General features: G+C 33.4%; 6 protein-coding genes, 2 long non-coding RNA genes, 3 other non-coding genes and 1 pseudogene across 11 annotated transcripts; 5 read left to right on the forward strand and 7 right to left on the reverse strand.

Moving 5' to 3' along the window:
• Positions 1 to 28376: 28376 nt before the first annotated feature.
• Positions 28377 to 28986, reverse strand: LOC105770691 (uncharacterized). The gene is made up of 2 exons (XR_001126290.2): positions 28875 to 28986; positions 28377 to 28592 (listed from the first exon to the last, which is right to left on the reverse strand). It is a non-coding gene; the product is annotated as an uncharacterized LOC105770691 (long non-coding RNA).
• A 17070-nt stretch (positions 28987 to 46056) lies between these two features.
• On the forward strand, positions 46057 to 49041 carry LOC105770416 (tRNA (guanine(26)-N(2))-dimethyltransferase). Its single transcript, XM_012591612.2, has 6 exons — positions 46057 to 46790; positions 47288 to 47488; positions 47569 to 47671; positions 47880 to 48080; positions 48171 to 48233; positions 48472 to 49041. The coding sequence occupies exons 1-6, from the start codon at positions 46174 to 46176 to the stop codon at positions 48574 to 48576; spliced, it is 1290 nt and encodes a 429-aa protein (XP_012447066.1). The 5' UTR covers positions 46057 to 46173; the 3' UTR covers positions 48577 to 49041.
• Positions 49042 to 49061: 20 nt separating this feature from the next.
• On the reverse strand, positions 49062 to 51245 carry LOC105770417 (40S ribosomal protein S26-3). Its single transcript, XM_012591613.2, has 5 exons — positions 51097 to 51245; positions 50899 to 50991; positions 50706 to 50790; positions 50483 to 50616; positions 49062 to 49373 (listed from the first exon to the last, which is right to left on the reverse strand). Exons 1-5 carry the CDS (start codon positions 51097 to 51099, stop codon positions 49302 to 49304), a joined length of 387 nt encoding a protein of 128 aa, XP_012447067.1. The 5' UTR covers positions 51100 to 51245; the 3' UTR covers positions 49062 to 49301.
• Positions 49887 to 49989, reverse strand: LOC128041493 (small nucleolar RNA snoR99). The gene has a single exon (XR_008196512.1). It is a non-coding gene; the product is annotated as a small nucleolar RNA snoR99 (small nucleolar RNA).
• On the reverse strand, positions 50157 to 50241 carry LOC128041494 (small nucleolar RNA snoR99). The gene has a single exon (XR_008196513.1). It is a non-coding gene; the product is annotated as a small nucleolar RNA snoR99 (small nucleolar RNA).
• Positions 51246 to 53194: 1949 nt separating the features above from the next.
• On the forward strand, positions 53195 to 53998 carry LOC128041183 (uncharacterized). The gene is made up of 3 exons (XR_008195845.1): positions 53195 to 53303; positions 53467 to 53518; positions 53601 to 53998. It is a non-coding gene; the product is annotated as an uncharacterized LOC128041183 (long non-coding RNA).
• An 8213-nt stretch (positions 53999 to 62211) lies between these two features.
• LOC105770420 (superoxide dismutase [Mn], mitochondrial) lies at positions 62212 to 65311 on the reverse strand. The gene is made up of 6 exons (XM_012591617.2): positions 64924 to 65311; positions 63873 to 63919; positions 63639 to 63764; positions 63471 to 63527; positions 63038 to 63115; positions 62212 to 62564 (listed from the first exon to the last, which is right to left on the reverse strand). Exons 1-6 carry the CDS (start codon positions 65213 to 65215, stop codon positions 62472 to 62474), a joined length of 693 nt encoding a protein of 230 aa, XP_012447071.1. The 5' UTR covers positions 65216 to 65311; the 3' UTR covers positions 62212 to 62471.
• A 2973-nt stretch (positions 65312 to 68284) lies between these two features.
• On the forward strand, positions 68285 to 74558 carry LOC105770418 (protein DETOXIFICATION 53). Its single transcript, XM_052630284.1, has 3 exons — positions 68285 to 68378; positions 69490 to 69665; positions 72959 to 74558. Exons 1-3 carry the CDS (start codon positions 68285 to 68287, stop codon positions 74345 to 74347), a joined length of 1659 nt encoding a protein of 552 aa, XP_052486244.1. The 3' UTR covers positions 74348 to 74558.
• Positions 74559 to 76661: 2103 nt separating this feature from the next.
• On the forward strand, positions 76662 to 81297 carry LOC128041011 (reticulon-like protein B16; annotated as a pseudogene).
• Positions 81298 to 99610: 18313 nt separating this feature from the next.
• LOC105770513 (expansin-A8) lies at positions 99611 to 100997 on the reverse strand. Its single transcript, XM_012591737.2, has 3 exons — positions 100772 to 100997; positions 100293 to 100605; positions 99611 to 100204 (listed from the first exon to the last, which is right to left on the reverse strand). The coding sequence occupies exons 1-3, from the start codon at positions 100911 to 100913 to the stop codon at positions 99901 to 99903; spliced, it is 759 nt and encodes a 252-aa protein (XP_012447191.1). The 5' UTR covers positions 100914 to 100997; the 3' UTR covers positions 99611 to 99900.
• Positions 100998 to 102886: 1889 nt separating this feature from the next.
• On the forward strand, positions 102887 to 102958 carry TRNAT-UGU (transfer RNA threonine (anticodon UGU)). Its single transcript has one exon. It is a non-coding gene; the product is annotated as a tRNA-Thr (tRNA).
• Positions 102959 to 108537: 5579 nt separating this feature from the next.
• Positions 108538 to 112734, reverse strand: LOC105770533 (transcription factor RF2b). The gene is made up of 4 exons (XM_012591777.2): positions 111974 to 112734; positions 110179 to 110311; positions 109740 to 109824; positions 108538 to 109367 (listed from the first exon to the last, which is right to left on the reverse strand). Exons 1-4 carry the CDS (start codon positions 112492 to 112494, stop codon positions 108991 to 108993), a joined length of 1116 nt encoding a protein of 371 aa, XP_012447231.1. The 5' UTR covers positions 112495 to 112734; the 3' UTR covers positions 108538 to 108990.
• Positions 112735 to 144179: the final 31445 nt, after the last annotated feature.

The raw sequence follows: 144179 nt of genomic DNA on the forward strand, positions 1-144179 counted from the left end.
AAAAGTGTCAATTTTGATCAGAAGGGATAACAAGGGCATGCCTAATCCTATGAGTTCAGATTCAATCAAAAAATATTTCAAAATAATAACAAAGAAAAAGAAAAAGAAAACAAAGAAAAAGAATAGGCCAAGGTGAAAATCCGCACAGGACGCCTTGAGACCAAAGGTGGATTTGAGTTGAAAACCCGGAAAGGGCGGCTCAAATATTGATCAGAATAGGGCATGAGGTGATCAAAGCAACTTAAATTTTGATCAGATTGGGGCATATGATGATATTGCTATACTTGAACCAATAGGAAAGGGTAGGCGACATCTTGGGGCATCGACAAAGTGCTGTAGATCTCCTAAACTCATGTCAAACTCAGAATGGTCTTCAGAAAGTTTGTACAGAGAAGCTCAAGCTGCGATATCTGGGGCACACAATTTTTATACTATTTATATTGAATTTGTTGTTCTTGGAATACTTCATTCCTTTCCAAGATACACATTCCCAATCAAATTCTTTGTTATCTTTCTTTACTATTTTTGATAATTTATTCCTTTCGAGCTATGCCCAGAACTAACTTTATTCTTATCCATTGTTATGACCTTTTTGTAAGCATGCTGCATTGGAATAATGATTAATAGACTAATAAAACTTTCACAATTGAGGTTTTGCATATTACTCTAGAAGTTTCTAAATAATACAGGAACCTGAAACAGGACTATTATTTAGAAAACACCAAGTTTAAAGGCTGGAAATCTGAGAAGGAAGAGTCTAAATTAAGACTTTCTCTTTGGATTTTGTTGTCAAAAACATTGATTGAACAACATAACAAGATGTCAGTTTGGTGACAAAGCCTAAATCAACAAGCAAGTAATGATCACCAGGCAATAGAAAGAGGTTACATCAGGGAAGAGAGCCTTTATTTGCGCATGAGCCTTTGGTACGACACCCTAGGAATGGTGTAAGAGACTAGAAAGATTTAGATCATGTATCCTTGAATTGTGATAGGAGAGGATTGAAGAAAAGCCATGTACTCTTGGGTTACAGTGGGAGAACGATGGTATGATTTTTTGCACCCCAATGGATTAAACTTGGAGGTTCACACTGGTGGGCAACCTGGCTAATGTTTCTTCAGAAAAGCCAGTCAAGAAAGAAGGCGTTGTAGCACGTCAGTCACAAAGCCTTAATAAACTTCGAGTAATGACAACCTAAGCGAGATCATTCTTGGAAAAATAAAATTTTGCATTCATGCAAACACCATTCACACATGTCTAGTTAGGAGCATTTGATGCATTTTGATCATGCCATCCTAATCATTAGGCATAATTGGGTTCATTATACAGGTCATGTTCCCCAGAGAACAGATTAGTGAAAATAGCAGATCTTACCTTCCTGCATCGATAACGAAGCAGATCGAAAACAAAGCCTTGCATTCATCGGTTGTAGTGGAGCAGGTTAAAGATAATAGATCTTGCCTTCCTGTATTGACAGCGAAGCAGATCGAATATGTCAGATTTTACCTCCCTGTGGTTACAGTGGAGTACATTAATTCTACTTCCCTGGACAACAGTGGAATAGATTGAATATTTCAGATCTTATCTCCCTAAGCAGTAGTGAAGATCGAAGATGGCAGATTTTACCTCCCCGTGGTTATAGTAGAGTACATTGAAGCCAGTAATTCTACTTCCCTGGACAACAGTGGAATAGATTGAAGATTTCAGATCTTATATCCCTAAGCAGTAGTGGAGCAAATCGAAGATGGTAAATTTTACCTCCTTGTGGTTATAGTGGAGTACATTGAAGCCAGTAATTCTACTTCCCTGGACAACAGTGGAATAGATTGAAGATTTCAGATCTTATCTCCCTAAGCAGTAGTGGAGCAGATCGAAGATGGCGGATTTTCCCTGGACAACAGTGGAATAGATTGAAGATTTCAAATCTTATCTCGCTAAGCAGTAGTGGAGCAGATCGAAGATGGCAGATTTTACCTCCCTGTGGTTATAGTGGAGTACATTGAAGCCAATAATTCTACTTTCCTAGTCAACAGTGGAATAGATTGAAGATTTAAGATCTTATCTCCCTAAGCAGTAGTGGAGCAGATCGAGGATGACGGATTTTACCTCCCTGTGGTTACAGTGGAGTACATTGAAGCCAGTAATTCTACTTCCCTGGGCAACAGAGGAATAGATTGAAGATTTCAGATCTTATCTCCCTAAGTAGTAGTGGAGTAGATCAAAGATGGTGGATTTTACCTCACTGTGGTTACAGTAGAGTTCATTGAAGCCAGTAAACCTATCTCTCTGGTCAGCAGTGGAATAGGTTGAAGATTGTAAGTCTTATCTCCCTGCAGTTGCAGTGGAGTGGATCGAAGCACTAATTCCTATACCTCTGAAGATGCAGTGGGTTGGAATGAAGCTACTTGAAGAATAGGAGCACCAAGGTCTAGCATGACTGAGCAAAATTGGTCATTTCAAAGTCTTTGCTCCGTTCCTGTTACACGACAACGAGCAAAGAGGGGCAGCTGTAATACCCAATTTTGCTCCTGGCCCATTAAAATAATAAAAATCAGAAAATAATAAAAGCTCAATGTCAGATAGTCCATTCATATAGTCCAATATAGATTACAAACCTAAAATATCAGGCCCAACTAAATTTAACCTAACCCAAATGCCTAAACCCTAGCCCACTAGCCCGAAACAAATCAGCAATAGCAATTTCCAGTGCCGCAAGCAGCCAAGCCTTCCATCCGCGCGTGCTGCACCACCGCGCGCGTGCACTACCTCCAAGCTTGTACCTGCACAGCAAAGATGGAAACAAACAGTATAGGCAGAATAGCAAGAAAATCGGAAAAATCAGCGAGCAAATGAGGCGTTTTAAATTAGAAGATTCTTACCTTTTTCTTTTTCCATAGTCTGCTATAAAGAGCAGACTCAAATCTGTAAAAATGGGGGGGGATCAAGATTTTTGAAAGAAAAGCAATAGAAAGAACAGTTTCTAAAGGTTTTTATTTGTCTTTTCGATTTCTTCTTTTTTCAACATTAGTTTGTTATACTTCTCGTTTGTAAAAGAGAAAATAAAGAAAAAGAAAAATACAGAGACAAAAATCAATAGAGAGCAAATCGATTGTTCGTTTTTTAAGGTGATCATTGGAGTTTTTTTTTTAGATTTTTCTTCTTTTTTTTTCTGATTTGGTTGTTATATTGCGAAAAATAAAAAAGAAAGGGATTGGCTTACCCTTGCCCTCGAGTCTGCAAAGAGGGGTTTAAAAACCAACTCGACGTGCCTCCAATGTGCCTCCGGTCACCGATCGCGGTGAACTCGCGACGAAAAGGTGGTGAAACGGTGGCGGCAGAAGCGGGGTATAAAAACCCTAGCAGACAGACAAAAATGGTTTTGTTTTGTTTTTTTTAAGCTGCAAATGACGTTTTTTTTTTGCAAAAATGGGGGCTTAAATAGGGACATCAAAACGGCGCCGTTTTACCCAGGCATGACCCGCGCGGTGACCCAACCCAGAGGGGAGGATCCGTACACTCTGGCTAAAGGGAAAATTTGCGCAATTAGTCCCTCCCTTTTTACAATGCACTTCAATTAAACCTGTTTTATTTTTTTAAAAGGGGCCGCACATTTTATTTTTGTTTCAATGTGATCCCTCGCTGCGCAGCGTTTTGGAAGGAGGGGATGATTTCCCTTTTGATTCTCTACTGATACCAGTGCATTCAATTTAGTCCTTTGGACTTTACTTATTTGCAGATTTGCCCCAGATTTTTTACTTGCAGCTCAATTTAATCCCTTTTTTTATATTTTTATTCTTAATAATGTAATTATTATTATTTTTATCTTTATAATTTTCATATGTGATTTTTTTATCTATATATACACGTATATTTATATCTATTCTTTTAACTTAAATTTTTAATATTTATATATATACATATATTTTTTAATGTAGATATTATTTTACATATATACATATTTTTTAATGAATGTTTTTTAATGAATGTTCTTTTATATATATATATATATATATATATATATAGTATGTATATTTATTTATTATTTATTTTCAAAATGTTTAATTACTTATTTATATTTTTAACACATGTGTTATAATATTTTCTTTATTTTCATAAAAGCATTATATATTTTGTTATAAATTCTATAGTCCAAATTTTATATGTAAACACATGCGTATGTCATTTAATTTCATGTATATATGTTGTATTTTTTTAGTTTTTTATTTATTTCCTCTTTTGTTTTATCGATTTTTGTCTTCATTTATATTTTAAAAGCACATCTTTTTCATTTTGCTCATTTATTTGATGCTTTGTATGTCATTGATTTATTTTTATTTATTTATTTATTAATCTATATTATTTCTATGCCATGGTTGTATTTATTATTGCATTTTACTCTTAATGTAGCATCACATCATTTTTTTTACACGATTTTAAGATTTTCCAAATTGAGATAACACTCGTATTTAGGATTTTCAAGGAAATTGAGCTCTAACGTATTGGGTTCCGATTTTCTTCGTTAAATCCAACGATCGAGAGTTGCTCATTAATCAAAAATAATAATAAAATGAAATGCTTGTTGTCGGGAATTTAATATGTTGTATCCTAACGTATTGGATGTGACGTATTGATTTCTCGAGACAAATTTTTTTTAAAAAAATAATAATAATAACAAAGGAAATATTCTAAGTTTAGGATTCTGAGGAATTGTGCCCTAACGTATTGGGCCGCGATTTCTTAAATCTTAAACAAATGAATATTCTTTTAAATTTTTTATTACACGAGTATTCTGGCCTAATTCATTATGGAGGAAATTAGAGTGTCGTGCCCTAACGCATTGGGTGTGGCCTTTTCTTTCTCTGAAATGATAAGGGTCTTAATACGTAACGTTTTTAAGTTTTTGCTAAGGATTATATTTTTTAAACTTTCGACATTAAGACATTAATTAATTAACTAGGTACCAATATTTGGGCGTAATGAGGGTGCTAATCCTTCCTCATACATAACCGACTCCTGGATCCGTTTTTCTAAAATTCGTAGACCAAAGTCGTTTTTAGGTGACCCAATCACACCTTAATAAAGATTGGTGGCGACTCCCAATTTTTTCAATTTTTATCGAAAACCAATTTTTGCTTTTTAAAAAAGGGTCGACAACTAAATTTTTTGTTTTTCAAAAAATGGTTTCGACACTAACAAAATAACTTTCAAATAATAAAATTACTAACAAGACTCTACATTCTATTTAAAAAGAAATAAACCAAAATACCTTATCATTCTTCTTGTTTTCCTTTCTTTTTTTTCTTCTCCCTATCTTCTTATTTCCGTTCTGCTAAATTTTGTGTATGTTCCTCTACTAAAATTTATGTCTGTGCTCATTTGATTTTCGGGAGTATATATAGGGAAAAAATAAGTAGTAGCTAGTCGTGCCTGTCAGATAGGCTCCACCATTGGCGCCTCCGAGATAGGCGCAACTAGTCACGCCTCGTATCTATACCCGGGTCATATACTGATTCGAGAAAAAAATTAATAATATTTTATTAAAAGAAAAAAATTAATATAAAAAATTCATTGGCGCCTGTCAAATAGGCGTGATTAAAAAAAAGAAAATTTTAATATAAAAACTTCATTGGCGCCTGTCAGATATGCGCCATTAAAAAACATACTATTTCGGTAATTAATTTATCTGACAACCTATTTCGGTATTTAATTTTTTAATTTATTTCGGTAAAAAACCCGTGAATATAACGTAGATTTTTCTTTTATATGTAGGTATATAAATTATTAGCATCTTAACCAAATGAAAAGAAAGAAGAAGCTTATTTTATCATTCTTGATTTCCACTTCTAGAAGTTTCAAGTAGTATTATTTTGGTGGTGTATGGCCTTCCGGAGCTTAATGGAATTCACAATAATATAAAATTCAAGCATTAAGAAACCCATAGTATATAAAACTTTTCAAGTAGGAAAATGAAATAAATGAGATAAATTTAAATCACTAGAGTTAAATAAAATAGTAAAAGTTTTTTCTATTTTAATTAGTGGTCGGGATTTAATTTTTATTATGAATATAAAATAATTTTAAAACTCATAATTAATATCTACTTTTTAATTGTAAAAATTTTAATTATTAAGCGTTTCGATAAATACATTGAAAAGTAAAAAATATATAAATTTGCATCAGATTTAATCTGCACCCAAAAAGGGAAAAAGTAACATTGACAAGTGTGTAACTCTAATTCCGTACTGTGACAGTAGAGTTGGATACATTGTGATATGATATGTACAACATTAATTATGACGGATTTGAAGCCGGTGAAGGAAGCTTTCCCGTTGGGAGTTAGACAGCTTTGGCCCTTTGGGGTAGCTTTAGACCTAAACAAGGGGATAGCCCAACTCCAATTTGTCCAATGTGCACCAAAATAGAGATCAAAATAATTGATCAATGGTGGCATTTATTGGTAGGTGAAGTGTAGTCTTCGATTTATCTTATTCTTTCATCTGTCAATGGAAATTATTTGTTAATAATAATGTAAAAGCAACCCTATACCAAGCGTGAAATAGACCTATTTATGGATCAGTTTATTCGTCTAAACTTGAAAGTTTGTTTAAAATTTGAGAGAGTTTGGATAAAAATAATAAACCTGAAAAATAGATTTGGACAAAATAAAATTAGGCTCGTTTAAAATATAGGTCGAATTCGGGTTGAACATTCAAGGCTTGAGTCTGGGCGGCCAGACCCGTTTTTAAATTTATAATATTTTATATTATGTTATTCTTATATATTATGTAATTTAAAACACATTAAAAAAATAAATCTAAACTAAATATATCATACTACTCTAATGTAAACATTAACTTAATATTAAGATGACTATATAAAAATTTTCAATAAATAAAAAATATAATAAAATTATTAAATATTAAATTAATATAATATATATATTTTTTTAAAAATTTAAAAGATAATATGGACAGGCCTAAAATGGGTTTGGGGTAGTCTTTTACAAATATGGGTAAGTTTGAGCAAAAATTTAAACTTATATTTCAGGTCAGGTCGAGCTTGACAAATATAAAGTATATTAATATCATGCTTAGGCCCAACTTGACCCGACACATGAGTACCTCTAGTGTGGAGCTATGAACATGGACTTAATTTTCCCTAAAATGAAATAGTTATATGCTATTAGTCATTGTACCTTAAAAGTTAAAAATTCAATTATCTCACTTTCTAGTTCTTGGTAAGTTTTATTAAAATTTGTTAATTTAACTTATTTGTTTTGTATCAGTAGCCTAATAAAATAGTGAATTAAATATATGGTTGATCTGTTTTGTGAAAACTAACAACAAATTTAATTGAGACGGAGTATGATTACCAACCATTGAAGAGTCAATATGATGACAAAATGCATTATATGAAATTGGTTTCACATATGAACAAAAACTTATCACTTTTCCCTATTACCATATAAACCTAAACAGTTGATGTCCAATTATTACTTCAAAGCTATAGTTGGAACTGTTTTTTTTTTTCTTGTACGTAAGCTGGAATTGACTGTTGCAACCCAAAAAGGGATGGCTCATATGCTTGCTGCCATCAAATTAATCTTCCCTACAAGCAATGCAACTTGTTTTAATATCAACCATCTTTGTTTAGATGAGGTAAAAACCAAGAGTTCCATTTTTGGTGCATGGAAGAAACACTAAACGTGATGTGGGGTGTAGATTACCAGTCAGCTGAAAACTGGAACAAGAAGTGAGCCTAACCCCACCCTGTCCCTGCCTATTACAGGCAACATCAAGCAGCCTGGAATTGTTGGTGTGGGACTCCAAACTTTGGCTCAAATATCTCAAACATCTGTGTGTTGTTTGGGCAAATTTGTAGGCATTTGGACAGTTGAAATTGCAGGATGAAAAGAAAATATGAACCCAAAATTAAAAGCATTGTCCAGATCTGAGCATCAAGCCCAAACTTCATTACAAGGAATTGGAAAATGGAAAGTTACCATCCATACGTGCATGTGTCATGGATCGCAAATCAAAACTTGTGATCATTACATACAGAATGTCTTATGGAGGTCAACTGATTGAATGAAGCTCATTTTACTTGAATTGATTCGATTTGTGAAATACATAGAGAAACTCATTTACTTGAAGTTTTGGTGGGCCAACAAAACAAGAATTACGAGGGCAATTATTGTAAATCCTAAGCGATAAATATGTATAGAGTTTAAATTTCTTACTCTCATTTTGTAGATATGCACAAATTTCAACCGTTGATGTTATTTGATCTGTATCATTGGATCTAAGAGAACTCAACTATAAATAAATGTCTTCCTCTTATTTGTAATCTCACTCAATTGTAAACCTTAAAAGTAATAGAATACTTTTGAGAGCATTTACTCAAACATTTGGTATGCGTTACTTTTCTTGTGGCTTTTCTATTTTTTTGTTATTCTTTTCTTTTTCGAGTTTATTTCGATATATTAGATAATTTCTACAAAAATTTCTCATTTTTTAAGAGTTAAGCTGACTTAGACAATTTTAAATCTAAAAAATTACTTAAAACCACACAAATTGCTAAAAAAAAAATCTTATCCGTGAGACATGAATAATCATAGCATTAGGAATATTTTCGTATCTTCTGCCTATAAAGAAAAATATGTTTTGAGAAGAAAGCTCAGTATGTTGTTTTCCAAGTTTGACATACATACATACATACATTGAACCTGCCGGATTAATTAAAAAATCCAGTGAGCCGTCCGGCAAAATTTTTTTATTGACACCGGCTAGACTTTCTTGAATAATTTTAAATATTAAATCATATTTAACTTGAATTTGGATCCCAAGCCTTTTTTCTTTTAACTAGGCAATTATTGATTCTTTCATTGTTTTTTACTAAAATGCTTTTTTTCCCTTAAAACATTAATTTATTTTAATATTTTATGATAAAAAATTACTAAGTAATATAAGTTGACTTGCATGCTTTTTATATAAAAATTTATATTGAAAGGTCAAAATTAGAATAATTAAAAGTAGTAAGAAAATAATTAATATGCTTCACTTAAGATACTTGGATTAGTGAAAATTTTGGTGCATTAAATATTAAATAAGAATAAAGATTTTGAAAATTAAATAAAATTGTGATTAAATGTGTTAATATTGTCTTAGAATATGTTGCTTTTGTAGTTAAATATATACTTTAATATATTGTATGATATTCATAATAATGCCTAAACTTCACTTTGAACTCAAACTATTTATATACTCTCTTTTTCTTTTTTTTCCTTTTGCCTCACTTTATTTAAATTATCTCTCGCCACTTAGTTCACTCTATCTTCTCATAATGATTTTAAAAATCGGTTATCACATGGAACCAATAAAAATGTGTCATGTGGCACATCCAACCAAATAGAATATACCACATGACAATAGGTTTAAAAAATTTTAAAAATATTTAAAAATTAAATATTTTAAAAAATACCTTGACTTTGACGGACAATTGAATAACATTAACCACCTTTTACCGGCATTGACCACCACTAGCCAATCGTTGACTGCTGTTTTCTTTTGATTTTTAAATATTTTCAAATTTTCATACTTTTTTAAATATATATTTACATTTTAAAATATTAATTTTTTTCTAAAATTTATATATTTTGATTTTTTAGTTTTTCAATTTTAAATTAAACTTTTCAGTTTCTAGACATTAGGCTTTTTATAAGTAAACTTTTCTATTTTTTTGAATTTTATTCATTTTTACAATTTTAGAATTTAGAATTTCTCGAAAAAACAATTACTACAAAATTTCTAGAATATACATTTTAAAATTTTGAAGGTTTTTTTTGAAAATTTCTTAAATTTAAATAATTTTTGTTTGTTTTTTATTTTTTAAATTTACATATTATTATGAATTTTTAAAATTGATATTTATATATTTTAGAATTTTAAAATTTTATTCTTAATTATTTATATATTATATGTTTTTTAAAATTTTTCAATCAATTTAATATAGATGATATTAAAAATAAAAGAAGATTGACCACGTGTTAGTTTTTCTCTTTTTTTTAACGTCGTGGACTAATTTGGGTAATGGAGAATAATTTAAATACCAAAGTGAGACGAAAAAAATTTAGGTACTAAAATGAAAAAACAAGTATAGTTCAAAGCCTAAACTGAGTATAAGCCCCATAATAAATATGAAAATGAATAGTTTCTATCTTTATTAAAATTTTATTTTATATATTTATATAAAATATAAAAATCCAATTTAATTTTCTCCATTAACTATCAATTATTTTTAATCAATATAATACATGTAGATACAAATTGTACATGTATAATTCAAGGGTCAAATGTAAAACCAATTATAATATTATTTTTAAAAATTTTGAATATTGGAAATAGTATTTTTAAATACCTAAAATGTTTATTTTATTGTAAAAATAGATATTACAATTTTTATAAAAATATAAATTTGTAAGTAACTAAATTAAAATGAAAATATAAATTTAAAAATAAAGTAGATTATTATTAAATGTTACAAATATTGGTAATAAATAATAAAACTCATATTATTTTAATATTAATAGTGGTTATGTGTCAAACAATTAGGATATCCACTTGTCATAGTTTTATACCTCCACGTAAGATTGTTTCCTTAAATGTTATGTACTAAAAATAATAAATTTTATAAATATTGATAATTAATAATAAAACCCATTCATTATTTTAATATTAATAGTGATAATGTGTCAAACGATTAGGGTATCCTTGTCACAATTTAAATCTCCACGTAGGATTATTTCTTTTAAGTATTGTGTGTCTTGTAATATATATGATACTAGGCATTTTCATAAATCTGCTAAATCAAAGCTTGACTAAATTTAAAACATTAATTTATATTAATGTTTAAATATTTTACAATTAAATTTAAAATAAAAATAAAATTTATTTAATTTAGGTCCAAGGCCCTTGTGGGCAAATAAATTATTTAATTTTATCATCCATTATTTTAGAAGAAAATAGTTGATGGGAGTCTATTATTAGTTAAAGTATTAAAATTTATTAAAATTAACTTTTAAAGTTTATGCCAATTTTAGTATATTTTCATTTCAATTTTATATTAGCGTAAAAAGATGTCAATAATTTTTAAAATTATAGAGATTAAATGTATAATAAAAATTATGAAAATCATTTTAAAAACTATATAAATCAATATGCACCACTTATAATATATATATTATATTTAATTATTGGAGATGGAAGACTTAAACACAGTCAATTTCATACGATTATAATTAAATATGATGATTAGTATTACTTGATTTCAACAATTTATGACACTTATCAAGTTTTTTATATTTTATATTATTAAATTACATTGTTACATTTAATATATATTGTAACAGTCTAATTTTAAGTGGTGTCGAAAACAGTGATTCGAGACCACTAAATTCGACAAGTGAGCTCATAAATTTTATTATATAGTGTTTATGAGTCGGTTGTGAATTTAGGAAGGCTTATGAATTAGTGAATTATGCTTCAGAAATATTTGTTAGATTAATTGGTTTTGAAAATGAGGTATCGAGACCTCGATTTTATAAACCGAGCTGTAAATATTTTTATAAATATTTACGAAGTGCCATTAATGTAGTATTAAAGTTTCGTTAGAAAATTTTATCATTTCGATAGTTAATTAATTAAAAATAACTAAATTGAAAAAGGTGCAAAACATGCTAAAGTGATTAAATAGCATAAATGGTAAACAAAGGAGGACTTAAGGAGAAATTATGCCTAAAATAAAGGCATGAGGCGGCATAAGCAGAAAAGAAAACAAAAATCATGTGATTAAAGGGAAAAATTGTAATTTTTTGTGAAATTAACTTAAATAATTTGAAATCTAAACATTTCTAGGCTATTCTTCTTCTAATTTTCACTCCAAAAACGTTATTGAAGGTCCTCTAAGCTGGTTTTTTTTTTTTTTGCATCATGTGATTTCAATTCTTGCTCTTTTCTTGTAATTTTATGTTTTTGAGACTTTTACAATTAGGTCCAACTATCTATTTCATTAGTTTTTGATATTATGGGTAATTTTGAAAGTTACCATTGATTAGTGCTGGATTTTTATGATGAATTAACATGGATTTGAAGTTTTAATTTTGTTATATGAAGATTTTATCAAGTAATTTCAATAGAAATTGATTTTAGGACCAAGTTGTGAAAAGATTAAATATTAGGGTTTGGTATTAAAGCCTGTTTATTAAGGGCTGTGTAATAGCTTATAATATTTAGATAAAGTGTTAATTGAGAAAAAATTATCTCATTTGATGAGTTAATTGGTGAGGGACTAAATTGAAAAAACTGTAAAAGTTGGGGTAATTGTGTAATTTCGAAATTTGAAGGTTATAAATTGTAAAGTGGACTGAAATTGAAATATATGCTAATGAATGCAAAATTTTACATTCTAGATCAAGAGCTCGTAGATCAACGAGAAAAAAGGAAATTAGCCGAGTAGTCTCTAAACTATTACCAATTTTACAATCCAACCCAGAAGTTCATATGGTTAAAATTTCATGATTATTTTTTAATTTAGGAATGATATAATATATTTATTCATATTTTTTGTTGAAATTAAGATTATTGTAAAAGTATGAAAATTGAATTGAATGTTTAAAACAAGTAGAACGCAGGATTAAGTACGATCGTTCTGTGGTAAAGAATGAATTTGACGGATAAGACAATGGTTGGACCATGGCAATGTTTAAATGTAAGACCATAACTAGGCTATGACATTTTAATGAAAAGACCATAACTGGGTTATGACACCTAGAACGTAAGACCATGGTTGGATTATGACAGTATAAATACATGTGTAAGACCATAGTTGGGCTATGACATTCTGATGATAAGACCATAATTGGGTTATGGCACTACAAATGTAAGACCATGGCAGGGCCATGGCAATGCATGTGTAAGACCATAATTGGACTATGGCACAAAAAGAACGATGTACTCATATCCGTAAGCTGTTCTTCGATTCAGTAAGAAATGCTAAGAGACTTATGTGATTGAATTGAAAGATTTATAAATTATTATTGATATTGATCTGAAGAAAGTGTGTTTATTGATTATATTGTATTTGAGAGGGAAACTGTATGGTTTATTTACAATTTAATTTATTATATTATATTAAGTTCGGTAAGATCAATGTTTAACCTATTGAACTTGCTAAGCTTCATTAAGCTTACTCGTGTTGTTTAATGTTCTTGTAGATTAATGTGTAGTCAGAAGATCGGATCAACACATCAAGCTACACTATCCAGTTTATTCCAGTAGTTTTTGCAATGTAAATGTATAGGGTTGGTTTGGCAATGAAATAGTTTGAATTGTGGTTGTGAATATTAAATGTTTGTATGCATGTAATTAGTAGTATAATTTTATAAATCAATGAAATGAGTTATATAGGTAGGTATAAGTAAATGAAATATTTGTGATGTTATGTCATGTTAAGAACATGTTTTAGCTTGTATTGATTGCTTGGTTGGGATATATTGGTATATGTGAATGTTGAGTACAGGTTAATGTCAAAATGGGTGAGAAAAGTGGCCTTAAAATGACCTATTTTTGTTCACACGGGTAGAGACACGGGCATGTGTCCCCTACTTCTAAGAAAATTTTTGAAATTTTGGGAAAAATTTCCTGAGTACCCGGTTTAGGCCCGATTTACTTCTAACGTGAATATTGGGCCTCGAAGGTCCATCTAAGGGACAATATGAGTGTTATATAATTGGTTCTTAATATGTGTAACAAAAGTTGAGAAATGTCCGTATTTAATTCATAAAGTTCTGTAATGCTCTGTAATCGTGTTCCGGTAACAAATAAGGGTTAGAAGTGTTATATTTATTGGTATCAGAGCTTCGGTTTAGTCGATTCTCGAAACGATAGTAATGTGTAAAGTGTCTAGAAATACATGCAATATAAATCTGTGTCAGTGTTATGTGTATGATCCGATCTAACTCTTGTTTTTCTTATAGATTGTAAAGATGTCAGATAAATCTGAACATGCTGAACATGATGAGGTCAATAGTAGAGTACAGACATCTGAGCACGAGACAAGTAGTACGTCCCAATTTTTCCGGTTCAAGAACAAGAACTTAAAATATGTTCTTTGGGTTTATGAATCAATGGTTTAATAAATTTTTCCAAGAAAGAAATCAGGCTCAACAACCTCCTCTCCCTACTGCACCGTCTGAAGTGCCTTCGATAACACCTCCACCTCCTCTAGTGATTGAATCCAGTAAACTACTCCGATAAAAAAACTTAGAAAATATGGGGCCGAATAATTTCGAGGTAGGTCAAATGATGATCCTATCAAAGTGGAGTACTAGCTTCAGAACACAATAAGAGTTTTTGAGGAATTAGCTTGTTCTTCTGAAGATTATCTAAGATGTACTGTGTCACTACTAAAAGAAGAAGCTTATAATTGGTGGATGACTATAGTGGCCGTGGTGCCGAAAGAGAAAATCACTTGGAAATTCTTCTAGAGTGAGTTTAAAAAGAAATATGTTGGCAAGAGATATTTTGATAAAAAGATAGAATTTCTTGATTTACAATAAGGAAATCGGTCAATAGCTGAATACAAGAGGGAATTTGTGTACCTTAGCAGATATGCCCGATAAATTGTACCAACCGAAGAAGAAATATGTATTCGGTTTGAGGAAGGACTAAATGATGAAATTAGAATGATAATTGGGGCATAGAAATACGAGAATTTGTCATTTTGTCAAATCGTGCTCAGAAATCGGAAGAGGTATATAATAGAAAAAGGCAGAGAGACAAAAGGAATAAATAATCTTACAAGAGAAGTTTCTCCAAGTAATTTCCAACAATTCCAGCTAAAAAGTCTAGAGATGATTTTAGTCGAGTCACTCCGATGCTGGAACGATCAAATAAGAATAAGGCGACTTAACAAGATTACGGGATGACTATTAGACCTACGACTAGTGTGGGTAGTGTGCAAAATGTTCCTAAGCCCAAATGTAAATATTGTGGGAAAAATCACTTCGGTGAATGTAAAGGCTAGGCAGGAACTTGTTATAAATGTGGAGCCATCGATCATTTTATTCGAGATTGCCCTTAGTTGCAAAGAGAGAAAGAAGAGCAAAAAGAGAAACAGATGGCCACTTCCCAAAGAAGTAAACATTCGAGCCGAAACAATGCTGCTGGGACTACTCGTTCAGGTATGAGAGATTCTACTGCCCGGTTAGAGGCCAGGGCACCTGCACGTACTTATGCTATCCAAGTGAGGGAGGAAGCTATGGCTCCAGACGTAATAGCTAGTACATTCTATCTTTTTGATACTATTGTGCATGCATTGATTGACCTTGGATCCACGCATTCTTATATTTGTACTGCATTAGTAAGAGAAAAGCAAATGCCTGTTGAGTTTACTGATTATGATATTCAAGTCACTAATCCATTAGGTCAAAGTGTGATAGTTAATTTAATGTGTCGAAATTGTGCACTGAAAGTAAAAGGCTATGAATTCCCTACTGATTTGATGTTGCTACCCTTTCGAGAATTTAATGTTATTTTGGAAATGAATTGGTAGACAAAGCATGATGCTGTAGTAAATTGTAAAGAAAAACGGATTGATCTGAAATGTCAGACAGGTGAAATGATTACTGTTGAGTTTGAGAATCCGAAGGAAATTGTAAGAATTATTTCAGCTTTTTCAGCTCAGAAACTAATGCGGAAAGGTAATGAGGCACTTTTAGCCTACATTCTTGATACCCGGGATTCTAAATCAAAGCTAGAACAGTTACCAGTTGTTAATGAGTTTGCTGATGTGTTTCTTGAGGAGTTGTCGGGTTTACCACCTGATCGTGAAGTTGAATTTGTAATTGATGTAATTCTAGGAACAGCACCGATATCGATAACACCATACCATATGGCACTAGCTGAGTTAAATGAGTTAAAGACACAATTGCAAGAGTTATTGGACAAAGGGTTCATCAGACCGAGTATGTCTCCTTGGGGTGCACCTGTCTTATTTGTGAAAAAAAATGGTTCTTTGAGACTGTGTATAGACTACAGACAGTTGAATAAGGTTACAATTAAAAAAAATATCCTTTGCCTCGTATTGACGATTTGTTTGACCAATTGAAAAGTGCTACAGTATTTTCGAAGTTAGAACTTAGATCCGGGTATTATCAGTTGAAGGTTAAAGAGTGTGATGTGTCGAAAACTACTTTCAGAACTCGGTATGGTCACTATGAGTTTCTGGTAATGCCATTTGGTTTAACCAATGCTCCTGCTACTTTCATAGATTTAATTAATCAGATTTTTCAACCTTATCTGGATAGATTTGTGGTTGTATTTATTGATGATATACTAATCTATTCCAAGAAAAAAACCAAGCATGCACAATACTTGAGAATTGTACTACAGACCTTGAGAGATAAACAGTTGTATGCAAAGTTCAGTAATTGTGAATTCTGGCTTCATAAGGTCGAATTTTTGGGTCATATTGTATCAGCCGAAGGGATTCGAGTGAACCCGAGTAAAGTATCTGCAGTGGTGAATTGGAAAAATCCAAATAATATAACAAAAGAGCGAAGTTTTTTGGGTTTAGCAGGATATTACCGCCGATTTGTCAAGAAATTTTCGACAATTACTTTACCGATGACTTGATTACGACAGAAATACGTAAAATATGTTTGGTCTGATGAGTGTCAACAGAGTTTTGATCAGTTGAAGAAAATGCTAACAGAAGCTTTGGTCTTGACTCAGCCAAAATCGGATGTAACGTATGTTGTTTACAGTGATGCGTCTTTAAATGGATTGGGCCGTATACTGATGCAGTCGGGAAAAGTAGTGGCCTATGCTTCTCAACAGTTAAAACCGCATGAGAAGAATTGTCCTACACATGATCTTGAGTTGGCTGCAATTGTGTTTTCTTTGAAAATTTAGAGAAACTAATACGACGAGAAATGTTATGTGTTTACGGATCACAAAAGTTTGAAATACTTGATGACTCAGAAAGAGTTGAATTTGAGACAAAAATGGTGGTTAGAGATACTAAAAGATTATGACCTGGTTATTGACTACCACCCGAGGAAGGCTAATGTGGTTGTAAATGCACTTAGTTGAAAGTCGTCATTGTTTGCACTTCGAGTGATGAGCGCTCAGTTGTCTCTTAATAAAGACGGTTCTGTATTAGCAGAATTGAGAATGAAACCTATGTTCCTTCAACGAATTCGGGAGTTGCAAGATAATGATCTAAAATTGGTGTTGAAACGACAAATGGTTCGGGACCAGTTTAGTTCAGAGTATACCATTGATGATAATGGTATGTTGCGTTATCGCAATAGAATTTATGTTCCGAATAATTCAGATTTGAAAAATGACATTCTTTCTGAAGCTCACAGTAGCATGTATTCCATTCATTCGGTTAGTACAAAAATGTATTGTGGTTTGAAAAGAATGTATTGGTGGCCAGGTATGAAACGGGAGATTTGTGAGTTTATGGCAAAGTGTTTGATTTGTCAACAAGTCAAAGCAGAACATCAGGTACCAACGGGTTTGTTACAACCTGTCATGATACCTGAGTGGAAATGGGAGCATGTCACAATGGATTTTTTTTTCTGGATTACCTGTGACTCCGAGAAAGAAAGATTCAATCTGGGTGATTGTTGATAGATTGACTAAATAGGCACATTTTATCCCAGTCAGAATAGACTTTTCGCTTGAGAAGTTAGCAGAATTGTATATATCAAAGATTGTGAAGTTACATGAGGTTTCCACATCCGTTATTTCAGATCGAGATCCGAGGTTTACATTGAGATTTTGGAGTAAATTGCAAGAAGCTCTAGGTACAAAGCTAAATTTTAGCACTGCGTTTCATCCTTAGACTGACGAGAAGTTAGAACTACTGATTCAAATTTTGGAAGACATGTTAAAGTGTTGTATACTCGAGTTTGGAGGTAACTGGGAAAGGTATTTATTGTTAGCTAAATTTGCATATAACAATAGTTATCAATTCGGTATAAAAATGGTACCATTTGAAGCTCTTTATGGAAGAAAATGTAAGACTCCGTTGAATTAGTTTGAATTGAGTGAATCCAAGCTAGTGGGAGTCGACTTAATCCGAAAAAATGATGATAAAGTTTGAATCATCTAGGACAGTTTGAAGGCTACTTCTGACCGTTAGAAATCATATGCAGACTTGAAAATAAGAGATATAGAATTTGCGATTGGTGATCGAATGTTTTTAAAAGTCTCTCATTGAAAGAAAGTACTACGATTCGGTAGGAAAAGGAAACTGAGTCCAAGATTTATTGGACCGTATGAAGTTATTGAAAGAATTGGCTCTGTAGCTTATAGATTAGCTTTGCCTCCAGAACTTGAAAAAATTCATAACGTGTTTCACATATCGATGTTGAGACAATATAGATCAAATCCTTCACATGTGATTTCTCATAGTGAAATTGAGCTACAACCGGATATGACGTAATCGGAAGAACCGATAACAATTTTGGCTTGAGGAGGCTACTTGGGAAACAGAAGAATCGATGAGATCACAGTATCCGAACTTATTCTCAGGTAACAAATTTCGAGGAAGAAATTTCCTAAAGGGGGAGAGTTTTAACAGCCCAATTTTCAGTGGTTCGAGACCACTAAATCTGATAAATGAGCTTGTAAAATTTATTATATAGTGTTTATGAGTCAATTGTGAATTTAGGAAGGCTTTATGAATTAGTGAATTATGCTTTAGAAATATTTGTTTGATTAATTGGTTTTGAAAACGAGGTATCAAGACCTCGGTTTTATAAACTGAGATGTAAATATTTTATAAATATTTACGGAGTGTCATTAAGGTATTATTAAAGTTTTGTTAAAAATTTTATCGTTTCGATAGTTAATTAATTAAAAATAACTAAATTGAAAAAGGTGCAAAACTTGCTAAAATGATTAAATAGCATAAATGGTAAACAAAGGAGGACTTAAGGAGAAATTATTCCTAAAATAAAGGCATGAGACGGCATAAGCAGAAAAGAAAACAAAAATCATGTGATTAATGGGCAAAATTGTAATTTTTGTGAAATTAACTTAAATAAATTGAATTCTAAACTTTTCTAGGCTATTCTTCTTCTAATTTTCACTCCAAAAACGTTATTGAAGGTCCTCTAAGCTGGTATTTTATATTTTTGCATCATGTGATTTCAATTCTTGCTCTTTTCTTGTAATTTTTATGTTTTTGAGACTTTTACAATTAGGTCCAACTATCTATTTCATTAGTTTTTATATTATGGGTAATTTTGAAAGTTACCATTGATTAGTGCTGGATTTTTATGATGAATTAACATGGATTTGAAGTTTTAATTTTGTTATATGAAGATTTTATCAATTAATTTCAATAGAAATTGATTTTAGGACCAAGTTGTGAAAAGATTAAATATTAGGGTTTGGTATTAAATCCTGTTTATTAAGGGTTGTGTAATAACTTATAATATTTAGATAAAGTGTTAATTGAGAAAAATTATCTCATTTGATGAGTTAATTGGTGAGGGACTAAATTGAAAAAATTGTAAAAGTTGGGGTAATTGTGTAATTTCGAATTTTAAAGGGTATAAATTGTAAAGTGGACTGAAATTGAAATATATGCTAATGAATGAAAAATTTTACATTCTAGATCAAGAGCTCGTAGATCAACGAGAAAAAGGGAAATTAGCCGAGTAGTCTCTAAACTATTACCAATTTTACAATCCAACCCAGAAGTTCATATGGTTAAACTTTCATGATTATTTGTTAATTTAGGAATGATATAATATATTTATTCATATTTTTTTGTTAAAAATTAAGATTATTGTAAAAGTATGAAAATTGAATTGAATGTTTAAAACGAGTAGAACACAGGATTGAGAACGATCGTTTCATGGCAAAAAATGAATTTGACAGATAAGATCATGGTTGGACCCTGGCAATGTTTAAATGTAAGACTATAGCTGGGCTATGACATTTTAATGAAAATACTATAACTGGGTTACGACACCTTAAACGTAAAACCATGGTTGGACGATGGCAGTATAAATACATGTGTAAGACCATAGGTGGGCTATGACATTCTGATGATAAGACCATAACTGGGTTATGGCACTACAAATGTAAGACCATGGCAGGGCCATGGCAATGCATGTGTAAGACCATAATTGGACTATGGCACAAAAAGAACGATGTACTCATATCCGCAAGTCGTTCTTCGGTTCAGTAAGAAATGGTAAGAGACTTATGTGATTGAATTGAAAGATTTATAAATTAATATTGATATTGATCTGAAGAAAGTGTGTTTATTGATTATATTGTATTTATTGATTATATTGTATTTGTTAGGGAAAAATGTATGATTTATTTATAATTTAATTTATTATATTATATTAAGTTCGGTGAGATCAATGTTTAACCTGTTGAACTTACTAAGCTTCATTAAGCTTACTCGTGTTGTTTAATGTTATTGTAAATTGACGTGTAGTCAGAAGATCAGATCAACACATCAAGCTACACTATCCAGTTTATTCCGGTAGTTTTTGCAATGTAAATTTTGGTTTATATGACATGTATAGGGTTGGTTTGACAATGAAATAGTTTGAATTGTGGTTGTGAATATTAAATGTTTGTATGCATGTAATTAATAGTATAATTTTATAAATCAATGAAATGAGTTAAATAGGTAGGTATAAGTAAATGAAATATTTGTGGTGTTATGTCATGTTGAGAACATATTTTAGCTTGTATTGATTGCTTGGTTGAGATATATTGGTATATGTGAATGTTAAGTACATGTTAATGTCAAAATGGGTGAGAAAAGTGGCCTTAAAATGACCTATTTTCGTTCACACGGGCAGGGACAAGGGCATGTGTCCCCTGCTTCTAAGAAAATTTTTGAAATTTTGGTAAAAATTTCCTGAGTACCCGGTTTAGTCCCGATTCACTTCTAAGGTGAATATTGGGCCTCGAAGGTTCATCTAAGGGGCAACATGAGTGTTATATAATTGGTTCTTAATATGTGTAACAAAAGTTGGGAAATGTTCGTATTTAATTCGTAAAGTTCGGTAATGTTCTGTAACCCTATTCTGGTAACGGATGAGGGTTAGGGGTGTTACATATATTATTAATCTTGAGCTTAATTATTGAGCTAAGTTTAAGATTAAGTACAAAATTTGATACATAAACTTAATTTAACTCAAATATCGATTATATCTTGAGCCGAACTCGAGCTTGAAAACAGATGTTCGTTGAAGCTTAACCCGAGCATTGAGTTTCGAAGTTCGAGTCAAACTCAAGTTTAATAGTATTCGAGCTTAGCTCGATTCAATTACACCCCTAATTGAAGGCACAACTCAAGACACTTTTTAATTTAATTAAACTCAATAAACTCTAATTTATCATTGTTTATTTTATAAAAAAAAAAGTTAAATCATTTACTTCAATCTATCAAAATTTAATCATCAACCTTTATAAAAATTAAAAAGTTAAATCAATTAATTAACACGGTTAAAGTTAATGTTAAATTGTTATCTTCAAAATTAACAATTGAATAATTTATATATAAAAATTAAAAATATAATAATACTAATTATTTTCCATCAAAATTTAAACTTATATCATTTATTTGTCTGACCAAAATTCCGCTCAAAACAAATGTCCACCTTGTATTACCAGTGTTTTTTTTTTTGAACTTTTATATTACCATTGTTTTACAGTACTGTTTTTAATACTTAATAAATTTTAAGTTGGTTTTGAGGAAAAACATAATATTCCAATTTTATAAAAAATTATTTTATCTCTTCACGGTTGCTTTTAGCCCTTAAATTTATATTATTTATCAAATTATCTAAAATGAATGAAAAGTTAACACTGTTAGTTAACTTTGCTAACGTTTATTCACGTGACAGTCCATATGTATGCCACATTGGCAACTAATTAATTTTTTTTAAAATTAAAAAATTATCTTAAAAATATATTAAAAATATATCTTTTAATAATTTTTATTTTTAATTTTTAAAAATTAAAAATTAATTAATTGTTGACATGACAATCCTCGTATATGCCACATCAACAAAGTTAACAAACGTTAACTTTTCCTTCCATTTTGGAGTAATTTGACAAACAATACAACTTCAAAGGCTAAAAAAGGTGAAAAATTAAATAAATGACTAAAATGATTTTTTTTTAATTGAAGGACCAAATTAGTCATTACGCAAAAAAAACCCCATTTTGTTTACCCATTTTTTATTAGTCCCTTTCATAATTTACAATAAATGTTGTAAATTTTTGAACAATCTCATTATAAGTTCTGACTATATTTGTTCTTTTTGACATAATATCTAGAACTACCCATAATCCTTCTGTAACAAGCAATCTCATGAAAGCTAACTTTAAACATATTATACATTTTTTTACATAAATTCAACTTAAACAAAGTTCATAAAGTTATCAACTTAGTTCATTTTTACTAAAATCTATGTGACAAGCCTATATACATGCCATATTATTAACAAAATGTAAAACCATACTCTTATCCAAGCCCTGTGATGTGATGAGACGAGTAAGTCTTGGACCATTTCTAGCTTCTCTTTTCAACTTCAACCTACGTGTTAAAAAAAACGCGTTAAGCTAAAATAGCTTAGTAAGTATTGCAAGAATTTAATTGGAAACCACATATCATATTACAATTTAATATGAGTTAAATATAAAATTGGTATCCAAACTTGTCAACTTCTCTCAAATTGGTACTTATGGTTCTTTTATCCCAGATTGGTACCCGATTTTTTTCTATCCACTATATTGATACCTGAGGCTAACGACACTAATTTTTTATGACATGACAACTTTGGCCAATCGCACACTGTCATGTGTCATGTGTCACCCTCTTTGACCCCTGGTGTGAAAAAAAAAGGATTAAAATTATTTTTCTAAGATTAATTAACATCATTTATTAAAATAAAATCAAAATCAAAATCCTTTAAATTCTTTTCCATCAGTTAGTGAAAAGTTTCCTTCTGAAGAAACCTTTCTAATTACCAAACATTTTCATCCTTCAACATCAAAAGCCATCTTTGATTCTTTATTTTATTCATATTGAATCTTTTCACTAGACGTTTCCATCCTTCAACATTTTGTAAAAACCCTTTCGATTATCAAACGTTTTCATCATCTCAGCCATATGAGAAACCCTTTTAATTATCCAGCCATTTGAAAAATTGTTCATAATCTCATTGAAAGAAGCCTTGCTTCATCATCGAATACTCAACCTTTCATCTCAGTGAAGTGGTATTCGAATCAAGATTACCCTAGCTTTATCATCGATTACTGGTATTTTACTCAGCCTTTTTGTGCTCAACTCTTGGCAATAACTCAGATATCTCCTCCATTAATCCCTAAAATACTAATCGATGAAACTAGAGTAATCTTGATTCAAATACTAATTCGCTAAAATGAAAAGTTGAGTAATTGATATCATAAAATGTAATATATCTTAAAAGAACATATTGATATCATATTAATGATTATTGTGTAAACATGATTCATTATTAAGCAGAATGGATATATGAATTATCAAGTTACACATGGTTGGTTAATTAATTAATTGGTGAGACTGGGTTCAACTTACATTATTTTAAATATCAATTCGTATGGTTCAGCATCAACAGGCTCACCACCCTACTTTTTCCATTAGTAAGCAGTTTTGTTGAAGTAATCTGCAGAATATACAAATGCGATTGCAGATAGAATGGGTAAACTAGTTGATAATGGTCACCATAGTCTGCTGGTTTTTGACCTGCCTGTCTGTCTCCTTTGGAAGTATCAGTCGTTTTGAGTAGACCAGTTTATGGCATTTTCCCCATTCAAATATATATAATATGGTCTGACATGAAAAGAAATACTAATAAAATAATTAAAATGACATAATAAATTAAAACATAAATACAACATACATAAAATATAAAAACTCAGCACTTTCCTCCCCACATGCCTCATCTCATGTGTTTTCTATTTCTTCAATAATAATGCCTTCCCTCAATTTGTCTTCTCTTAAGTGTGAAATTCATGTATCATATAATTGATTAAGAATTCATGCACAGCCACCTCATACATTCCCTTCTTTTAAGTGTGAAATTCATGTATCATATCACTTATTTTTATCATGTTTTTTATCCTTTGTTTTATGGTATTGATTCTGTCAAAGTAATACTTTTCAATCCAAATTGATTTTGGGAAAAGCTATTTTATGTGAAATTTTAAAATTGTTATAGGGATGGTAATCAAATTAATCATTCTATTATTAAATGGATCCATTTAGTCTTTGTCTTATTAACAAGAACCGAATAAGGTTAAAGTGGAACAGAGTTAATATTTACTATATAAAAAATATCATTTATTGTTTAATCGAGTTAATATATGTAAAGTATTTATGGTTTTAATCAATAATGGTGATAACAATTCTTAAAAATTTACACCGCATTTTAATCATAATAAATTATTTGGACTAACTAATGGCATTATAAGAATGAGATGTTAAATTATGTCAATATTGAAGTATAAAGATTCAAGTTCAAATTTGAGTGAAATATGGAGATCAAGATTGAAATTTAATTTTTCTAATCTAATCTCAAAAATTAAAGGGATTAAAGATGAAATTTGACCATAAACTATTCATGTAAAAGAAGAAAAAGAAAAGGAGAGCTTTCATGAAAGTTCTTCATTGTTGTATAAATCTGTAATCACGTATAGATGCTTAATTTGAAAAGGAAACACAACATTTTCGTTTAATAAAATGTTCATAAAACATATATGAAATATTTTACCTTAATTTATTTAGGAATGTGAATATTGATATAAATGAATATTAATTTAGAACTGCTCGTTTTTTGTACTTGTATATTAAATTAGGAATTCAACATTTCTAAAAGTCATCGATTAATTAGCTTGACTGACATTAGTATTGTTGTCAGTGCAAGAGTACATGGGTTCAAGTCTTCTATTTAAGGGTTGAGGGGGGATTATGAATAGTTTTAAGCATTGTATCAAAAAGTCAAATTTCTTTATTAAAAATATATGTCAAATAATCAAAATGAATAAGAAAAAATTTCTAAAGTCAAATTTCATTATTAAAAATATATGTCAAATAATCAAAATGATTAAGTATGTAATATTTTAATAAATGAATTATTACCCACAAGTGAGTCGGGATTGATGTCACTTATTTTTAAGATGTAATAAAATAATAATTAAATAAAACACTTGACATTTTCCTAAATTCACTTCTAAAATATTCTTTAATAAATTACTACTATTATAGTAAAAAAAAGAAAGAGTTTAACCATTTCTTATTAGAGTTGATGATTTTCAATTTTGAATCGTTCACATCACTCAAAATAAAAGAATTATTAAACAAACATTAGCGATTAGTTCGTAATCGAACAAAGTATGAAATCATTAAATTTGATGAGGTGTCGGGTTATAATTTATTTTTAAAAGATAGTATCATATTATTTAAAATTTAAAATTTTACAGATTTACAAGAAAACCTTGCTATTGTATATATATTAAATTATTTAAAAATATTTGAAAATTATATTTTATAATATTAAATATCACTTGAATTAAATGTGGGGTAAGGCAAGTTAAAAGAAGGAAGAGGAGGTCGGGTAACGTGGGAAACAAGTTTGTATTCAACGCCTAACTGACTATAGGAACTCCAATTGTGGACCGATTTTCTTTACATTCTCAAACCCCCACGAGTTTCTCACTTTTTTTCTCTACTTATTAATTTTAGAGATTCGTTTTTCTTTTAACAATGGTAGATTTTATTTTTATATATATATTTTTATATAATATTTAGAATTATTCATTATCCCTTTTTAATTCATAAATAGGAAGATAAATGTACTTTACGTATTCGATTCTACGTTCTCTTGTATTCACAATAATACTCATATCAATCGAATTAAAACTCAATCGTCCGAATTTATTGTCAAAATTAATACAAATACAAATTAATTCAAATCAAAATAATTTAAGCGATCCATATAAAATGGAGGTAAGATAATAAAAGATGTAGATTAGAAAAAATAAATGTGTAAAATGACCCGATTGACAACGCCACTGCCCATATACCCGCAATTAGGAGGGGGGGTATTAGTCTAAGACCTGTAACTTTCTTTGTTTGACTATTGTCCCATTTACCCCTTGTCGTGTTTACTTCAAATACTAATAATATTATTGACCAACTTCTTCTTAATCGAATAATTTTTAACAATAATGTATTTTCATGACTTAAATGTGAAAATAAAAAAAAAATCCCATGTGATGATGAAGGTGTTCACTATTTCAAATATGATTTGGATTCGAGTTGTGCTAGTTGCATTAGTTGTTCGAGTTTACCATATCATTATAATTTACTAAAAAAACTAATTAAAACAAATAATTATACAAATTTATCAAAATAATTATAAAAAGTTACAGAAAATTTTACATGAAAATGATTAAAATTTATCAAAATATTTAAAAGTCATAATTATTATTATTATTTTGAAGGTTTGGAGTTGTTGGTGTGAAACGGGAAATTATACAAATATAAAAATTGAATTTGGCTTTCAAAATTTAAAAAGAAATGAGTATTTTATAATAATCCTGTTTAAACCTAAAAATAATAAACGTAAGATATAGAGTCACCAGTTTCAGACGTGACTAATACTGAAAGAAGCCATAATCTATTCATTTATGTGAAAAATGAAATCATAAACCATAAATTCAAACCTAAATCTCGAATAAAAAAAAGGGTAAGTGAAATTAATTAAGAAGAATATTATTAAGTCAATGTAGTAGCGTGTGTAATCAGCGCGTGAAGTTGCATTTTTCTTACAGTTTCATGACTTTAAACCCCCCCCCCCCCAACTGGACTTCGTCAACTCCACACACCACACAGACAACGATTTCCTTTCCCCCTCTCTATTTATATAAATAAAATTATAATCCTCTTCTTCATCCAAACCTCACAAATCCTCCTTCTAAAACCCATTAATGGCGGCCTCCATCAGAACCCACAATTCTCACCTCATCACATCCGTCTTCTTCTTCTTCATCTTGTTATCTAATTCATCACTTTCTTCGGCTAGGCTTCTTTCAGCTACACAACCCACCTTGAACCTTGCTCTTCCTTCCGACAAACCCCACCAGGCTCTGCCATGTGACCATATGGTTCCATTCAAGAACTTCCATGTCGGGGTTATGAGGAGGTCTCCATCTCAAAAACCTGCCGGCAAGTATGGACCCTCGTTCCTCACCATGCTTCCCAAGGGCGGACATGTACCGTCGTCTGGACCTAGCAAAGGAAGCAACGACATCAAGACCTAGTTCAACCATGGCAGATCGATTCACAACCAAAGCTTCGGTGTCCCACATGCTCTCTCCTATAATATTAGTTATTTTGATTTTTTTTTCCTTTCTGGTTTCTGGTTGCTGAGTTTTCGGATAAGTTAGCGTCTATACTACAGTGAGAAATTTGTATATAATGATTACAGAATTATAGGGTCTAACATACGAGTTTCTTTATCGATTATTCTACCCATTTCTAATGAATTCTCAGCATTGTAAATTGTATAATCAGAGGAACTTTCACACACGAAATTCAACCTCGAATCTGATACCAATTAGCTTAAAATATAACTTATTGGCTAATATTTATATCTCAAATTAAATCAACAATGGGGTCATCAAATGTTAATAAAGATAATTTTTGTCAACTATAATTGAAATCCATATGCTGACCAAAATACAAATAGTGGTGATATTTTACTCAATAGCTCCCCTTTATCAATTACTCATGCCATTTCTTATGGTTGAACAGATCAAAAAGAAAAAGAAAAACATAAAAGCAATTAAATTCCAACTACCTTTAAATTAGATCATTTAAAATGGATCAAACTTTATTTTGACCTATAGGGAAAAAAAATCTTGTATCCGCTCTATTATTTTGTGTCAATAGAATTAGGTAGATGGTTTGACTGGCAAGTGGTCCAATTTACTAGTTGAGTTGAGTGGCAATTTCAAGTAAAATCACTCAACTCCGCCCGTGATTTCTACAGGCTAATACCGTCTCCATGTGGACTCATCATATGCCTACAACAGTTTTATTGTACAATGATATTGATTTGGTTGGGTTGGATTTGATTTTTGATTTGATTTATTTATTTTGAATTTCTACACTTATTTTAATAAAATGAAATTTACTTTAAATCATTTGAATATTATGTGATTAAATTTTAAAATTTTTTTCATAAATATTGTAATACCCAATTTTAACCCGGGCCTAAATAAACAAAGGTGTCCAGTCCATTTAAAATCTTAATTTACGTGGCCCAATTACAAATGTTACAAGCCCAAATTGCTAACCCTATTCTGCTAGTCCAAAATACAAAACAGAGGCAGAAAGAAACCCTAGCAGCTAGCAGCAAAATCAGCAGCCACACCCCACACACGTCGCAATAACCGTCGCACGTTCTCCTTCCACGCCGCGCACAATGCCCGTACCTGCAACAAAAAGAACCACGAGCACCAAGCAAGAGAAAAAACCAAAAATATAGCAATTTGTAAAGATATTTGGCTATAAAAAGCCAATTGATTTATGTAATGGGGTTAGCAAATTTTGTACTAAAAAACTGAGAAAGAAAATACCAGAGGAAAAAAAGAACGTTTTTGAAGGTGGTACATTTGGGTCTTTTCCTTTTGTTATCTTTACTGTTTTTACTTTATTTTTGCTTTTCTTTCATTTTTTAAAAAAGATAATAAAGAAAGGGAGTAGAGAGAACTTACCGACGCGATGTTGTTGGAGAACTCCTTTGCTTCGACGCCATCGGAGCGGAGAAGGTGCTGGAAGGGCAGGGGGAGCATTGCGGCGCATCTCTGAAATGGAGGAGAGAAAATGATTTTTAGGGTTTAAAATTGGTTTTATACAGCCCAAAACGGCGCCGTATTAGTGACCCGTGTGACCCGACCCAAAACCCAATCAGATCCGCGTGTTTTAAGTTGATGGGTTATTTATAGTTTAGGCCCCTTTATATTTTATGGTTTTAAAAATTACTTTTTCGTATTTTGAAATTTTCCCATGAAATACTATTAATGTTTTAATTTAATCCAATAGTGTGCAGTGTTTTAGGGCGGGTTGGAAAATTTCTCTTTTGGTCCCTTATCGATTGCACCTGTTTTAGTTTACTCCTTTTCTTGTTTTTATTTTCAAAATTCGGCTCTCAACTTCTGTTTGACATTTTAATTTAGTCCTTAAATTTATTTATTTATTTTTTATTAGCTTATTTTTATTATGTTGTTTTTATTGTTTATTATTATAATTATTATTATATTATTCTTATATATACATGCGCATATATATGTTAAATATATATATGTATATTTTAAGCGTTTTTTAACTATATACATATATTATATACATATTTTATTATTATTTTATTTTCATAGCTTTATATATATGTATATACGTTTATAGTTTATAGTACTTAAACATCTTTCATATTTTATAATCTATATATATATATATGTTTATATATCCTTTGTTATATATGTGTATTTTACATTATTCAAATTATTATAAATATATTTTCCACGTTTTTCTTATACATACATATACATATATATTTATATTTATATAATTTACAAATATATATTTATATTTTTTTCTTTTTTTCGTAAATGCATGCATGTATTTTATAAATATTTTCTTATTGTTTTATTTTCATGACTTTTGTATTCATATATATATGCACTAACATTTTATAATACATATGCATTTTTTATATTTTATATCCATACATATTTTCAAAATTTACTTACTTATCATTTATATATATATATATATATATATATATATATATATATATATATATATACTTTGTAAATACATATACACACATAATTTAAATTAAGATATTTGTTACATTTTAACACATTTTTCAAATACATTTTGATTTTGTCAAAACGTTAAAATCATTTTTTATGATTCAAAGGTTTTCAAAAATAAAAACGATATTCAAAGTTAGGGATTTTCGAGGAAAATTGAGCCCTAACGTATTAGGTTCCGATTTTCTTTGTTAATTCCAAATAACCGAGAATATTCGTTATTTAAAATATATAAGTAAAAATCATTTTTGGGAACTTAGTTTGTTATGTCCTAACGTATTGGGCATGGCATAATTGCTTCCTCGAAATGAAATTTACTTATAAAGCAAAAGTGATATTCAAAGTTCGAGGATTTTTGAGAAATTGTACCCTAACGTATTGGGTCTCAATTTCTTCGTATGACTTGAATAACTGATTATCCTTTTCAGATTTCAACATTTGATTTTAAAAAAAAACCATTTTGACTCTCGACATTAAGACATCAAATAATCAATTTGGTACCGATTTTGGGCGTTGCAAGGGTGCTAACCCTTCCTCGTGCGTAACTGACTCCCGAACCCGTTTTCTTAAATTTCGTAGACCAGAATCGTTTTTAAGGTGAGCTGATCACACCTTAATAAAGGATCGGTGGCGACTCCAGTTTTTGTTTTTAAAGTCGATAACTTATTTTTGTTTTCAAAAAATTGGTTTCGACAGCTTGGCGACTCCACTGGGGACAAGAGAGTCGAGCCATAAATTGATTATTTGGTGTCTTTTTGTTGAAAATTAAAGTATTTGTTTTTAAAATCATAATTTCCCTTTGCATTCATTGGTTCTCATTGTTTGCTTGTCTGGCTTAAGTTTTGTTATCTTATTTGCATTTTGCATTGCATGGACGATTTTACCCCTCTAAGTGAGAGTGAGAAGCTACTCCTTCGTGAGGTTTTCACCTCCGTGCAGGATAGTGGATCACTTTCGGGATACATCCGTACTTATGTCTTCGTGAGATTTTCATCTCCGTGCAGCCATAGGGAAATGTATTCCCCTGAACCGAACTCGGTCCATATGAGCCTATGATGGGTGAGGATAGAGGAATTTGCTGGTTCGGGTACCTTTGCCCTAGAAGCTAAACCTCATATAGTGAACTTTAGGAACTTACCCTAGGTAGAATTATACCAAACCCTAGTAGTTACCCAAGTAGGTATTTCATTATTTTTTGTTTGTTTTTATACCTGATACTGACTTGTTGTGTTTTGTTTTGACTGCATGACATTTTGATTGCATTACATTTTCATCTTAGAAAAGAGATGTTGATTCAAATTCGATTACTGACTTAGAAAGCTTGTCATGGAATACGAATTTCTTGATAAAATGGAAGATAATACAGTTGCCCGAATATATCCTGAGAAACACGATAAGGGCGATGGAAGAGTTCATGACTTTACTTTGTGGCTCGAGGATTCAAGCTGATTATTCGAGAGCTGTCAACATTCCAAATTCCTTAAAGAAGCTGATAAGCCTTACGAGGATGGGCAGACGATGGATTGCAACCAATATCAAGCAAAATGAGCTAGTAGTGCTGTTCATTGGAAATTTGCGAGATTTATCTTAAACATCTAGATGAAGTAAGAGGTCGATGTTTCTTGGAGTATGAGGGCGAAGCCGTATATGCATCCGTTTTATGTAAAGAAGTTTGTCTTCTAGTGAAGTTTTCTAAATGGAATTGAATCAGAATCAACGTCTCTTTATGCATTCATTTCATGCATTCGCATTACATGACATCACATGCATTAAAATCCATTGAAAAAGCCTAATCAATTAAAATTATTCCTCAGTTAACCTGGAAACCAGCCAGCCAACTCAGCACCATTACGGTACAAGAGCGAAATTAAAAAATATGGACCAAAGGTTGGAAAAGCTCGAAGGGTTCCAAAAAGAAATGCAAGATCAGCTTCAGCAGCAAATGAAGGAACAACTCGAGAAGATTCAACAAAGTTTGATGAATAAAATGGAGGAATCACAAGGAAGTATGATGACAAAGTTAACGCGATTGTTGACTGAAGGAAAGGATAAGAGAAAGAGCCCTGTAACAAATATGGAAGAGGAAGGCGACGATGGACTCCAGTATCCTCCAGGCTTCACTCCTCTACATGTGCAGCACCAAGCGGAAGTGTACCCGCGTAAATCTTCTGTTACGATTAGGCCTCAGCAATTTCAAGCCGATGCTTCAAGATCGATAAATTTTCAGGCCGGATCAGGCTCCAGTCCTGAGAATAATACTGCCAATCCTATTATTCCTGATTTCGATGAAGCAGTTGAAAAAGAGAAAACAAAAGAGGAATTACCAAAGCAATTCAAAGAAAGATGGAAGTGGATTGAGGAGAAATTCAAAGCGATGGAGACTACTGAAGGATGTCATGGGGTGGATGCTAAGGATTTAAGTTTGGTACCGGATTTAGTGCTTTCGTACAAGTTTAAAATGCCGGATTTCGAGAAGTATAATGAGACCACTTGCCCTGAAGCCCACATTACTATGTTTTGTAGGCGAATGACTGGGTATGTCAATAACGACCAGTTATTGATACACTGTTTTCAGGATAGCCTCGCGGGGGCAGCGTCTAAATGGTATAATCAATTAAGCCGTGCTAAGATTAACTCTTGGAGGGATTTAGCACAGGCTTTTATGAAGCAGTATGGGCATATGGCGGAAATGGTTCCTGATAGGATCACTTTACAGAACATGGAGAAAAAGTCGAATGAAGGTTTTAGACAATACACTCAGAGGTGGAGGGAGGTGGCAGTGCAGGTCCAGCCACCGCTCCTTGAAAGAGATATGACGATGCTTTTTGTAAATACGCTAAAGGCCCCTTTCATCACACACATACTAGGCAGTGCCACGAAAAATTTTGCTGATATAGTCATGAGTGGTGAGATGATTGAGAGTGCTATTAGGAGTGGAAAGATTGATGCTGGAGGAAATAACAGAAGGCAAGCCCCAAAGGAAAAAGAAGATGAGGTGAACATCGTGAATACGTACAGCAAATCGATTACGGTGAATTAGCCAAGAAAGGTGGTTGCTAATCAGCAGGGTTCATCAAGACAAGAATCAGGTGTGAAGCAAGGTACTGAGAAACTCCAGTTCACGCCAATTCCAATGTCGTATAAGGAGCTGTATCAAAGCTTATTCGATGCGCACGTTGTTTCCCCTTTCTACTCAAAGCCCCCACAGCCTCCGTACCCTAAATGGTACGATGCAAGTGCATAATGCGATTATCATGCATTAATTACAGGGCATTCTATAGAAAATTGCATTGCCTTTAAAAAAGTGGTTAAAAGGCTTATCAGTATGGGCGTTGTCAAATTTGACGATTCATCTAGTGCAGAAAATCCGCTACTTAATCACATTTGATAATGGGGTAAATGTGATGCATGAAGAAGTGGTAGGAAACGTTCACATCAATGCCATACATGGAGACACAACTAAAGAAGAGACCTTGTTAGATATTCACCTTTGTAAATTTGGGAGTGTTTTAATTAATTGGACTGCAAAAGAAATCTCTGTGGTATTTAGAACTTACTTAGAGTAATGTTCAAAACACACTTGTTGCTTTTAGCCTAGAGGCAATGAGAATCCCATTGTGAAATAGGCTCATGTTTGAACGTCATTATTCTATGAATACATCTTTACATTCATTTTTGAGCCAATATTTTTTCATTCTTTTCGAATAATTCTAAATTCTTTCATTCTTTTGGATTTTCTTCCACATTATTCATTCATTCATAATTATATTGTACAAATAGTTCTTCATAAATTTATACATTCTTTTGTATATTCTTTGGTATTTATTATGGGCCCCCATATATCAATGTCATGAGTGATATTGCTACAAATTTAGAATCTCCTTTTTGAGCGTGACATGTGTTAGAGAGATCTCATGACTTTGAAGATGACATAGATCGTAGCCTATTTCCAGACTTGTTGAGGATGGTAGAGCAAGAAGAGAACAAATTTTACCTCTTGAAAAGACAATAGAGATTGTGACTTTAAGAGAACATGCATAACCGGAGAAACGAAGCAAGACCTTGTTAAGTTACTTCAAGAGTTCAAAGATGTCTTCGTATGGTTATACCAGGATATGCCCAGGTTAAGCACTGATATTGTAATCTGAGCAATAGCACGTTAAAAATTCGCAGTATGTTCAAGATTCACATCATGAACGATGCAGTTAGAATTCTTTACCGGGGCAATACCTTCTTCTCTGACTTATTCCGTTGAAGTTAAGTTGTCATTTTTCCGTATTTTTGTTGGATTTCATCCTAATTGAAGAGGAAAATCTAAAATTTTCTCGTCATAGTTTCGCCCCAAAAGGCTCTATGAGAGAAACCTGATACCAAAGAAGATCTTTCACATACAAAATGAAAGTGAAAGATCTTATGGGGAAGACCTTATCTGGAATAATATTGATTCTGATCGAAAAGGATGACCTGGACTTGCCTAATCCTATGAGTGCAGATTCAATTAAAAAAAAACAAAGACAAAAACAAAAAACAAAAAAAAAACAAAAAAAACAAAAAAAGAGAAAAAACAAAAAAGAGAACAAAAAAGAACAAAAGAACAAAAAAACAAAAAGAAACAAAAAAACCTCTACCGAGGCAATGTCTTTCTCTTTAGCTTATCACGGTTTTTCCATTGAAGTTAAAATTCTTTCTCTTCGGGTATTGGCTGAGCTGAAGTAGGATGAAGATCCAATCTTGATAAGATCAGTTGAACTTAATTGAAGGAAATTGGCTAAAAGTTATTCGTCACGGTCAGATGTACCAAAAATAGATAATGCGAGATTACAACAAAAAGGTTATTCCTAGAGAATTCCACGAAGGAGACCTGGTATTGAAAAAGATCTTTCCTCTACAAAAGGATGTTAGAGAAAAATGAGTGCCAAATTGGGAAAGTCCTTATGTTGTAAAGAAGATCTGTTCCGGGAGCACTGATATTGGGTGAGATGGATAGTACAAAACTTGTCTAATCCTGTAAACTCAGATTCAGTCAAGAAATACTTCGCTTAAAGAAGGAGAGGATCAAGGTAAAAACCTGCAAAGGGCACTTTTAGTCACAAAAAAAAAAGAAAAAAAAGATGTGAAAAATAAAAAATGAAAAATGGAAAAAGTAAAAGTGGAGAGGCTAAGGTGAAAACCCGCAAAGGGCGCCTTAGACCAAAGGGGATTTGAGTTGAAAACTCGAAAAGGGCGGCTCAAATATTGGTCAAAATGGGCATGAGGTAATCAGAGCAGCTCAAATGTTGATTAGAATGGGACATGCTGTGATCTTGATATGCCTTAGTCAGCAGGAAAGGGCACGCGACATCTTGGGGCATCGACAGAGTAATGTAGATCTCCTAAACACATGTCAAACTCAAAATGGTCTTCAAGAAGTTTGTACAGAGAAGTTCAAGCTGCGACATCTGGGGCACCTCGTCTCCATACTATTTATTTTGAATTTGTTATTCTTGGAATACTTCATTCTTTTCCAAGATACGCATTCCCAATCAATTTCTTTGTTATCTTTCTTTACTATTTTTGATAATATATTCATTTCGAGCTATGCTCAAAGCTAATTTTATTCTTATCCATTGTTATGAGCTTTTTGCAAGCATGTTGCATTGGAATAATGATTAATGGACTAATAAAACTTTCACAAGGGAAGTTTTGCATATTACTCTAGAAGTTTCTAAACAATATAGGAGCTTGAAACAGGACTGTTGTTTAGAACGCACCAGGTTTAAAGGTTGGAAATCTGAGAAGGAAAAGTCTAAATTAGGACTTTCTTTTTGATTTTGTTGTCAAAAACATTGATTGAACAAAGTGACAAGATGTCGTGTTGGTGACAAAGCGTCAATGAACAAGCAAGCAATGATTACCTTGCAATAAGAAGAGGTTTTCTCGGGGAAAGAAATTCTTCATTTGTGCACAGGCATTTGGTATGACACCTTGAGAATGGTATAAAGGACCAAAGTGCTTCACATTTGCGATAAGAGAAGATTGAGAGGCCAGATTATTTCTACCCTTGGGTTACAGTGGGAGAAAGATGGTACCAATGTTGCATCCCAGTAGTTTGAACTTTGAAGTTTACAGTGGGGGCAATCTGATCAAGTGTTTCTTTGGAGAGGCTAACCAAGCAAGAAGACGTTGTGGCGCGTCAGTGGTAGAATCTTAATAAACTTTGAGTAATGACGACCTAAGCGGGATCATTCTCGGAAAAAATAATATTCCACATTCATTCAAATGTCATTCATACACGTCTAGTTAGGAGCAATTGATTCATTCTGATCATGACATCCTAATCCTTAGGCATAATTAGGTTCATTATACAGGTCATGTTCTTCAGAGAACTGATCGGCGAAACCACCAGCCTTGCCTCCCTGGGTTTGTAGCGGAGCAGACTGAATATAGCAGATCTTGCCTTCCTGTACTGACAGCGAAGCAGATCAAAGACACCAGCCTTGCCTCCCTAGGTTTGCAGCGGAGCAGATTGAATATAGCAGATCTTGCCTTCCTGTACTGACAGCGAAGCAGATCAAAGACACTAGCCTTGCCTCCCTGGGTTGCAGCGGAGCAGACTGAATATAGCAGATCTTGCCTTCTTGTACTGACAACGAAGCAGATCGAAGACACCAGCCTTGCCTCCCTGGGTTTGCAGCGGAGGAGACTGAATATGGAAGATCTTGCCTTCCTGTACTGACAGAGAAGCATATCGAAGATACCAGCCTTGTCTCCCTGGGCAGTAGTGGAGTAGGTTAAAAATAGCAGATCTTGCCTTCCTGTACTGACAGAGAAGTAGATCGAAGAGACCAGCCTTGTCTCCTTGGGCAGTTGAGTAGATCAAGGATGGTGGATTTTACCTCCTCGTGGTTATAGTGGAGTACATTGAAGCCAGTAATTCTATCTCCCTGGGCAGCAGTGGAATAGATTGAAGATTTCAGATATTGCCTTCCTGCATAGACAGTGAAGCAGATCGAAGATGGCAGATTTTACCTCCCTGTGGTTACGGTGGAGTACATTGAAGCTATAATTCTATCTCCCTGGTTGGCAGTGGAATAGATTGAATATTTCAGATCTTATCTCCCTAGGCATTAGTGGAGCTGATCGAAGATGGCAGATTTTACCTCCCTGTGGTTACAGTGGAGTACATTGAAGCCGTAATTCTATCTCCCTGGTCAACAGTGGAATCGATCGAAGAATAGCAGATCTTATCTCCCTAAGCAGTAGTGGAGTAGACTGATGACGGCGGATCTTGTTTCCTCGACATTGTAATTGGATAAATTGAAGAAAATAATCCTATTTCCCTAAAGTTACAGTGGAGCGGATTAACACCACAGATCTTATCTCTATGAATTGCAAAGGAACAGGTCGCGTCAACTTTCAGTGGAATAAATTGAAGCTACAAGTAATATCTCCCTGAAGTTGCAATGGAGTAGACTAAAGATAGCAAATTTTGTTCTTTTGAGAAGTTACAGGGTACAAGTCCTATCTCCTTGATGTTGCAGTGGAGTGGATTAAAGCACCGATTCCTATACCTCTGAAGACGCAGAAGGTTAGACTGAGGCTACTTGAAGAAGAAGAGCGCTAAGGTCCAGCATGACCGGGAAAAATTGGCCATTTTAAAGTCTTTGCTCCGTTCCCATTATACGACAACGAGCAAAGAGGGCAGCTGTAATACCCAATTTTAGCCCGGGCCTAAATAAACAAAGGTGCCCGATCCATTTAAAATCTTAATTTACGTGGCCCAATTACAAATGTTACAAGCCCAAATTGCTAACCCTATTCTGCTAGTCCAAAATACAAAATAGAGGCGAAAAGAAACCCTAGCAACTAGCAAGAAAATCAGCACCACACCCCACACACGTCGCAATAACCGTCAGACGTTCTCCTTCCACGCCACACAATGCCCGTACACAACAAAAAGAACCACGAAGCACAAGCAAGAGAAAAACCAAAAATATAGCAATTTGTAAAGATATTTGGCTATAAAAGCCAATTGATTTATGTAATAGGGGTTAGCAAATTTTGTACTAAAAAGCGAGAAAGAAAATACCGGAGGAAAAAAGAACGTTTTTGAAGGTGGTACATTTGGGTCTTTTCCTTTTGTTATCTTTACTGTTTTTACTTTATTTTTGCTTTTCTTTCATTTAAAAAAAGATAATAAAGAAAGGGAGTAGAGAGAACTTCTTGACGCGATGTTGTTGGAGAACTCCTTTGCTTGACGCCATCGGAGCGGAGAAGGTCTTTGGAAGGGCGGGGGAGCATTGCAAGCGCATCTCGAAATGGAGGAGAAAATGATTTTAGGGTTTAAAATTTGGTTTTTATACAGCCCAAAACGGTGCCGTATTAGTGACCCGTGTGACCCGACCCAAAACCCAATCAGATCCGCGTGTTTTAAGTTGATGGGTTATTTATAGTTTAGGCCCCTTTATATTTTATGGTTTTAAAAATTACTTTTTCTTATTTTGAAAATTTCCCATGAAATACTATTAATGTTTTAATTTAATCCAATAGTGTGTAGTGTTTTAGGGCGGGTTGGAAAATTTCTCTTTTGGTCCCTTATCTATTGCACCTGTTTTAGTTTACTCCTTTTCTTGTTTTTATTTTCAAAATTCGCTTTCAACTTCATTTGACATTTTAATTTAGTCCTTAAATTTATTTATTTATTTTTATTAGCTTATTTTTATTATGTTGTTTTTATTGTTTATTATTATAATTATTATTATATTATTCTTATATATACATGCGCATATATATGTTAAATATATATATGTATATTTTAAGCGTTTTTAACTATATACATATATTATATACATATTTTATTATTATTTTATTTTCATAGCTTTATATATATGTATATACGTTTATAGTTTATAGTACTTATACATCTTTCATATTTTATAATCTATATATATATATATATATATATATATATTTATATATCCTTTGTTATATATGTGTATTTTACATTATTCAAATTATTATAAATATATTTTCCACGTTTTTCTTATACATACATATACATATATATATATATATTTATATTTATATAATTTACAAATATATATTTATATTTTTTTCTTTTTTTTCGTAAATGCATGCATGTATTTTATAAATATTTTCTTATTGTTTTATTTTCATGACTTTTGTATTCATATATATATGCACTAACATTTTATAATACATATGCATTTTTTATATTTTATATCCATACATATTTTCAAAATTTACTTATCATTTATATATATATATATATATATACTTTGTAAATACATATACACACATAATTTAAATTAAGATATTTGTTACATTTTAACACATTTTTCAAATACATTTTGATTTTGTCAAAACGTTAAAATCATTTTTATGATTCAAAGGTTTTCAAAAATAAAAACGATATTCAAAGTTAGAGATTTTCGAGGAAAATTGAGCCCTAACGTATTGGGTTCCGATTTTCTTTGTTAATTCCAAATAACCGAGAATATTCGTTATTTAAAATATATAAGTAAAAATCATTTTTGGGAACTTAGTTTGTTATGTTCTAACGTATTGGGCATGGCATAATTGCTTCCTCGAAATGAAGATTTACTTATAAAGCAAAAGTGATATTCAAAGTTCGAGGATTTTGAGAAATTGTACCCTAACGTATTGGGTCTCAATTTCTTCAGATGACTTGAATAATTGATTATCCTTTTCGATTTCAACATTTGATTTTAAAAAACCTTTTGACTCTCGACATTAAGACATCAAATAATCAATTTGGTACCGATTTTGGGCGTTATGAGGTGCTAACCCTTCCTCGTATGTGAATCGACTCCGAACCCGTTTTCTTAAATTTCAGAGACCGAATCGTTTTAAGGTGAGCCGATCACACCTTAATAAAAGATCGGTGGCGACTCAGCTTTTTGTTTTTAAAGTCGATAACTTATTTTTGTTTTCAAAAATTGGTTTCGATAAATATTTAAAAAATAAATATTCAAGAACTTTTCATTCGTTTCACTATTTTAAACATAAAATATTTATTTTTATATCATAGAAAAATAAAAAATAATTATATATTAAATAAAAATAAAATTGATTCAATTTCGAGTAATTACGATTTTTAAATTTACATTCCATAAATTATTCAAACACCTCAATTCGAGTTAATTGTCATTTTTCTTACTTAGCCCTATCTCCAACATTGCAACATATTTTATGGATAGAAAGTATTTTCTTGTTTCATAATGAAACAAGGTAATATTGGTAAAATATTTAGAAGTACAAAATTAGTTGAAAGTAACAAATGAACTAATATATCAATATTCGATATAATAAAATTTGTGATAGTTAATGCATTATATTTTTGTTAGCCTCAAAAATATTCTTAACTTTTAAAAGTTAATATCATATTGAGATTTTGAACGAGTAAAAATTGATACCTATTTATTACATTATTATATTGGGTAAGAAATTTGTATTGAAAAATTCACCTACCTTTTCCTCTACTCTATTGGAACTTCTACGCGTTTATTAATATTGTGGAGTTACATGCGAGAGTAAACTAAAAGTTTACTACTCCAAATATTTTAATTGTTTGGCATGATTAGTTAAACCATCTTAATCAATAATGTTGTGAAAAGATTTGAGTATTTACATGAATATCTATAAATAACTAGTATGTTCTTGACTTTAAAGAATTCTAATGTGCTGAGTGTCCTTAAAGAATATAGATTATTAGAACCTTATTAGTTAGCTAAAATTGATATTAAATAATAAGGGGTGGCTGACAAGAGCAAAGGCCCATTGGGCTACTCTCTTTGACCTGATAACATGGCCACTATGGAAGAATATGAACTTATTCTTTTTCAAGGCTTAGCATGGGCATAATAACAGAAACCATTAATATATTAGTAAGTTGGGCAAGACAATACATTGATATCCAAACGTGGGTATTGTCTAAAAGTTCCAATGGAGAGTCAAGACAATTATTAGGAGAAGTATTAGGTTAAGTAGGATTAGGGTTCTTTAATGTAGTTAGTCTTTTTCACACAAACACAAAAAATATTAAATTTATTGCATTTTTTAAATGAATATGGGTTCATTTATCCACCAAGTGGATGTTTTGATATAATTCTAGTAGATACATCTACAAAACTAATCATATATGAGTTATCAACTTACAATTTGTCGTTTGTAAGTAATGTAAGATGCAGATATCTTAGATAGATATGTGTTACTTTGAACTTACTCTAGTTGTGTTTTATTTAAATTTCATTTATTTTAATTATTTTAGTTTCTTTGTAATTTAAATTAGCTAGGATATCTCTTCATTGGTTGTTTGTTGAGATTTTTATGTATATGGACGAGGTATCTTTCTTTGTAAATACCTCATCTTGAATGAATAAACTTAAGTATTCATTTCATATATTTATTCATTCTTTTTATGGTATTAGAGCTACTCTTGGAAGGGTATAGGATGGTGACACAAGATGCTCAATTTTATGTGTTTGCAAATAATTTATAAGCTTTAATATTCTTTTCCAAAATCTATATGAAGAGAAAGAATTTATGTTTGGAACTTACACTCAAGCAACAGATGAAGTGTTTTAAAATATGTTGGACTTCATCTTTTATCTTTAAAGTGTGTAACCATATGTATTTTGAAAATTTAGCAACAAAAAAAAACATAATATCATTTTTATCAGTATATATAATTGGTGACGACCCCGAGAAAAATAACTTCAAAAAATTTTGTACTATGTAAAGTGGGCGGCAGAACACCCTTTGGGAAATTATGTATACCGCCCACCCTAATGCCAAGTAGACCTTAGTGGGCCTTTCATGTATTGGTACAATTATATTATCTATTTGGCTTTTAAATCAACATATATAATTTAATCAACCAACTAACTTATTTTCTATTCCAATAGATTAATTAATTAATTAAAATAAATTTAATTCATTCATTTAATCAAATTATTTTCTCAAACTTTATTCTAATTGCATTAAAGTCATTACAAATTTATTGTACCAAAATTTACGGGTAGATAAATTTAATTGTCTTGTTCATTAAAACTGCAATGATTAATTAAATTAATTCACATTTCGAACTTCAATTATTTAATGAATCAAATAATAATTTGAAGAAAATAATGTAACCTAAACTCTTGTTCATAGCAAGAAAACACATTCACTGAAAATAGTGATGCATGCGATCTATTTCTCAAATTCTTCATTTTCATTTATTCACTGTATTGGTTCAAATGCAAATTGTCAAGATTCGTATTGAGCTAGTAGGAGAGACCGATTGGACATATATAATTAAGGTTCAATAATTTGTAATTAAGTATTATCTGGAATGATTGGGCGTAAAGTGTCTGTAGGTGGCTTTTTAAGTCTGCCATCAAATCCTAGGGCTCAACTCTGGACAGGCGGTGGAAACTACCAAGTTGGAGTACGATAGGGGTAGAGGGAATTTCCAATGGAGCAGTGAAATGCGTAGAGATCAAAAAGAACACCAACAGCGAAAGCACTCTGTTGGGCCGACACCGACACTAATACTGATAGACGAAAGCTAGGGGAGCGAATGAGTTCCGACTCTTCGTCTATTAATTACAATATTATTTAATCACGAAGTCAATCCACTTGAAGTATCATGACTGAACTCTCTTCATTATATACCATTATGAAAGTAACTTATTAAGCGTCCGTCTAATAATTTTGTCATATGTGTGTTATCCTCATATGATAACCACTATATCTTCCTTCATGAAAAACTCAATTGCTAACTAATAGTAATTAAATCATTCATTCTAGACAGATAACATGTGATCACGTTACTCTTCTATCTATCATGTAATGCTTATAAGAGGATACCATTTACCATTTATTAGGCTATGAATTCCACTACTGTAAGCAAAGTCATGCAATGTAGAAGTCATATACCCAACGTACCAACTTTTATCTTTATTGCCAATTGAACTCAAGCATTTGTACATAAAGCATATGCGTAACGCATGTATAGTCAGTCACTTACTTAGGATTAAGGTAAGTCATATTATGAATTTTACAAGTGAACAAATCCGTAGATGGATTTAGGATTTATTCCACTTGGATATTATCTGATGTATTGCTAGTCTAGACAATTATACCTATGTTTCTATATTTTGAGAGTTACTACTCCGATACCTAGTACAAGGTATCTCCCCAATTGAACTTGATAAATGACATAATAGTTATTGAATAGACAAGGATCCGTCTTGCTCAAAGCATAAGTATATTTCAAAAAAAAATTTTTACTATAAATATCACAAATCGATTCGATTTTCAAAATTTTATTTTTCTATTATACTAAAAAATCATTTTTAAACCAAAATTTTCCAAACATAGATTCTTCACACTTAATTCTTGCTAATACATGATCCACCACAACTTCCCATGCAAAATTGTCACCTTAATTCCATCCTTTAAACGATTTAGCTCCTCTAGAATATTCACTCTCTCAATCATCCAAGAATTAATCCTGGAATAGTTAGTGGAAATTCATAGCTAAGAACATGATTGTCCACTTAATTTAAGTTTTGGTCTATTTGCTTGTAAGGGCCTTGGTCATTTATTCACTTAACCCTTTTGGTTTCCACTAATTAAATTCTAAATCTCCACATTGGACATGTTACTTTGCGAACTTCTACAAAATAATCCATAGACCATTTTAAAAATAGTTCATTTACGATGCCATATTTAAGGATGCAATTGGATGAAGCAACGCGGATTTTTCTCACCCTGTCCCCGCCTTGAAGCTTGACCAATTCTCCCTGAACCTAAAATTTAATAGGAGATCCGACTTTGACTCCAACTTTGACTCGATCAACTCAAATTTAATTTAATTGTTTTATTTTGAAACAAATGATGTTAATTGTTTTTTTAGACTTAAAACTTAATATATTTATTTACTGAAAGCAAAACAAGGGCCCTATTTGGCAATTGGCTGATAGCCAATTGCAATGATTGGTTTGACCAACTGATTCTATTAACAGTTTATTTAAAAGTGTTTGGTAAAACTTAGCTGATAGCTGAAAGCTGATATGTGTAAAATGACAAATAATAGCATGACAAATTTTGTTGTTAATTATTTATTTGTTTATAATACTTTAGTCTTTATTGTGTGAAATTATTGAAATAAAACACTATTACCAAAGAATTGAAACATCCTTTATGGAAATTAATTAGTGAATATTTTAAAATTTAAATAAACAAATTTCTTAAGGTCCTTTTTGCAAATATTAACCTTGTGGAAATTGATAAATATTAATAGTGTATCCATATAATTGTAAACTATATTCTTAGTGATAATTATGTCATGTTCTTAGTATGTAAATTAGTAATAATTATGTCACACTTTGAATAAATTTGTCGAGTAGCATGTTTCAATTAATATAAAGTTGCATAAAAATCATTTTACACAAGTAAATTGAAAATAAATTAAGCATACATAAATATTCAAGAAATAGATACATATCCAAACAAATAAAAACAAATATTTAAGAAACACAACGTTGTCGTTTAGCTGCCATCAAACTGGTAGTGATGTTATTATGAACTTTTGTCATTTCATTAGTACTCATATGCTCAACTTCTTGAGCGGAAATGTATTCGGTATCCGAAAATGCTTCTTGAGGAATAAAATTCGAATTTGCATCTATGACCGTAAATGTTGGGTCAAGAACTTTACTTAATTTGATGTAGTTATGTAATGCAAATGTAGCACAAGTTATCCTATTTTGATATTGAGACAAATATATTGGCATTTTCGCTAAAACCTTCCACTGCGCCTTTAAAATGCCAAATGCCCTCTCAATATAACTTCTATAAGGATGAATGGGCTCGATTGAAAATTTCTCGTGACAATGTTGATTTTTGTAGATTTACGATGGATTTTGTTTTTGTTTTTTTGAGATTTACTTTGGACTTTGGAGGTGAAAGAGAGTAATTTTTGAGCAAGCATGATCAGATGTCATTCAACATATCTCATTCCCAATCAGCTGTTGAGAAAAGCTGTCCAACCCAGCATTTTTTGTTTTGGAGGTTTTAACTTAATAAGTTCTTACAGACCTTTATTCACCAAATACTATAATTGGAGAGTTTGACTACCTAATTCTCCATTTGTGTCTAAATCATCTAAAAAAGGCCCAAAGCTCTATTTACGGAACACCTACAATATATATCAAGAGCATTTTTTATAAATATCTTGAGGTGGAACAGATTTACCTCAAACCCAATTCGACCTGCTTCAAACTTGATTTTCCAAAAAAATCCGACCCTAATGAATCAAACCCGGTCGGCACCGGTTGATATTGGTTTTATTTTTTTCCACCCTAGCCATATTCAATAAAAATAATAAATAATTTCTGAGAATTATAATGTTAAAATTTTGGAGTGTTTCATACAACTTGATATAATATTGCACGAAATATGTGACATGAAGATAATTTTATGGCTTAGCTGAAAGAATGAGATATTAAAAGAAGTTGAACGAAAGTTATTTTTCCCAAGTTTTTCTTCATGCATAATTTCTAGAAGAATAATGATATAGATGTTCAAAAATTCGTTCTAATGAGATTAGTATATAAAATTAGAATCCGGATATTAAGTGATGTTATTACGAAGAGAGTAAAAATATGTTACGCTTTTAATAATACAGTAATATTAATATTATGCACTCTTTTTATCTCATTGGAATTTACTTGGTAAATATTTTATCAATATGTATATTTTAATTATAGATATGTTATGAGATAAATTATTTTATTATTCATAATATTTTCTTTAATACTTAGTATCACTTACTATTTTAAATTAATAAATTTAATTATTATTTGATTTTAGATATTATGTCAAAAGTAATGTAATGATTGCTTGTAGTTGAACTTGTGATTCAAATTATCTTATCTAATTACTTAATATATATTTTTTCGTTACTTTTAAAATGTTATTTTATGCTCTCAATTAATTTTCAAAATTAATAAATTAAATATATTTTATTAAAAATCCTATTGGAAGGCAGGGAAGTAAGTAATTGATGATGATATTGATATGGTCTGCAACGTCTAGCAATGTTGATGGAAGCCGGCGTGGCAGTGGCACTTATCCCATGTAATGTAGGGATTTAATTAAAAGAATCATTCCTGCCCAACATTTTCCCGCCATGCTCTCTCTCAATCCTAAAACCCTATCCCCTTCCCCCTTCAATCTCAGGTCCTTTCTAATCCCCAAAAAACCCTCAATCTCTTCTCCATCCTTATGCGTTAACTCCACAACTTGCTGTCAACCCAATCAAATTACCGAAAGGGGTATCCTTTTCGACACCGGCGACACCTTTTTCCGCCACGAAAGCGCCACCGGCCGAGACCTCGGGGTCCTTTCAGCTGCACTCTACAAGCAATCCAAAGGCCAATTAAGAGTCCTCGATGCAATGTGCGGCTGCGGAATCCGGTCACTTCGCTACCTCGTCGAATCCAAAGCCGATTTCGTGTTAGCCAACGACGCAAACGAGAGCCACAGGAGGGTTATTTTGGATAATTTAGCACAAGTCGAGAGGTTGGAAGGGGAAAAAAAGAGATGGGTAGTGACGCATTGCGAAGCTAATCGGATTTTAACGGATTGTTATTTGCAAAGGGATTATTTTGATTATATTGACTTAGATTCGTTTGGGAGTGATTCGTCTTTCTTTTTAAGGGCTGCGTTTAGCAGTTTGAAACTTGATGGATTGGTTTATGTTACTTCTACTGATGGGTATTCATCAGGCGGTCACCGCCCTTTTCAGTGAGTTTTCTTTTTTTAACCTCCATTGTTTTTTCTCTTGCAATTTTGGTTGCCACTTTTCAATTTCAAACAATATAACTAATAATTAAAGTTTTGGTCTGTCATGGCATTTCGGTTGCTACTGTCTCTCGTCTTGTCTTGATTGGTTTTATTTCTGCTATTGCTATAGCAGAACCAAATTGAATAGTTTCATTTCATGGTTTGCTCCAATGGGTTTTTGCAACTGCTGATGTCCTAGCATATTAAGAGTTGTCTGTGGACTCATGCTAATGGTTCTTTTTAATGAATTATTTTTCGATTCAGTGCCCTGTTCTCACTGATTTTGCAAATATGAGTTTCGATAGCTGCTTAAATAGTGATGTATAATAGTCTTTCAAGCCCTTATGTGCTCCCTAATGAATCGGATTAGGAATCATCGGTAACCATGACATTGGATACTTTCTGTTTTAATTGTCTCTGATGAGTTAATTATTTCTGTTTATGGGTGTATATATTAGTTCATTATCAGCATTTGGAGCATATGTTCGTCCAATGCCGTATGCAAACGAGCTTGGTTTGCGAATCCTTATAGGTGGTGCTGTGAGGGAGGCTTCTGTTCTAGGCTATCGTGTTACCCCACTTTTTTCATACTACTCTTACCATGGACCTGTTTTCAGAGTCTTGCTCCGAATGAATCGAGGGAAGCTACCTGAGAAGAGGTGATATATATATATATATAAAATCTGTACCTTTTTAGCCGTCTTTTAGTACTTATTTGATGTTTTCATATTAATGATAGGGATTATGGTTTCATCTGCTACTGCAACCGCTGTGGAAATTCTCAAGCAGTTTCATGGGATGAACTTGGTCAAATCAGATGTCCTTGCAATAACTCAACAAAAGTATAATTTCGTTTCATGATGTGTGTGCATTTAACTTTGGTTTTGTGCTTTCCTTTATTTTTTCTGTTTTTATTCCAAGTCATGAAAGCTTCCCTTGCACTCTGCAATGTCAAAAACTGCTTATTCTGTACCTACGTTAAGCATTGTTTCTGCTTTTTCAACTGGAGGGGATACAGGCTTATGCTAAATTTGCTGTCAATTTTTACAGGATGCTGCATCACTTGTTGTATCAGGCCCTTTGTGGACAGGACCTCTTCATAGTGGTGCTTATATCATGGAAATGTTAAATTTGGCTGAGCAGTGGGGGTGGGTGGGCAAAGATGCAGGGACTGGTCTAGAAAAGCTGCTGAAACGGATGTTGGAAGAAAGTGACCCCAGATTACCATTTGGATATATCAAACTGGATGAGGTCCCTCCCATGGTTTTTCCCCCAAAAGCATTTGCTCTTATACTTGAATTGCCTGATGTTAGGTAATGATTTTCGCTTCAACTTTATCAGGTGGCTAGTCGTGCACAAACAAATACTCCTTCCATAAGTACTATCATGAGCAGCCTTCACAAGGTATTCTACTTCTATGTTCTTCTCTGTTCACAAGCATTCGAACTGCAATTACGTAGAAAAGGATGTGTTTTGCTCTTGTAGACATAAGAATATCATGGGACCTAGAATGACTTGCTTTAAGACAAGGAGGGTTTAGCAGAAAAAAAGAATAAAAACAAGAAAGAAATCAGGATAAAGATAGGGTTAGTTTGTGTCATGGCTCAAAACCAGCAATGAAGTGACTGTGTTTATGTTGCAGGAGGGGTATGCAGCAAGTAGATCACACATTGCCCACAATGCGATCAAGACAGATTGTCCAATGGCAGGATGCATCAGGATTGCCAAGAAAATACACGGGTGCTAAGAATTACAAGCTTTGAAGGCATTAATCTTAAGCTTGTAACAGCTAGGGAACAGAAGCTACTCCCTGTTGCCCTACCAGCTGTTATACTCATTTGACGAAGAAAAGCACATTGCAACTCAGCTCTGAACAACCAGACATTTGTAGTCAGATGGATAGAGTTGTTCTAGCTTGTTTGAGTCTTGGAACAGATTTTGCCACTCGCTTGGTTAGAGATGGGATTCGAGTATGTACAAGTAATGCAGAGTTGGGGGTACTCGAGTTTGAGTTGGCAACCAATCACACCGGGATCTGTTGAATCTAAAGATTCAAGCTAACCTTAAATTGTTTGGATCAAGAATATATCACATCTGACCAACTTTTGCGCGTTCTATGTCAGAATGAAAGCCTTTATAAAGCGTTAAAGAATTCCAGTCTGATGCCCTTTGATTCCTACACTACATTTTGAAATAAAATTATATAATACCATTTTACTTGCACGGCCTTACTTGAAAACCCCCATTCAAGAGCGAGGTTCATTTTGGATAATCATATGCAACTAAACAGAAATTATGAAGTTCCAAGTTCCAACAAGTATTCTCAACCACTCAATACTTTCCAGATTTAACAAAGTATCGAACTTTAAAACAATAAAAAAAACTCCCTACATGATCCAAGTTCTCAAAATCCAAGCAACCATATCTCAAAGCAAAAAACGAAATACAAATTCATCTTAAACTTCAAAAGCCTTATGCACGAGCAGGAGCCGCTACACCAGGACGAGGAGCCTGACCAGGCTGACCAGGCTTTGGCATATCATCCTGAAAAGATTTGAAATCAGACAATTAACGAAAGCTTCTGAAAGAAGAGGAAAAAGAAATTGGACATACATTTCAACAACCCTGAGACCATCAACTATACATTGTGTAGTGCAATTAAATTTTTCTTAGCAAATACATTATTCTTTATTATTGAAAAAATATTCCACAGCGAATTAAGTATGCTACACCCAAATGACTGCTAAAATCCCAACAACTATAGCTACCTGTGTAACCCGCCATGCATAATCTATTGGAAACTATCTTATGATGATCAGCGTGCCACCAAAATGGCAACTGATAAAGTGATTTGGATGGATTTTTAACATGAGGGAACAGTCAATCCCAAAAGCAAATAAAATTTCAGCAAAAGGTGCCAGACCACTCCCTTGAAATATGCAAAGGATGGATCACAATCAGAAAAAGTAGGGATCTCTAAGTTTCAGGTGTAGCTAAATTCTACAATCCCTTTGGTCTCTATGAGCTCCAGTCCACATAAATTATCTTAATTCTAAGGAATTTTCCATCCTGTAATGATCAATATGCCACCAAAAAAGGCCACTGACAAAGTGATTTAGATGGATATTGAATTTAAGGGACTTCTTCATCCCTTAAGCACTTAGAGAGTTCTGCAAAAGGGGCAGACATGAGTCCCTAAAGAATAGTATCTTTATAAACATAGCAGATAGAATCATTCTAATGATAGTTGATGACAAAAATCAGCAAAGTCAAAGTTCTACCAGTCCCGTGGATGACTTCCATATATCAGTTATTTTAGATTCAGAGGCATTTTCCATCCCAAAATGATCATAAGCAACCAAATAAGGCAGATGGCTATTAGGTATTAGGGACTAATTCATCCCTAAAGCCATGGAAACTTCTGCTCAAAAGGCAGACTAGCAGCCCCTGAAGATTTTCCAAAAGACCCTTTTCTCATTCTATATAATTCATAGGTTACAAAATCTATAAGGAGTTTATTAGCTCAAATTCCATTAACAACCTTACACTAATGATAACCAACCCAAGCAAGGTGAGAGGAACCACATTCCATTCACATAACAAAATAGATCATTGACAGTGAAAAGCATGATATCAGGGATTATAAGATGTACCCTGCGTCTAATGAAGCGCTGAGGCGGGTCACGTTTCCTCCTGTCAGTGCGGGATCGGACCCTCACAACGTGGGAATGGATCGCACATGAAACACAGTATTGCATCTTCACATACAGCTTGGGCAGAGTGTACGCTACATAACATCAACCAAATGATGAATCCAAAAATAAACAATAAAATCAGAAATTTTGGTTTTATAAGAGGCATTAAATGAGGAATTACTGTCATAGACGCAGGCTTCCTGGACATCCCTGACAGCAGCTTGCTCCACGATGTTCCTCACAAGAAACCTCTTGATTGACTTATCCTTTACCCATTCGAAACAAAAGGGAAAAGAATAAGAAAACAATATATGTGTGAAATGAATCATAATAAAAACCCAAAGACCCAGGTAAGAAAACCATATGTGAAGTACCTTAGGGCAACATTTACCGCAGTTAGAGCAGCGGATGAACTTGACATGGCCACGGCCATGTTTGTTTCGGCCACCATTCCTACGCTTGAATGTCTACAAAGCAATAAAGATCCAATCAGAGTGATCAAATTAGTGAAAAAATATTAAATTTTGATAAAGGCCCAGAAGCAAACAATAAAGATGAAATGAAGAACAGACCATGGCTAGAGGGTTGAAGTGTTTTTTGGAGGCTCTTTGCTTCTGCTCGCTAACAACTAGGGTTTTGGCTTGTAAAAAAAGGGCAAGTTTGGGGGGAAAATGATGTTTTTATATCACGGCGAGTTTGTCTTGTGAAGCCCTAATTTTTTACTTATACAAAAAAAGGGAAAAATTACAAGTTTAGTCACTATTATATGGTTTGAATTACATTTTGGTCACTAAATTCTAAAAAAAGTTATTATGAGATCACTAATGTTATTAATTTGTTATGTTATGGCCACTGAGACATTAACAGTATAACGGTGAGCTAACGTGATCCTTAATAGTATTTTCTTAATTTTTTTCCACCCTTTTCAAGTGAGACCTCTCTCTCTCCTTCTTCTCCTTATCCTTTCCATGGTCTCTTTCTTCAAAAATTTTCCTACACTTTTCTTCCATTGCAAGATATTGGTATTATTTTCATCACGAAATATGATCAATACCAACACATTTTTTATTATTATCTTTATCAACTTCCATAGGAAATAATGACAATATTTGGTAATCGAAAAAGAGTGAAAAATGAAGTGAGAACAAAATAGAAAGAAAAAAAAAGTTCAGAAGGGAAGGTGAAAAAAAAAACATTGTTAAAGGCCACATGAACTTCTTGTTACACCGTTAATGGCAGGTAATAGCTTAGTGACTATAACATAATAAATTGATAACGCTAGAAATTAAATAATAATTTTTAAAATTTATTGATCAAATCGTAATTTGAACCATATATAAGCTGCTAAACTTGTAATTTACTCTTTAAAAATTGTATAGTACCTCAAATTTTTGAGTTATTTATGTTATTTTTCTTTTCTTTTCATGGTTCAATCAATTTTTTATATAAATATTGTTGTTTTAAGATTATTTATTAAAATACACTTTTTAATAAAAATATAAATTTTAATTTTGATATGTGTAAAGATCAGGTCAAATATATTGATTTGAGATTGATTGCTCATAAGTCCAATTACTTGAATTTAATACAATAGATTTTAACATTCGTGAGTGTCGAGTTTCCTTTAAATTAAATTTGAATGATTGTGCATACACATCTTACAAATACTCTCCTCCCTTTTAATTTTTACACTAAAATCCAACCCTAAGTTCCTTCTCTCCTCTCCTAAGCACTCTAACTGTCAAATTCTCTTTCCTAATTTGAAGTTCTATCCATTGTAAAATGGGTCTATTAAGGCTATAGGATCACAAATTAGCATATTGCATAAGCATGGTAAAATCTTCTGTCATGAGATTTTGTTATTATTAAAATTTAATATTATTTTTTATATTGCAATAAATAAAAATTAATTATTAATTATTTTCTCAATTATTAACAAGATAAAAAATAAATTATTTGATCTCGAATAATCTAAGTTTTTTTTAATAACATCAGATTGGGCTTTTATTAATAAAACAAAATTACAAAAACTGAACACTTATAATTCTAAGAAAACGGCCCAAAGCAGATGGCCAAAGGTAAAATAAAATCTAAATAATTTAAAAGTAACTTCTAGAATCAGCATTTATTGCACCGATTCCTTGCCCAATCAGAAATTGTAGAAATCTGCCCTCTCTTCTTCCCATCATTTCATTTTCAATTTGACGATTTCCTTCTTCCAAACTTTTCCTTTCGAACCGTTCCATTTTCTTTTTGTTTTGAAATTTTCTTCCTTCCGTTCTTCCTCTCCTGACGCTTTCTAGTCTGGTTCACATAGCCTATCATTTCTTCTTTGTTCTTCGGCGTACTCAGGGACCTCCATTTCCAGGTATACCTCCACTTTTCTTCTTAGGGTTTCTGTTGCAAGAATATGTGCTAAATTATTTGCGTGCCTTGGTGTGTGTTGGAAGCTGATGTTCTTAAACTCACTTAATTTCTATTGAATATCGTGAATATATGCCCCTATCAGTGATGATCTTGCCCTTTTGTATTGCATTTTTTAATTTCTGTAAGAGAATCTCCTTCAAAGATAACAGACTGCCATCTCTTATCTGCTCCTATATGAACTGTTGCCCGGCAAGCTACTGCTTTCGCAGCAAATGCAGAGTGATGCCGTTGTGGATCTTTGAATAAGATAACAGAACTCTACCTTCATCATCTCTGGCCACAATACCTGAGGCTGAGTATTTCTGGCTTTCTTTGTATACTCCGTCGAAGTTTATCTTTATGAAATCGCGATGTGGGTGCCTCCATCTCTTGTTTTCTATAACTGTTGTTGATTTACTTTTTCCAAGACTAGTTAATTCAGTAATGTAGTTGTTGGTGAAATTTGTAATTTCTTTTCCATTACTGACTTTTCCTTCGTGTATTCTTTTATTTCGGTCTCCTCATATGGCCCAAAGTGCGCAGCAGAATAAACAACTTTGCCAAGGGTTGAGCTATTCTAACACCCAGGTTAGCCACTGTACGAAGTCCGTGCTCTGGTCCATAATAATATTCTGAAATGATAATGCTCTCCATACTTCTGTTGTAACAGGGCATTCTCGAAATAGGTGGTCCATTGTTTCAGCTCTTTCACCACATCTGGGGCAGTTTGTGTTTGCTGATAATTTCCTGTGTTGTAAATTCACTTTTGTAGGCAAAAAGTTCCATGATAGTCTCCATATTGTAATCTTTATCTTTGTTGGTAAATTCAGGCTCCAAAGTTTTTTGTAGAATTTCCTGTAGTTGGTTTGTAAAGCATAAGCTCTAGGATTTTCATCCGAATTCTGTAATAGTTTATAGGCACTTCGGACCGTGAATTCACCCGATGATTCTCCTCCCCAAATAAGGAAATCCTCATGAGGAGTACGTGCCAGAGGGATTCGAAGAATTCTTGCAGCCTCTTCTTCTGTGAAGGTATTGTTAATCAGCTCCCTCTTCCAAAGCCTTTTATTACTATCAATTAACTCCTTAACTTTAAGATCACACATTGAAGTAATCATTGTTGATAATCTAAAATTTACTGCATCTAGGATCCAAGCATCATCATTAACTGAAATAGTAGTGCCCGTACCAACCCTCCAGCATAAACCTTTTGCCAGTAAAGCCTTTGCTGCCCAAATACTTTTCCACACATAAGGACAAGAATTTCCAAGACGGGATTTAAAAAATGATCATTTGGAAAGTGTTTCACTTTAAAAACTTGCGTAACAAGAGCATTCTGATTATTGATAATTTTCCATCCTTGTTTAGCTAGTAAGGATAAATTGAATTGAGCCATATCTCTAAAACCCATGCCTCCCTCCTCTTTAGAGCTGCACAAAGCTTTCCATTGACACCAATGAATCCCTTTCTTCCTTTGGCCTTTTTGCCACAAGATTCTAGCAAACAAATTTTCAAACTCCCCACAAAAAGATTTTGGTAGAAGGAAGCATGCCATAGCGTAGGCTGGTATTGCTTGAAGTACTGATTTTATGAAAACCTCCTTACCTCATTGTGAAAGAAATCGTGTACTCCAATTCTCGATCCTCTGCTTAATCTTGTCCTTGAGATTCTGGAAAGATTCCTTCTTTTTCCGTCCTACCACATTGGGAAGTCCTAGATATTTTTCCATATTTGTTGATCGCCTTATTCCCATTTCAATTGAGATAGTTGCTTTGTCCCCTTCCACTATATTAGTGCTGAAGAAAATCGTGGACTTATTGAAATTTACGCATTGACCTGAACACTTCTTATATTCCTTCAAAATATCTTTTAAGATCTTTGCTCTATTCTTTGTAGCTTCACTAAACAGAATACAATCATCCGTAAATAGTAAATGTGAGATCGTCGGGCCCTTCTACTAGCCTTAACTCCTTTTATCAAACCCTCTATTGTTGATGTCCTAAGTAAGGACGAAAGTCCCTTACTACAAATTAAAAAAAGAAAAGGGCTAAGTGGATCACCTTGTCGAAGTCCTCTGGTGGGTTTGAAAACATCACCTTTCCTTCCATTGATGTTAACTGTGTAAGAGACTGTAGAGACACATCTCAGAATTAATGACACCCATTCTTCTGCAAAACCCATACGTAACATTACTTCCTTCAAGAATGTCTACTCAACTCTATCATAGGCTTTACTGATGTCTAACTTGATTTCCACGTATCCTTTTTTCCCCGTTCGTTTTTTACGAAGTGTATGAAGAATTTCATAAGCAATCAACACATTATCAGAAATTAATCTTCCCGGGATGAATGCACTTTGAGCATTGTTAATACATCTGTCAATAAATTCCTGTAGACGATTAGCAATAGTTTTGGCAATAATTTTATAAATAACTGTGCATAGACTAATAGGCCTAAAGTTGACAAGATTTGTGGGATTTGGAGTATTCGGAATAAGTACAATCTTGGTAAGATTGGAGTCTTCAAAATTTTGACCATCATTTAGAACTCCCAAACAAAAGGTTTCAACATCTTTCCCCACAATATGCCAGTATTTTTGAAAGAAAAGTACCGGAAAGCCATCATAGCTTGGTGCTTTTGTGGGTCCCATTTTTGTTACTGCCCGAAAAATCTCTTCTGCCGTATATTTTGCCAGTAGGTTTCTGTTGATATCTGGAGAAATGCTATTCTTGATACCTGACAGAAGATGAGAAAGATTTCCTACCCCATTAGATAAAAAAAGATTTTGGAAGTATTTTGTGGCAGTCTCATTAATTTCTAATTCTTCAAATATCTTCTTTCCATCATTTGTGACCAGCCTGTTTATTGTGTTGATTCGTTTCCGCATTGAGGCATGCTTATGGAAAAATGCCATATTCTTATCCCCTAGTTGGAGCCAATTTACTCTTGCTCTTTGTTCCCAGTACATTTCATCTTTATCAATCTCCAGATTTAAATGGATTCTCGTATTAATTATATGTGCCATTGTATCCTCATCTCTCTCTTTCTCCATTAAAATTTTTAACTCCTTTGTGAACTTATTCGTCAGCTCCTTTTGGGCCTTCTGTATTGATTTTGCCCATCTTGACAGACTGGTCTGTAATCTTTCAAGCTTTTCAACAATAGATCCATTTGACGACTTCCATGAATTCTTAATCTCCTCTTCAATTGACTCATTTGCAGTCCACCATGCCTCAAACTTAAATCTTGGGGTTCTTTTGAAGTTATCAACATTATTTGTACTAATGAAGAGAGGGCAATGATCGAAAAGTGAAGATGTTAAATGGTGTATATTGCCTATTGGGAACAACTTCATCCATTCTTCATTTGCAACACCCCTATCCAATCTTTCTCTAATATTTGTACTCGGTAGATTCTCTCTCTCCCAAGTGTACCATGCTCTCGTATATCCCACATAAATGAGTTGACATTCTTCCAATACCTCCCGGAATGCTTCCATCCGTTTCTCCTCCCTCGGCTGACCTCCATTCTTTTTAAAAGAATACATTATTTCATTGAAATCGCTACTAACAAGCCACAGATAGTTTTGTTCCTATCCTAAAAATCTTAGTAAATTCCATGAGGCAGTTTTATTCTGAATATAAGGTGACCCATAAAATCCTGTGAATCTCCATTCTTTACTAACATCGTCTTCTTTGATCAACACATCAATATGATTATTTGAGAAAGTTTTAAGACTAACCTGGGTTTCCTCTTTCCATGCTAGGCAGATCCCTCATTTCGTACCTTCTACTCCTACATCAAAACCATTCACAAAACCACACTGTCTCCTAATTATCTCCATACGTCTTTCATTAACTTTAGTCTCCATGAGGAAGACTATTTGGGGCTTATTTTGCTTCAGTAAAAACTGAAGCCTTCATACTGCCCGTGGATTCCCCAATCCACGAACATTCCAGCATATAATTTTCATTGTGTCCGGTCGGCGTGCCTATTGGTAGCCGCCGATCTATTTTGGGTGGGGTTCTCTCTCATTAAATTTGTTTCAGCCTCGTTTATTAAAATTTGACCTTCACATTGCCTCCTCTTTGCTGCTCATTCCCGTGTCTCTTTTATGTTGTAATCCTCATATTCAATCTCTGTCAATTTCCTTTCCTGTAATTTACTTTCTGTGCCATGATAATTCAACACTTCAACTGGTTCAACTATTTTCCAACTGGATTTCCTGGCTGGCTTTTTTGAGTCTTCGACTGTGATGCCTTTCTCTGACTTATTCCAGTCTACTTCACCCATATTTTGCGTTCTTGTCTCTTTTGTTGTTATTTTTACCCATGAATCCTCTTGCACTTCTTGGATCATACCACTACTTTTACCACTCGGTAAGTACATCTCTTGGTCCTCCTTACCACCTCCTGTATACGAACACTGTGGTTGTAGTTTTCTTGTTAAAGCGTTAAATTTCAGGCTCTCCCTGCCAACCAAATTTAGTTCTGCTTTCAGTGCTAAAGAGAAAGGTGGGTTTTCTCTAATTCTATCTTTTTCTGCAGGTTGTATTACTGTGCATTCCTGGAGATCATGCCCCAGCTTTCCACAGCCAAAACAGAATTTCGGTAGCTTTTCGTACTTAAAAGGAATCCAATATCTATTCCCATTGTCTCTTAAAACAAATATACCCCTAGGAAGGGGTTTTTGTACGTTTAATTTAATTCTAAGGCGACCAGAACTCACCATTGATTTCAGATCTGAGAATGCCTCCAAAAGTAACCCCTATGGCATGCAAGAGATCTTTTTTTGTCAAATTCTGGTAAGCACGATCCAATCTTGATCCAGAACAGGGATGAAACAAGTCTGATCTGATCTCTTTCCACTAGATTAGTCAATCGATCAAAGATAATTAGATTATTCCTAAACAACCATGGCTGACCCTCCATAACAGTTTCTAAATCTCCCTCTAATTCAAACACAATCATAAAAAGGTTTTGCCCTACCGATTGGATCTCAAATTTCCTCTTAGTTTTCCAAATACTTTTCATCTGCGCTTTGAAACTATCCGGATTGTAGGATTTCTCTGTCCAAATAGTACAGATTAGAGTCAATTTCTCGTTTGGTTCCACCATCGAGCTTTTGACTGATAGTTGTATAAGCTCTTCCACCAATAAGGAGACTTCATCTCCCCAAACCCGTCGTTGCCACCACTTTCCGTCATCCCAAGCTGCAGCAGCCACTGTTTTTGCTAGGATACTAGGGATAGCACTCTTGGCTTCTAGGGTTCTCCACTTGAATAATCTAAGTTTTAAAATCCTCAAATATGATTGAATTATAGATTAGTTAAAAACATCAGATTTAAACAAGTATCTTAGGTACCTCACTTTCAGTGCTTGGGAAAGTTGCTTGTTGCCTTAGTTAAACGATAGAAGTTAAAGATCCGTACTTTTTATTTTCCTTGCAGTAAAGTGACTTTAACATTGAAAAATGTAACTCTACTCACATGTTTTCCTTGCCTTTGATCTATAGGCAGTACTATCCACATTATCGAGTACAAAACCTTAAAATAAGAAAGATGTGGAAGGGTGTTGAGTGAAGTTTACATAGTAGGAAACACTAATTGAGGAGACATTAGTTACCGATACAAATGGCAAAGACCTCGATCGATAGGCCAAAGCTTACATACCATACATAATCAAAGGAATGCTAATGCTTTACATGTTTGGCTATTTTATGCATTATATATACCCATTTACTGACAAACTTCCATTTAACTAGGACATTCAATTAGGGGTTTGCAATTATGGCTTTTCTCTACTAGGTGATTTATAAGACAACGTAGATAGAGATCGATGAAATTTACTATTGATGTCTACTGGTATATGATGCAGATACTATTTGTAAAACTATAATGTCCCTTTATCAACAATGTAAAACTATAACCATAATTGATATATTAGAACACACTAAATTATAAATATTTATAATAAGTCCTACATTTAATATTTGAATAGATTTGGACTACCTTGGATCATACAAGATTTGATGAGAAATCATTCTACATGCATATGAATAAGTAATTTATTTGTATAATTGTATTTAATTAATATAATTATTATCATAAATGAATATAATTATATTTATTATAATTGTTTGTTGTAATAATCATTTTAGTGGTTTTGGGATCGATTCCGCGTATGAGTCCGTAGATATTATTTATTTAATATTTACGAGGTCATTAGTGTCATATTAAAATTTGGTTCGATAATTTTGATGTTTGATTAAGTAATTAAAGAAAAAGAACTAAATCGTAAAATTTGTAAAAGTCAATTGCTATTAGTGTTTAGGTGGAAATTGAGAATAAATGTATACGGGGATGGTTTTAAATGGCAATTTAGCCATAATATTATTACTAGTGGACGGTTGATGCCTTTGGTTAATGAAATTAAAGGTTAAATTTAAGGGTAATTTAGTAATTAGTTAAATATGTTAACATAAAAAAAACAATTTAACAATCTTCTTCATTCTCTAATGTTCCAACCGATTTCACCATTTTTAAACCTTGGAAGCTTCGGCCTTGTGTATATCTTTGCATGTAAGTTCATTTTTACTCGTTTTTCATAAATTTTATGTTTTTGAGATCGTTGTAGCTCAATCTAGTTAGTCCAATGACAATTTTGAAATACTGTCAAAGTTTTAAAAACTTGCCATTGATATTCTTGAAGCATTTTAGTTGTTAATGGTTTAGTTTGAAGCTTGAGCATGAATTTGGACTAATTTGTAAAGTTATTTTTAATAGTTTTGAGTTTAGGGACTAAAATGATAAAATATTGAAATTTTTTGGTTTTCTTGTAAAATTTTAGAATTAGAAGGTTGTATAAGGATGTTTATGAATTTGGCACTTAGGGTTAGGAATTAATTGTGAAAATAAACTTGTTTCGATTTTAGGGACTAAATTGAATGAAGTGTAAAACTTTAGGGATGAAAAATGATAATAGGATTTAATATGCATTAAATTACATGTTATAAGATAATTGAGGTTGATAAATTGAAATAAATTACTATATAAATCAAGAATCGATAGATAATCGTGGACAAGAGAAAATTGATAACTAGTCCTTGATATTGCTATCTTTGCTGTTTAGCCCTGGTAAGTTCATACGATATTATTTTGTATAATTTAGTAATGTTATTATTGAAATTCTATATTTTGGTGACATTGGTTATAAATTGAAATGTTACGATTGAATTGATAGGAAAAAGTGTTGATATGGAAAATGTTATACATTTATATGTATCGAGCTCAAATGAACATAGGATAGAATACAATTGGCATGCCAATAGTTTATTTTGTGCACTGTATGGGGTTTAATTGTGATGAGATGATGATATATGACATGTTATTATTCACTGGGTATATGGAATTCAGCATTTGTTGCGAATTACTAAGTTATATTTATAGTGATCCTAGAATGATTCTTGGGGCAGATGTAAAGCCTATGGGCTTAGCACTTGGTGCCTAGGTATGTTTTTAGAGGGATGTTAGCTTACGGGCTTGGCACTTGGTGCCCAAGCGTGTTCTTGGTTAGATTAGCTCAGTTGAGCATTTTAGCATGTTTTGGGTGGAAAACTGCATATTCATATCTGTTTATTTCTGTTCATCGGCAGAATTGTGTTCGTTAAAGGATAAAATGATTTGTATTGAGATTTGATGATAATGTCTTGTTGATGTCTTCAAAATATATTTGCATATGCTTATGGATATTATGTAGTAACTTGACAGGAAATGATCTTGTTAGCTTGGATGGATATATGATTTGTGTATACGAAACTCACCTATTGACACGGTTGTGATGACAAGATTGAATGTTAGTTAATTGTCTTGTAAATTTATAAATGTGACATAAGGTGTGCATTATCGTTTTCAACCTATGAACTTGCTAAGCTCTATTGAATTTTATTCGTGTTATTTTCGTGTTTCTTTGTTGATTTTGTTTTACGGAACCAGATGATCGGATCAGCTTAAAGATCACACTATCCAACCATCTTTTGGTAGACTTTGAAACCATTATAATTCGATTTTGTGGCATGTAATAGTGATAGCTTGTTTATGTATGTAAGTGTTCTTTACAAATGGTATGTTTAAGCTTATATAGAAGTTGTATGCTTGTTGGTCAAAAGTATGGTTGATCATGGCTTGGTATAGAGATTTGAATGTGATATTGAGTTTGACATGTGTTGGGATGTAGATATATATATATATATATATATGATGGAATGAAATACATATGGATGAGTTGTAATGTGGTAGTTGGGATGGCATGAAATGACATGTACATGGTTTCTTTGATTGATAAATGTGTTATTCTATTTTCGGACATGCATGTCATTAGCAGTGAGATTATCCAATATAATAATTTTGAAGCATCACAAATATAGATTGACAGTGGCATTCTCGAGTTACAGAACCTGTTGGATTGATTGAATTTGCGCCACCTATTATCCAAGCGCGTCTGTATCCTTGTATCACTTGAGCAATTGATTCGGTCTATCATATGCACATTTTGTTCTTTGATAAGGATGTCAATCATGAACATGTTAAGAATTTGGCCAAAGTTTACGCAAACATTTAGAGTTTCGAGGAACTTTTGCACACCTTATTGCATCCGTCCGGTGCAACAATATGCACTGAGTGATGAGTTTTATTTTTTTATCATGGGGTTTGAAGTGAACAAAGATTGAAGTAAAGAGGAAGATCCACTCCAAGCTCCATCACGATGGAATCCAGCATGTAGTTGAAAAGATGCATTTGCCTTGCGTCATAGATAAATGTATAAATATTTACTTTTGTATTTGTTTATTTAGAAAAAACTTTATATAATTAATTTTAATTAAATTTCATATATTCTTTCATTTAACTCAATTAACTTTTATTTTATTCGAAATACTTATAAATTCTCTCGAATTAAAAAAAATTAATTAATTTATGTCCAGTTTGATCTGATTTTTAGAATTAACAAAATTGTTTAAACTTGAGAAAATTAATTTGAATTAATTTAAAAAAAAATTACCGACACATTGATCAAATATACCAAAGTTCAATAGTGTTGTGCTTGTCCCTCAACACCTATTGGTGTCAAAATCCAATTTATAGGCTAAGGTTTATAGTTTTCCACAGGGTTTCTATGGGTTGAGGGCTTTTTTATCAGAACCGAACACCCAAAGTTCAGGTTCCTTTTGGCAAAGAGGATCAAAGGCAGTTCATCATCGGTTTTATGAACAGCAAACTAGGATAAATACCAAGAAAAACAAAGAAATAACCATTCATTCAATGCTCTTGATCAGCCTCGGAAAGGAGAATAAAGAAAAACCCAAAAGCAAGGGTCACTCAAGGGTAAATGTAAATGTAATTCACCAGTGGTACAAGACGCCTTCTAATTTTTAAGCATAAAGCTTAATATTTATTAACTTTCATACAACACATACACTACTCTTCTTGTTATTCTCTTTGCCATACAGCATCCGACAAGTTGCCTCTTAATTCTCTACATCAAACCTCAAGCACTTTCTTTCTCGTACACTTCACTTGCATATTTCCAATTTATGACCTTCCATACGTTCTTCAAGTAATCAGGTCTAACGTTCTTGTACTGCACCATAAAAACATATATCAAAGGTACACATAAGAAAAACTACACCGGGATATCAAAGAATACCATCTTTATAAAAGATGGTTCAATAAATTATACAATTATTTTTTCAACCCCTCCCTCATGTACACCCCGTAGTGATATATAAAGAGAGTAAAGATATATGACTCAAATTCTCTTATACTCAAGTATTGGCAAATATATGGTGCTCTCATAAGCTTATTCAAGCAACTGAATAAAGTGAACATAATATCTTTCTGAGATGCAAGAGGGCAGAAGTTTCAGTTTATTGAATGTAACCAACAAAACAAGATTTTTTTTTTCTTTTCCAAAAACTAAAATAACAGTAAAAATTCTGAAATCAAAGCAGAGGATCATAGATGTAACAAGCCTACATTGGCATTGTCATATGCTAATCTTTGATTTACATTTGAGCTCATATTTTAACAGACAACTAAAGTTTGAAAATTTACCTGTAGATAATATGCATGCTCCCAAACATCTATCCCAAGCAAGGGAACTAAATTTGGCCCGTTGGTCACAAGTGGATCCTGCAACAAAGATTTCATAACCATATTATGCCTCTCACCTTAACTTATAGCTTTTTATAAGCAACTTTTAAAAGGGAAGTATAAGCTTCGCAAGACTCCAACTTATAGAAACCAAGTAGAGGTGACCTCTCTAAAAAAGCTCACATCATAGGCCTGAAAGGTAATGCGCAACCCTTTTACATCGTATAACTTCCAGAGGCCATAATCTAATATAAGATATTCCCGGTTATTAAAGTCTTCCAATGGAGCGGAATAAGCAAGGCCACAGAAATAAGTAGGTTCACATTCAAGTGAACAAACCAAGAAGTCCCATAATTGTTCATGAATCACTTTACACTAAATATTGCAAGCATACCTGATTTGTAGTGGTTTCGACCACAAGCTTCTTCAACTCCTTGTCCAGTCCAAGCCACTGTCAAGAAAATAAAAGTAAGAGTAAGCAAATACGGATGCAAACCATTTATGACTGGATGCCCAAGGAAACAAAAAATCAAGTGAACCCTTAGCAAACAAAATCACTGACCACCCAACCAGAGCCTTGCAAAGCAGCACCCTCAGCATTCATCTTCTGAATCAATGATTCCAACGAACCAAAGTTGGTATCAATGGCCCAACCCAAAGAACCATGTGGAGGCTCACCTCCTCCTTCCTGTCATGTAAATGGAATGAGGTAAGCGGCAATCCATTTCAAAGAACAAGCTTTATTACATATTACTAAGATAGATTTGAAAAATATGATTTTGAAATATGAACTTACACTAATAGGGGCAAGATTCTTCCAAAAAATTGAGTGGTTGATATGACCTGCATGAGATAACAACCATTCAACATGACGGGAATTCAGTATAATAGCAAACAAAGGACTAAAAAAGAAACATCCTAGTTACTAAGAATCATTCATCAAGCAAAATTGAGCTATGCTAGTATCTAATACAAATTTTTTTAATCAAAATTGTTCTAAACCTTAAAATCGATGGCCCTGTTTGACAATTAGCTGATAGCTGATTGTAGTGGCTGGTTTGACCAACTGATTCTATTAACTGTTTATTTAAAAGTGTTTAGTAAAACTTAGCTGAGAGCTGAAAGCTAACAAATAAGAGCATGACACATTTTATTGTTAAGTATTTATTTGTTTATAATACTTTAGGCTTTATTGGCTGAAATTATTGAAATAAAACACTATTACCAATGAATTAAAACATCTATTAAGGAAATTAATTAGTGAATATTTTTGAAATTAAAAAAAAAACAAATTTCTTAAGTTGCTTATTTGCAAATTTCAATATTAATAGTGTATCACTATAATTGTAAACTATATTCTTACTGATAATTATGTCAAGTAGCATATCTCGTTGTATAAGAAATCATTTTACACAAGTGAAAACAAATCTCGCAAAGAGAGTAATTTTTAAGCAAACATGGTCAGAGGTCAGATATATGGTACGTATCTCATTTCCAATCAACTCAACTGTGAGTCTTAGCTCAAAATGCTCTATTCACCCCACCAAACAGTGTTTGACTACCAATCCTACATTTGTGCCCAAATCAGCTAAAAAAAACTCCAAACTCTGATTACCAAACACACCCGATATCTTAATTATTCCAAAAGATTATATTTTTAACATTTACTAATCCAAAATCCTATTCACTTTAATTCCCGTAAGCAAAAAGCAAGTAAATTAGCGGAACTTAAAAAGAGGCATTGCTCACAAGTTTCAGAGTCAGAAGAAAAATCACAAATTATCAATCTTTGAACGGCAACTCAGTCACTTAATTTAAGCATTAAATAAAAAAGAACAAAAAATTACCTCCGCCGTTGAACTTGATGGCGCTTTGCAACTTAACGACGGTGGAAGAATCACCTTTCTGGATAGCGTCATGGAGCTGCTCCAAAGCCTTGTTATAGTTAGTGATGTAAGTTTGGTGATGCTTCTGGTGATGGAGCTGCATGATCTCTCCACTGATGGAGGGCTCGAGTGCGCCATAGTCGTACGGAAGATCGGGGAGCGAGAAGGTCTGCAAGGCTCGAGACTGAGCCAACCTGGTGGACTTGAGAGCCAAGGTTAGGGTTTTCCTGGTGGCTAACGATCGAAGGGCCATTTGGAGACGCAGTAGATTCTTTTTTCTAAAGTACAACCAGAAATGTGAGTTTTACACATGAAGCCTCCATGAGGGAGGACTTTATATTTAGGGAGGGGAAGAGCTAGCCTCACACGCGGGTGGGGGTTCTGTGATTTACATAAATTTTCATTCCATAATAAATAATAATATTACTATCATACTAAAAGCGTCATCGTTATCTAATTTTTATGAATTATTTTTTTTATTTTTTAAGTAAATAAAATATTAATTTTTAATATAGAAGGCTTATGGATGTAAAAATCTCTCAAATTTTTTCAAAAAAAAAAACTGTCTTTTTTTTCACTCAATTGAATACTTGAATTTTCAAAATACATAAAAAAGTCCTTAGACTTCTTAAAAAACAATTATGTCAACGCTTTTTTTCATTCAATTGGATACTTGAACTTTTAAAATGCATAAAATGGATCCTCAAATTTTTCAAAAAACAATTAAGCCCCATGTTATTTAAAATTAGAAAAAATAAAAATATAGAAAGACTATTAAATTTAAAAAAAATTAAATATTAAATATTAAAAATTTTATTAAAACTAATTTTTTTATAAAATCGTAAAAGAATAAAAAAATACAAAATTTTATAGAAATCATAAAAAAAATTAATGACTCCTAGTTTTTTTCATCACGTGTCGCAGCACAACGGGACATGTGGCGAAAAATGATAAAAAAATAAAAATCAATAAAAGTTATAGAAAAATTAAATAAAAATGCTTCTTTTAGTACGATAATTATTATAATTTTTTACTTAAATTTATATTTCTTTACATTTTGTATAAATTTCTTACGGCTTTATAAAATTTTTATATTTCTATGTATTTTATATTTTTAGGATTTTTATATTTTTTCTAGTTTTTAATAATTTTTAATATTTAAATTTTTTATTAAAATTTAATAATATTTATAGCTTTTGTTGATTTTAATTTTTATAATTTTAATAAAAGCAAGGCTTAATTGTTTTTTTCTTGAAAAAGTTTGAGGTTTTTTGATGTATTTTGAAAGTTTAAGTTGCTTTTTTTGAAAAGATTTGAGGACTTTTTTTTGATATATTTTGAAAGTTTAAGTATTCAAATAAATGTAAAAGAACAAAGAGCTTAATTAAATTTTTCGGGTTTTTTCACCCTTAATCCAATATAGAGGTGCTCATGGGCCGGAGCCCACCCGAAATATGGGAGGGTTCGGGTAAAAATATAGGCCCGAAATATGGGTTTGGGCAAAAAAAAGAGGCCCGTTTAGAAAACGGGACGGGCCTCGGACACCACTTTTTTTGCCCGGGTCCGGCCCGGCCAGAATATAATAAATATTTTTTTATTTTTTTATTTTTAAAATAAATTTTTAGTGTTTATTAAAAAAATAGGCCGGATCAGGCTTGGGCTTAAGATTTTTCCCGGACCGAGCTTGGACAAAATTTCAAGCCCATATTTCGAATTGAACCCGGCCCGGCCCGGACCATGAGCACCTCTAATCCAATATAGAAACTCAACCATACTTTTACCTATGATGTCGTTTTTTTTTGGGTTCAATCATGAATTATCTTTTATATTGTTTTCTGTTTCATATTTATATTTTCCTGTTATAATTTAAGGTTTAAATTTTACAACAAAAATTCAATTTTATATAAAAAATGGAAATAAAAGTCAAACTGTTGGATTAGACTCATTTCTAAGTACAACATAAGCCCAATTTTAAAATTTAAATCTTTTAATAATAATTAAAAACTCAATTCAAGAGATAAAGTTAAATCTTTTCCTCAAAGACATGGATTTACCACATATTTAACTCAACCATCATCTAATCCAATTTGAATTTCTTCTTACCAAATCAAATCTTGATTAAGTCAATAGATGAGACGTGTCCATTTATTTTCCCTTTTTTAGTGATTATAATTTTTAGGTAAACTACAAAAATAGTCACTTTTGTTTATCTCAGATTACATTTTAGTCACTTATGTTTAAAATGTTACATTTTAGTCACTTACGTTATCGTTTTGTTACGAAGTGATCACTCTATCGTTAAGCCGTTACCTCCCTAACAATGGTCCTACGTGGCGGTCAAATGGGTTTTAATTGTCAACTTGGATGTCCTACGTAATGATCCAAATTGATTTTTATTTAATTAAAAACATATTTTCATCCCAACAACTAGACATCCAAGTTGGCATTTAAAACCTATTTGGACTGCCACATAGGACTTTCGTTAAAGAGGTAACGGATTTTAACAGTAGTGTGACCACTTCGTAACAAAACGATAACATAAGTGACTAAAATGTAACATTTTAAACATAAATGACTAAAATGTAATTTGAGGTAAACAAAAGTGACTATTTTATAGTTTACCCTAATTTTATAACATTAATACTTTTCTAATTAAATTACTGATATGAGTTTTCTTAAAATAAAATTTCTAACCAAAAAAATTATTTTAAAAGTAAACCAACCAAATTATATCAAATTAAAACATACAAACTGAATTTAAATCTAAACATAGTAAAAAGACTATAACCATAATTTAACCTGAGACAATCTATACTAATCGCAGTTACATGTGTTATTAATTTTTAAATAATAAAAATAAGTTCAATATCATAACTATTTTAATAAATAATTATAGTATAACTTTTTAAAGGGTAAGCTATTTATTTGACTAAGATTATATTTTAGTCACTTATGTTTGAAATGTTATGTTTTAGTCATTTACATTATCATTTTATTACGAAGTGGTCATTGTACCGTTAAACTCTATTATCACTTTATAACAAAATAATAACGTAAGTGACTAAAACGTAATATTTTAAATATAAATAATTAAAATGTAATATAAGAAAGTCACTATTTTTTATACTTTACCATTAAAGGGAAAAAAAAAAGGTGAAATCTTGCGAATTCACGGGCAAAACGTCAAAGAAAAAGTAAAAAAGAAAAAAAGGTTGGCACGATGAGTCGAGTACATAAAAAGAAATGATATGGCGATTAAGACATAGACAAATGTAAGATCCAAAGCGTCGGTATCCAAATTGAGTGTTGACTTGTTCAACTGATGACGAGATCAAAGTTTGAGAAGGAGAGATGGTGGAATTGGAATTCAGGGTGCCATCACAGCCCACAATACACACTAGCCTGTAAAACGATGGGTATTCTTGGTTTTTAGTCACATCGAGGACACGTGTCATTTAGGGTATTGTTTTGCCATTTGTGCAAACTTCTTTGTCCAACATCCAAACTGGAGGAGATGGAATTTAATTTCTCCAATTAAATAAAAGCTTTAGCCTTTTAACATAATTTATCATTGTAGATTAGATCTTATTCAATTTCAATGCAAACATAAAATGAAAAGCACTAAAATTTGCCTTGCATAGCATCAAACATGGTAGCCATCCTTGGAAAATCAAACTAACCATTACCAAAAGCTCATAGTTTTCCACAGCAAAAAATAACTACAGCTCATTATAAGTTACTTTCAGTCACATGGCCAGCAAGCAAGTGTACACAGATATTTAATACCATTAAACTTACTGTATCAAGGTGATAAGAGGGTGGAGTTTACAATAAGTCATACATTCAATTTAAAATACTCTTACAAGTTGGAATATTTGTATAACGATGGAAGCATGGTAATGAAATTGACAGTTCCTTTCCTAATGGACAGTATATATGCATTTTGTAATGTTTTTTCTTTTGGTAAGGAAATGGGTTTGGGTTCGAACGCTAGACACGAACCAACTGAGCTAAGCAAGGGTGTTTTTCTTCTTGTGCTGGTTTATACTTACTATGTGAAAACATTCTGAATGTCAAAAGGCTGAACTTCCAAACTACAGGATTAAAGGAATATTTCATTTGGTACCCAAATGATGACTAAATGCTTAGCTCAAATCAATAGACTGTCCAAAGTAATCTTTTGGCATATTTAGAAGCAAAAAGGCATGCTTTAGGTCTAACTGCTATTCTTAAGTATGTTATTTCTTTCATTTTTAATAGAGCATCGTGTTTTGTACTGCCCCAGAAGACAAATTTGTTCTGCTCTATTTTCGTTCTCAATTCGATGAATTCCGTTTTCTTATGCTAATACTTACAAGTTCCAAACAACTAAGAACCAGACTAATCTATGTTCGATACCGAAAAGGACAAAAAACGATATGAAAAGATTAAGGTCTCTCCTCAATTGAATCTACGTCTGCCATGCATGTTTCAGTATAAATGCATGACATGCTTACCTTAAAATTTTCAAGTCTTGTTGAGCCAAAGAATTGCTATCATTAGATTGCAAAGTCTTAATCATGTGCCCCACAAGCCAATGCCAAGCAGCTTCCTCGAGTGATGTTTCCAAAAGAGAAGATAAAACCAATTATAACAATAGTGGTAGTAGAGCAGGAGGAAGGAGGTTCCTTAACAAGTTTCTGGGTTGGTTTCAGAAAATTAAGGTGACATTCTTGCTCTCCTTACTTTTGCACCCGGATGTTGATCTACTTTCTTCCTCACTCCCATCTAAAAGACCTCAAACTTACGATACATGGAATTATGTAACCATCCTTAACTTCCTAGCTATTCTAATGTTGTCTTAAGATAACATGGGATGTGATACACCAATGTACTACTTCAGAAGTTATTTTCTAGATAGTGAAAGCACTCTAAATGATTTACGTATACATAGGGGTGAGAATTCGATTGAATTGAATAAAAAAATTTCGAGTTAATCGAGTTGATGAAATTTATTTTATCATCATAGCTCGATTTGAAATTTTTTCGAATCAAGTCGAGTGAGACAAAATTTGAATCGAATCAAATATATTTGTTCGAGGTAAATTTTAAAAAATAACTTTGGGTCCTTACTGTCACCCATTGTAATCAAATTTGTTATTAACTTTCATCACCCCATAATTTATTTATTAATATTTTATACACGAGTTAGCTTCTTTGCTTGTTAGTTGCTTCAATTATCTTCTTTCTTGTCACTATGTATTTTGAAATTAAAAATATGTTAAATGTAAAATGTGAAATTGATACTAACAAAAATTTTAACACGAATATTTTATGGCATAATTAATAATTCAATTTTAATATAAAGATTCAATATGATTAAACAACGCAATAATATAAATAGTATAAAATGTGAAATTTAATTTAATAATATAAATAGTAGATATAAATAAAATTATTACTATTTAGGTTTAGGGATTTTGTTGGATGCTTTTGATTTTTGATTTGGTAGTAAAGAGTGAGAAGTAAAAATTTAATTAGGGGAAAATAAAAAGTTTGGGGGGGTTAGGAAGTAAAATTTTGGAGGAAAAATATTCAAAAAATTTGGAAGGGGGAATGGGTTTGGGGTAGATGGGGGATGGGATGGAAGGGGAGTAAAAGTTTTGGGAGGAAAGTGGAATTGAGTAAAAGTTTTGGGAAAAATAAAAAAAAGTTTTGAGGGTTTTTAGGGGAGTAAAATTTTGGGGGAAAGTAAATGGGGGTAGTAAAATTTTGGAGGGAAAATATTAAAAAAAATTAGGGAGAAATGAGTTTGGGGTGGAGGGGTAGGATGGGAGAGGAGTAAAGGTCTTGGGGGAAAGGTAAAAATATTTGGGAGTTTGGGGTAAAAATATAAAATATTATAGTTTGATATTCGGTTTATTCATGTTATTCAAATTCGAAAACTCAACTCGATTCAAACTCAAAATTCAAAAAAAAAAATTGAGTTAACTCAAATAACTCGATTTGTTTAACTCGAAGTTCAATTTTTTTTTATTTTTTCGAGTCAAATCGAGTTTTGCTCACTCCTATGTATATATATAGATTATGGAACAATGACTAGCGAAAGAAACACAAACCTATTTGCTCTCAATAGAGCTAGCTTCAGGGAGACAAATATACTGCTGATCTTAATAAAAATGAATGTGAGTTTCTACTACTTTGAGGGGTTTGTGAATACTCAAGCAATGAAGAAAGTTAATGCTTGGTTAAAGTACTATAGAGACCTCTGTATTATGAGTCAGATTGTATTTTTCCTGCTTTATTTAAAAAATGGGCAAACTAGTTCCTATACATTATTAAAGGCAAATTCGTCATTTCTATTAAAAATTTCATTCATTTGTATTGCAAAAAATTAGCATAGTTGATGGAATAATAAGACAATGACACGTAGTGTGCCACGTATACCTCATGCTGACATACAAAAACCAAGTTTTAACTGTAGAAATGGATATAACTTTTAATAAAAGTGCCAGTTAATACTTCTATAATATCTTATTCTCTACCATCTATGTGGTTTTTTTTTGTCTCTACAATATGAGTTAAATGGTTTTAGCTCGATTGAGATGCTAGTTACATGGCTCAGAAAACTTTCTAAAATAAGTATACATGTAGTGCATCTTGGAAATCATGAGTAACCTTGCTTCTCTCTATGTTTGATTAATCACAAATAATATCTTTTTTCTATGTTGTTAAAATTGTTGTGCATCTTGTTTAGCACCAATAGGTAAAAAGGATTAAGCTACCATGCAAAGAATGTCAGCATAAAAAATTAGTAAAAGTTTGTGGTTGCAGACAATTATACAAGCATATGACTTTGTGCTTGTCACAAGAAATAATCTTTCAAATAGGTGATTCTCCAAAAATAAGTAGGCATGCAATTCTTTTCGTAGATATTGACCAAACGTAGTTCTAATATGAAAAACATCTACAAATCTATTGTTCAAGCATATAATCAAATGTGTGAATAATAATAGAAAGGTGCATGTACCCTTTATTCACCGAAAAAGTAATTTAAATCCTGTTTGATTTCTGTTTATCAGCAAGGTGAAGTTATAGCTCCATCACTTTCTTCCTCATCCTTTTCCATTTACCATCCAATTACGAAAATTTCTATTTGACCCACGACTAATTGTGTGTCGATTTTGAGCATGAATTTCCAAAACCTATATCAATAATTGAGTAATTGGATAACACAAATGCCTATTTCAAACTTGAAGCTACAATGGCACTTGTTGAGATTCTTTGACTGTAACAAATGCTTTTCCATTCGAGGCTAGCATTTTAACTTTACCTGACAGATGGTAGAAATTGAGTTGAATACGATAAAAGTAATTCAATAAATCAACTTAGGAAAGTAATCCAAGAGGACGACAAATAATTGATATGACAGCATCTTTGTTACTCATTTGACAAGTAAAGGTGGTGCATCTTCTTAGCCTTCAATACTCTCCCTAATCCCGATGCTCCATTAAATTCACAACGCATGCGTTGTTATTCTTAAAACAACCTTCCTAAACTTGTCAAGAGGGAAATGGTATCTCATTTATGAGGGGAAATTACCTAAAAGTTTTTGTACTACATTTTAGCTGCAGAGAGGATACTGTCTTTCTAACATAGTCAGAAGCAAATTTATCCAGATTTTTTTCAATGATGCTTGCAATTTATGGCTTACTCCATGATAGAGAACAAGCCTTCTACGGTGTATTTGTAGCTCAGGGTTAAAGTTAGCCTTTAAGAATACATCCCGATCTAAAGAAATAGCCTTTAAGAAAAAAAATTCCCTACTTCTAAAAAGGCTGCGAAAGCTACTGTCAATTGGCTTAATAGGTAGGTTTTTTCTTCCTTATAATTTATGGTAAGTCTAATTTCTCACTATATCAAGCAAGCCATTAATTATTACAGCTTTGTTTTGAAAGTTAATCCTTGCTAGTGGTATATGATTTTGCATTGTTTAATATCCGTGTTTGGTTCATAGGTGATGGATGAGCTGATATCATTGGGGAAAATCACGGTGCCGCTAGTGATTTCCGGCCTGATTTTTTACTCTAAGTCCTTAATCTCGATGTTCTTTTTAGGGCATCTTGGAAAAATTGAGTTAGCCGGAGGCTCACTGGCAATTGGATTTGCGAACATCACAGGCTACTCAGTAATGAAAGGTCTAGCTACGGGGATGGAACCTATATGTTGCCAGGCCTTTGGAGCAAAAAAGTGGACAGTTCTTAGTGAAACTTTTAAACAGACCCTCTGCCTACTATTTCTCGGAGCCATTCCAATCATCGTGTTATGGTTGAACATGGAGCCAATCCTCCTTTTAATTGGTCAAGATAAGACCATAACATTAGTGGCAAAGGTATTCCTTACATACTCTATTCCTGAATTGCTTGCCCAAGCTCTCCTTAGTCCTTTAAGAATTTTCTTAAGAGCCCAAAGTCTAAACCTACCTTTCACAATTTCTGCAACTTGGGCCATGATACTACACCTTCCAATCAATTACTTCCTTGCAATATATTTGGATTTGGGGGTTAAAGGAGTCGCTCTAGCCTCTGCTTGCAACACATTAAACATAAATTTAGCCTTGCTAGTTTATCTTTTCTTTACAGAAACAACAATAAAACCTTGGGATGGTCAAATGTTAACTAATAGTTATCGAGATTGGCACTCACTAGTGTCGCTTATGATTCCAAGTGTTGCATCTGTGTGTTTAGAATGGTGGTGGTATGAGATAATGGTGGTACTTTGTGGCTTAATTAATAATCCAGAGACAAATATGGCTGCAATAGGGATTCTTATACAAACAACAGGACTTTTATATGTTTTTCCTCATTCTCTAAGTGCAAGTTTATCTATGCGTATCGGGCAAGAGCTAGGTGCTGAAGCGCCTGCTCAGGCACGACAGACAACCATTACAGGACTCATCATAGCAATGGTATGTGGAATACTAGCTTTTACTTTCACAATTGCAGTAAAAGATGTGTGGGGAAAGTTGTATACATGTGAACCTGAGGTTTTAGCATTGACATCCGTTGTCCTACCAATATTAGGCTTTTGTGAGCTTGGTAACTGCCCTCAAACAGCAGCTTGTGGGATCCTGATAGGTTCTGCTAGGCCTAATCTGGGTGCTTGTATAAATTTTTGCTCGTTTTACCTTGTTGGTTTGCCAGTTTCCATTTTTGCAGCTTTTGGATTAAAAATGGGTTTCCTTGGGTTATGGTTCGGGCTTGCTGCAGCACAAGTTACATGTGTCTGTATGATGATTTGCACTCTAGTTTTCACTGACTGGAAGCACCAAGCTAAGAGGGCTAAGGAGTTGACTCAAGCCACAAGAGACCACAATAACGATTTAGAAGCAAATCTTCTAAGTTGATTCCAGTTTGCTTAAGGAGCTGACTCAAACCACACAAGACCAACTAGTTAGAAGCAGATCCTTTAAGTTTATTTTAGTTTCCTACTATTCATAAGAACAGCCTTTTGTAACATGAGATGATAAAAAAAGCTAGTTAGAAGCAGATCCTCTAAGTTTATTTTAGTTTCTACTATTCACAAGAACAGTCCTTTGTATTATAAGATATCCATCCTAAGACATAATCTATATTAGCAGAAGATCTTCATGTGCCTTTTGCTCTTTTTTCTTAGAAGTTTAACATTATTATTTCCAATTATTCCAACAAGGAAAAGATAATAATACCTAAAATAGAAAAACAAGACTAGTAAAAAAAGTACTACTTTTCTACTAACATGTAATATGCATTAATAAAGTAATTAAACTTATCTGCTATTCACTGAAAAGTCAACTTGAATAAGTTTTCATTAAGCTTGAAGAACCTAATTGTGCAATATGAAACAAACACCATCAAACAATATAGAAGATTGAACCTGCACAAGTTGGAGAGACAATAAGCCAAGAGCCTTCATGCAGGCAAGTATTTTGCTTCAATGTCAATGGGGATGACATCAGCTGGAGCTACACTTTCATTTTCAACTATGAATTAAGGATTGAATTCACCCATCATTTTGTCTACAACAATTCAGAAAAAGGGTAACCTTAAAAGTTGCAAATCATGCTAAGAGAAGCATGCAATGCAACATTAGATAAAAAGACAAAAATGATCAAAGAAAGTTATAGCAATGATAACATCAATGTAAAGATTATTGTTAGAGTCAGAGACAAGGAAGGATTACATATCAAATAAACCAACAAATTTATTTGTTTAACTAAGAGTTTATTTCTTTGTAACGTCATATATATTATATATTTTTACTTTTCAAAAGTAAAATTGAATCAGATAGGGATGAAAACAGGGGAAAAAATGAACTTTGTTTTCTTCCATAACAAAATAAATTGAAAAGTAGGGTTTTTTTCTTGGCTTTTTTCATCAATTCTGTGATAGATTTGAGACCTTGTAATCTGGTTTGAAAGAGGGAAAGCTTCGTGCAAGATTCAAAATTGGTGAGTTTTTTATTTTTGGCTACAAGTTAAAAGCCAAAAAAGGGGGGGCGTTGATTGCAATTAATGGAGAGCTCGATCAACACTAATGGAGGCAAGGGTTAAAAAATTCAAAACAAAAAAGAAAACCCACCTCTTATTTGATTTTCCATTTTTTTTCTATCTTTGGTCCTATTTTTCGATGAAATCAACTTAGTTTCTTTAGTAAATAAGTGATTAGTGGTGTGGGGTACTTTGATATTTGATGAAAATTAAATTAGTGTTTGGAGAGAGAATTTGGTTAGTGTCCCTTTGGATGGAATGAACTATCAGGGTAAGGCAATTAAAACAATAATAATGAGAAATGGTTATGTTTGATTAACTATTCATTTGTGCATAGGCACAAAACTTTGCAACTCTTACAATCTGAGGTGCAATGTTTTATTTACTTTTCTTCTCTTTTCGACTGGTTCAATGATATCTCCAATCCCATTATGATATGAATGGGTTTAATATACACAACTGATGCATAGAATTCTTGAGAGTTCACCGGTTATTGCATACGACCTTAATGCTTTTGACAATTTTCAGTGTGTACTCAAATGGTGATTTCAATACACATGCTCATACATCTATTTTATGTGCATCAATCCCTTATAAATCCTATATATACTTGGCTCTTATGAAAATTTAAAATCAAAAGTAGTGAGTGAGCTAAAAATAAAGAAAGTTTATGGTTAGATTTTGGCTGCAGGGGTAGAGGATGTAATTGGACTGGTCTCTGTAAATCTCTTGTTTTAGTTAAATGTTCCATAATCATCATGTCTTATGGACATAAGTTGAACCACAGGCAAAATTCAATTAATGGAAATTTGCTCCATGAAATATCCCTCCCTCTCCTACCCTTTTCTTTTTCTCCTAATTGAAGGACCTTTATGGAGTTTCTTAAAGGAGAAGAAACAATCTTGATGATTTTATTTAATTTTCCCCTGGTGGGATACTATTGAACTTTCCATTTTACCTGTGCTCACTTTATGTATTCCTGCTTTTAGAGGTGAAAGTTTTTATTTTTAACAGTTCTCTGCCAACATTCTTCTTTTAGAATAATCTTTAACTAGTATCATGTTGGGAAAATCTTATTTTGCAGTATGATATTGTTGTTGTAAGGTTATATTGTTGCTCTGGCTCATTATATTATCACCCTTATAAAACTAGAGCATTTTTTTTCGCAATAAATTAACTAATTTTGCTTCTCATGTTCCCAGTGGCTAATATTCTCTTGTGGAAGCAGTGAAGTGTTTCTTTTGGCATTATCGTCATTGCTACTATTGATTGGCTCATATTTGAGAAATCTGGATTACTATTGTTACCTATTTGTTCAGATGTTTTGCTGATATTAATTGTGTTATTGTTCATTTATGCCAACTATGCTGCTTATGGAAATAGGTATGACTAATATTGCCTCTTTATGTGTTGATTTACCTTTAATACTGAAGTTGTTTTCAACAATGATGCGTATTTATTATTCAAGTAGACAACTAGAAACATTACCGGAGCTTGAAATGTCAGAGGAAATGGTTAACACTACTACTGCATCATTATGTGTTAAAATCAATAATGTGCTTCTTATGGCTCAAGATATGACTCTTGGAAATGATTCTTGGCTTTTCTTCAAGGTCAGTTTAGATCACTTGTACTACAACAAAGGGGAACAAAATCAACTATAAAAAAGAATTGTATGTATAAAGTCTATAGACATTGTGGTATTGTTAGTTGATGTAACGACCCGATAGTTAGGGGTGTTAAAAAGTGTATTTCCGAAACTCCATTCACATAAATTGAACTCGTAAATATTTATTAAAAATATTTACGAAGTTAGTTGTGTAGTTAATTAGGTTTCGGTTAAGCGAATTTACTTGAATTAAAAGTAATTAGGTATAAGGACTAAATTACATGTAGGGTGAAAGTTGAATTTTAGATTAAAGAATAATTAAAGGGCCAATGTAATAATTATACCTATATTATAATAATTAAAGTTAAAATATGAAATCTTAATAATTATGTAAATGTATATATATTATATAATAATAATTAAAGTATAAGAAGAAAAAGTAATAAAAGACGTACAAATTAGAAAGAAAGAAAAAGAGAAAGAAAGAAAGGGAGAAAGAAGAGACGCACGACCAAGGGCTCCAATTTTTCAAAGTTTAATTGGTTAGTCAATTTAGTCCATTTTCTTGTAATTTTTATGTTTTTAGAATCTCGGTACCTAGGGTTACCCGACCCATGTTGAAATTTTAGCAATTATTAAGTTTTTAAGTGTTGTCAATGTTGAATAATTTTAGTATTAGGGATTAAATTGATAGATTTTAAGTTAGAAATGGAAAAGGATTAAATTGTAGAACAAATTGTATAATTTGAGTATTAGGGACTAAATTGTAAAAACTTCAAAATTTAAGGGTTTAAGTGAAAATAAGGAGTTAAATTTAGTTTAAAGTGAAATTAGTATGAAAATATAGAATTAAATGTGAATAATAAAATTATTCTCAGTTTAGGGACTAAATTGGAATTTAGACAAATATTGAGTAAAAATTTAAATATTCAATATTCAATATGAAATTGAAATTTTATTGTATTGATGACTTTTAATTGTTTTAATTCCGTAACTAACATAGTACCGAAATCTTCGACTAAAAAGGAGAAAGATAAAAGCAAAGTCGAATAGCTCGGAATTCATGATTTGTATTTCTATAATCCGAACCTAGTTACTAATTGTTGTAATTTGATTTAATACATATGGTAAGTGGTTGAGGTGAGTATTTGTCACTTTGATATTGAAGTTAATGAATGTCGATTGAAATGGATTGCATTGGTATATAAATTATGAATGTATTGATTATTGAATTGAAAAGAATATATGTGTATATGTGATTATATGAAACTTTTTTATTAGATATTGGTTGTTTTTGAAATATGGAACTAAACCCTATTAACTGTATCGAGCTAAGTCGGATATAGATAGCATGCTATAGGATAGGAAGAGTACAAAGATTTCTTCAACTTCAAGTCGATAAGGCACTAGGTGCCAATTTACTTCGGTTTAACCGATGAGACACTGGATGTCAAATTTATATAGCATTGGGTGCATATTACTTCGGATTATTCGATGAGGCACTGGGTGCCAAACTGGTGTGTTTGTTGGATTCGTGTATCAGCCCGAGTCCGAGTTGTGTTAATAGGGGTAATTGAATAAAACGATACTATGATTGATATTGGATGATATTGTATGTGAATTGAAAATGGGATAGTGATTTTAAACATGAAAATGAGACACGAGTTATGTACTCATGCATTGGATAAGGAATGGATAATGTTATTGTTTAAATAATATGTGCGTCAAATTGTGAAAAGCTATTATATAACAAGTGATGAGAATTGAGTATGGTATGAAATGATGTATTCATGAGTTGAGTATTGAATGACTAATGCCATTGTACAAATAAATGTAGTTTGATATGTGAATAACTATTTATATAGAATTTATGTGAATTGGGGCATTGTTTAACAAATGAAATATGATAGCATATGATAGTCATGAAACTAGACATTAATATGTGCTTAAAATTCAATTGTGCATATTATATTATCTTGTTTTTAAATATTCGGATTATAGAAATACCACTGAGTTTTACTCAGCGTACGATTTTGTTTTTCCATGCGCAGATTAGGTATTTCACTTTTGATTGCCGATTCAGCATCCAAAAACGATCTCAAACTCAAACGTGGTGGTGTTTATCTTTTGTGTCGGCATGTACCTAGGACGTCTAAATGATAATTATTTTGTGGATGGATTGTAAATGAGGTTATAAATGTAATGTTGGTTTGGTATATACATATCAACATGTGTTTGTGTTTGAAGCCATATTATGGCATGGTAAATTAAACCAAATCTAGATATGTGCATGTGAATTTAAGTTAATGTTTTAGGTAGTTTTGAGTTAGGCCAAATTGATGAATTTTGACATATTTATAATTTTAATTTGGTTGATTTTTTTATGATATAAATGTGCTACCAATGAGGGTACATTAGTTAGACACCTAGGATGATTGTTTTAACATGTTTTGAATGTGTTTGATCGTGTTTTGGACAAGTTAAATGAATGGTTTTTAAGTTGTTTAATGCCCAGGCATGTAGGAATTGGTAAATTTGTCGTTTAAGGCACATTTTAGGTCTACACGGCCAGACACACGGACGTGTGACTTGGCTGTGTGAGAGACACAATTAACACATAGGCGTGCGAGGTCATTTCAAAGAGTATGCGGCTTGGTACACGGGCATGTGGCTTGACCGTGTGACCCAAGCCAGAGACTTACACGAGCTGGGACATGGCAGTGTGTCCCTAGTTTGAATGCCCACATGACCAGACACATGGGCGTGTGACTCACACGGCCGTGTAAACCCTGCAGTTAAAATTTTTCTAACTTTTTTTTCCTAAAATTTTCAAATGTTCCCAATTTAGTCTCAAATTGTTTCTAATGTATTTTCAGACTCTCAAAGACTTATTAAGGGACTTTATGTATGTTAATGTTGAATCATTTTATGATGTTTGAAATGATTAGATTACGATTACTCGATAATACTCTGAAACTCTATTTCGACGACGGATACGGGTTAGGGGTGTTACAGTTGAACTATGATTAAGTTGTGAATTGGTTTTCAATCATTAGTTACTAGTATCAAGGTGTGTCTTGGTCTGGTAATAGGAAATAGAGCCTCATTGCTCTGACTCTTCATTTTTCTTTCTTAAAGTACCCATTCCAAAACATATTCGGACATAACAATCGGGATATGATTCTTCAAAGACTCTAAAAATCCATGAAAATCTTAGAAAAGATGGAACATAGTCACACTAAAACTTGAGTAAAAAAAATAAGAGTAAAGGCTTAATATGTTTACCTTTCACCCTTCCTTTCAACTCCAACCCAGATTTTGGAGTTGAGTATTTTTCCCACTTTATTAAATAAATCAACTAAGCATTTGTAGATTCCCCATTTTGTTACATTGTCTTTTCCCAAACAAGTTTAATCAACATAACTAGCTAATTTAAATGTCACTTCACCTTTATTATATTTGGAAGGTTCTGATTTGTCTGTGGCTCTTTCATGCCATTGGTGGCTCTTTTATGCCATTGGTAGCTATTGCTCTTTCTTCACACTTGCCTATGTTGGTAAGAAAGTTCATCTGTCTACTTATTGCACATTCATCTTTCTTATGATTCATTGATGAATACATGTATCCTGATATACTGTTAAATGTAACTAAACCTAACTTAGTGGTTTAATCACAACCTCTTTTAATTTATTTCTAGTAAGCAATCATGGTTTATGTTGTTCAGACTCTTTATTTTTTGTAAATTTTCATGTTCGACACATATCTAGACATGGTTACGGGACATGATAATGATCCTCTAAAGACTCTCCAAGTACATTAAAATCTTGGAAAATATCAGATATACATATATTTGACACTTACACCTGAGTTCAAGATAGATTATTACTTTATGTGGTTAAAACTTCAAAAACTTGGTATCAAGCTCCTATCACAAACTTCCTTTCTTGACCTTGTGGAATCTTTTACATATTTGTTCCCATTTTTGCTGATTAATTGCAATATGATGCAAGGGAACTTAAATCGTGCACTCATTTAATTATAATGTGTTTGTCATGTCCTGATGTCAGGAATCGTCTTATCTGTTACTCTTCCGACTTTCTACGGCTAATATGAAGAACATGTGGATAAATACTGCGGAATGATCCACTAACAAATTCCCTAGCACTATAGGATAATAGATGGGAGAGTGATCAAAAGAATCCCCCATAGTTTATCGTAAGATAAAGACATCTGAATCTTACTATTTACGTGGAAATAGTGACTGAACCTGCTTGAATCTTGCTGTTTCACTGACTGTTACAATGACACCGACATTTTACCTTACCTTAAATGAAAGAATATTTTTGTTGTGTTATGTTTGTTGGAGCAGTTTTTAAATATATAAAATGTTCCAATAGTTACAAATGAAAAGTTATAAGTAACCGTGTGACACCCTAAAACTCGGCCTAGAAGTTTCGACCTAATCTCGGAGGTCACATTAACTTCCGAAATGATCTAAAAGCAATTTACAAACAAAAGCTTGTTTAAAACTCATTTACAAAATAGTTTGCTAAAACCGCACTGGATCTTTTAACAATTTAGGATTTAACAATTTGGCGTATCAATTTACGAAAGCCCAAAATTAAAATATTCCACAGTTCTTATAATTAATAACAGTCCAAAATAGTTCATGAATTAAGATTTGAAGAATCACTTTATTTGATTAATTCAAATCTGACCCATCTAAGACCTCCGATTGCCTAGTCCAGCTACAGAACACGAGAGTACCTAAAAGGGAGAAAACTAAGAGGTGAGCTACATGAGCTTAGTGTGAGTCCGAAATCAAAACAAAAGCAAGTGAAAAGGAGTGAAACAAATAATTCTCATACGTGCATACAGACAAAAAACGTACAACTTGTATCAAATAATCAGTCCAACAACAAATGTAACATGGAGCTAATATCCCAAAACATGCCAGTACATAAACACATCAAACTATTCACATTATTATGCAATTAACCTCACAATCATACAGATAGACTTATAATCGAATGCAATGAATACAACAAAATAAAACCCACCCCAACCATCCGAACACCATTTCGACCACCCTGCACACCACATATGAGCTATATCTAGCCCATCCCCCCTGCACACCACATAGGACCATGATAGGTCCATCCACCCTACACACTACGATATGTGGAACCAAGCCACTCTGATAAAAATATGCAGCTGAGCTGACATATGTTTATGTTGCGATATCACCACTATTAAGTAATGTAGTTAAACTGTCGGATCAGACTTCCTTCTCTTCACAACCAAATCCTAGATTTTCATGCAGATGCACAATGTACATAACTTACAAACAATCATACAACAATCATACAGAAATAGAGGTGCACATATTCAATCGATCAAATTCAGAATCAGTTATGGCTGTATTTATTTACTAGGAACATCACATAACATTTAAAAAATAATTAAATTAATGCTATGATTACAAACAACTGCACAAATCTGAGCTGAAACAAAGTCCCAACCATCCTTAATAAGGCCTAACTGAGGGTTGGAACACACAGAAACACAAAAGGAGTCAAAATCTGACACAGAACAAAAATCTATGAAACAAGGCCACACAGCCGTGTGCCCCAGCCGTGTGGAAGTGCCTAGGTCGTGTGGAAGCCTACACACCCGTGTGCAGGCTGCACATGCCCATGTGGAGGAGACACACGTCCGTGTGACCTAGTTACATGGCTGTGTGAGCAGCCTATGTAACTTTCTGTCCAAAATTGATAAAATAGGGTGCAGAGCAGACATGGCCACATCGAAATCTCATACGCCCATGTGGCTAAAGAACATGGTCATGTGTCCAAGGCACGCGTTAGTGTGGAAATAAAAAAAATCCCCAAATTCAGATACACGACCGTGTGGCACCAAAAATTACCCAAAAACCCTAATTCCCAAATTCACATGGCCGTGTGGACCGCCCGTGTGCGGCACATGCCCATGTGGTCATGAAACCACCCTAAAACAGCCTGAAATTCGTGTTTTTCCTTAGCAAATCAATCCCTAACATCGACAATATTGAGACACACGCCGAAACCAATTTGAGATCATGCAAACCACTTAATTTCAGAAACACACAAAAATTACCGAATTCCACAAAATCCATTCAACAATTCGATGTCGAAAATTTGAACAATTCAGAACACACACCTAATAAATGCTTCCAATGTACAACAAATGACCGACGCCTCAACTACCCTTTTAAAAAACTTCTACTTGATTTTGATTGAAACGAGAACGGAAAACCACTCTATCTCCAATGAGAAGAAAACAACCCACAAAAATGAAGCAGAAAAAAATCTAGAAATTAGGGAAACAAAAGAAAAAGAAAGCAGAGAAATAACGAAAGAAGAAAAAAAACATGAAGAAGGAGGAAAAGAACTGAAAAAGAAAATGGGAAAGAAGATGGGAAAGACTTTTGATAAAATAATAAAGAAATATTAAAAAAAACAAATCTAAAATAAAATTACTTCCTCAAATCACACATGAGAATTTAAACCCAAAACCTAAAGGTAAACTAACACATATCGAACCATCGAACCAGTAGGCTCATTTTGTCATTAGAATGCGGAAGTAAACACAATACTTCAACCTACTCACAGACCCTTACTTAAAACCTCAAAACTTCTAACCTCAAAAACCTAGGTGTTAGAAACCAAAAGTTATGTCATTTGATTATTAATCAAAAGTTGTCATTATTTATAGTGATAAGTTATGTTTAATAAATTTAAAAGTTACATGACTTAATTATTAACAAATAGTCATAATTATTCAAGTAAATACCTATTGAACAATTATGCTAAATATATGACTACCCATTTGGGTAGTTATGTCCCTATGAAGAGACATGAGATCTCCTATAAATAAGAGTGAACTTTCATTTGTATGATACACTCAAAAAACATAAAAATAAAGATCCTCTTCATTCTCTCACAATCTTTCATATTCCTAGATTGTTCTATGAAGAATTATTGCAAAAATTCTTTAGAAAAATTGATATTCTTTCTATACTCTGCTTAGTACTCAATGGACTATTTCCATCAATGTAAAACATAGATAGTCATTGGGTTTCATTGTATCCTCAAAGTTCATTTTCTAATAACTTTTTTCGCACGGCATAATATAGGTGGGGGTGAATAGAAATCAGATGACATTAATACACGCCTTGAAGCCTTTTTTAAATTTTTTTTATAAGTTAATTTTTATCCCTACTAAATATAACACCTCATACTCAAGTTGGTTATTAAGTCAAAGCTATCGGATATCACATTCGTTGTCGAAGCAATTATAATCAATTACCATCTAATTAAACTATTTACTTATGCTATTAAGTACGATATACATTCACCATATGTTTTAAAATCATAATCGAATCTTATACGAGCTTACAAAAGCTCTTCAGATAACCCAAGTCGAATAAGGACTAGAATGCAAAGTTTTCAAAACTTTCCGAGTTGGCATCGCGACCATGGTGGGCCCATGCCACAACATCACCAACAGAGGCTCAATGTCACGACTTGGAAAGCAATATATTGACATCGCAACTTCAAATAGGGAACGTTGCGATGTTAGAGATTTTTGCCGCGACATCCTTATGGTTGTGTTGCGACATTGAAGACAGATTTCGTCAACTCTTATATTCTATAACTGTCAAAATATGCAACACAATGGTCTAATGACTCAACATACAAAATATTTCATCCCATGATGATGTTCAAGTACACATTTCTAACCTTTTAAAACTATATAACATATATATACATGTTATAACAATTCATATGCCAACCTCTATTTATCATTCCCTAATCAAAACACTCCATTGACCATTTTCAATCTTAAACGGTTAAAACCTAGGTACATGTCATCTATTGAAACATAAATAACTACAAAAACATTATTGAGTCGAGAATCTATGATCCGAATGCTACTTCACCTCTCGAGACCTCGAGATTCACTGATACCTACGCATGGAATAAACAAACCGTACATTGAGCGATAAAACTCAGTGGTACTTTCATGATTCAAGTCATAAGACGAGCACAATCGTAATAGAGATTCAATCAATATATGCTAAGATTTATTTATATCAATTTACATGTTCTTTATTCAAATCTCAATCTCATATACTAGCTCGTTTAATAACCAATTGAAACATTCAATACTGTGCCTTGTGTTGACATGTATACAACCAATCTCATTTAAGTTTCAAGCACATATGCATTTAACAATACGATACTCAATCCTCATTTTCAATCAATGTCATTTAATTTTTCAACTTACGGTTCAATTCTCTTTCTCGAGTTTATTGACTCATTAATATTCGATTCAACCCCCAGGGCTCGTTTATATTTGATTTGCATGATCTTTCACATGCAGTCTATAATCACATTTCACATTTGTATACATATGAGACTATTTCACATTATCACCCCAATTCAATATCATTTAATGGGTTCAAAATTTATAATCTTTATTAACCTAACTTGAACTCGGGCAGATACACGGATCATCCAACCATCATACCAATTTGACACCTAGTGCCTCATCAAAATCCAAAGTATATAAGTTGCGTCCAACGCTCATTGGTATATAACTAAAATATAACCCATACACAATCTAATCCTCTGGCATGTCAACTATATTCGACTCTACCCGAACAGTTAATAGGGTACCAATGATCCAATTTCATTTTATAATCAATTCATATTCAATATCATAATTTCATTTCAATTCATCATCAATATATATATGTCCAATATCACATAACATGATTCATTCCATATTCATATCACATATCATGTATAAATTATATCATGTTATTTTCTATTCCACTCAATTCAGTCAATTCTCAATATTCAACATCATTCAATACGAATTAGTTCATATGATGATATGAGCTTACCTCGAAAGTAAATCATGCAGTGTATATATATTCAATGATCTCAAATCATAAAAGTACAAATCGATAGTTCAGCTACTTGTCAATGACTCTTGACTTTCCTTTCTCTTATGACGACCCAATGTCGTCTTTAGCTACCGTTGATAATTTAATAAAATAAAACAATATCAAATTTCATCCAATTCACATTCAAATACATAGCCACTTATATTTTACATTTTATTCAATTTAGTCTCTATACTCGAGATATACACATTTTTCGATATTTAACATCAGATTAAAATTTTATTTCACAGTTTTTCATTAGGGACCCCATAGTTTCTACTTACAATATAACCTCATGACAATTTTCAATGTATTCAATTTAGTCACTAGTTTTTAAAGTTATCTAACAAACTTAATTAGCTTTACAATTTAGTCCTTATCATGATATAAGCTTATTAACTATCAAATTCAAGTCTAATTCATCAATTTATCTATAATGGCAACTTGCTAAAAACTTAACAATTGAACAAATTGATACATGAGCTATCTAAATCAAGCTCCCATGGTAAAAAAATCTAAAAAAATTTGATGAAAATAGCTTGCTTACCTTGGTAATTTTTGTTTGGCCAAATGAATGAGGAACTTGAAGTTTTCTCTTATTTCCTTTCTTTAGACGGTGGAAAAAGATGAGAATTGATGGGTGTTAATTCTGCCAATATAAACTTACGCCTAATTTGCAATTTAAGCAGTATAGGGAGTAGGGTCGATCCCTCAGAGACTGAGTTTACTGAAATTGTTTCTCTTTCTCGACCAGATTTGTGTCTGGGCAGTTGTCGTACCCAAGAAATTTGGGGGGAGGATAATATTGAAAACCTGGAACCTGAAATGAACAGGGGAAAAAATGCGTAAAAAGTAAAAGCTGGAAAAATAAATCTGAAGAAAATTTAATTAAACTAAGCTCAGCTTTAGGCACGAGTTCTTCCTCGTCTTTGAATCGATCCTTGAAATTAGATGAACCCCTCTTTTCCAATAAGCTAGTTATAGCTACCAAGGACGCCTCGGACACCAACTCTTCCTTGTGTAAATTAGTTATGGAACGTCCTATAACTAACCCTTACCGATCGAACAACCAACGAAACGTTCGTGGTTTAGAACTCCGGTAGCTTTGCATTCTAGAAGAGCCTAACTCGAACCAATGTCCTCAATCGCGCGGGACATTTAAATCTGGTTACTACTTCCCTTGATGAAACCAAACAGCAATCCCCACTTGGCACGCCAATGTGTTCACAGGAAATCGATTAGACAATCGATCCTTTCGGAATTCCAACTGTACGTCTAACCATACTAACTCAAACGACGTCTTTTTTGACTTAGTGTTGATTCGACATTTTGAGTTGATTAAGTTATTTTCTTAATCCGGAGAAGTAATAAATACTGAAAATTAGGAATTGAATTGCTCGGGTTCGTAACTCACGGATCTTGACGAAGCTAACACCAACCTGAAGTTGAAATGGGTTTAGTTAACTAAGGTTTGGGGCATATTGGAGTTGGGCATATTTGGAAAGAGTTGGAAAAATGAAAAAGAAACGTAAGTGGATGGATGTGGGTGACGCAAGGTTTAGGTGCAGTATTTCCAAAGCTGGAAACTAATAAATGGAAAAATATAAGGAATCAATGTTAGCAAATAAATTTGCAAAAAGGAAAGAAAAGATTGAATTCAAGAGATGAAAGCTTGATTGAAAACTTAATGATTAAAAACTTGATGGAAAACTTTATGAAAAGACTTGATGAAAAGCTTAAAAAGAACTTGATGCAAACTTAAAAAAAATTTGATAAAAGAAGTTGATGAAAAACACTTGAAGAAAGAAAACACTTAATGAATGACTTAATTGAAAGCTTGATTCATGAATTGATGAATAAATGAACAATGTAGCCCCCTATTTATACTAGTGGCCTTGCAAATTAAGAGTCACTAATCATAGAAAATAAAGTAAATAAAATATTAAAAATCCCTATATAATCTCCCACTAAGTCAACAAAAATTTCAGTTAATTATATCTTGGAAAAATTCTGCTTTGGCCCTCCTTCTTTACTTCTTTCTTCAATCTAGCCCAATTGTTTAATTTTTCTTCTATTTAGCCCCAAATTACATCCCTGTATAAAATTCAACATAAACATGGAAAAATCAGTGGTGCACTCTCATAAATTAACCAATTTAATTACATAAAATATGTAATTTTAGGATTTAATAAAATCCCCCTACTTAGTTCATGCTAGTCCTCGAGCATTATGCATGTATTTGCAAAAGGAAAAATTTCCTCCAAAATAGGACTTGACCCTCATGGTTTGCACAATTCAACAATTTAATCCTAGCACATTAACATCTCAAATAACCTAACCTAAGAAGTAAGTAAATATATTTCAGAATTTATTAGGGCTTGATAAACTTACCTTTCATTTTATTATTTTTGTACTTAGAACATGCGAGAAATGATGACAACCCAAGCACCATGCTCCGGTTACTCAATTCGAATGTCTCAAAGCTGGTTATTTCGCCCTACTCATGATAACTTGTTAGCGGAGTGAGTGCAAAGAAATTGGACAGCCACACGAACCTTTTTATGCGAGATGTGATGACAACCCAAGCACCACGTTCCGGTTACTCAGCCCGATGTACAACCCCAATTTTTCACTCTTAACATTCGTATCAGAGGAGTATTATTATTTATTATTTATTATTTTTTTGAATGTATTCAAAAATTTGACATCTGATAAAAGGTAGGCAGGTAAGCAAACTCATAATTCCCAAAAATTTCTTACCTACTAAGTCTAGGTTATTGAAAATTTTTATGTGTAAAGAATTAAATAGCTAAATAGGTCAAATCATAAGTGTACCATCCCAACTTATCAAAAGAAAAATTTTACCTTTTACCGAAAACATGCAAAAATAGTGATGACAGATAAGCAAAATAGAACCGATATTTATATTCCTCTCCCCCTACTTATTGTACATTGTCCCAATGTAATTATATTAAGGATAAAAAGTAAAAGTAAGTAGGTAAAGGAAGAAAAATGAACTCCTCATGTATTTCAACGTCGTGGAGGGTGGTCTCGTAGGTGTGTGAGAACGTCTGTCACTAAGGTACGTAAAGAGTCGAGCCCTTCCTCGATTCGGGTTAATCGAGATTCGACGGAAGTTGGAGGCTCCGTTCTGTGCTGGTGTCTTCGTCAGAACACTCTATGCGACCGATCCGTTCTTGTACCTAGAGGAACAAAATAAAAAGAAGAAGGGGTACCAACAAGTAACCCCATAGAATCCAAGCAGTACGTATCTAAAGAGTTCGTTTTGTATGCCAAATTCAAAGAACTAAAATTGATAGCTGATGGATTCAAATTGGAGGCTAAATGTGTGATGTAAGTACCCAAAATTAGTTACCGATTCGACCGCAAAACATGCTGGAACTGAATAGCAAACCAATAGCCTAAATTCACCTTCCTACCCGAATGCATGCACCATAGAAAAAATAATTCAGTCCTAGTTAAAGAGGCAGATGCATCATTACGTCCAGAAAAGTTGAAACCAAGAAATCGATGTATGTATCAAAGTGCAGGACTATGAATTCCTATGTCCTTGCAACGTTTCGGATCGTACGAAATCTGTCTCATTTCAGTTAACAATGCTAAGGCTTCATTACCATCAAAGTCAGACGGTATGTCGAGAAATGAGTCATAATAGTCATCAGTTGCTAAATAGTCATCACTAACGAATCCCAAAGCAACATTAAACTCAGAAATAGACAGATTATAATGCACACCTAGCAAGCGAAAATTGACAGCATGAGGCGTATCTATGGTGTTAGCAGAACGGTCGAAGAAAAATGTAGAATAAAATTCAAAAACCAACTCATAATATGCAGGTTCATCAATGGCAACAAAATCACTCCACCCAATAGCATCAAAATATTGATTAACAGATTCTTCAATATCTAAAGAATATAATGAGAATGAGTCAACGTGCTTACATATTGGAAGAGGGCGATGTTGGATTTGTTCGAATTATGCTTGATGTGTTGGGTTCGTGAACGTTAGATTCTCGTGAAATCTATTCTCCGAGGGCATGAATCCTCTTCCTTGTCGAAATTAACCTCGCTCACATGGGTGATACTCAGTGTCCTGATTTTTAGTTTCATTTTCGCAATATTCGACATCGTCTGCTGACGGAGTTGATGAACCGGCTAAAGGTGGTTGTTGGCGACCTCGGGTTCGTCTTTGCGTTGAATGTGATTCAGCACCATCGTTCGGGGGTCACGAAATTCTTCTCGAAGGCCCCGGTTCTGTTGGTTGATGTGCATGGACGTTTGGTTGGGGAGATGGGTGGTCTTGGCTATCGGATGAGTTTGGTGGTTTGACTGGGCTGTTTGGAGGATGGTCGGCCGAATTGGGTGGCTCATGAGGCGGGTAGACTACGGCGATCGGAGTTGGGATACGGTTTCTTCTAGGATGGCGCAGTTGCGGCGGCGAAGATGGAGAAGACTCGTTGGAGTCGATGGTGATGAAGGGTGGAGCGGTGAACCGATTTCGTCGTCGGTTTATTATGGATGGTGGTTCATGCGCCGCGCGGTCGCAGGTGCGGACCATGGTTTGGTGGTGGACGGTGGTGAGTAGTGGTGAAAGGGGAAGGGGTTTATAAATAGAAAAAGAAATTTTGAAGAAAGGTTTTAGTAAGAAACATTCGGCTGGTCAAATAAGGGGTAATTGGGTGTTTGATTGGTGAAAGTGTTTTATTTGTTTGAGGAGAGTGGTAGTGGTGTTTTAATTTCCTAGGTGAAAAAGTATGATTTGATGGGTAAAACGTTTTTTTTTTAATTTGAAAAATGGTGGACGGTTGGGGAGATAGGGAAGGGTTAAAATGGGGGTATGGGGTTGTAGTTTTCTAGGTGAAAAGTTGGATGTGATAGGTGAAAGATTAGGATTTGATAGGTGAAAGGTTGATGGGTGTAGGGTTTTTTTTTTTATATTTGAAAAGGGGTGGACGATTGGGGGTAAAAATTTGGGTTTTTGATTTTTGATTTTTTTGATTTTTTTATTGGGAATGGTGGTTTCTTTTTTTATTTTATTTTTTTTGGGGGGGTTTGAATTTGGGTAGGTATGATATGTTTGGGTTTGGTTAATGGGTTAGCTTTGGTATTGGATTGGTTTAAATGAGGGATTTAATTTTGTCTTGGAATGTCTCCCTGTAAAATAATAAATAATAAAAATAAATAATAAGGAAAAATTAAAATTAAAATGTGTATTTTTTTTATTTCTTGAACTTATTAGCTAAGTTATAAACTCGAGAAATAAATTATTAAAAACCAAGATTACGAGATTTGGTAAAACAGTCGTGATAAATGCACCAAGTAAGTTCCCAGGAAAGAGAGGTGAGTCACAATGGACATTCTTAAGTACCAAGTCTTTCCTTAGACAGAACTGATCCTCGACATGCATTTTCATTTTCCGTTTTACCAAAACTTTTATTTGCATAAAGGGAAAATTTTGGGTTGCCTCCCAACACTGCTTTGTTTTACGTCGTTAGCTCGATGACCTGTTATTCAAATTTTGGGCTCCTCGAGAACGATCTCCTCAACTGTGTGCATTTGAAAATTCTTGTAGAAGGGTTTCAGTTGTTGACCATTCACCTTAAAGCACTTCCGGGTTTCTTTGCTTTGAATTTCTACTGCACCATTTGAGAATAAATTAGTAATAGTAAATGGATCTATCCATTTCGATCGAAGCTTACTAGCGAAAATTTTTAAGGTGGAGTCGTATAGGATAACTTTTTTGTCCTATTGAATACTGCTTCCTAGTGATCATCTTATCGTGGAATGCCTTCGTCTTTTCTTTATGAACTCGAGCATTTTTATATACATCGTTTCTAATTTCCTCGAGTTCCTGAATGTCCAACTTTCGAGCCCTTACTATAGTCTCCATCTCCATATTACATTGTTTAATTGCCTAAAAAGCCTTGTGGTCTAATTCGACTGGGAGATGGCACGGTTTACCAAAAATGAGTCGATAAGGTGACATGCCTATTGGTTCCTTGTAAGCTGTCCTATAAGCCCAAAGTGCGTCATTTAGTCTCAAGCTCCAATCACAGTTTTCTCCAAGATGGACTTGATTTCACGGTTTGACACTTTGGTTTGCCCGTTTGTTTGTGGATGGTAAGCAGTGGCAATTCGTTGAGTCACTCCATATTTCTCCATAAGTACACTTACGAGCTTATTGCAGAAATGAGTTCCTCTGTCATTGATTAATGCTCGTGGGGTGCCATACCTGGAAAAGATAGAACTTTTAAAAAAGTCAACCACAGTCTTAGCATTATCATTACGAGTAGCCTTTGCCTCTATCCACTTAGAAATGTAATCAACAGCTAAAAGTATATAAAAATTATCAAAAGAAGAAACGAAATGACCCATAAAATCGATACCCCACACATCAAAAATTTTGCAAATATGAATAGGAGCAAGGGGCATCTCATTTTGACGACTAAGATTGCCAACTTTTTGGCATCTTTCACAGGTTTTGCAGAATAAAAAGGCATCACGAAATATGTTTGGCCAAAATAGTCCACATTCAAAAATTTTATGTGCGGTGCGTTTTGGTCCAAAGTGTCCTCCACATGCATAAGAATGACAAAAAGTTAAGATAAATTGTACCTCTGTTTCTACTACACAACGTCGAATTACCTGATCGGAGCAATGCTTCCAAAGGTAAGGATCGTCCCAAATATAGTACCGTGCATCCTTTTTGATATTATCTTTTTTAGACCTTGGTAATTCTGAAGGAATAGTACCTGTAACGAGATAATTTACTATGTCTGCGTACCAAGGATGAACCGCATTTGCTGAAAATAAGTTTTCATCAGGGAAGTTGTCTTTTAATGGTGTGCCGTTTACTGGAATCGGTAATCGACTCAGATAGTCAGCTACTAAGTTTTCGCATCCCTTTTTATCTCGAATTTCAAAATTGAACTCTTGTAGGAGCAGAATCCACCTAATCAGTCGAGGTTTTACCTCCTTCTTCCCTATTTAATATTTCAAAGCTGCATGATCAGAAAAGATAATCACTTTATTCCCCAACAGGTAAGATCTAAATTTGTCTAAAGCAAACACAATAACTAATAATTCTTTCTCAGTGGTTGTGTAATTGCTTTGGGCAGTATCCAAAGTCTTCGAAGCATAATAGATAACATGAGGCTCTTTCCCTATTCTTTGGCCAAGAACAACTCCCACACTTCAATCACTTGCATCACACATGATTTCGAATGGGAAGTTCCAATTTGGTGGTTGCACTATGGGAGCAAAGACCAATTTCTGCTTCAATACGTCAAATGCGTCTTTACAAGTTTGATCAAATTCAAATTATTTATCCTTTTGTAATAGACTGCAAAGTGGTTGCGCAATCTTCGAGAAGTCTTTTATGAATCGTCTGTAAAATCCTGCATGGCCAAGAAACGAACGAACTTCCCTCACAGATGTGGGGTAAGGTAACGCGTTAATAATATCTGTTTTTACCTTATCGAATTCAATTCCTTGGGAGGAAACTATATGACCCAAAATTAATCCTTTGTCAACCATGAAGTGGCATTTTTCATAATTTAAAACAAGATTAAATTCTAGGCATCTCTGTAATATCTTAGCAAGATTATCGAGACATTCGTTAAAAGAGTTACCGTACACCGTGAAGTCATCCATGAAGACTTCAATGATTTTCTCGACATTATCAGAGAATATGCTTACCATACATCTCTAGAAAGTGGCCGGAGCATTACAGAGTCCAAACGGCATTTGTCTATATGCAAACGTTCCAAAGGGACACGTGAAGGTTATTCTGTCTTGATCTTCAAGTGCCATCGGAATTCGGAAAAATCCTGAGCACCCATCAGACAACAATAATGGGTCTTACCAGCTAATCGCTCGAGCATTTAATCGATGAAGGGAAGTGGAAAATGGTCTTTTCGGGTAGCTGCGTTCAACTTCCTGTAATCGATGCAAACCCTCCATCCATTCTAGACTCGGGTAGGGACTAGCTCTCCTGATGAGTTTTTCACCACTGTCACGCCAGTTTTCTTGGGCACGATATGAACTGGGCTAACCCAATCACTCTCGGAGATCGGGTATATCATTCCAGCATCCAACAATTTCTGGATCTCCTTCTTTACTACCTCCATCATGGGTGGATTAAGGCGTCTTTGAGCATCTCTCTTTGGTTTCGTGTTATCTTCGATAGAAATTCTGTGCATACAGGTGGATGGACTTAGCCCTTTTATGTCGGCTATTGTCCAACCAATAGCCTCCTTATAATCCCTCAGAACTCGAACTAGACTTTCCTCCTCGTCTTTGGTCAGTTTGTTTGACACTATCACCGGTAAGGTGTTTTTCTCTCCCAAAAAGACGTACCTAAGGTGGTCCAATAATGCTTTAAGCTCCAAGGTTGGTGGCTGTAAAACCGAAGGCAACATTTTAGTTTGGGAAGGTAATAATTCAAATTGGTTACCTCGATTCGTTAACGATGGTTGCGTCTCCAAGTGTTTGACAATTTCGCGCAACGGTTCTTCTATAATTACTAATTCCTCGAGATGATTTAAAACGTCCATGTCAATGCTTCTGTAAAGGACAGTTTCCAACTCATCATAGTCATGATATTCGAAATAAGATTGAGTTAAACAATCTATACTATCGATGCTAGAAATATTTGATAGTGAGTTAGGATGACTCATAGCTTCGTAGACATTGAATTTCACGATTTCGCCATCAAATTCCATTGTCAATGTTCAACTCCGAACATTAATTTTTGCACTTGCGGTACTTAGAAATGACCTTCCAAGCAAAATGTTAGACGAATTAGTTGAGTTATCGTCCTCCATATTAATAATGTAGAAATCTGCAGTGAAAACTAATTCGTTAACTTTAACAAGGACGTCTTCAAGCAACCCTTCGGGATAGATGACTGACCTGTCCGCCAACTAGATTTTTACTCCTGTCTTTTTCAAAGGACCCGCGTTAATCAACTTATAAATAGGATAAGGTATAACATTAATAGAAGCCCCTAAATCACACATGGCTTTCTTAATGCCTACATTACCTATCTCACAGGAAATAACAAACATACCTTGCTCCTTGTATTTAGGCAGAACTTTCTTTTGCAGTACTGCGAAGACATTTTCTCCTATATTTACTCTTTCGTTACCTATTAACCTCCTCTTGCTAGTACATAGTTCCTTTAGGAATTTTGCATAACGAGGGATTTTTTTGATAGCGTCGAGCAAAAGGATATTTACCTCTACCTTCCTGAATGTTTCGAGGATTTCTTTTTCCTCCTTCTCTTTCTTATCCTTTGATAGCCTCCCTAGAAAAGGAGGTGCCATCACAACTGGTTTTTGAATTTCTGATTATGGGTTGGCTTTTGGATCAGAAATATGCTTTTCCCGTTCGTTGTCTTGCCCATGACTTTTGTCTGGAACTGTTTCCAAAACTTTTCCGCTACGAAGAGTTATTGCACTTGCATTCTGCCAAGGATTCGGCTCTGTCTGGGAAGGTAATTTACCTTGAGACTCCAAATGATTAACTGCCATCGAGAGTTTACTCACTTGATTAGTTAACTCTTGTATTGATGCGTCTGTCCTTTGTTGGTATTTTGCAACATCGACGGCAAGTCTCTCCATAATAGCTTCTAGAGATGTGCTCGGCTTGAGTGGCGGTTGCGGTGGTTGCAGAGGTCTCAATTGGTATGACAGATTGTATCGGGGATTAGCTTCATAATTCTAGTTGGGATAATCCTTCCATTCGGGATTGTAGGTGTTGGAGAAAGGATCATAGCGTATTTGCGGAGGTCTTGGAAAGCCTCCGACAGCGTCAACATGTGCTGTTGAATTTTCGTTAAGGATTGGGCACAAATCCGTCGGATGTTTAGATGTAGTACAAATTCCACACAGTTGGGTCAGATTCTTCTTTTCTGTAAGCATAGATTGAACAATATTAGTAAGCTTATTCAATTTATCTTCTAAGGATGAAACGTTTACCCCATTAACCCGTCTTGTGGGTTCTGAATTCGGCCGATACTGTTGAGAATTTTCTGCCATAGTAGATATCAGTTATCTTGCCCTTTGAGGAGTCACATTGACAAACGCCCATCCACTAGCAGCGTCAATCATTTTCATTTCCATAGGGAGCAAACCCTCGTAGAAATACTGAAGAAGTGATTGCTCGATCAAACCGTGTTGAGGACAACTTGTACACAGTTTTTTGTACAGTTCCCAATAGTCGTAAAGCGATTCACTCTCTATTTGGCGAATTCCTACTATGTCTCTCCTAATTTCAGCTGCTCACGATGCTGGGAAAAATCTGTCAAGAAAAACACGAGATAAGTCATCCCACGTTGTAATAGAACCGGAGGGTAAGTAAAATAACCATTCTCTTGTTGTATCAACTAAAGAAAAAGAGAAGGCCCGAAGTTTGATTTCATCTTCAGTTACTCCCTGTGGTTTCTTGCTTGAGCAGACCATGTGGAATTCTCTCAAGTGGGTATGTGGATTTTCGTTCTTCAAGCCTCGAAAAGTGGGCGAAAGGTGAATCAGGCCTGATGTCAACTCAAACGGGGTTTCTCCGGTTGGATAATTGATGCATAACAGTGTTTGCTCGTTGGGAGCAGCGGCTAGTTGACGAATGGTTCGGTTCGCTATCCTTTCTAGTTCATTGACTTCTGCTTCTTTTGTTTCAAAAAGTGGTTCGGTCTCAGGTTCAACCACTTTGTTTCCTACGTCGAATTGCCTCTGCACGAATTTCTTAGCTTAACCTTTCGACGTCGGATTCTAGGATCCCTTGTCCTAGCTCAACTTATATTTTACCTGCACATTTAAGAGCTTCTGCCTCTTTTCGTCGTGCTCGTACTGAATTCTCTATCTCTGGGTCGTATTCGAGATCTCTGGATGAAGATCTGGTCATGAAGATGATTTAGACAATTATAAGTGTTGCCAGTCCCTGGTAACAACGCCAAAACTGATGGGTGTCGATTCCACCAATATAAACCTACGCTAATTTGCAATTTAAGCAGTATAGGGTGTAGGGTCAATCCCTCAGAGACTGGGTTTACTGAAATTGTTTCTCTTTCTCGACCAGATTTGTGTCTGGGCAGTTGTCGTGCCCAAGAAATTTGGGGGAAGGATAAAATTGAAAACCTGGAACCTGAAATGAACAGGGGAAAAATGCGTGAAAAGTAAAAACTGGAAATAAAATAATAAAAACAGTTAAATAAATCTGAAGAAAATTTAATTAAACTAAGCTCAGCTTTGGGCATGGGTTCTTTCTCGTCTTTGAACCGATCCTCGAAATTAAATGAACCCCTCTTTTCCAATAAGCTAGTTATAGCTACCAAGGACGCCTCAGACACCAACTCTTCCTTGTGTAAATTAGTTATGGAATGTCCTATAACTAACCCTTACCGATCGAACAACCAACGAAACGTTCGTGGTTTAAAACTCCGGTAGCTTTGCGTTCTAGAAGAGCCTAGCTCGAACCAATGTCCTCAATCGCGTGGGACATTTAAATCCGGTTACTACTTCCCTTGACGGAACCAAACAGCAATCCCCATTTGGCACGCCAATTTGTTCACGGAAAATCGATTAGACAATTGATCCTTTCGGAATTCTAACTGTACGTCTAACCACACTAACTCAAACGACATCTTTTTTGACTTAGTGTTGATTCAACTTTGTGAGTTGATTAAGTTATACTCTTAATCCGGAGAAGTAATAAATACTGAAAATTAGGAATTGAATTGTTCGGGTTTGTAACTCACGGATCTTGACGAAGCTAACACCGACCTGAAGTTGAAATGGGTTTAGTTAACTAAGGTTTGGGGTATATTGGAGTTGGGCATATTTGGAGAGAGTTGGAAAAATGAAAAAGAAATGTAAGTGGATGGATGTGGGTGACGCAAGGTTTGGGTGTAGTATTTCCAAAGATGGAAACTAATAAATGGAAAAATATAAGGAATCAATGTTAGCAAATAAATTTGCAAAAAGGAAAGAAAAGATTGAATTCAAGAGATGAAAGCTTGATTGAAAACTTAATGATTAAAAACTTGATGGAAAACTTTATGAAAAGACTTGATGAAAAGCTTAAAAAGAACTTGATGCAAACTTAAAAAAACTTGATAAAAGAACTTGATGAAAAACACTTGAAGAAAGAAAACACTTAATGAATGACTTAACTGAATGCTTGATTCATGAATTGATGAATAAATGAACAATGTAGCCCCATATTTATACTAGTAGCCTTGCTAAATTAAGAGTCACTAATCATAGAAAATCAAGTAAATAAAATATTAAAAATCCCTACATAATCTCCCACTAAGTCAACAAAAATTTCAGCTAATTATATCTTGGAAAAATTCTGCTTTGGCCCTCCTTCTTTGCTTCTTTCTTCAATCTAGCCCAATTATTTCCTTTTTCTTCTATTTAGCCTCAAATTGCATCCCTGTATAAAATTTAACATAAACATGGAAAAATCAGTGGTGCACTCTCATAAATTAACCAATTTAATTACATAAAATATGTAATTTTAGCATTTAATCAAGAATTCAGATCAATCTTTAATTAGTTTAATCAAGTTATTATTATACTTAATCAATCATTAATTAAACAAAAGTGGAATCAACATCATCACCCACTAATTCATAATGAAAAATGGCCAAATAACCATTTTGGTCCTTCAGATAATTGTTATCTAGGTCCTCAAGCGTTTTCTAATTTAAAACTCAATAGTGATTAAACTTTTACAATTTAGTCTCTGAGCTTTAATTAACTATTTTCTCAGTTAAATTTCTTAAACAAGTTTCAATATATTTTCACAATAACTTCCTTAATCTCTGTATTTCATCCTTATGGACTCAGTTTACGGAAACGAGGTTCCGAAACTGTATTTTTCGACACCATTGAAAATCTGGTCGTTACACGCACTAACAATATTAGGTACACATTTCACCATCAGTTGAACTGCAATGTCTGGTGGATGATTCTTCTATATTATAGTGGATAGATAAAGATGGTTTGAGATTTCTACCGACCTGCTATTGCTAGTTTCCACATGACTCATGGTCTGCATAGAGCTTGTACATTTGTTTGTCTATACTTTTACTAAATAAATTTGAAAAGGATTATATCTCTGCCTACTTGCTTATGTCAGTCAGTTTTCTTCTATGGTTTTGGATGCACCATGATTTTCATGAGGATTGGGATGCTGCTGAATCTTCATACTGATATATTGCGCTAACAAGTTAGCAATATGCAAGTTATGGACAAATGAAGCTCTATGTTTAAGTATAATAAATTTGCCGTTCTGAGTACTTGTGAGAATGGTCTATGCGAAATTGATGTCCCAACAAAATGTGTTACAAAATAAGTTTTCTTTGTAGTTAAAAACATAGGCTTCTTGCAACAGGTAGCTTGACCATTTTGAAGTTTCTTTGTAGTTTGTATTGAGATGGGCTGCCAAAAGCAACCACCAAACTGGGATCTGTGATCAAAATCATACATATAAACTAACATAAGGCAACTTTAGAATTAAGTAAAGAAATCTTTTAAATATATATTTTGATTCGTTTCATGGCATGGCTATGATGAATTAGACAAAAGCCAAACAGATGAAAATATCCTTGATCATCATCAATCAAGTAAAGATATATGTATAGGCCTAGCGGGTGCCAATAAATCACCTCAGCAATTGACAGCCATATGGGGCCGGCTGAGCCTCTCCTTTACCCTAACTCTCCTTCTTATACCTTCCCCTATCTCAAACAATGGCTATTACATATACAAGCTTCCATTTAAAGACCCTTTACTGTCCTGAAACTCTAGAACTGACCGCCCTCAAATGTTTGTCCAAACTGCCAATTTCCCGGTGCCACGTTGTAGCTGGTCACTGTCCTTCCATCGCTTGTGGTGACTTGGAATGAAAGACTTTGACCGTTGAGGTAAGAGTTGCTCTGCCAGTTTTGGCCCCAGTTCCTCGACATTGATTGCCACCCTGTTTTGGAACCTTTGATTGATACTGAATGAACATCTCCAGCACCACCAACATTTGTAATGAGGACCAAGTTGAAGTAAGAGTGACCATTGATTGTAAACCTGATTCCTCCTTTCTTCATACAGGGGACTCTGTTTAGACCAACATGAATTTGTTATTCAGGCGAGAGCTCAAATCATTGTTTTAGTACATAATTAGTGAAGGTTTTGTAAGTTTTACCTTCTGAATGAAATGGGGACGATTCCAGCCCGGTACTGAGCAATTTGCAAGAAGGCTGGCTCAGCCAAGTCAAAGTGCTGTAGAGGAGGATTGCACCAGCCACCATTGTCATTGGACAAGGCCAAGTTAGGGGGGCAGAAGTTGGTTGCAGTGACGGTAATGGATCCAGGCAGGCACCATTTGGGGTCGCTGTCACACCTCATTTCATAACAAGAACCACAGCTGAGGCCATTGTTGAACAAAGCAGTGCTAAGTGCTGCAGTGTTGGTCCCATAACCTTGGCTATATAAGTTACCATATCCACAAGCGCCTCCTGAAATAGCAGCAAATAGAAAACTCTCAGATTAAGTAAACTTTTAATAAGTTATAGACCATTTAAAGTGACTAAGTCCAATAACGGAAAATACACAAAAGAACTTGAAACAGCAAGTTGCTTTAACTTCACGTTACCCCACACTACTTTTTTTAAGTTAACTTACCCATTGTGCCAGATGCATCACCGCCCCCATAGAATGTAGCATGGCCACCTTGCCATCCTCCCCCATAATCACCAAAGGCGCCTCGCAAGCAAAAACCAAAGACGAAAAGCAGAAAAGTTGCAGAAACTGCTGATGTTGCCATTTTTGACAAATAGAAAGAGGCTAATCAAAAGGCTGGTGTGTGCTATGTTCGTGGTTGATGTTTGTGACATAAAAGGGCTGGAAAGAAAGGGGTTATATAGGAAACAAAAGGGCGGTTCGATGTGGACTTGAATAGAAAGAAGAGACAAGAAAGCAATTGTGATGTTAAAGAGAGAAAAGCAAGACCAAGAAACCGATCTTCGTATATTCGGGAGTCATTTACAACGATCAAACCCTGCACATGCAGATGTTCCAGTTAAGACTTAGGCCCCCACCTGCACATGCATTTTGATGTATCAACCCTTCCCTGACCACCCACTTGGTTTTATCTTAATCTCTTAACTGCTCTCCTTTAATACTACACCTTCCTTACGTGTAGTTCCATGAAATTTTCTCCTTAAATTCCCTGAAATCCCGCCAATCCCTCGGCTAGATCCGATTGTCTTTTTTTTTTTTGGGGGAGGGTCTTTTTGAGCTTTTATTTGGTACCAAGTAGTCATTTTAAACCATTTCGCTGTCAAACACATTGTAAAAATGCTGGTTGTGGTGAATTAAGGACGCCAACAATGTCTTTCAACCATTCAAATCAGTAACATAAGGACGACATGTGAATGTATTTTTCCTTTTGATGTTCTTGTAAGCATATACATATACATATGTGTACGTGTGTATAATCAAATCAGTAACTTTTTCTGTCAAAGCAATTGGCTGTTTAACGGGGAAAGCTGAGCATCTTGTATTTAAAAAACATCATGTTTCTTTTTTTTTTTTTTTTTGTTACAGCAATGAACAGCTTGTTAGGTCAACTTTTGCTTAAGCTTAATCGGAAATACGTTGCTGAAAGCAACAATATATTTTAGTGTAAACGACACATGCGCATCGATCTATACATGGATAGCGACTATATTATTCATTAACCACTACATTATATCAATATGACTTCCAAAATCCTATTAATCAATCGTTAATGGATGATTGAAATCATCAGCGGACGTGGGGGGGAGGTGATGATTTTTTAAACATCAAGATTTTGTAGTTTTTCACAATGATTACTTGGTTCTTCGATGAATTATAATAAGAATAATAGGGTTATTTAGAGAAAGATTTGGTTTGATTAGAGATAGGGTGGAGCCTACCATGTTAGGAAGCACATGCAAGGTCCGGACTTCACGGTCCCTTCGCCCTTATATTCATGCAGGCATCCTTTTCATTTCAATTTCAGTGGTAATCCCATACTTATATGATAAGATAAATGAAAACATCCAAAATATAATGATATAAAGTAATATTATATATGAGATATCAACCACATTTGTTTGCTAATTTATTTTCTTTTTTTGAAAACAACCAAAACAAAGGGAAGATTAAAGAATCAATCTACCTATTAGAATTGTGATCTATTGTATAATCTTTTGTGGTGGACATCAACCCACTAATTTCAAATTTGATTTCTATACAATCTTTATCCCAACCCCATTTCTACTTATTTCTTGATAAAACTTCCACCATTTTACAAAATTCTAATTTATATGAAAAAGTCAATTTTGTGGCTTTCAATTCCAAAAGAAAATAATAATCATATTATTCGTGAATTTGACATTTACTTTTAGGAATGTAATATTTTACTTCTTAAATTTCAAAATTCAAGTCTAACTATTAAAACTGTTAAAATTATTTTATTAAATTCAAGTTCATTAGAAAGCGATTTTTTAGTTACATAGCTACTAAATGAGTATTTTTATTATTATTTCAAAATATCACACCAATAAATTTAACAATGTTAACAATTGCATCTAGAATTTGAAATCTAAAAAGTAGAGAGGTTAAATTCAAAATTTGTAAAGAGTATAGGAATCTATGGTATATTTTAACCTAATAATAAAAATATAAACATCCCACTATCCGAGGATGGAGAAAGCTTATTGAGGTTTACAAGTTGTACAAATAACTTATGTTTGGAACGGAGTCTCAAGAGCCCCTATAGCTCAGTGGTAGAGCGTCAGTCTTGTAAACTGAAGGTCTGTAGTTCGATCCTGCATGGGGGCATTTTCGTTTTTGTTGTTTTTTTGTATGGCTATCAGAGACGAATGGAAGAGGAATAACAAAAAGCTAGATTTGGATTTTTAATTAGAACAATGACGAAGATTTCTTCAATTAATCTTTATACAAATTGGTCCCTTTGCTTGGTTCAGATTTTCCCTCTCTTATTTCTCTTTATATCAGTAAAGATTAAGATATGTGACCATAAAACTCTGCAGCCATATAGGAAAGCTTGAAATAAGATCCACAAAAAAGAAAGGTCATGTGGATTTATATCCAAATGTAGCTATCTTTGGTGCCAATGAGAGTGCCCTTCTCAAGGGATTGTCTCTCTTAGTCCCACTTCAAACAGACATCTTCATGGTCATGGGACCAGTAACTCAATAGTCATTTTCCGACATCATCAACCACAAAAACAGACCCACTTGGGGGGCTGCCAAATTCCAACATAGATCAGTTCTAACTAAAATTTGTTCACCCCTCAGCCATGTGCATTTAATTGGAAGCTCACTTTGTAGGGCAGCTTCACCCCTTATAAGGTGGCAAGGTAGTTATGTTTTGATGACCAAAGCCTTGATTTTGTGTGCTACTGCAAAAATATGTTCCAGATATTGATTACGTAAAACCCACCCTCTGAACGTAAAACCAAGGTAACATGTATTGACGTTCGACAACACTTCGATTCTTAATTCTATTTGTTAACTTTTTAATAGGTTGAATAAACTACTTTTATTATAGGATTAGTTGTGTCTGTTTTCGATAAGTGTTTACAAACTGTCTGATAAATGTGAGGCACACCTCACAAAATCATATCAACTTTCTATTGCCTAATATTCTTAAGTTTACATGGTATTAGAACTATCAACGCTCATACGAGCTTGATATATTTATTCACCCCCATTACTTCTCCCATAGTCATCGTTCTAAATGGCTTCTACCAATAATTTCGTTGTCAATATCGACACCACTAGTAGCCACACTATAATTATACAGTTTAACTCCGGTTTTCAACTACCCGTAAAATTAATTGATAATATCAAATTCTCAACGTAAAAATTATAATATTTAGTGTTCGTGCATGATTATGATCTTTGACCATCTCAATGGTTCTAAAGTAGCCCCTTGGTTGGCCTAACTTTTTAGGAACTACATCTCCACAACTGTTTTCAGTCACCAAAGCACCCCAACGGTACAACATGACACCATTGTCTTGGGCATCCCTATATTAATGTTTTAAATAAATCCTCTCTGACTTATTCAGCCAAGGAAAAATTGCATTTCTATAATTCTTGCTCAATCAATAAAGCTCATCACTTAACTTTTTTAAGTAATTAGTTTGTTTATACACGCTTTACAATCTTATCCTTAATACAGAATTATATTATTATATTTTTTATTGGCTAATTTTCAGAATACATTTGGTTTTATACTCTTAAGTCCCAAAATGACGTAAAAGATTTTTAATGGAAAAACATTATAATACAAAAATATTTTCTTTTTCCACTGATGGTGAAAAATACAAAAGCCTTGATTTGAATCTTGTCTCTCAAGACATGAAGCACTTTGTAATACCTTTCTATACACCTCAAAGAGTAGCTTTTGCTCACCGTGGACATTGACGTATAGTGAAAATAGCTAGAACTCTATTACATGAAGCCTTCCTCATGGTCTTTTGCCTGTCAACAAATATCTTAACTACATGTCATGAATACAACTATTCATAGGTCGGGTCATCCGTTTAGACTTAAAAATTCATCGATAAAATTGGAGGGTTTAAACAAAAATACAAAATCCGAAAAATGGGCTTAAGTAATATTTAAGGCTCGTCTTTTATATGGGCAGAACTTTGGGCAAGATTTTTTCCCGAGCTCGACCTGTATATATTATGTTATAGAAAATATGATATCGATTATATATGTTAAATAATAATTATACATTTATATTTATATTTATATTAAATCACTAATCCAATAACAATTAAACTCTTTACCTAAAACCTAAAAAAAATTTACCCAACTAAATAATTCAACCGAAAATATAAAATTTTAAAATTATATTTAATACAATAAAATATTTATTATATTTGTTTGTGTTTTTTAATATAAATATTTTTAATGTCTTAGAAAATTTTTATTTTAGCCTTTTTTTAATGCATTTAGTGTATTATATTTTTAAAAAAATTATTTTTAAATAAAAACTAATCTAAAAAAAATTAAATATGGACGGTCTGGGCTAGGCTCAGGTTTACCTTTCTCAAATTGGGTCGGATTTGGACAAAAAAATAAACACATTTTTTAGGTCAAATTAGAATCGAACTTAAAAAATTGATCTAGGTACCTTACATAAACCCAACCCGACTCATAATCACCTATGCTAAAGAAGTTTGCTACCCTTAGCTATTGACATATGCTGATAAGTAAACTAGATCTCAAGTCTAAACCATGTGTCTTTGTGGGTTTCTCTACCATTCATCACTGCCATCAATGCTATGATCAAATTTCCTCGAAAGCATATTTGTCCAATGATGTATATTTCTTTTGAAACAGTCTTCCCTTTTCAAAATTTATTAGTCCACATGAAACAAAACTTTAAATCTTAACATGGGATATGCCCACGTCTAATTCTGCCTCAAATACAAATATTACCCCTTCAATACCAACTCTTGAATTACCCTTGCCTAGTTTAGTTCAAGCATCTCAAGTCCCATCTCCATAAAATCAACAACAAACACCCTTAGAGACATTTATTCTGTGAACCTGGTAGAGGTGAGGACATTCATTATGACTCTCAAAATTGCAAGAGGTGAGGACATTCATTATGACATTTATTCTGTGATCAACAAGTTCCATTTGAAAAGCACAAACCTATATTTTTTTGGTGTGCACCTTTTGGAGGCTGATAGCATTATTAATTCATTTACTTCTATTTCTTTTTCATATGTTAATCGTATTGATAATTCTGTTGTACATCATTTGGCTAGTTGGGCCTATAGTTATGTGAATGTTTTGCATTTCGATTTTAATTATTTGAATGTCATTCATTATTTTGTAATGTATAATGCTATAAATATTTAATAAATTATCTTTTTACCCTAAAAACAATAACAAACAGCCCCTCCTCTTTCACAGGTCACTCAACGATGCCACCCTCACCTAAGCAACGCTCCAATGAATCTTGCATAGGTACATCCTCTTCACCTACTACATTCTCTCTTGACAATCATGCTACTTGGAACCAAAACCTCTCACCCATCAGAATCCAACCCATCCAAGCTTCACAACATCAAAAACTCAATCGGTTCCTTATTATTTATTCGTCGAATGCCACGACAGAATCAATCCACCACCAATGTCCCTAACAATACCTCTCAAAACCCAACTCTTCCGACTCCAATAATAGCCCTTAGCTAACATCTACCTCACCCTCTACTAACTATACTAGGACCACCACAACTAACACTAACATCTCCCATTGAACCAAATCCGTCAGTCAATTCATTAAATCGAATGATAACCTGTTCCCAAAATAACATTCACAAGACATTTTTTTTTATCTCATGGCTCTTCTTCATCCAAACAACACTCCTCAAGCCTTTGCCCAAGCCAACAAACACTCTAAGTGACAAAATGCAATGAAAGTTGAGTTTGATGCATTGCAACAGAACTAGACTTGGGGATTAGTTTCTAATGACCCTATGAAGAATATTGTGCGGAAAAAATGATTGTTTAGAAAAAGAAAAAAAAAAAGTAGATGAACTCATCAATTGATCTAAGGCTCGTCTTGTTGCAAAAGGGTTCACTCAGTGACCTAGAGTGGATTTTCATGCAATATTCAATTCAGTAGTTAATTCAACACAACTGGGTATTACGTAAACTCAGCGCCAACAATGCCTTCTTGCAAGACAGCTAGAAAAAAGAGGTATATATGTCTTAACCTCACATTTATCATATTTGCAAGTTATCCAAAGCTATTTATGGACCGAAACATACGCCACTGGCTTAACTCACAACTATCTACAATCGTGGTTTTGTGAATCAGATCTGACCTATCTCTATTCATATTCATTCAACCTCAAGCAATAGTCTACCTACTTGTCTATGTTGACGACATCATCATCACAGGCTATAAGCCATCTTTCATAAACAATGTTATGTCCTCACTTGCTACAACGTTTTCAATTGAAGACCTTAGTTTATTGACTTACTTTTGAGTATTGAGGTTCTCAGACAACCTAATAGATTCGTTTCTCTCAAACAAACTATATCAAGGAGCTACTAGCTGAAGAAAACATGGAAAATTGCTACCTGTCCAAGACGCCCATGAGCAACACCAAGATTTTTTGCACTATTGATGGTGCACTACCAATCAATGCAACCCATTTTCGTCATGTAATAGGTAAACTTCAATACCTATCCTTAACATGACTTGACATCAGTTTCTCTATCAACAAACTTTCTGAATATATGCATGCACCCTCTTAGTCACATTGGAAGGCAACTAAAAGGATACTTAGATACCTTCGTGTTACCTCTCATTATGGCTTCTATATCATTTGAAGCGACAACTTCAGTATATATGTATATATATTCTGATGCTGAATGGGTAGACGATATTATAACCATAGCTCAACCTCCAGCTACATTATATTCTTTGGCCTTGACTCAATTGCTTGGTCATCTAAGAAGCCACATATTGTTGCTCACTCTTGAACTGAAGCAGAGTATCGTTTTGTTGCCAATGTTGTCATTGAAACTACTTGGGTTAAAAACCTATTGTTAGAACTTCACACCCCGCTAAAGAAATCTTCAGCAGTCTACTGTGATCATGTTGGAGTTACTTAATGTGAAAGTCCTATCATTTGCAACTGCATGAAACATATTGTTGTGGACTCGCACTTCGTTCGCAGTATGGTCTTGCATGAATAGATTAATGTTATCCATGTTCACGCTACGGATGTGAATGCATTGACCAGGCCACTAGGGAAAACAACATTTGATCGTCCTCTATTCAAACTAGGCGTCGTTGCACATTGCCTACGTTAAGACGGGCATATTGGCGATGAACAAGTCTTTGATTATTACTTGATTTTTGGCTTTCTTTGACCATTTCTTTAGCTTTTGTTTTCTATTTGTTAGTCTTTTTAAGCTGTTTTTGCTTGATTAAATTAGCTGTCATAGGAGAGTATCATGAAACCTGTTAATAGTTTGTTACCACTGCAGTGTGTAATTAAAAAACTCTCCGGTGAATGATATCATATCAGCTTTCTATTGTCCATTATTGAATTTACAACATGAAGCGTTTTTTTTCTCATTCACAAAATGCCGATAAACTCCAGAACTTTATCTATGTTGCTCTGGCATGAATATGGGGATTTGACCCTCTCCAAAAACCCTCTAAATACATAGAAAACTTTAAATGAATTGAATATACACGTGTTGGGTACAAATCCAAATCTGAAATTCACACCCGAATTTGAGTTATGTACATGAGCGAACATTTGAGTTATGCACAAAAGCATTAAACTGGATGCGAGTCATTTCTTAGGAGTCTCCTTGCACTAGTTTAATCTGAGCTACACATGACTCTAAAATCATAAAGGTTAATAGTAAACTCAAAGGAACAACAATCAGATAGCCATATACAGTTACAGTTGCACGCACATCCTTTTGGAAAGGAGAGTGAGTGAACGACTGAAACAAATAAAAACAACTTAAAAGAAATTCAGCAGCAATACAACTTTAAAACAATTCTTAACAGACAATACAATGGAAGCCACCAGCAATGTAGCATTAATCTACTCCTAAGGATCAAACCTCTATTCCCACAACATTGCTCCAAAAAAAAAAAAAGAATCTGAATTCCATGAAAAAAAGAATCTAGAACATCTAATGACCTAGCAAAGCTACAGAAAAACTAAAATTCCAATCACATTAAAAGAATCGACTCCAAACAAATAGTACCTTTTGATGTCAATAAGGTCAGTCTATGAACAATCCAACAAAGAGAGCAGAGCAAGGTGTAGACCAGCAAAACTTGTATTATAATGTTCCACTGCTTTCATCGGCAGAAATTGAGGGGCTTTCAGATTTCACTAAGTGGGAACTCCTGCTGCTGATATCAAGCCCCTGCAATCGACCAAGAGGATCCTGTTGCATAATACCGGCAAAGGCTTGTGAGTTTGAGGAAGTTACCACGGATTGATTAGGTGTCAACATGTTAGATCGCAAGGGATGAAATGGTGGCATTTGTATATTCGGCGTGCCAACTTGCATATGCTCTGGCTGGGGAGGAAAGAAAGAAGACTGGTTATATGGCATACGGTGCATTCCCAAATTAAAGGTATCTGTGGATGTTGTTATTTCTCCAGTAGCACTCTTGAGCCTCTCTACTTCCTTCTTCAGCGCTTCATTTAGAGCTGTAGCCAGAAATGGACAACAAGAAAACCATATACAGTTAACAACTCTCTACAATATTTTTTATAAATGAAATACCAGGGACATGATAGAACCATGTCTAGATACCTACATGCAAATGGACAATCACTAATGGTGCCTAAAGCTTGAGCTCTAAAATTAATGTCTAGAACACTATTTAAAATGCACGCCCCTGGTTTTGACTACTCTGGTGCCAGTTTGTTTTGTTTCTTATCAATATCATTTAGATGTAAAAAAAAAATGCTCAACTTGTAAAGAAAATAAACATGTCCATGGACAAGTGAGTGTACACTAATGAGAGCATCCCATATTGGAAAAAATTTGGTCACTAAAATAGTCTGGACAGAGCGTACCATCACGTAGCTGAGCCTGTTGCTCCATAGCTTGTAGCCGAAGCTTAAGCTCAGTGTTCTCAGTAGTTAAGCCTGTTGTATCTCTCTAGAAAGAACACAAGAATTAAGACTATTAACATTCAGGTAATAATCAATATAGAAGCATTAAATCAACATAAAACAGAACGCATCAAAACTAGTGGAAAATCCAGAAAAATAAGATGCCTTTATTGAGTTAGAAGCATATGCAACTACATCCACAGAGAAAGAGGGCTCTCAATTGCAAAAAGAACTAAAGCCTCCAGCTGCAAAAAGCTATTGATTTATTAGAAAGTAGAATTGTCAAATTTTAATTGTTTAATTTGTAGATACGAAATTCTCATAAAAAGGAATGGAAATAATCACCACAACAAACAATCTCATAAGTTATGTAACTAGACAGGTATGCATATTTTAGAACCTGGAATAGAGTTAATTGTGCAGAAAGAGTAGTTGCTTCTGTTTGAAGTGTTTGAACTTTTCTCTCCAGTTCAGATATATACCGGGCCTTCCTCTCTTTAGAGCGAGCAGCTGACTGCCGATTTGCAATGATCCTACACAAATTATGTACTTTCTTAGCAAAACTTAAACGAAAACACAAATCTGACCATATAATGAGTTTATCAAATCTATGAGAGAAAATTTTGCACTAAGTTTTCAGGAGTGTTGAGCAGAGAGATGAGAACAGCTCTAGCTCATCCACCTCACCCAATGCTCATGCATTTAAGGCAAGGTACACCTTGTCAGTATTCTATAACTTACAGGATTAGAGTAGAAGCTCTCAAACACTAGAAAATAGTGAATGGAAAAAGGTTAAAACATCCCAAATGTAGAAATCCGTTCGCACATGACATAACCCAACCCGTTATTGTAAGTTCCGAAGTTTGGAAAGACAGCTCCTTTGCACAAAAAGTTGAACTTAAATGAAACCAACAGTATTCAAATGTGCGAGATATAGAAACATTCAAATTATGATTTCAATGAAATCCATAACGTTCAATAAGTCATTTTATTGATGTTTAAGTGAAGTTCACCATATTTAGTTAATCTAATGATAGTTGCATCTTTGTACTGCATAGAATATGGTCACAGGACCAGACTTCAAAATTAACACTTTCATAAAGGCAGGGTGTGCCATGATAAATAGGTATATATTACAAAACAGATTATCAAACTTTAAAGAGAGAAGGATAAAACTATTACGCAAAAAAAAAAATCCTATAGAAGGAGATAGAGTGACAAGGTCAAAAAGTTTACAATCAGGAATAACTCTATCAGAGACTGACATAAAATATGACCTACCCATGACTATACCATTACAGCATTAGATAGTGAAACAGCCCATATATATGTTGAGATTCCCTTAGACAAGCAAAAGATATACTTGGCGATAGGTTATGCAATACAAGATTTGATTTACTATTAGAATTATATTAGTTGGATTTGGCACTTCTGACTACAGTATTTCGTTAAGCATTTATGCCATCTCCGAATCATAGTACAAAACAAATCATGAAAATATATATATATAAGAAAAACATATTGGACTGTCCAACAAAAGAAGCCAAACACACAACACAAATAATCCCTAAAAAAGCATGCATAAAAAGAAACCTTGTAATTCACATGAATTTGGTTCGTAAAAATACATTAAGGCCCTAAAATAATGAGAATCCCATTAATCAAAGGGTGAGAAAGGTCAACCGAAGCATTACTTGTCAAAAATGATAGCCAAAACCATAAGTCCAAAGAACGCATGAAACAAGAACATTAGCTAAGAACCATTCATGATCCATATATATAAACCCATACTCTCCAAATTCTCAAATGCATACCTTCCAACTCTCAATTTCTTTCAAATTCTAACTTCCCCATAATTTTTTTTCACGTTCCAACTATTTAAAATCCTTGCTTGGGGTTCCTAGTAAACTCCATTTAGAAGCACCCAAGACATAAGGGGGAAAAAGTAAACTTCATCATTAAGATAATAATAAAAAAAACACTTCGATAAAACAATCATAATGCCCATGAAAAGAAAAGGAAAAAAACCAACCAAAGAAGAAAAAAAACTCGTATAAACAAAAAGATTTACTTTCTTCTAAAAAAGTACCAAACTTGTAAGTTCTACTACAATTTGATAAGTACCCCAGGCTCAAACTCACTTTAAAAAGGCCCAAAAAAATAGTTTGAGGGAAAAAGGAAATAATTCCACAAACCTTTTGGCTCTCTTTGGGTCAATAGTCCACAATTCAGCAAGCTTATCAGGTGACATAGCTTTCTTAGCTTCAATCGACTCCATTAACGAGCACCCATCAATCGAATTACTATACCTATGCCTTCCTTTCCCTCCTCCATTATTCTTCTCTCCCTTCCCCGACACGCCACTCATTTCCTCTCCCTCCGGGTTCCGACCCGAACCACCACTGGAAGACCCTGCAGCCCCTCCTCCATCTTCCGACCCCTTGGATGATCCACCCAGCTTCTCAATATCCACGTAAGTGCAAAACAAGTCGTCTTCGGATCCCAACCCTTCGAAGGGGTCGGAGACGAGATCCAAGTCGTCAGGGATCCGAAACTGGACTTCGGAATGGGCTCGCCTGTGATAAGAGCCTCGAAATGAGGTTGGGTTGGGGAAGGAGGGCGTGGTTTGAGTGGTGGATGATGATGCATTGGAGGGGAATGGTCGATCGGGGTTGGGGTCTAGACTTGGCGGGTCCTGCATTTTTGGTGTTCCCATTTTAGATTTCAGATCTCAGAGGAGAAATGTGAGAGGAAAATATCGCTGACTGTTGAAATCTTTTCCTCTTCAGCTTTCTTCTTTCGGTCTCTGCCCCAAAGAAAACATTAAAGAATGTCTCTAAAACGATGGGAATTCGCATATTATATGATTTTTTACATTTGAATTATAACAAAAATCGATTTTATTCCCTTTAACTCCATTTGGTTTAAATAGTACATCCTTACAATTGAAGTTAAGTAAGTTGTCATTATTATATATAAGAAAAATGTCCCTAACTTTTAATTTTAATCACTCAATTCCCCTTCTCCATTCACTCTTAATTTACCAAAAACATATATTTGATACTACACTCCCAACATCAACTTTAAAATTTCATTACAAAATAAATAAAGATGATCAAACCAAACATGTATAGCATCATTTGTTTTCCTCCCCTTTCCCCCTTTTGAGTGAATTGCCCAAATGGTTTCTTGGTATGCTTTCCTCCTTCAAAGGTATTCTCAGTTCAGGTGAGTTCACAAACATTCTTAGTCTTATAGTGATAATAATACGACGAAAACTGCACAGGTATGTCATAAATTGGATGATCTATTAATCAAAAAAACATAAATTGAATTGTGTTATTGTCATGTTCATCATCATCAGCAATAATAAAATAGACAAAAGAACATGGACTTACTTTATTCATGGTCAAATGAAGAGAAGAAAAGAATCATACAGTGGAAAGTTGTGTAACTGGATAATGGGGTTTTAAGCTCTCTCTCTCTTTTTTTCGAGAAAACTTTTCAAAACTTTTTTATAATTTTAATTATATTTTTAAAATTTATTTTATAATTTTAAGAAATAAATAAATTATGGATTTTCATACCTTTTTTAGATTTTTTTTGCTGTTAAAAGATTCTAAAAGTAACAAATTGATATTTTAGTTATAGTTTAAGGACCAAATTAATTATTAAGCCTACGAGAAAATATGTCATGTCATCGATCTATTAGTGATCATTTCTTTTCATAGTTAAATGATCAAAATAAAAATGTACTAATAATTGAATGACTAATACTGTAGCTTACCCAAATATATTTGAGGAACAATGACTTAACGGTCTATGTTGACATCCGCTAGCAAGTTAACGAATGGGTGATTTAAATAATCAATTTCGAATAGTTGAGTGGCCAACTTGTAACATTTTATAATTAATATATACTTATCTATTATTACAATGCACAAATGAACACATTAATGTTTGAAATATGTTCAAAGGTAGACCAAAATATGATGTGATAAAACTAAAGTCTCAAAGGTTTAAGACATCAACTTGTACATGAATCATCTATACCATAATTAAAACATTCTAATTGAATCAATGTCTTATATTCAGTACAGAAAATTTTATATAAAATTAATAAAGTGAAATTTAAACTTAAACCATTATAATTTTTATACTTTAATTAAAGCTATATTTTTATTTGATTTTTTATAAATTTGTAATAAATATTTTATTTTCACATAATTTGTTCATTATCGATAACTTGTGGGCGAAATGAATTTTTTTTTTTTTAAAATACCTTGAAGATCTCTATATAATAGAGATTGGATCAATTTAATCTTCATATTATTAAAGAGAATTAAAGAAGTTCAGATCATATAGTGTTAACATTTGTTATATTATAAAATGTCTTGAAAATCTTTTTCTCAATTGCGTTTAATTCTAAACAAAAGATTTGATTTACAGAACTATAAAAATTTTAAAATATTAATTTTGTTAAATAATAAATGATATTTTAAAAACAATAGATTTTAATTTTATTTCAATTTAATTTAGTTTGAATCTTTTTTAATAGTATAAGAAGCAAAATAATCTATTTAAGTCCTTCGCCCGTCATTTTTATACGTACAATGTCGATTCAAGCAAAGAAACCAATTGATTGCTTCTGTCGACATTATTGTGAAAACGTAGAGGGGGCATAAACCCATGCTAAACAAAGGTTTTAGAGTGGAGATTTGACATGTGGACCTCTTGATTTTCTTTGTAGGTCATTGCCCACGTGATCTCCATGTGCCTCACTCGTTTCTTTCATGTCCATCGTAGCTTTGGTTGTTCTTTTGGACCATTCTCAGCAACTACTGCAACTTCACCTTCATGATTTCATGGAAATATAAGCCTCATATCTTATATATGAAGAAGAGATTCATATCATACCCTTCTAGGGTTTTTAACAAAATAATGCTTTAAAGGTTTTCTTTAAAAACTTAAGTAATTCATAATTACTTAAAATATAAATAAGTTACAGGAAAGTTTTCAAGAAATTAAATAATTACTTAAACTATGAAACCATTTCTTAAAACATAAGTAATTCATAGTATATAAAAGAATTACTTCAAAATACGAGGTTTTAAAAAATTAAGTCACTTTTAAAACATAAAAGAAGTACGTAAAAATATTTTTTCCAGTATGGTGTTTGTATTTAGCAAAAGTTATACATTTAATATCTAGAAGTAGTGGTGTTAACTTTTAATATTTAATTGTGAAAATTCATAATTAACTAATAATATTTGCAAATAACTTTCATTAGATTAACCCAAAAACAACAACCACCATACTAAATTTAATAAATTGAAAAGTCAAACCTAATAATATTAACCATTAAAATTTCATAAAATCATTATCTTTGAATATAAAAGTTAAATATTGAATGTTAATATTGTTACCTTTACATACAAAAATATATAACTGGCATTAAATGCATATACATTTTAAATAAAAAAATATCACATTAAAAAATTATCAAAATTATTAAATCTTATAATTTATAATACACAAAAATATTAGACGGCAAAAGGCTAAAACACCCGGAATTCACTTGAGATTTTGGTGCTTATAAAAGTCATAATCGGTGTCATCAGTTTGATATACCACTTGCAATCTCTTTCCAGGGCAAATTTTATGTATAACATCGTTACAGCATGTTATTTTGACTGCAAGCGAAGAATTTCTAATTATTTTAGATAGGACTATCCCTTCGATCGAATTGAATGAAAATATTTTAAATTAATTGAGTTGATAGTTCTATTTTATCATCTTAATTTGATTTGATTTTTTTTCAAATCAAATTGAGAAAAATGAAATCTAAATCTAATCAAATGAAATTATTTGAGTTAAGTTAAAAAATAAAACATGTCAAACTAAAATCTTATTACAATATAACTAATTTCATGTTAGAGCACGTAAATTTGAAATCATATATGTCGAAACCATTTTTTTGAAAACAAAAATAAGTTATCGACTTTGAAAACAAAAATTGGAGTCGCCACCGATCCTTGATTGAGGTGTGATCAGCTCACCTTGAAAACGATTTTGGTCTACGAAATTTGAGAAAATAGGTTGGGGAGTCAGTTACGCACGAGGAAGGATTAGCACCCTCGTAACGCCCCAAAATCGGTACCAAAATGATTATTTAATATCTTAGTGTCGAAAATTTAAAAAGATTTTAAAAGCAAACTTTTAACTCTAATGAATTAAAAATAAGACATCCTAATTTCAAATAAATAAAACATCACACCCAGTGAGTTAGGGCACAATATTTTTAAATCTTCAAAATTAAGTTTATCTTTTGATTTTAAAAATTCTTATTTCGAGAAGATAAAATGTCATGACCAATAAGTTAGGACCCGACATTTTTGGATTCCCGAGAATAAGCTTTTATTTGGAAATTGTGAATTTATTGCAAAATAAATACTTGGCTTTCTAAATTCATCGAAAAATGATCACAATCCAGTAAGTTAGGATACGATCTTTCTCGAAAACCATGAATGTCAAATATTTTGAAAATTTAAAAACAATTTTAATGCTTTGACGAAATCAAAATATATTTTCTTTGGAGACATGATAAAATGATAATGCATATATATATATATATATATATATATATCAAAATCATGAAAATGAATTAATAATAAAATATATATACATTTTAGAAATAATAAACATAAAAATGTATAAATATAATATATTAGTAAATTATGAAAACATAGATATATAGGTATATAAAAAATGCTTATAATAGTTTTGAATAGTGTATGAATATATATATATTATAAAAATATGTATATATATGTATAAAATACAAAATATAAAAATGTATAAATGTTATAAAATATAAATGGATATACGTGAATATATATATATATATATAAAACTATGAAAATATAATAATAAAATATGTGAAGTATACATAAGTATTTAAAACATTTAAAATATATACATATATATATATATATTAACCTACATGTGCATGTATATGCGTAAATATAAAAATAATAATAACAATAAATAATAATATAATAATAGTGAAAAATGACAAAAGGACTAATTTACACTTTAATTTAAAATTCGGGGTAAATTTGAAATAAATAAAATGCGGATGGATCAAATAGAACGTGCGTCTAACAGTGAGGACTAAAAGTGAAAATAATCCCTCCCTCCAAAACGCTGCACAGCAATCCGGATTAAATTGAAACAGTAATAAAATATGTAGCGAAATTTAAAAGAAATAAAAGAAACTAATTTAAAAGCACTGTAAAAGGAAAGGGACCAATTACGAAAATAAACCACTAGAACAAAAAAGGTAAATCCATGGCCATTAAACGGCACCATTTTTCTTTAATATTATAATCAAAATTTCCTTTTTAAAACTTTTCTGCTTCAATTTTTTCTTTTTGTTTAAAACAATAAAGAGGGGAAAGGGAGGATTTCTTTGCTAGGTTTTCTTTAAAGCCCTAGCCACCGTGGCCGTCAAAGCTCATGGCCGACTCGATTCGGTAAGTTTCTCCTTTTCTTTATTTTTTTTACAAAAGAAAGAACTAATCGAAAGAAGAAAACAGAAATGAAAAAGAAACTCACTTTCAAAATCTTTCTTTTCTCTTTTTTTCTTTTGTATTTTTTTTCTCTTGCAATACAAAATTTGTCTCCCCCAAATCGGTTTACAACCCCCCCTTTTTTTTACCGAAAACTCATAATAATAAATAAATAACTAAATAAAAAAATCCTATCTCTTGCTTGTTGTGCTGTGGTTCATGATTTGTTTGCAGGAAGAACGTGGAAACGGTGTGGGGGTTGTTGCGACGTGGGGTATGCGCGACGCTGGAGGTTGCTGCGACGTGGAGAACGTGCGTGGCGCAGGGGGAGACTTAAGGTTTCTGGAAACAGTTTAGCATTAGGTTAATTGGGTTAGGCTACATTTGGGCTTGAGTTAATGAAATTGGGCCATGTTGGGCCGAATGTATTTAGTTTATTGGGTTGTGCAAATGGTTTTGGGCCCCGGGCAATAATTGGGTATTACAGCTGCCCCTCTTTACTCGTTGTCGTGAAATGGGAACAGAGCAAAGACTCAAAAAATAACCAATTTTACCCTGTCATGCTGGACTTTGGTGCGCTTCTTCTTCAAGTAGCCTCATTCCAACCTACTGCGTCTTCAGAGGTGTAGGAATTGGTGCTTCAATCCACTCCACTGCAACGTCAGGGAGATAGAACTTATCTTGTAGCTTCTCAAAAGAATAAAATTTGCTATCTTTAGTCTGCTCCACTACAACCTCAGGGAGATAAGACTGGATGTGATTTGCTCTCTGCAACCTCAGAAAGATAAGATCTATATGTTTTAATCCACTCCATTGCAACTTCAAGGAGATATGATTATTTACTTCAATCTGTTTAACTGCAGTGTCAGGGAAACAAGATTCGCCGCCGTGACTTCAATCTATTCCACTACACCGCCAAGGAAGTAAGATTCGCCGTTGTGGCTTCAATCTTTTAAATTGCAATATCATGGAAACCAGATCCGCCGTCGTGGCTTCAATCTGCTCCACTACACCGCCAGGGAAGTAAGATCCGCCATTGTGGCTTCAATCTTTTTTATTGCAATGTTAAGGAAACCAGATCCGTCGTCGTAGCTTTAATCTGTTCCACTATACTGCCAGGGAAGCAAGATTCGCCGTTGTGGCTTCAATCCGTTCCACTGTAATGCCAAAGAGATAGGATTCGCTGCCCACAGCTTCAATCCGCTCCACTTCAACTAATCCAAGCCTTAACGCCAGGGAGATAAGATACGCCGTCGTGGCTTCAATCTGCTCCGCTGCAATGCCAGGAAAATAAGACCCGCCATTGTGGCTTCAATCTTTTTAATTACAATGCCAAAGAGATAGGACTCGCTGCCCACAGCTTTAATCTGCTCCACTTCAGCTAATCCAAGTCTTAACACCAGGGAGAAAAGATTCGCCGTCGTGGCTTCAATCTGCTCCGCTGAGACGCCAGGAAAATAAGATCCGCCATTGTGGCTTCAGTCTTTTCCATTGCAACGTCAAGGCGATAAGACGGGTATCTTCGATCTGCTTCGCTACCAGTACAGGAAGGCAAGATCTGTCATTTTCAACCTACTCCACTACTACCTAGGGAGACAAGGCTGGTATCTTCGATCTACTTCACTGCCAATACAGGAAGACAAGATCTGCTATTTTTAACCTATTCCACTGCTGCTCAGGGAGATAAGGCTGAAGTTTCACCAGTTTGTTCTCTAGGGAACATGACCTATATAATTCAATTATGAACCTAATTATGCCTAGTGTTTAGGATGTCATGATCAGAATGAATCAAATGCTCCTAACTAGACGTGTATGAATGATATTTAAATGAATGTAGAATATCATTTTTCCGAGAATGATCCCACTTAGGTTGTCATTACTCAAAGTTTATTAAGGCTTTATCACTGACGTGCCACAATGCCTTCTTGCTTGTCTGGCATCTCCAAAGAAACACTTAATCAAATTGCCCCCAATGTGAACTTCAAAGTTCAATCCACTGGGATATAAAATTTGTATAATCTTTTCACTGTAATCCAAGGGTAAAAAAAATATGATTTTTCAATCTTCTCCTATCGCGATGTGAAGTACTTTGGTCTTTTACCATTCACAGGGTGTCATACCAAATGCCTATGCACAAACAAAAGATTTCCTTCTCCAAGGAAACCTCTTCTTATCGCAAGGTGATCATTGCTTGTTTGTTCATTGACGCTTTGTCACCAACACGACATCTTGTCATTTTGTTCAATTGATTCCTTTAACAACAAAAAATCTAAAGAGATAGTCTTAACTTAAACTCTTCCTTTTCAGATTTCCCACATTTAAACCAGGTGCGTTCTAAACAATAGTCTTGTTTCAGGTTACTGTACTATTTAGAAACTTCTAGAGTAATATGCAAAACTTCCCTTGTGAAAGTTTTATTAGTCCATTAGTCGTTATTCTAATGCAATATGCTTGCAAAAAGAACAAAGTGATGGATAAAATAGAACTGATTTGAAAGCATAGCTTGCAATGAATAAATTATCAAGAATATTGAGAATAAAAGAGGAATTGACTTATATCTTGAAAAAGAATGAAGTATTCCAAGAATAAGCAAATAGAAGTAGTATAAAAACTAGGTGCCCTAGATATCGCAGCTTGAACTTCTCTGTACAAACTTCCTGAAGACCATTCTAAGTTTGACATGTGCTTAGAAGATCTACAATACTCTGTCAATGCTCCAAGATGTCGCGTACCCTTTCCTGCTGATTTAGGCATAGCAAGATCACCGCATGCCCCATTTTGATCAATATTTGAGTAACTCTAATCACCTCATTGCCTATTCTGATCAAACTTTGAGCCGCTATTTTCAGGTTTTCAACTCAAATCCCCTTTGGTCTAAGGCGTCCTTTGCGAGTTTTCGCCTTAGCCTCTCCATTTTTACTTTTTCATTTTCATTTTTCATTTTCATCTTTTCATTTTTTCACATCACTTCTTTTTTCTTTTTTCTTTTTTTGGGACTCAAACTGTCCTTTGCAGGTTTTTACCTTGGTCATCTCCTTCTTTAAGCGAAGTATTCCTTGATTGAATATGAGTTTACAGGATTGGACAAGTTTTTACTATCCATCTCACTCAAGATCAGTGCTTATCTAAAGAATCCTTCTCTACATCATAAGGTTCTTCCAAATGGTATCCGTTTCCCTCTAGAATATTTTTTTTGTAGAGAGAAGATCTTCAACATTAGGTTACCCTCATAGAATTCTCTGGGACGAACCTTTTGTTATAGGCTCGCATCATTCATTTTTGGTACATCTAGCCATGATGAATAGCTTTTAACCTTTTTTCTTTCTATCAGGTTCAACTGATCACATCGCGATTTGATCCATTCTGCTTCATCCAACTTACTCAGCCAATATTCGAAGAGAAAGAATTTTGACTTTAATGAAAAAAACCGTGATACTAAGGAGAAAAGCATTACCCCAGTAGAGTTTCCACCGTATCATTCATGATATTAATCTTGAACATACTGTAAATTTCTAATATCGTGCTGTTGTTCTGATTGCAATGACGGTGCTTAACCCGGGCATATGCGAAGACGTAGTAACTTAACAATGTTTTGCTTTGTTTCTTCAGTTATGCACGTTCCTTTAAGGTCACAATCTCCATTGTCTCCTTAGGAGGTAAAATTTGTTCTCTTCTTGCTCTACCATCCTCAACAAGTTTGGAGATAGACTACAATCTATGTCATCTTCAAAGTCATGAGATCCCTCCAAACACATGTCTTGCTCAAAAGAAGATTCTAAATCTGTGGCAGTGTCATTCAAGTCATTGATATCTAGGGGCCCATAATAAATACCAAAGAATATACAAAAGAACGTATAAATTTATGAAAAACTATCTGTACAATATGATTATGAATGAATGAATGATGTGGAAGAAAATCCAAAAGAATGAAAGAATAACTATTCAGACAGACTGAAAGAATATTGGCTCAAAAATGGTCGCAAGGATGCATTTCGTTAAAATAACGACATTTAGACATGAGCCTACTTCACAAAGGAAATCTTATTGCCTCTAGGCTAAAAGAAACAAGTGTGTTTTGAAAATTGCTCTAAATAAGCCCTAAATACTACAAATATTTCTTCTACAGTTCGATTGCTTAAAACACTCTCAGGTTTACAAAGGTGGATATCTTAACAAGGTACCTTTTCGATTGTGTCTTCATCTATGACATTAATGTGAACGCCTCTCAACGCTTCTTCATGCATCACATTCACCCAATTATCAAATGTGATTAGGTAGCGGATTTTCTGCACTGGATGAATCACCAAATTTGACAACACCTATGTTGATGAGTCTTTCAACTAGCATTTTAAAGGTAGTGCAATTCTCTATTGAGTGCCCTGTAATTCCCACATGGTAGTCACATTGTGCGTTCGCATCATACCATTTGGGATACGGAGGTTGTACAGGTTCTGAGTAGAATGGAAATACCACATGTGCATTAAACAACTTCTGATACAACTCCCCATATGTCGTTGGGATGGGTGTGAACTGGAGCTTCTCAGTACCTTGTTTCACACCTAAGTCTTGTCTTGATGAACCTTGCTGATTAGCAACCACCTTTCTTGGCTAATTCACCATAATCAATTTGCTGTACGAATTCACGCTGTTGACCTCATCTTCTTTTTCTTTTGAGGCTTGCCTTCTACTATTTCCTCCAGCATCAATCTTTCCGCTCCTTATGGCGCTTTCAATCATTTCACCATTCATGACTATGTTAGAAAAGCTTTCTGTGGCACTTCCTAACATATGTGTAATGAACGGGGCTTTCAACGTATTTATAAAGAGCATTGCCATTTCTCTTTCCAATAGCGGTGGCTGAACTTGGACGGCGATCTCTCTCCACCTCTGTGCATACTGCCTAAAACCTTCATTGGACTTCTTCTCCATGCTTTGCAATGTAATTCTATCAGGAACCATTTCTGCTACATGACTGTATTACTTCATAAAAGCTTGTGCCAAATCCCTCCAAGAACTAATCTTGGTACGGCTCAATTGATTGTAGCATTTAGATGCTGCCCGTGTGAGGCTATCTTGGAAACAATGTATTAATAATTGGTCGTTGTTAACATACCCATTCATTCGCCTACAAAACATGGTAATGTGGGTTTCAGGGCAACTAGTCCCATTATACTTCTCGAATTCTGGCATTTTGAACTTGTGAGGGAGCACCAAATCTGGGACCAAACTCAGTTCCTTAGCATCAATCCCGCTATATCTCTCAGTGCTTTCCATCACCCTGAATTTCTGCTCAACCCACTTCCACCTTTCTTTAAATTGCTTTGGCAATTCCTCTCTTATTTTTTCTTTTTCGACAGCCTCATCAAAGTCAGGGATGATAAGATTGACAGGATTATTCTCAGGGCTAGAGCCTGATCCAGCCTGGTAATTCATCGACCTTGAAGCATCGGCCTGAAATTGTTGAGGCCTAATCGTAACAGAAGATTTACGCGGGTACACTTCCCCTTGGGGTTGCACATGTGGGGGAGTGAAGCCTGAAGGATACAGGGGTCCATCATCACCTTCCTCTTCAATATTAGCCATGAGACCCTTTCCTTTATCCTTCCCTTCCGTCAATAACTGCGTTAACTTTGTCATCATACTTCCTTGAGATTCCATCATTTTATCCATCATTTTCTGCTGAATCTTCTCGAGCTGCTCTTGCATCTGTTGCTGAAGTTGATCCTGCATTTCTTTTTGGAACTGTTCGAGCTTTTCCAATCTTTGGTCCATACTTCTTGACTTTACTCGGGTACCGTAAGAGTGTTTGGTTGACTGGTTGGTTTCCAGAATAGCTGATGAATGATTTTAACCAATTAGGGTTTTTTAATGGATTTTAATGCATATGATGTCATGCAATGCAAATGCATGAAATAAATGCATAAAAAAGACGTTGATTCTAATTCAATTACATTTAGAAAACTTTACTAGAATACAAATTTCTTTACATAAGGCGAGAATATATACGGCTTTGCCCTCATACTCCAAGAAACATCGATCTCTCTCTTCATTCGCATGTTTAAGATAAATCTCGTAGATTTCCAATTGATGCCACTACTAACTCCTTTTTGCTTGATCTGGGTTATGATCCATCGTATGCCCATCCCCTTAATGCTCCTCAGCTTCTTTAAGGAAGTTGGAATGTCAGAAACTCTTGAATAATCAGCTTGACCTTGAGGCACGAAGTAAAGTCATGTATTCCTCCATTACCCTTCTTGTATTTCTTGGAATATATTCAGGCAGCCGTTTTATCTTCCACTTTATCAAAAAACCTATTTCCCATGATAAACTTTCTAAGTTAGTAATCGAACTTGAATCAACATCTCTTTTCTAAGATGCAAATGCAATGCAATCATAATCAAAACAAAACAAAACGGATTAGTACAAAACAAAAAGCAAACAAGAAAATAAATAGAGTACCTACTCAGGTGACCTGTAGGGGTTTGGCATAGTTCTACCTAGGGCAAGTTCCTAAGGTTCACTATATGTGGTTTGGTTTCTAGAGCAAGGGTACCCGAACCAGCAGATTCCTCGATCCTCACCCATTATAGGCTCATATAGACCGAGTTCAGTTCAGGGGTATACATTTCCTTATGGCTACACGGAGATGAAAATCTCACGAAGACATAAGTACGGATGTATCCCGAAAGCGATCCACTATCTTGCACGGAGGTGAAAACCTCACGAATGACTAGCTTCTCACTCCCACTTAGAGGGGTAAAATTGACCAACCAATGCAATGCAAAATGCAAATAAACCAACAGAATTAAACCAACCAAACAAGCATATAATAATTAAAACTAATGCATGCAATGGGAAAATCAGGTTTTAAAACAACTTTGAATTTTCGACAAAAAAGACAGAAGATAATCAATTCATGGCTCGACTCTCAGAAGTCCCCAGTGGAGTCGCCAAGCTGTCGAAACCGTTTTTTTGAAAACAAAAATAAGTTATCGACTTTGAAAACAAAAATTGGAGTCGCCACCGATCCTTGATTGAGGTGTGATCAGCTCACTTTGAAAATGATTTTGGTCTACGAAATTTGAGAAAATAGGTTCGGGAGTCAGTTACGCACGAGGAAGGATTAGCACCCTCGTAACGCCCCAAAATCGGTACCAAAATGATTATTTAATATCTTAGTGTCGAAAATTTAAAAAGATTTTAAAAGCAAACTTTTAACTCTAATGAATTAAAAATAAGACATCCTAATTTCAAATAAATAAAACATCACACCCAGTGAGTTAGGGCACAATATTTTTAAATCTTCAAAATCAAGTTTATCTTTTGATTTTAAAAATTCTTATTTCGAGAAGATAAAATGTCATGACCAGTAAGTTAGGACCCGACATTTTTGGATTCCCGAGAATAAGCTTTTATTTGGAAATTGTGAATTTATTGCAAAATAAATACTTAGCTTTCTAAATTCATCGAAAAATGATCACAATTCAGTAAGTTAAGATACGATCTTTCTCGAGAACCATGAATGCCAAATATTTTGAAAATTTAAAAACAATTTTAATGCTTTGACGAAATCAAAATATATTTTCTTTGGAGACATGATAAAATGCTAATGCATATATATATATATATATATATATATATATATATTCAAAATCATAAAATGAATTAATAATAAAATATATATACATTTTAGAAATAATAAACATAAAAATGTATAAATATAATATATTAGTAAATTATGAAAACATAGATATATAGGTATATAAAAAATGCTTATAATAGTTTTGAATAGTGTATGAATATATATATATATTATAAAAAATATGTATATATATGTATAAAATAAAAATATAAAAATATATAAATGTTATAAAATATAAATGGATATACGTGCATATATATATATATAACTATGAAAATATAATAATAAAATATGTGAAGTATACATATGTATTTAAAACATTTAAAATATATACATATATATATATATATTAACCTACATGTGCATGTATATGCGTAAATATAATAATAATAACAATAAATAATAATATAATAATAGTGAAAAATGACAAACGGACTAATTTACACTTTAATTTAAAATTCGGGGTAAATTTGAAATAAATAAAATGCGGATGGATCAAATAGAACGCGCGTCTAACAGTGAAGGACTAAAAGTGAAAATAATCCCTCCCTCCAAAACGCTGCACAGCAACCCGGATTAAATTGAAACAGTAATAAAATATGTAGCGAAATTTAAAAGAAATAAAAGAAACTAATTTAAAAGCACTGTAAAAGGAAAGGGACCAATTACGAAAATAAACCACTAGAACAAAAAAGGTAAATCCATGGCCATTAAACGGCACCATTTTTCTTTAATATTATAATCAAAAATTTCCTTTTTTAAAACTTTTCTGCTTCAATTTTTTTTTCTTTTTGTTTAAAACAATAAACAGAGGGGAAAGGGGAGGATTTCTTTGCTAGGTTTTCCTTAAAGCCCTAGCCACCGTAGCCGTCAAAGCTCCGCCGCCGACTCCGATTCAGGTAAGTTTCTCCTTTTCTTTATTTTTTTTTTACAAAAGAAAGAACTAATCGAAAAGAAGAAAACAGTAAAAACAGAAACGAAAAAGAAACTCACTTTCAAAATCTTTCTTTTCTCTTTTTTCTTTTGTATTTTCTTTCTCTTGCAATACAAAATTTGTCTCCCCCAAATCGGTTTACAACCCCCCCTTTTTTTACCGAAAACTCATAATAATAAATAAATAACTAAATAAAAAAATCCTATCTCTTGCTTGTTGTGCTGTGGTTCATGATTTGTTTGCAGGAAGAACGTGGAAACGGTGTGGGGGTTGTTGCGACGTGGGGTATGCGCGGCGCTGGAGGTTGCTGCGACGTGGAGAACGTGCGTGGCGCAGGGGGAGACTTAAGGTTTCTGGAAACAGTTTAGCATTAGGTTAATTGGGTTAGGCTACATTTGGGCTTGAGTTAATGAAATTGGGCCATGTTGGGCCGAATGTATTTAGTTTATTGGGCTGTGCAAATGGTTTTGGGCCCTGGGCAATAATTGGGTATTACAATATATATTTGAAAACTCTTCCAAAGCAAAATAAGAGAAAAAATAAGATACTTCACTATGATAATCTTGAATCATTAATTTACTTATTTAGATTCCAAAATTATCATATTAGAATTTTTAAAATTTTTCTTATATATTCTTTAAATTTTTTTTAGAATTATTCTTGTGTAGCTTTAGCTTTCTTAGGTTTTCTCTTAGTTTTCTCTTCTAATTTTCAAGGGTTTTCATTTTTCTTCATTTTCCATATTTTCTCTTCTAAAATTATCATATTCTTCTTGCTCTTAGTGTTCTTGTAGTTAGTTAAGTTAGTTAACACTGTAACTTAGATTTATTTGCACCTTTAGTCCTTTTACTTTGTTTGTAATGACATTTTCAATTTTAGTTTAATGCATTTCAGTTTCTTTTTTACATTAATTTGTTAAAGCTTGCTCATTTTATGTTTCTTGCTTTAGACTTTCATGTAATATGCTTCTCTTTAGATTTCCTTTAAGTTCTCTTGCATAAAAATCCAAACTTTTACATTTTTCTTATGTTTTTCTTCAATGGCTTCCATGTTCTGCACTTTCATGTTCATTAGCTTTATTATTAGTACGGGTAACTAAACTTTTAAGGGGGTTGGTTGATTGAGATGTGGCGAGCTGATTTTTTGATGAGGGACCAAATTGTAATAAATTAGACTAATTTGAATGAACCTAAAAACTTAGGATTGACGACCCTAAGGGAATATCTAAGCAAGTGAGACCGAGAGGAGATCTTGTTGAGCACCAATTCATTAGTCTTGGGTTAGCCGGTGAGATCGAGAGATAAATCGAATTAATTTGTCTAACTTGGTAAATTTGAGATCGAGAAGTAAAATGGAACCATTTTAGGAGTTTAAGTAATTTGGATCCCTAATTTGAGAATGAGTAAACCACATTGAGATCAATCAACCACCTTTTGTTATTTATTTTTTAATTTCATAATTTCACATTTGTTACAATTTAGTCATTGGTAGTTAGATCGTAGATTAGTTTAATCATTCTTGACTCTATTATTTGCTGTAATATAATTTATAAGTTATTAGCTAGTTAGACTCTCTATTTTGCATGCTCGTTCGTAGAAATTGTTTAATCTCCAACTCTCTTGGGTTCGATCCTCAGAGTACTCTTATACCCCGTTGTACAAATATATTACAATTGACCTGTCACACTTGCAGGCACCACACCTATTAGTTTTATTCGATCCTTGTCTATCTGTTGATTTCTTCCTCTCCTCCTGTCGTTCATGAGAGCGAATGGGAGAGGAAGGCGGTCAACTTATCAACAAGAGGAGTTGTAGCTCATAGAACAACAATTTTCTTTTCCACGAAACCTAGATGACATTTCTCCCGTGCTCGATAAATCTTTAACATGAGTTGCAACCTCATGTTTCAAACAAGCATCAATCAAATGTTGATTTTCATTGCTCAAATGTGCTCGATCCTTTCTTACCCAAATCTATCTATGTTGTGGTCTTATTGTTCCATGCATTCTTCTAATAGGTTTTGCAGTCGAGTTGAACTTCTTCCAATCTCGCATCATTTTATAACAAAGGGGTCTGATATGTCCATCTTTCCCACAATAATGGCATGCAATCTTTCTAAAGTTTTTATTCCCTGCCTCATGACGAAAAGAAGAACTCACATCTTTAGCTCTAACAAAAATTGGATGAGCGGTAGTTTCCTTACCTTTATTGATGTAACCAACTCCTCTATGGCTTGGTTCAGTTCTCCTTGAAGCCAAAATTTTATCAAGCTTCTCACTTTGGCCTCCAAACTGCTTCAAGACAAAATTTGCATCATCTACTCACTCTAGGTTGCTTTCAAAGCATCATCCTTTTCTTGGACCACTATTTCAAGCTTTTTTTTTCTCATTTAAGGAGAATAATTTATTCCCTTAAGGAATCATTCAATTGGCACAATTTCTCTATTTTATTTAAACATCCCCCAAAGATTTAATAGGAACACCGTCATTATCCGAATCTTCTTCAGAATTTGTTGGAATATGGTTTGGAACAGTAGTAATAAAAACAACATAGTTGCTTACATATTTATCTACATAAGAACTTCCTTTATCACTCCAAGTGATTGTGGGTGACTTCTCTTTCTTTTTAGTATTAACACATTCTGATTGTAAGTGACCAAATCTCTTACATTCGTAACATTAAACATCTTTTTTTTTCTTATCTCACTGTATCTACTTTAGTTCCCTTCTTAACGAACCTCTTCATGCTTTTGGTGAGCAAGGCTAATTGCTTTTAAATCTCATCAATATTCTCCATTGTTTGTTTCCCTGTTGGGATAGCCTTTTAGCATTGAATGCTACGTTCTTTGGCAAACCCATTTTTTCAGATTTTTCTTCCTCTATATTCAGCTCAAAGGTTTGAAGTAAACCTATTAACTTGTCCAACTTGGGAGCAGTAATATCTTTGGCCTCCTCTATTTTTGTGACTTAGTGATGAATCGTTCTAGTAAAGATCTCAACATTTTGCGTACCAATTTATCATTAGAAAAATGTTCACCAAGATAGAAAGCCTCATTAGAAATCTCACATAATATTGCATAAAACTCAGAGATATTTTCATATTCAAACATTTTCAAATTTTCGAACTTGGTTGTTAAAATATAATGTTTTGACATACGTACAACATCATTTCCTTCATGTTGGTTTTTCAAGATTGTACATGCCTGCTTAGCACGTTTACATACAAAAATGACTTTAAGTTGGTCTAAGTCAACTCTACTGAAAATTACATTTAGAGCTTGTAAATTTCCATGAAAAGCAGCAGGGGTCGAGTAATTGAACTACCTTCCTTCATGGATTCCTCAATCATAAATCGAACAAAGGATCACCTTTAAATAACATTTAAAGCCTGCTTTGATGCCAATTGAAAAATAATTTGTTTGCCAATATGATAAATCAACTTTGCTTAACGTTAATAAATGGAAAATAATATCTTTTTATTGGTACGATCATACCTATTATCAAAAATCAATCTTGAACCTAACGAATCATTTCTTTTTCTAATATAAAAAATATGAGATTTCACTAAGTCGATTTTTAGGAAATATTGAATTAGACCATTTGTCCTTACTCAAACAAATGAAGCACAAACCTCTTCGACTGAAGAACTTTTGTTGTCTTAGCCCCAACTCAACACTAAACAAGTTCAAACTAGTTGAATACTTGTGTAAAAAATTCTCCAAGTTGGTTTGCCATTTCCATAAAGGATATAATTGGCAACTCGAAATTGCATATGATCTTTTTCCTGAAATGGGTTTTGGGGGAAGAGTGTTGCTAAATTTAGACTGTCTGATATTTCATATGGAGTTACAGGCAATAGGCAATGAAAAAAATAAGAGCAAAAGAATTGACATGGTCAATATTTATTAACGTAGTTCAAACACAATGGTCTTACGTTTGTGGAGCCTCACCCAGTAAATAATTTATTACAACAATTGTTCGAATCACCTATTAGCTTAAGCCCAATCTACCCTTACACAAAGAAGTAATTGCAACCTTAATACCAAAACCCATTTGTTACAAATCACTCACACAAATACCTCACAATTCAACCAATAAACTCTCCAAAGAATACCTAAAAGAGTGTCACAAAATAACCACAAGAACACAACAAAACTATTGACAAATACACTCCAAAAACTACTCTTGATGTGCAACACAAAACAACTTATTTATAGGCCTCTTCAAGTGGTCAATCGATAATGTTTTGAAAGGCTTTAAACTTCTATTTAAAAGTTAAAATTATCCCATTAATTTTCCAGAGTATTTATCACTAAGCTTTCATAAATTAGTCTTCCAACTGCTCTAAAACTTTCTTGAATTAATATGATATTTATCTCTAAAAAAAGAATTTTAATAATGAGACTTTCATGTTTATCCAATCACCTCAAGCAATTCAGTTGGGAGTCTTAGTACCCTAGTCTGCCTATGCTTCTAGTTTTGTCAAATATGCCACATTCAAGTGAACCAAACTCAACACAAACGATATCTATTCAAGGCCCAAGTCATTGACCCAAGTAGAGAAACAATTTCATTATAACAGGGCCTGGAACGAGCAACAACAACTTTCTTAATAGTAACCATCCCTCAAAAGTCAAAGGCACAAAATGTTGCACCACAAATCCTCTATTTTTCTCTTTTTAATATCTTTTCTTCAACTAGAAATTTCTAAATTTAAACCTAAAAAACAAATGAGTCTGTCACATAAGACAAAATAGAAAGCTTAAATCATAGTTACCATGGCATAAAAAAGAACCGATAACCACATATACTTATTGAATAAGGGCCAATTTGACAAATAAAAAATGTAAACGTTGAGGACTAAATATATCATTATGCCCTATTTTTTGTTTATTTTTCAACGTCATGTTATTGTTTATTAACGATGTATGAGACTCATACACCAATCATGTATCACATATTCACCATTTATATAACACATCTAATGGTAGACATAAGTTTTTTTGTTTTTGTAAACTCACATACCACCGACAATGGCAAATCATTGCCACACATACTATTAGTAGCAATGACGAATCTAAAATTCTTTTTAGTAGGGGCTGAAATTTAATTATACATTCTTGAGAGAGAAGGTTATCATGTATTAATTTATAATTTTATTATTTTTGAAGGGGCTAAATAGAATTTTATTATTTTAAGTGGTCAAAGTGTAATTTCACTATATATTAATTTATAATTTCTTTATTTATAAGAGGACTGAATTGAATTTTTTTTTATTTTGAGGTGCCAAAGCCTCTACCTTCGCCCCTCGAATTCACCTTGGACTAGTAGACAATTCTAACAATTTGATCCCATGAGGTGGAAATAGGGATTAACACTTTTAACCAACCAAACTTTGGGTTAAAATTTACCAAGGAATGTAAATAGGGATTAACAATTATGCTTTCTGTGCTTTGGTCAATATCTATTGAAATCATATAAGTGATGAATTAGAATAATCTAAACATATATTATTTTATTTAAATTGAATATCACTCAATTTTATCTTATAAAAAATAAATTATTTTAATTATAATATATAAATATTAATATAATTTATATTTTCATTTTAATTAATAAAAATTACCAAAATATTTTTTAGAAATTCTACTAATAATCACATAGCATATTAAATTAAAGAAGATTTGAGGATTTTTTTTACAAAATTATTATAAAAAAATAAAAAAATAACCAAAATATTATAACTTTTTTATTTACCAAAATATTATAAATTTTTTTATTTACCAAAATATACCAAAAAAAATAAAAAACAGAAAAAAAAAACCTTCAAAAAGCCTGCACCGAATTGACAACACCCTGGTCAGGCTAAGGTGATTGGCGGCACCAAAGGTGCCAAAGCCATTGGCGGCACCAAGCTTATAATAGGGCCGGTCGGTGGTTGGGGGGGGAGAAGGAGAGGGAAAGAAAGAAAAAAAGAAAGGAAGGAAGAAAGGAAGGAAGGACGGAGAGGAAAGAAGAAAAAGAAGGAAAGAAAAGGAAAGGAGAAGAGAAAAAAAAAAGAAAGAAGAAGAAGAGGAAAGGAGAGGAAAAAAGAAAGAAAAGGAAATGAGAAGAGAAAAAAAAAGAAGAAGAGGGAAGGAAGGAAGGAAGGAAAAAAAAGAAAAAAAAGGTAATTTTATTATAAATTTAATTTTTTGTAATATTTGTGTGTTAAAATTTATGTTATGTAATGTACATTATACGTATTTTATTATTTTATTTAGCATATATATTTTATGAAATATATTTAGAATGAAAAATTCATGGTATGCACATTGTATGTTGATTAGAGATTTTTTTTATGAAATTTACTTAGGATGTTGAAATTAGTTGTTTTAGAAAAATAGTATTAAAAGTAAAATGATAAAGAAATATGTTTAAGAAAACATAAAATACGAAAAGAAAAACAAAAATTGTATATTCACGAAAATAATAAAATGCGAAAAAATTGTATATGTAATAAATTTCAAACATAATGCATTGAAATAATGTAAAATTATAAAATTAAAAATTACGATATTTTTAAAATAATAAAATACGGATAAAAAATACGAACAAATGGTCAAGTAAGAGTATTAGTAAATTTTTAAAATTCAGAAATAATTAATACAAATTATTGAAACAAAATGTACTGAAATAATATAAAATAATAAAATCTGAAAATAATATAGTTTTATTGAAAGTAATAAAAATCGAGAAAATAATACGAGTAAAGGGCAGGGAAAAGGGTTTTTTATGGTTTTTTACCAAAATATTACAAAAAAATAAAAAAATACCAAAATATTATAAACTTTTTTTTATTTACCAAAATAATAAAGAAAAAAATGGGTGATGGAAGGGAATAAAAAGGCGGCAGCAATGGAGAGGAATAAAAAGGCGGCACCAATTTGTGGCTAATTACCTTTTAAGCCCTCCTTATTTATTATTTTCTTTGATTCTCAATCAACACACTAAATTAATAAATTTCAAACATTATGTACTGAAATAATGTAAAATTATAAAAGACTAAGTTTATGATATTTTTAAAATAATAAAATGCGGAGAAAAAATACGAACAAATGACGAAAGTAAAAGTGTATTATTAACTTTTATAAAATTCAGAAATAATTAATACAAAATATTTCAAAGAAAATGTACTGAAATAATATAAAATAATAAAATACGAAAATAATATATTTTTATTGAAAGTAATAAAAATCGAGAAAATAATACGAGCAAAAGGCAGGGGTAAGGGTTATTTTCTTACACCAAATTAATTTAAATAACATACTAAATTAATAAATTTCAAACATTATGCACTGAAATTAGGGGTGAGTAAAACTCGATTCGACTCGAAAAAATAAAAAAAAATCGAATTTCGAGTTAAATGAATCAAGTTATTCGAGTTAATCGAATTATTCGAATCAACTCGAATTTTTTTTTCGAATTTCGAGTTCGAATCGAGTTGAGTTTTCGAATTCGAATAACTCGAATAATTCGAATATCAAACTATAATATTTTACATTTTTACCCCAAACTCCCAAACCTTTTTACTTTTCCCTCAAAACTTTTACTCCTTCCCATTTTCCCATTTTTCCGAAATATGGGCCTGAAATTTTGCCCAGGCCCGACCCGGGAAAAATATCATAAGCCCGAGCCCGGCCCGGCCCATTTTTTAATAAACATTAAAAAAGTATTTTAAAAATAAAAAAATAAAAAAATATTTTAAAAGTGTTTTAAAATAAAATAAAATAAAATATATTTATTATATTCGGTAGGCCGGCACAGCAAAAAAGTGGTGCTCGAGGTCTGCCCGTTTTTTAAACGGGCCTAATTTTTTTGCCCAAGCCCATATTTTGGGCCTATATTTTTACCCGAACCCTCTCATATTTCGGGCGGGCCATCAGGCCAGGCCGGGTCGCCCAGCCCATGGACAGGTCTATCCCAAACCCTCCCTCCTCCATTTTTCTTTTTAATATTTTCCCTCCAAAATTTTACTCCCCCTATTTACTTTCCCTCAAACTTTTATTCTCCAAAACTTTTTATTTTTCCCCTGAACTTTTACTTCACATCCTTTACTCTCAAGTAAAAAATCAAAATTATCCAAAAAAAAAATCACTAAACATAAATAGTAATAATTTTATTTACATCTACTATTTATATTATTAAATTAAATTTCATATTTTATATTATTTATATTATTGAATTGTTTAGTCATATTGAATATTTATATTATTGAATTGTTTAGTCATATTGAATATTTATACTAAAATTGAATTATTAATTATGTCATAAAATATTCGTGTTAAAATTTTATATTGGTATCAATTTCACATTTTATTTTAAAATAACTTTTATTAAAAATCATATTTTTACATTTAATATATTTTTAATTCTAAAATACATAGTGACAAAAATCTAAAGATAATTGAAACAACTAAGCAAGCAAATAAGCTAACCAGTATATAAAAATTAATAAATAAATAATGAATTGATGAAAGTTAATAAAAAATTTGATTAAGGTGGACAAATTTTATTACGATGGGTGACAATGGTTACAAGGACCCAAAATTATTTTTTAAAATTTAACTCGAACAAATATATTCGATTCGATTCGATTCGAATTCCATCTCACTCGACTCGATTAAAGAAAACTTCAAATAAAGTTAGGATGATAAAATGAGATTTGAAAACTCGATTAACTCAAAAAAATTTTATTCGATTCGATCGAATGCTCACCCCTAACTGAAATAATGTAAAATTATAAAATTAGAAATTATGATATTTTTTAAAGAAATAAAATACGGAGAAAAAAATACGAATAAATGGCTGAAGTAAGATTTTTTTACTAACTTTTTTTCAACTTGCAGGCATCGCAATGGCTCGATTGATTGGAAGCGATAGACACATACCTGATGCGGCTAATAACGCGGTATGATTTATTATTTGTTAATCACGAGTTCTATTTATTTAAAAGGATATACACAGTATATACAAATAAATCATGTTATCGTAATATTTTTTTCTGTAATTTAACACTATCAGGACTCGTTCTGAGTATTAAGGGGCCGTGTGAGTTTTTAAAGAAAGCTCTGGATGCACGATCGATGCCGTACTTGGAGCTAGCCGAATTTGGGTAAGTAGCATTGATTCGGTCCTTCAACTTGCGCTTTGATTTATTATCTACGCTAGTGGAGCGGTGGCACCCGGAGACCCACACTTTTCATTTTCCGTGCGGGGAGTGCACGGTGACCTTGGAGGATTTTGCATTGCAGCTTGGGCTCCCAATTGACGGGAGTCCCGTAACGGGAGTATTTTCATTTACCGATTTGGTTGCACTTTGTTATCAACTCCTAGGAGACTCGCTAGGGGACGGTGAGTCATATTTTTCTAGCATAAAATTTACATGGCTGAAAGCCAAAATTAGACAATTATAACCGACTGCCACTGAAGGTGAGTTGATGCGCGCTGCTCGAGCGTACATCATGCATATGGTAGGGGCAGTACTTATGCCTGATGCAAACTGCGATAATGTGCATTTGATGTACTTGCCCCTGTTAGCTGATTTGTTCACTGCTAGGTCGTATAGCTGGGGTTCCGCCGTTCTAGCAATATTGTACCGGGAGCTTTGTCGGGCGACAAACCCGGATGTTGTAGACATGGGCGGATGCCTCATACTGCTGCAGTCCTGGGCGGTTTATCGGCTGCCGTTTTTGGCATCCGTTAGTCACCAACCGTATGTGTATCCACTGCTGAACAGGTGATAAAATATAAATTGTCATTATTTGTAGTTATAATATATTGACTAATGTTACCAACCCTAAACCCTATATTATATTTTGTAGGTGGAGTGTTCGTCCAGGCATCGGGAAGTCGTATAATGTCCCGATATACCGCCTCATGATTGAACATCATGCCCGGGAAGGGGTAAGCTGATATTCTAATATTCATGACATCTATTCTATTTCTATATCTTACTCACACGTTATGGCTCTAACTCGTTACAATTTTATTAATCATGCAGTTTATATGGATGCCATACCGTAGGCCAGAAATTACAAATGTTGTACCGCCTTCCGCATACGTTGATTCCCACATATGGTGCACTAATGCACCAATTATCAATTTCAACGTAGTCGAATGGTATCATGGAGATCGAGTGTTACGACAGTTTGGCTGCATCCAACCTATCCCGGATCTGCCGTGCCAGGTGGGGGTAGTTTACGGCATGACTAAGAGAGGAAGATTTCAAATGGATTGGGGAATTAAGCACCAGAAATTTGTGGCACTGTGGAACGATCGATTGCGTCGAATACCTCAGATGGTTATGACTACCGACCTACAGCCATCATCAGAGTATATACAATGCTACTATAGTTGTAGGAAGCCATATATACTTGGAGGCTAGTCGACTGTAATCCCTCCGCACGTGCAGCAACTTGGGGGATTAGACGCAGCAAGCCCGATGGATCCGAATCCGATGGCATATTATCCTCCGCAACCAGCAGAGCCCGAGCAGGAGCCCCAGCCAGATCCCGAACAATCACAGTCAAATGTGGATTCACATGGCTATCGTCCGGATTTTACCGGCGGTGACTATTTTTCGAGCTTCGCAAGGGGCGAATACGCCTACGAGTTTGAACTGTTTGGATCCTACCCACCGTAATACAGCATTCCCGCCTCGCCCGACCCGTATCACAGCATCATGGGACTCATTCCGGTTCAAGTTCGTCGGTGGCGAACGAGCCATACGATTTTTCCTCTATGTTTGCCACACCCCCAGCTGCGTCGAATGATGATGTTGGTCGTCGCCTAGAACGTGATCGTCGACCTCCGAATAGGTATACCCCTAGGACAACACCATCAAACCATCAATTTTAGGGGTTTAATGCACTTTTTGTATAAATTTAATATTTCTAATTTAATATTTGCTTACTTCTGAAATTTTTTGTATAAATTTAATTATTCTATTTTTTCATTATATTAAAGTTGAATCCAATTATGAATGCCTCTATTTTCGATATAATTTTAATAATTCCAAATGCGCACATGGTATTTTATAACTTAATTTGGATACAATTTAAGCATAAGCATAAGTTTAATAATAAAATTATTTCAAATGAATTATACTTTTATAACAATATACATAAAAATTTTACAACATTAGGTCAATTTCGACCCGATCCGGACGACTGTCCAACATGAAAGTTTCGGTTAGGGCATTTATTCCGACTATGACCACTTAACCTGCATATTCCACAACGCTTTCCGTCAGATTTCTCCTTAATGTCCATATCATTACGGATTCTGCTTGACTGCGGACGACCCCTTGGATTCCTCCGTAGCCCTCTGTCTAGGAGAAGCTCGAAAGTCATCGGCGGCACCTCCCATTTAGATAGGTCAGGCAGGACGGGGAACTCATTCTCTCAGACACGCAATGTGTGCTCCAGCGTGTACACATCATCGACATATTGTTCAGCATCAAGGTTGACTTTAGCACACGCTGCCACGAGATGCGCACAGGGATAATGAAGTGTTTTGAACCTCCTGCACTCGCACTGTCTATTCCGGAGATCAACTCCGTAGGACATAGTTGGTATACGAGGTCAAGGACTGATGGTCTCAGTAACTCGAACGTTTCCAGTCGCCGTGAATATATTTCCACGTTCATTGACCTCGCCAACCAACGGTTTGCGACCATTACATCCCTAACATGTTCGACAAACACATGTCCCGCCTAAATCTGGTCGACTTGCTGCTGACCCATTCTTGGCATCAAAGTAGCCAGCCTGTAGAAAGTAGCAGAAAATACCGATGCAATCAGAAGATGACGTGTTTTCAACAAGACAGCGTTGATCCCCTCGACTAAGTTTGTGGTCATTTGGCAATAACGAAAGCCCTCGTCAAAACTTTGAGCCCACTGCCACGGCTCCATTATGCCCAACCATTGTCGGAAAGATGTGTTTGTCTGCCCTTCCATGTCACTCTCAAGTCGGATCATTCTTTTTCAGAAAATATGCGGCTCTAACTCGTACGCTGCATACGTATTAAGGAAAAATAAGTTCTAGTAAGTCGATAACATTAAACATTACAAATTATATTGAAAATATAATGTTATCATTTACCCATTGCCACGACTTGTCTTTTCCAGTCAGCATTCTTATAATCTTTGTGGAAGTTAGCCGCAATGTGATGGATATAGTAAATGGATTTCCACGGCATATCGGAGCGCCTAATAGCTGCAATTAAACCCTTCCCTCTATCGGAGATGATGCAAATGTTATCGTTCCTAATAACATACCTCCGCAAATTTGTGAGGAAGAATTCCCAAGACTCCATGTTCTCTTTATCTACGATAGCAAATGCTATCGGGAGTACGTTTCTGTTACCGTCTTGAGCAACCGCAATAAGTAGGATTTGTGTATATTTTCCATACAGCCAGGTCCCATCCACCTACACAAGTGGCTTGCAGTGGGGAAATGCTCGCACACATGGATCGAACGTCCAGAACATCTGATGGAAAATCCTTTTTGCCGGCTGTAACTGGTCGTCCTGGCCGTAATATGGTATTGTCTGCAACTCAATCACAGTCCCCAGTACGTACTCCCGCATAGCAGCTATCCAACCTTGAAGCTCGTTATACGACGAATCGTAATCCCCATACAGTTGCTCCATCGCCATCTGTTTAGCTATCCATGCCTTCCGGTATGAGACTCGATATTGGAATCGTGCTTGCATTTCGGCAATCAGTCCCGAAACTTTAATGGTTGGCATGTCCTTCACCATTGGCATGATACACGTACAGATGGTTTTCGAATCAAGTTTTCCATGATTTTCTGTCATACGTGTTGATGTGCATGTATGAGGACCAACAAATTTTCGTATCTCCCACATCTGAGAAATTCTAATGAATGCAGCTCGTACCCGTCAATTGCAGCCTTCCACTGCCTTCCAACACTCCCCAACATATATTGTCGGAGTAGACACGGAGACTTTATAATCCACCGATATATTCATGTTGTACCGTTAATGGCATATACACACTCTTCTTTACAGCTGAATCTCTGGCCTATGAATAATTCATCATCATCAGATGTTACGGCCAGCCCGCAAGGATGAACTATTTTAGGGTACTCCGGGAACTCAGCTACATACGCTGCGTCGGGGTCTATGAGCGACATGTGTGGCCCAAGATTATTGTGTATCAAAATACGCCGCATCTGCTCCCCGACCGAAGAAGCGTTAATGCCTTCATCGTCAATATCATCAGGTACATCGTCTACATCGGGATTACCGTCACTATCGACCTCTTCATCCCAATGATCGCCACCACATTCTTCTTCACCACCAACCATATCAACATCGGGTGTAATATTCAGGTCGATACCAATCCCATCCATAGTCGATTCACTATCAACGTATGATATTGGAGCCACCATCCACGGTTCTTGAGCTCCGTGTTCTTCATCAGATGCATTGACATCTTCATTTTGCTCCATACCGGCTAACTCAGCAAATAAGTGAATCGGTGCATTCTTGTCACTCTCATTCCCACAGTAGAGATCGACCATTGTCTCCACGTCTTCGTCCTCTACAAGTTCCATTTCGACAAATTTGACCGAATTTGTCAAAACTGGAAACTTGTAGAAAATTTTTGATATCCTTCTCCCACAACGTCTAAGAATTTTTGCATTAATCCTTGCCTTCATTTCATCAAACGAGACATTTCTATTAAATCTCATTGCTATTTGTTGCCGACATTCAAATACACATCCAACACTTGTTGTCAAGATGACTCCATCGAAATAAACGCATACAAAAAACTTAGCATCCATCTTCAATATTTAATCTGTCAAAAAATAAACAAAATCTCATAAAAAATCTCGAACGGTAAATAAATTACTTAAAAAATTTTAATGTTTCGATATGCAATTTTGTACATGAAAACCGTTTAACCACTAATCCTAATAACTAACACAATAATAATATTAATAATTTTATACTCAAAATAATACACACTAAAATTATTAATTAGAGTTTTACTAAAATAATAACTAACTAACTATAATAATAATACTAGTTTTTACTAACTAGTTTATTTTGGTAAATAAAATAATAACTAACCATAATAATAATACTAGTTTTTTACTAACAATAATACTATTAAGTTACATCTTAATACATTAACAACAACAACAACAACAACAATAATAATAACTAAAACTATCAATTTGAGTTTTATTAATCTTAATAACTAAACTAAAACAAAAAATATTACAAAAATACAAAACAATAACAACAATATAATCAATTATTTTTTAAAAAATACCTTCTTTTTCTCTTCTTTTCCACAACACCTCTTCTTCTTCTTCTTTTTCTTCTGATTTTTCTCCCTCCAACTGGACAGAGCTCGTGTTTATAACACGAGTAGTGCCGTCAATCAGTATGGCACCATTGGTGCCGCCAATCTCCTTGACACCATTGGTGCCGCCAATGGCTTTGGCACCTTTGGTGCCGCCAATCACCTTGGCCTGACCAGGGTGTTGTCAATTCGGTGCAGGCTTTTTACAGGTTTTTTTCTGTTTTTTATTTTTTTGTATATTTTGGTAAATAAAAAAAATTATAATATTTTGTTAAATAAAAAAAAAGTTATACTAATTTGGTTATTTTTTATTTTTTATAATAATTTTGTAAAAAACCGAAGATTTGACTAAAATATATCTCTGCTTAGTTAGAAGACACCCGATTCTTTTATGAATCATGTGATTTTGTGTTGGTGACGTGGAAAACTCACGTGGCAAACGTTTTAGACAAGGATTGGGTACAGAGCGTGTGGGCGCGTACATCCTGCATGCAACCACGTGCCTTTTCCTGTCACCGTTGGATCAGATATCAACGGCCATGATCCTCCGACAAGTCCTCGAGGACAACGTGTTTAGCATCGGAAAACAAGTACATGGTATACAAGTGTACAACTAAAGGAGATCTTAATCAAATAAAACTACAGCTTTGATAAATGTTTTTAATCTTTTACGATTTCTTGGAAGGGTGAAGATTAAAACATTTATCAATGCTTGCGGCAACGTAAACCGATTTTCCGAGGCGGACCATAAAAAAAGAAAAGAAAAGAAAAAAGCAGTAATGGCGGTGGCAGGCGGTGTTTGTCGCGGCGGAATCGTTTGCCTCCGGCGCCGCGATTCTTTCAATCTTTTCAACTTCCATAATCAGAATGCTCGCCCACGTTGTTTCATGGTCTCAGGTTCACAATCGTCATCGGGATCAAGAAAAGAAAAGATGCTGGCGTCGTCTAAGGTAAGAGTAAGCCTTCTTCAACCATTGTTGAAACAAGAAAAGACGAGAGGGAAGGAATTGTCGTAGGAGAAAATAGACGAGTGGATGAGAGATTCGGTGGCGGAAATCGTGAAGAGGTTGCCGGAATCTCCTTTATTGGTCCAGGTGTTCTCCGACGTAAAAAATAACACCACGATAACAAGGACGGAAAAGACGGAGGAAGATAAGTGGGGTTTGGTGAAACAAAAGTGGGAGAAAGGGGAGAGTCCAATGCCTGATGGGCTGATTTTTGTCGAACAAATACAACAAGGAGAAGAAGAAGAGGAAGGGAAGGAGGAGGTTTGTAATACAAGGGCATGGGGGATAGTGGTGCAGGGAATTGGGGCGGCTGCTCCAGCGTGTTATTTGTTGAAGACGAGTAAAGTGGGTTCAGGGTTTGGGATAAGGTGCACCCACTTTTGCTTGGTTAGGGTCAAGAGTTTCAGGGAAACTGCTTTCTCACAGCTCAAGAATTGTTGGCTGTCGCAGCAGGCGATCCTTGAAGACAATGAAACATGAGCATCTGATTTATTTTTTCTTGATGATGAGAACTGGTATTATGGGAAATTCACAATTGATGTACAATATAGGAATTCAGAATTCAGGATTTTCACTACTCACATTTCTTTTATAATATGATACCGGTTTTAAATGAATTTAGCTCTTCCTTTTCATATTTTTTTATGCCTATTTTATGATCTTTGTTCATGATTCGTGATTTTTTCTTTTAATAATATCATTTTCAAAATTTGAATTTGAATCCTCCTTTTTCTAATATCTGAAAATAGATACACAGACTAACCTTAAAAAAAAAAAAAAAGGCAACAACTAATTCCATCCATTGTTATTATTCTTCCCCAAATTTGAATTAAGTTGAATAAAAAACCTATATTCACATCGGTGGTGTCGCCTCTTTAAAATCTTCTCAGCTGTGCTGCTACTATCACCGTGAGACAATTCATTCAACAACTCAGCCAGAGCAGTACCTTCTTCCTCCCCAACCATGGTTCATGCACTTAACCGTGTATTTGTATTTTAAAAAAAAACAACAACTAAGAAGTGTACGAGCCTTCAAGTTATGTCCCCAAAGTGGAACAATTCAAGAATGTTATCAACTTTCCAAAATTGTTTTCGAAGGTAATTATTCTCACGTGGAGTTGTTCCCGATAGTTGCTTCCAAATGTGCTCCTGCAGCAAACAAATGTTTTTAAAAGCCATCTTTGTTTTGCCCCATCCATCAAAATTATCATTCACAAGAGTGTTTTCATGCATTGAACTAAAATAAAATAAAAAATGAAACAATGAGATATTACAAGTTACATGCAATGTTCAAAAACCAAAGTCTATTCTCTTACAAGGCATTTAAGCTTGGCTTGGCAGGTGGAATGATCGAAAATTAAAAGGTAGAAAATTAGGACGGAGAACAATTTTAAAAAAAAACAAATAAAAAGAAATTACTTAGTTAGAATTGAAAATGAAAGTAAAGAAAATAAAACATTTTTTGAACTAGCATACACCATCTCTCTCATTTCATCATTCAAATTTGAAATGATTGATTTTTATATATTAGGATGGAAATGATCATCTTTCTTATTTTCTTTTTTCTTACTTTTCTTTCCAACCAAACACACTCAAAATTTATTTTCTTTCCATTTTTTCACCCAACCAACTACGCCCTTAAAAATAATTGCTTAAGCTATTTAAATAGCAATGTGTACAAGCAAGTGAGATATGAGCAAATGTATTTTCTTCTATAAAAAAAAGTGTCACAAAATAAAGAAAGAAAAGAAAATCGTTGATAATAAAGATTTCACTAAAGTATGTAACAGAATAAGTTTTGGGGCATTTGGAGTCATTGTGATGAAATATAAATGTTGGAGTAACAAGAAAATATTCATTAGCTATGGGGCTTGATTTCAAAGAGTTTTGATCCTTGTACAAGGGAGATTAGTCCAACACTTCATCATTTTTTTAAAATATCTTTAAAACGCATTGGTATGATTTAGGATTCACTCAATAATATTTCAAATATTTTATTAAATGTTTTTGTGTATTTTAGATAAGATAACTTAAAATAAATTACAATTTCAAATTTTTTTGAAAGTGATACAAGTACAATTAAAGTAGAAATATATGTTAGAGAAATCACAATTAGGGGTGTTTAAATTTTGGTTAAAACTGACTTAACCGATCGAACCGATCTAATCGGTCCATTAACTAATCTAATTCGGGCGGAGGTCAGTTAATGATTTTTTAGAAGTTCGGTTATCGATTAATTCAGTTCGAAGTTGGGCAATTAACCGAAATTTAATAATTAATAATACAAATTATATGTAGTTTTAATTCGGATAATTCGGTTAAATGAACATTATCAATTTATTTTTATATGTTTTATACTTATTTTAACCAAAAAAACAAAAACATATAAATTTCGGTTAACCAACCAAATTAACAGAAATGATTCGATTCAATTAATTTTTTTTGAAAAAATTCAATTCGGTTAAAAGATTAAAAAGTTCGGTTTGGTTAATCGTTTGAACTCTCCTAACCACAAGTATTAAACAATTACAACACGAATTGTCCAAAATAAGAACATGTACAATTTAGACTAAAGCCAACATACACACGACAACTATACATAGTGGGACTCGAAAACCCGTGCATACAATTGCTAATGATAAATCTTAAATCTAGGTACTCAAATTCCAAAGCCTCATTGGTTGTACTTTCAATTATTTAAATGTTATACCATAAAATGAAGGGAAATTCTAGGGTGAGTTCCAAAACATCTAAGGGCACGTTTGGTTCGCTGTAATGGAATAAAGATGTAATTGAATAGAACTATAATGGATAGAGCTGTAATAAGTAATTCAATTGTTTGGTTGAATGGAATGAAATAGAGCTGTAA

The sequence above is a fragment of the Gossypium raimondii genome, chromosome 5 (assembly GCF_025698545.1).
Source record: "Gossypium raimondii isolate GPD5lz chromosome 5, ASM2569854v1, whole genome shotgun sequence".
In the NCBI taxonomy this organism is placed as follows: Eukaryota; Viridiplantae; Streptophyta; class Magnoliopsida; order Malvales; family Malvaceae; genus Gossypium; species Gossypium raimondii.

Excerpts from the sequence above, each read along its gene's own strand:
- LOC105770417 (XM_012591613.2), bottom strand. Across the intron at positions 50,617-50,705 it reads GGAAGCCTGCGTCTATGACA|CGTACACTCTGCCCAAGCTG; the intron begins GTAATTCCTCAT and ends GATGTTATGTAG. Across the intron at positions 49,374-50,482 it reads AGCGCTTCATTAGACGCAGG|GATGATATGCCAAAGCCTGG; the intron begins GTACATCTTATA and ends AAATCTTTTCAG.
- LOC105770533 (XM_012591777.2), bottom strand. The coding sequence starts at position 112,494 with ATGGGAACACCAAAAATGCAGGACCCGCCAAGTCTAGACCCCAACCCC. Across the intron at positions 110,312-111,973 it reads GACCCAAAGAGAGCCAAAAG|GATCATTGCAAATCGGCAGT; the intron begins GTTTGTGGAATT and ends TAATTTGTGTAG. Across the intron at positions 109,368-109,739 it reads ACAGGCTCAGCTACGTGATG|CTCTAAATGAAGCGCTGAAG; the intron begins GTACGCTCTGTC and ends TTCTGGCTACAG.
- LOC105770416 (XM_012591612.2), top strand. The coding sequence starts at position 46,174 with ATGCTCTCTCTCAATCCTAAAACCCTATCCCCTTCCCCCTTCAATCTC. Across the intron at positions 47,672-47,879 it reads CTTGCAATAACTCAACAAAA|GATGCTGCATCACTTGTTGT; the intron begins GTATAATTTCGT and ends CAATTTTTACAG. Across the intron at positions 48,234-48,471 it reads TCATGAGCAGCCTTCACAAG|GAGGGGTATGCAGCAAGTAG; the intron begins GTATTCTACTTC and ends TTTATGTTGCAG.
- LOC105770418 (XM_052630284.1), top strand. The coding sequence starts at position 68,285 with ATGACGAGATCAAAGTTTGAGAAGGAGAGATGGTGGAATTGGAATTCA. Across the intron at positions 68,379-69,489 it reads ACTAGCCTGTAAAACGATGG|AATTGCTATCATTAGATTGC; the intron begins GTATTCTTGGTT and ends GTTGAGCCAAAG. Across the intron at positions 69,666-72,958 it reads GTTGGTTTCAGAAAATTAAG|GTGATGGATGAGCTGATATC; the intron begins GTGACATTCTTG and ends TTTGGTTCATAG.
- LOC105770420 (XM_012591617.2), bottom strand. The coding sequence starts at position 65,215 with ATGGCCCTTCGATCGTTAGCCACCAGGAAAACCCTAACCTTGGCTCTC. Across the intron at positions 63,765-63,872 it reads AGAATCTTGCCCCTATTAGT|GAAGGAGGAGGTGAGCCTCC; the intron begins GTAAGTTCATAT and ends TTTACATGACAG. Across the intron at positions 63,528-63,638 it reads TGCAAGGCTCTGGTTGGGTG|TGGCTTGGACTGGACAAGGA; the intron begins GTCAGTGATTTT and ends TTTTCTTGACAG.
- LOC105770513 (XM_012591737.2), bottom strand. The coding sequence starts at position 100,913 with ATGGCAACATCAGCAGTTTCTGCAACTTTTCTGCTTTTCGTCTTTGGT. Across the intron at positions 100,606-100,771 it reads TGATGCATCTGGCACAATGG|GAGGCGCTTGTGGATATGGT; the intron begins GTAAGTTAACTT and ends CTGCTATTTCAG. Across the intron at positions 100,205-100,292 it reads GTCCCCATTTCATTCAGAAG|AGTCCCCTGTATGAAGAAAG; the intron begins GTAAAACTTACA and ends TGGTCTAAACAG.